General features: G+C 49.9%; 5 protein-coding genes across 10 annotated transcripts in view; 3 read left to right on the top strand and 2 right to left on the bottom strand.

Moving 5' to 3' along the window:
• Positions 1 to 27948, top strand: part of PTPN4 (protein tyrosine phosphatase non-receptor type 4) — a 74760-nt gene extending 46812 nt beyond the window's left edge. Inside the window, exons 14-27 of the mRNA XM_069732655.1 lie at positions 5761 to 5895; positions 6174 to 6332; positions 12137 to 12287; positions 13591 to 13674; positions 15638 to 15694; positions 15768 to 15924; positions 16055 to 16221; positions 19165 to 19255; positions 22123 to 22184; positions 24597 to 24743; positions 25086 to 25214; positions 25310 to 25458; positions 26327 to 26462; positions 27174 to 27948. Coding sequence (XP_069588756.1) covers positions 5761 to 5895; positions 6174 to 6332; positions 12137 to 12287; positions 13591 to 13674; positions 15638 to 15694; positions 15768 to 15924; positions 16055 to 16221; positions 19165 to 19255; positions 22123 to 22184; positions 24597 to 24743; positions 25086 to 25214; positions 25310 to 25458; positions 26327 to 26462; positions 27174 to 27257 — 1708 coding nt within the window. The 3' untranslated portion in view covers positions 27258 to 27948. The remainder of the gene's footprint in view (positions 1 to 5760; positions 5896 to 6173; positions 6333 to 12136; positions 12288 to 13590; positions 13675 to 15637; positions 15695 to 15767; positions 15925 to 16054; positions 16222 to 19164; positions 19256 to 22122; positions 22185 to 24596; positions 24744 to 25085; positions 25215 to 25309; positions 25459 to 26326; positions 26463 to 27173) is intronic.
• A 22444-nt stretch (positions 27949 to 50392) lies between these two features.
• EPB41L5 (erythrocyte membrane protein band 4.1 like 5) lies at positions 50393 to 89669 on the top strand. Of its 2 annotated transcripts, none has more exons than XM_069732647.1 (26): positions 50393 to 50476; positions 59418 to 59604; positions 65614 to 65718; positions 66288 to 66330; positions 67527 to 67605; positions 67714 to 67758; positions 69151 to 69203; positions 69548 to 69668; positions 69933 to 70020; positions 70259 to 70347; positions 75153 to 75222; positions 76687 to 76856; positions 77187 to 77293; positions 77389 to 77416; positions 78197 to 78242; positions 78515 to 78624; positions 82603 to 82769; positions 82983 to 83074; positions 83289 to 83417; positions 83508 to 83563; positions 83642 to 83731; positions 84904 to 84997; positions 85256 to 85339; positions 85416 to 85457; positions 85675 to 85805; positions 86009 to 89669. In XM_069732647.1, the coding sequence occupies exons 2-26, from the start codon at positions 59425 to 59427 to the stop codon at positions 86064 to 86066; spliced, it is 2277 nt and encodes a 758-aa protein (XP_069588748.1). In that variant the 5' UTR covers positions 50393 to 50476; positions 59418 to 59424; the 3' UTR covers positions 86067 to 89669. The 2 variants fall into 2 exon arrangements, with proteins under 2 accessions (XP_069588748.1, XP_069588749.1); XM_069732648.1 differs by lacking the exon at positions 50393 to 50476 and adding an exon at positions 57134 to 57267 and having other exon boundaries at positions 86009 to 86213.
• Positions 89670 to 90151: 482 nt separating this feature from the next.
• On the bottom strand, positions 90152 to 109882 carry LOC138644360 (leucine-zipper-like transcriptional regulator 1 homolog). Of its 5 annotated transcripts, none has more exons than XM_069732652.1 (8): positions 109710 to 109882; positions 104889 to 105114; positions 104589 to 104668; positions 104350 to 104428; positions 95761 to 95801; positions 95566 to 95686; positions 95275 to 95461; positions 90152 to 91648 (listed from the first exon to the last, which is right to left on the bottom strand). In XM_069732652.1, the coding sequence occupies exons 2-8, from the start codon at positions 105049 to 105051 to the stop codon at positions 91054 to 91056; spliced, it is 1266 nt and encodes a 421-aa protein (XP_069588753.1). In that variant the 5' UTR covers positions 105052 to 105114; positions 109710 to 109882; the 3' UTR covers positions 90152 to 91053. The 5 variants fall into 5 exon arrangements, with proteins under 5 accessions (XP_069588753.1, XP_069588752.1, XP_069588750.1 ...); XM_069732651.1 differs by having other exon boundaries at positions 104889 to 105087; XM_069732649.1 differs by having other exon boundaries at positions 95566 to 95704; positions 104889 to 105087; positions 109710 to 109838.
• Positions 106515 to 116471, top strand: LOC138645771 (axoneme-associated protein mst101(2)-like). Its single transcript, XM_069735291.1, has 3 exons — positions 106515 to 106615; positions 109734 to 109846; positions 112996 to 116471. Exons 1-3 carry the CDS (start codon positions 106515 to 106517, stop codon positions 116469 to 116471), a joined length of 3690 nt encoding a protein of 1229 aa, XP_069591392.1.
• Positions 116472 to 117598: 1127 nt separating this feature from the next.
• On the bottom strand, positions 117599 to 118078 carry LOC138645770 (octapeptide-repeat protein T2-like). The gene has a single exon (XM_069735289.1). The coding sequence runs from the start codon at positions 118076 to 118078 to the stop codon at positions 117599 to 117601; it is 480 nt and encodes a 159-aa protein (XP_069591390.1).
• Between the last annotated feature and the right edge of the window lie 25433 nt (positions 118079 to 143511).

The following is a 143511-nucleotide window of genomic DNA, read 5'->3' as shown; positions in this document are numbered from 1 at the left end:
GAAGTCAGGGAAATCTCTCTCTCTCATGACGTACCCCGAACGACGGAAGTGTGAAAGAGGCCTTATGTACAGAGTTACACAAGCAGGAGATGTGTCCATCATGTAGATGTGGCTGCGGCTTTCCCAGAATCCAATAATCACGCTGAGGAATTTTTACTAAGCTGAATACACCAATATTATATATCCTGCCAATATAACTACTATAATACTGCTCCTATGTACAAGAATATAACTACTATAATACTGCTCCTATGTACAAGAATATAACTACTATAATACTGCCCCTATGTACAAGAATATAACTACTATAATACTGCTCCTATGTACAAGAATATAACTACTATAATACTGCTCCTATGTACAAGAATATAACTACTATAATACTGCTCCTATGTACAAGAATATAACTACTATAATACTGCCCCTATGTACAAGAATATAACTACTATAATACTGCTCCTATGTACAAGAATATAACTACTATAATACTGCTCCTATGTACAAGAATATAACTACTATAATACTGCTCCTATGTACAAGAATATAACTACTATAATACTGCTCCTATGTACAAGAATATAACTACTATAATACTGACCATATGTACAAGAATATAACTACTATAATACTGCTCCTATGTACAAGAATATAACTACTATAATACTGCTCCTATGTACAAGAATATAACTACTATAATACTGCCCCTATGTACAAGAATATAACTACTATAATACTGCCCCCTATGTACAAGAATATAACTACTATAGTACTGCTCCTATGTACAAGAATATAACTACTATAATACTGCTCCTATGTACAAGAATATAACTACTATTATACTGCCCCTATGTACAAGAATATAACTACTATAATACTGCCCCTATGTACAAGAATATAACTACTATAATACTGCTCCTATGTACAAGAATATAACTACTATAATACTGCTCCTATGTACAAGAATATAACTACTATAATACTGACCATATGTACAAGAATATAACTACTATAATACTGCTCCTATGTACAAGAATATAACTACTATAATACTGCTCCTATGTACAGGAATATAACCACTATAATACTGCTCCTATGTACAAGAATATAACTACTATAATACTGACCATATGTACAAGAATATAACTACTATAATACTGCTCCTATGTACAAGAATATAACTACTATAATACTGCTCCTATGTACAGGAATATAACCACTATAATACTGCTCCTATGTACAAGAATATAACTACTATAATACTGACCATATGTACAAGAATATAACTACTATAATACTGCTCCTATGTACAAGAATATAACTACTATAATACTGCCCCTATGTACAAGAATATAACTACTATAATACTGCCCCCTATGTACAAGAATATAACTACTATAGTACTGCTCCTATGTACAAGAATATAACTACTATAATACTGCCCCTATGTACAAGAATATAACTACTATAATACTGCTCCTATGTACAAGAATATAACTACTATAATACTGCTCCTATGTACAAGAATATAACTACTATAATACTGCTCCTATGTACAAGAATATAACTACTATAATACTGCTCCTATGTACAAGAATATAACTACTATAATACTGCCCCCTATGTACAAGAATATAACTACTATAATACTGCTCCTATGTACAAGAATATAACTACTATAATACTGCTCCTATGTACAAGAATATAACTACTATAATACTGCTCCTATGTACAAGAATATAACTACTATAATACTGCTCCTATGTACAAGAATATAACTACTATAATACTGCTCCTATGTACAAGAATATAACTACTATAATACTGGTCCTATGTACAAGAATATAACTACTATAATACTGCTCCTATGTACAAGAATATAACTACTATAATACTGCCCCTATGTACAAGAATATAACTACTATAATACTGTCCCTATGTACAAGAATATAACTACTATAATACTGCTCCTATGTACAAGAATATAACTACTATAATACTGCCTCCTATGTACAAGAAAATAACTACTATAATACTGCCCCTATGTACAAGAATATAACTACTATAATACTGCCCCTATGTACAAGAATATAACTATAATACTGCTCCTATGTACAAGAATATAACTACTATAATACTGCTCCTATATACAAGAATATAACTACTATAATACTGCTCCTACGTACAAGAATATAACTACTATAATACTGCTCCTACGTACAAGAATATAACTACTATAATACTGCTCCTATGTACAAGAATATAACTACTATAATACTGCTCCTATATACAAGAATATAACTACTATAATACTGCTCCTACGTACAAGAATATAACTACTATAATACTGCTCCTACGTACAAGAATATAACTACTATAATACTGCTCCTACGTACAAGAATATAACTACTATAATACTGCTCCTATGTACAAGAATATAACTACTATAATACGGCTCCTATGTACAAGAATATAACTACTATAATACTGCTCCTACGTACAAGAATATAACTACTATAATACTGCTCCTATGTACAAGAATATAACTACTATAATACTGCCCCCATGTATAAGTATATAGCCCCTATAATACTTCTATGTACACGTATGTACCGGTTATATTTTTATTACGAGCCGTTACATTATATCTCTTGCTCTTGTGGTTTCTTCGCCGATTCTGATGATTCCTCCGTACTGTCAGGTTGTGGCTCAGGATCTTGCAGTTGGTCTCGTCGATCACAGGGTTAATCTGCAGAGAAATACGTGGTTCATTCTTGTGGTATCCGTGTTGCCGGGCTTAACAGGAAACGCAGAAAAATAGAACAAGTGGGAGGGTCCCGGGGCTGAAAACTGTTTATTAGAGCTTCAAATACCCACTATTATGCGGAGCTCCCGATTCCCGGCCCAACACGGAGATTGTGTAGACCCCAGAGTCTCCCGCCTCATCCGGTCAGGTGAGACCCCGCAGAGTCATCTGCCCCAATGTGTCCAATGCCAGGCGGCTACGATGGCCAGTTATGTCCAGGGGGTGGCTCGTTAGGTGCGTGTTTATTGCTAATGTTTGCTGCCCGTGGTGCGGGTCACACAACTTTCCAGAGCATCGCATATCCCCTCAACCCTTCTGGGTCTGAAGATGAGGAAAGTGTTATTAAAAGATGCTCGTCTCCGTCTTTGGCCATAAAGTGTTATCTCGGGAGACTTGTGCTACAGTTTAGCCTATGTCTGGCCCCTCATATTGCCACCATCCACCTATAAACGGGGTAAAAATTCTTATATTTTTGTGCAATGTGCGACTTTTCTTCCCCCAGTGGCCACAGCCTTTGATAAATTCTCCCCTTCGTAGTTTGCTCCTCGCCGCTTGCTGCCATTGAATGGAAGTGTTGTGCTGATGGTGCTGTCACAATGTATCGGGGCAGGTAGGAGAGGGCTTAGTGTTAGTGGGGGTCCGGGTCCCGAGACCCTCTCAGATCAGTGGAAGCTTCGAGGGGTGTATGGACTCAATCCTGGGGGTCTAAGGACACGTATCCCCCCCCGATCACCAACACTGCACATCTTCTACAATGTATAGAACGTTTTATACAATATTTATCCTTTTGAGCCTTAAGTCGCGATTGGAGAGAGATTGCAGTTGTATTTACTCTCGTCTAGACTGATACATTGTAACAAGACCCTCAGCAGTGTGAGCAGAACTCGATCAGGGTCAATGCACCCAGTCAATGGCAGCAAGCAGAGGTCTTGAAAGTCTTTATAGAAGACTTGAGATTCCAATTCACCAAAGTTTCAGAACTTCTATCTATTTTATGACCGATCTGCATAAAACATGAGTGTTCCTGTGAAGTGATGGATGTGATAGCAGGTGGGGGTCTCGCAGGCAGGGGGTCTCGCAGTTGTCTGCTCTCTGAGAATATGAAATACACTGCTCAAAAAAATAAAGGGAACACTTAAACAACAGAATATAACTCCAAGTAAATCAAACTTCTGTGATCCCAAACTGTCCACTTAGGAAGCAACAATGTTTGACAATCACTTTCACATGCTGTTGTGCAATTGGAATAGACAACAGATGGAAATTATTGGCAATTATCAAGACTCCCCCCAATAAAGGAGTGGTTCTGCAGGTGGGGAACACAGACCATATCTCAGGAACAATGCTTTCTGGCTGATGTTTTGGTCACTTTTGAATGTTGGTTGTGCTTTCACACTCGTGGTAGCATGAGACGGACTCTACAACCCACACAAGTGGCTCAGGTAGTTCAGCTCATCCAGGATGGCACATCAACGCGAGCTGTGGGAAGAAGGTTTGCTGTGTCTGTCAGCGTAGTGTCCAGAGGCTGGTGGTGCTACCAGGAGACAGGCCAGTACACCAGGAGACGTGGAGGGGGCCGTAGGAGGGCAACAACCCAGTAGCAAATGTGCATGTGTCTGCACAAACGTTTAGAAACCGACTCCATGAGGATGGTGTGAGTGCCCGACGTCCACAGATGGGGGTTGTGCTCACAGTCCAACACCGTGCAGGACGCTTGGCATTTGCCACAGAACACCAGGATTGGCAAATTCTCCACTGGCGCCCTGTGCTCTTCACAGATGAAAGCAGGTTCACACTGAGCACATGTGACAGACGTGACAGAGTCTGGAGACGCCGTGGAGAGCGATCTGCTGCCTGCAACATCCTTCAGCATGACCGGTTTGGCAGTGGGTCAGTAATGGTGTGGGGTGGCATTTCTTTGGAGGGCCCCACAGCCCTCTATGTGCTCGCCAGAGGTAGCCTGACTGACATTAGGTACCGAGATGAGATCCTCAGACCCCTTGTGAGACCATATGCTGGTGCGGTTGGCCTTGGGTTCCTCCTAATCCAGGACAATGCCAGACCTCATGTGGCTGAAGTGTGTCAGCAGTTCCTGCAAGATGAAGGCATTGAAGCTATGGACTGGCCGCCCGTTCTCCAGACCTGAATCCGATTGAACACATCTGGGACATCATGTCTCGCACCATCCACCAATGTTACGCTGCGCCACAGACTGTCCAGGAGTAGGCGGATGCTTTAGTCCAGGTCTGGGAGGAGATCCCTCAGGAGACTATCTGCCACATCATCAGGAGCATGCCCAGGTGTTGTAGGGAGGTTATACAGGCACGTGGAGGCCACACACACTACTGAGCATCATTTCCTTGTCATGAGGCATTTCCACTGAAGTTGGATCAGCCTGTAACTTCATTTTCCACTTTGATTTTGAGCATCATTCCAACTCCAGATTTCCGTGGGATATTAGTTGTGATTTACGTTGATCATTTTTAGGTTTTATTGTTCTCAACATATTCCACTATGTAATGAATACAAATTTACAACTGGAATATTTCATTCAGTGATATCTAGGATGTGGGATTTTAGTTATCCCTTTATTTTTTTGAGCAGTCTATTTACACCATGAGTAGTCGGGGGGCTCTCGTCTTTTGTGGATGCGGGGAGATGTCACCGGGAGGACGGGCAGCTGAGAAAAGGTGAATGACAGCAGGTTACGAGGCCACCGGTGCTGAAAATATGAAAATAAACCAGGGGTTTGTTACTACGGGACAGTCACCCCCAGAAATCTGTTTGGATCCTGCAGTGTGTATCACGGTGTGCAGCCCATCTCCGTACACATATACAAGTGTCAGTCGTCACTGCCGTCCTGGCATTGTGTTCATAGAGGGAGTTATGGCTGCCCTGTGCTGCGTCTCTTCTGTAGAATGGCAGAACTGATCTGATGCTGATCATTGTCTCCTCAGGTCTCCCAGTAAACCATTGTCACGTAAACTGGTCAGCGATATGGACTGGGAGGTGGTGAGCAGGAACTCCCTGTCCAACGAGAGGCTGGAGACCCAGAGCCTGCCGTCCCGCTCGCCGCCTGGAAGCCCCAATCAGTACGTAGCCTGCATGATCCGTGCCAGCGCATATTCGTGGAGGCCGTGGCATTGCCACCTCGGGGCTGCCACTCTGCTCTCCCAGACTCCTGAATGGGCAGGAGATGAACTTGTATCCATGTTCAGGATTGATCAGCTCTGGGATTGGTGATGGTTGTTGCTTCAGTCGTCACCCATCTTTTCCGGCAGCAGATAGCACAGCGGGATGACGTGGCCTCTTACTGGCGGGGGATCTGCTTCTTTGTGTCTTCGGTGACAGTTCTTTTTTACCATTGCAGCCGGAGCGCCACGTTCACTCAGGAGGGCACGCGGCTTCGTCCTCTGTCAGTCGGGCACCTGGTAGATCACGTGGTCCACGCGTCCCCTGGCAAAGTCTTCACAAACCACAGATCGCCGTCCTCTACACAGGCCAACAGCATTATCCTGGACTCTCCGCGGTAAGTGTTGGGGGCCACGCCAGCCGCGTATCTGTGGAGGAGGCTGCAGACCCCACACTACAGGGCTGAGTGTAGGCTCCAGGACGGCGGCTGCTGTAGACACCAGGACGACGGTGGCTGCTGTGTAGGCTCCAGGGCAGCAGCTGCTGTAGACACCAGGATGACGGTGGCTGCTGTGTAGTCCCCAGGACGGCGGCTGCTGTAGGCCGTGGTCAGACTCTGCATTGTGGTGGGACCGCTGGTTTTCAGGACTTACTCCTTGGTACTGAGAGCAGCAGTGCAAGCCCCCCGAGGTCCGCTCCCGGTAATCTGGGCGATGGCAGACTGCACCCTAATAACTGGATGTAAAGTTACTGTCTGCGTCCGAGGGGTCTAGTGCAGTGTTAAATACTGACATCCCTGGGGGTCTGCAAAAGTCTTTGTGTCTTCATGGCAAGGACGGAAGTGAGGACTGAAGATCGAGGATAAAGAGAGAGTAAAAGATGGCGGACGCGGGAGAGAGGACGGAAGATGGAGGACATGGGAGAAAGAGGATAAAAGATGGAGGACGAGGGAGGGAGAGAGGACGGAAGATGGAGGACGAGGGAGAGAGGACGGAAGATGGAGGATGTGGGAGAGAGAGGATAAAAGATGGAGGATGTGGGACAGAGGATGAAAGATGGAGGACACGGGAGAGAGGATAAAAGATGGAGGACATGGGAGAGAGGATAAAAGATGGAGGACGAGGGAGAGAGGATAAAAGATGGAGGACATGGGAGAGAGAGGATAAAAGATGGAGGACACGGGAGAGAGGATAAAAGATGGAGGACGAGGGAGAGAGGATAAAAGATGGAGGACGAGGGAGAGAGGATAAAAGATGGAGGACGAGGGAGAGAGAGGATAAAAGATGGAGGACGAGGGAGAGAGGATAAAAGATGGAGGACATGGGAGAGAGGATAAAAGATGGAGGACGAGGGAGAGAGAGGATAAAAGATGGAGGATGTGGGAGAGAGGATGAAAGATGGAGGACACGGGAGAGAGGATAAAAGATGGAGGACATGGGAGAGAGAGGATAAAAGATGGAGGACACGGGAGAGAGGATAAAAGATGGAGGACGAGGGAGAGAGGATAAAAGATGGAGGACAAGGGAGAGAGGATAAAAGATGGAGGACAAGGGAGAGAGGATAAAAGATGGAGGACATGGGAGAGAGGCTAAAAGATGGAGGACGAGGGAGAGAGAGGATAAAAGATGGAGGACGAGGGAGAGAGAGGATAAAAGATGGAGGACGAGGGAGAGAGAGGATAAAAGATGGAGGACGAGGGAGAGAGGATAAAAGATGGAGGACAAGGGAGAGAGGATAAAAGATGGAGGACATGGGAGAGAGGCTAAAAGATGGAGGACGAGGGAGAGAGAGGATAAAAGATGGAGGACGAGGGAGAGAGGATAAAAGATGGAGGACGAGGGAGAGAGAGGATAAAAGATGGAGGACGAGGGAGAGAGGATAAAAGATGGAGGATGTGGGAGAGAGGATGAAAGATGGAGGACACGGGAGAGAGGATAAAAGATGGAGGACACGGGAGAGAGGATAAAAGATGGAGGACGAGGGAGAGAGGATAAAAGATGGAGGACGAGGGAGAGAGAGGATAAAAGATGGAGGACGAGGGAGAGAGAGGATAAAAGATGGAGGACGAGGGAGAGAGGATAAAAGATGGAGGACGAGGGAGAGAGAATAAAAGCTGGAGGACATGGGAGAGAGGATAAAAGATGGAGGACGAGGGAGAGAGAGGATAAAAGATGGAGGACGAGGGAGAGAGAGGATAAAAGATGGAGGACGAGGGAGAGAGAGGATAAAAGATGGAGGACGAGGGAGAGAGGATAAAAGATGGAGGACGAGGGAGAGAGGATAAAAGATGGAGGACATGGGAGAGAGAGGATAAAAGATGGAGGACGAGGGAGAGAGAGGATAAAAGATGGAGGACGAGGGAGAGAGGATAAAAGATAGAGGACGAGGGAGAGAGGATAAAAGATGGAGGACGAGGGAGAGAGGATAAAAGATGGAGGACATGGGAGAGAGAGGATAAAAGATGGAGGACGAGGGAGAGAGAGGATAAAAGATGGAGGACGAGGGAGAGAGGATAAAAGATGGAGGACATGGGAGAGAGAGGATAAAAGATGGAGGACGAGGGAGAGAGAGGATAAAAGATGGAGGATGTGGGAGAGAGGATGAAAGATGGAGGACACGGGAGAGAGGATAAAAGATGGAGGACATGGGAGAGAGAGGATAAAAGATGGAGGACACGGGAGAGAGGATAAAAGATGGAGGACGAGGGAGAGAGGATAAAAGATGGAGGACGAGGGAGAGAGGATAAAAGATGGAGGACGAGGGAGAGAGGATAAAAGATGGAGGACGAGGGAGAGAGAGGATAAAAGATGGAGGACGAGGGAGAGAGGATAAAAGATGGAGGACGAGGGAGAGAGGATAAAAGATGGAGGACGAGGGAGAGAGAGGATAAAAGATGGAGGACGAGGGAGAGAGGATAAAAGATGGAGGACGAGGGAGAGAGGATAAAAGATGGAGGACGAGGGAGAGAGGATAAAAGATGGAGGACGAGGGAGAGAGAGGATAAAAGATGGAGGACGAGGGAGAGAGAGGATAAAAGATGGAGGACGAGGGAGAGAGAGGATAAAAGATGGAGGACGAGGGAGAGAGGATAAAAGATGGAGGACGAGGGAGAGAGAGGTTAAAAGATGGAGGATGTGGGAGAGAGGATAAAAGACGGGGGAGAGAGGATGAAAGATGGGGGACGAGAGAGAGAGGACGGACGATGGAGGATGTGGGAGAGAGAGGATAAAAGATGGAGGATGTGGGAGAGAGAGGATAAAAGATGGGGGACGGAAGATGGAGGACACGGGAGAGAGTGTAAAAGATGGGGGACGCGGGAGAGAGGATGAAAGATGGAGGACGTGGGAGAGAGGATGAGAGATGAGTGACGGGGGAGAGACAGGGTAAAAGATGGAGGATGTGGGAGAGAGGACAGCAAAGAAGAGGACGACATCGTATGAAGATAGGAGGCGCTGGACCCGGACCGCCCCTGGGTGAGTATAATAGAACTTGTTTTTCCTATATTGCAGGATACATCGGGGGCTTATCTGCAGCATTACAGAATGTATTACAGAATGCTGGAGATAAGCCCCTGATGCCGGTGGCCGCAGCTTATATGTGAAAAATGAGGTAACAGATTTCATTTAGCCCCGCCATCTATATATGATCTTCTCTGCTCGCCTCTGATTTGTGCAGAGTCTTCGTTTCCTGCCATCTATATATGATCTTCTCTGCTCGCCTCTGATTTGTGCAGTCTTTGTTTCCCGCCATCTATACATGATCTTCTCTGATCGCCTCTGATTTGTGCAGAGTCTTCGTTTCCCGCCATCTATACATGATCTTCTCTGCTCACCTCTGATTTGTGCAGAGTCTTTGTTTCCCGCCATCTATACATGATCTTCTCTGATCACCTCTGATTTGTGCAGAGCCTTCGTTTCCCGCCATCTATACATGATCTTCTCTGATCGCCTCTGATTTGTGCAGGGTCTTTGTTTCCCGCCATCTATACATGATCTTCTCTGATCACCTCTGATTTGTGCAGAGTCTTCGTTTCCTGCCATCTATACATGATCTTCACTGACCACCTCAGATTTGTGCAGTTTTTTTCGTTTCCCGCCATCTATACATGATCTTCTCTGACCGCCTCTGATTTGTGCAGAGTCTTCGTTTCCCGCCATCTATACATGATCTTCTCTGATCGCCTCTGATTTGTGCAGGGTCTTCGTTTCCCGCCATCTATACATGATCTTCTCTGACCACCTCTGATTTGTGCAGAGTCTTCGTTTCCTGCCATCTATACATGATCTTCTCTGACCGCCTCTGATTTGTGCAGAGTCTTCGTTTCCCGCCATCTATACATGATCTTCTCTGATTGCCTCTGATTTGTGCAGGGTCTTCGTTTCCCGCCATCTATACATGATCTTCTCTGACCGCCTCTGATTTGTGCAGAGTCTTCGTTTCCTGCCATATATACATGATCTCTCTGATCACCTCTGATTTGTGCAGAGTCTTCGTTTCCTGCCATATATACATGATCTTCTCTGATCACCTCTGATTTGTGTAGAGTCTTCGTTTCCTGCCATCTATACATGATCTTCTCTGCTCACCTCTGATTTGTGCAGAGTCTTCGTTTCCTGCCATCTATACATGATCTTCTCTGATCGCCTCTGATTTGTGCAGAGTCTTCGTTTCCCGCCATCTATACATGATGTTCTCTGCTCGCCTCAGATTTGTGCAGAGTCTTCGTTTCCCGCCGTCTATACTTGATCTTCTCTGATTTGTGCAGTTTTTTAGTTTCCCGCCATCTATACATGATCTTCTCTGCTCGCCTCTGATTTGTGCAGTTTTTTCGTTTCCCGCCATCTATACATGATCTTCTCTGCTCGCCTCTGATTTGTGCAGAGTCTTCGTTTCCCGCCATCTATACATGATGTTCTCTGCTCGCCTCAGATTTGTGCAGAGTCTTCGTTTCCCGCCGTCTATACTTGATCTTCTCTGATTTGTGCAGAGTCTTCGTTTACCGCCATCTATACATGATCTCCTCTGCTCGCCTCTGATTTGTGCAGAGTCTTCGTTTCCCGCCGTCTATACTTGATCTTCTCTGATTTGTGCAGTTTTTTCGTTTCCCGCCATCTATACATGATCTTCTCTGCTCGCCTCTGATTTGTGCAGAGTCTTCGTTTCCTGCCATCTATACATGATCTTCTCTGCTCGCCTCTGATTTGTGCAGGGTCTTCGTTTCCCGCCATCTATACATGATCTTCTCTGCTCGCCTCTGATTTGTGCAGTTTTTTCGTTTCCCGCCATCTATACATGATCTTCTCTGCTCGCCTCTGATTTGTGCAGAGTCTTCGTTTCCTGCCATCTATACATGATCTTCTCTGCTCGCCTCTGATTTGTGCAGGGTCTTCGTTTCCCGCCATCATGCTCCCGGGGGTGACTGCCTGTCTAGCGGCCTCCAGTGCTGATGACAGACGGCTGGGAGCTGGGCCTGCAGTGACTGACAGCAGCGCTCCAGCAGCAGATTCCAGGGGCAGACAGTTCTTCTGATTTACATCCTTGCTGCACTTTGTGCCCAAGGACAACATAGAGCCGAGAAACCGCGGACTGATTAACCCTTCATAGACTGAACTTGTTCAGTTTTCTGCCACTGATACAGTGTAGCAGACAGGATGCATAATTCTGCTCCTGATGTGTCCAGTCAGATGCTCAGATTCTCATTCTATGCAAATGACAGCAGGATTTTCTTTCTTCCTGTTCAATTATTAAAAGAAAAAAACAGCAGATTCTGGTTATTTTTTTCCCCCCTTCAGTCATAAATATGCAAATCGGAGCTAATCGGGAACAGGAGAAGAACTTTCTATCTTTTAATAAAGATGTTGAAATAATGATAGAATTCAAGCCGCTGACTTCTAGTGTACAGAATCTTGATACTCACTGGTGCTATTACCTGCAGCCACCACCAGGGGGAGCTCACTTCTGATAGGTCAAACACTGATCTCTATTGTACAACTGTATGCAGTGAGCTCCCCCTGGTGGTGACTGCGGGGAGACAGAATATTATCCTGTTCTTCTGTCTATGTAGGAGTTTATAGCAGTTGTTTGCTTGTCTTACAGCCCAGAGCTGCATTCACAATTTTACAGCCTCCAGAGCTGAGATCTCGCAGCATCCCATCCTCACATACTGTACTCATTTTATATTACGTGGTGCTTTATTCACAGGTCACATGACAATTCAGTAGAAGCCCACCCACCAGCACTGCCCCCAAAACAGTCAAAGAAGAACAGTTCTAATCAAATCTCCCACTCCGAGGAGCTGGACAACCACGTCAGCGAGGGCTTCGACCCGCTCTGGTCTCCGGAGAGATCCACCGTGAGTCTGAGCTTTCACTTCCCTGCACGTCCTTCTATCCTGCTTTCTATGGAAGCCGTTGTGTAACGTGAGATCATTTCTCCATTCCTCTTCTCTATATTTACTGCAGAGAGAAAGAACGCCCCACCCCAAAATGGGAATCCCGCCAATAAGGCCCCACCCCAAAATGGGAGTCCCACCAATAAGGCCCCACCCCAAAATGGGAGTCCCACCAATAAGGCCCCACCCCAAAATGGGAATCCCTCCAATAATGCCCCACCCCAAAATGGGAATCCCGCCAATAATGCCCCACCCCAAAATGGGAATCCCGCCAATAAGGCTGCACCCCAAAATGGGAGTCCCGCCAATAAGGCCCCACCCCAAAATGGGAATCCCGCCAATAATGCCCCACCCCAAAATGGGAATCCCGCCAATAATGCCCCACCCCAAAATGGGAATCCCGCCAATAAGGCCCCACCCCAAAATGGGAATCCCGCCAATAATGCCCCACCCCAAAATGGGAATCCCGCCAATAAGGCTGCACCCCAAAATGGGAATCCGCCAATAAGGCCCCATCCCAAAATGGGAGTCCCGCCAATGAGGCCCCACCCCAAAATGAGAATCCCGCCAATAAGGCTGCACCCCAAAATGAGAATCCCACCAATAATGCCCCACCCCAAAATGGGAATCCTGCCAATAAGGCCCCACCCCAAAATGGGAATCCTGCCAATAAGGCCCCACCCCAAAATGAGAATCCCGCCAATAAGGCTGCACCCCAAAATGAGAATCCCACCAATAATGCCCCACCCCAAAATGGGAATCCTGCCAATAAGGCCCCACCCCAAAATGGGAATCCCGCCAATAAGGCCCCACCCCAAAATGGGAATCCCGCCAATAAGGCCCCACCCCAAAATGCAAATCCCGCCAATAACGCCCCACCCAAAAATAAGAATCCCGCAGTCCTGTCCGCTAACAAAATTACATTACTCAGATTCTCACTTCTAGCTGCTCCTGGAAAAGCTGTGTGTTAGTATGGCCACTGCGGAACTAGTTGTTGGCTAGTATGGGCCCTGGGAGACTGGGTGTTGAATTGTATGGCCCCTGGGGGTCTGGGTGTCCGCTAGAATGGCTGATGGTGGGCTGGATGTTGAATTGTATGGCTGTCGGGGGGGCTGGTTGGCTTGTATGGGGGGGCTGGCTGGCTTGTAAGTCCCCTGGAGGGGGCTGGTTGGCTTGAACAGTTTCTGGGGGGCTGGGTGTCATGCATTGGGGGAATGCTATTTAAGCCATTGCATCTTACAGTTTACATTTTCTTTTATTGTAGCCCAATGGCTTCGTGCCCCACGACAATCTGGTTCTGATTAGAATGAGGCCGGATGAGAACGGACGGTTCGGATTCAATGTGAAGGTGACTTTTTTTAAATCCTCAAATCACTATTTTTGGAGTAATTTCTCCAGCCCCAGTATGTTCGCTCCGCATCCTGTAAGATCTACAGAACGAACAGGCAGGCAGCTGTATGGTACAGGACGTGCAGGCAGTACACTATGGTACAGGACGTGCAGGCAGTACACTGTATGGTACAGGACATGCAGGCAGTACACTGTATGGTACAGGACATGCAGGCAGTACACTATGGTACAGGACGTGCAGGCAGTACACTGTATGGTACAGGACATGCAGGCAGTACACTGTATGGTACAGGATGTGCAGGCAGTACACTGTAAGGTACAGGGCGTGCAGGCAGTACACTGTAAGGTACAGGACATGCAGGCAGTACACTGTATGGTACAGGACGTGCAGGCAGTACACTAAGGTACAGGACGTGCAGGCAGTACACTGTAAGGTACAGGACGTGCAGGCAGTACACTGTAAGGTACAGGACGTGCAGGCAGTACACTGTATGGTACAGGACGTGCAGGCAGTACACTGTATGGTACAGGACGTGCAGGCAGTACACTGTATGGTACAGGACGTGCAGGCAGTACACTGTATGGTACAGGACGTGCAGGCAGTACACTGTATGGTACAGGACTTGCAGGCAGTACACTGTGGTACAGGATGTGCAGGCAGTACACTGGTACAGGATGTGCAGGCAGTACACTGTATGGTACAGGACGTGCAGGCAGTACACTGTATGGTACAGGACGTGCAGGCAGTACACTGTGGTACAGGATGTGCAGGCAGTACACTGGTACAGGATGTGCAGGCAGTACACTGTATGGTACAGGACGTGCAGGCAGTACACTGTATGGTACAGGACGTGCAGGCAGTACACTGTATGGTACAGGACGTGCAGGCAGTACACTGTATGGTACAGGACTTGCAGGCAGTACACTATGGTACAGGACGTGCAGGCAGTACACTGTACGGTACAGGACTTGCAGGCAGTACACTATGGTACAGGACGTGCAGGCAGTACACTGTACAGTACAGGACGTGCAGGCAGTACACTGTATGGTACAGGACGTGCAGGTAGTACACTGTATGGTACAGGACGTGCAGGCAGTACACTGTACGGTACAGGACGTGCAGGCAGTACACTGTATGGTACAGGACGTGCAGGTAGTACACTGTATGGTACAGGACGTGCAGGCTACACTGTATGGTACAGGACGTGCAGGCAGTACACTGTACGGTATGGGACGTGCAGGCTACACTGTATGGTACAGGACGTGCAGGCAGTACACTGTACGGTACGGGACGTGCAGGCAGTACACTCTACGATACGGGACGTGCAGGCAGTACACTGTACGGTATGGGACGTGCAGGCAGTACACTACGGTACGGGACGTGCAGGCAGTACACTGTAAGGTACAGACGTGCAGGCAGTACACTGTAAGGTACGGGACGTGCAGGCAGTACACAGTACGGTACGGGACGTGCAGGCAGTACACTGTACGGTATGGGACGTGCAGGCAGTACACTGTACGGTATGGGACGTGCAGGCAGTACACTGCACACGGTATGGGACGTGCAGGCAGTACACTGTACGGTACGGGACGTGCAGGCAGTACACTGTACGGTACGGGACGTGCAGGCAGTACACTGTACGGTACGGGACGTGCAGGCAGTACACTGTACGGTACGGGACGTGCAGGCAGTACACTGTACGGTACGGGACGTGCAGGCAGTACACTGTACGGTACGGGACGTGCAGGCAGTACACTGTACGGTACGGGACGTGCAGGCAGTACACTGTACGGTACGGGACGTGCAGGCAGTAGACTGTACGGTACGTGCAGGCAGTACACGGTACGGTACGGGACGTGCAGGCAGTACACTGTATGGTACAGGACGTGCAGGCAGTACACTGTACGGTACGGGACGTGCAGACAGGACTCCTTCACTGAGCCATCTTGTTTTCCTACAGGGCGGCTATGATCAGAAAATGCCGGTGATCGTGTCTCGCGTGGCGCCAGGAACCTCTGTACGTAGACCCCTGTATATGAATGTGAAATGCGCGGAGTGCGGAGCGTGTCTGACCCTGTTTTCCTGCACAGGCCGATCTCTGTGTCCCCCGTCTTAATGAAGGGGATCAGGTTGTACTGATCAATGGACGGGACATATCGGAGCACACTCACGACCAGGTCGTCATGTTTATAAAGGCGAGCTGCGAGCGGCATTCTGGGGAGCTGGTGCTCCTGGTGCGGCCGAACGGTGAGTCCCCCGCCTGTGTCCTCGCGTATCGGATCCGGTCCGCCAGAGCTGCAGCCAATCCTCCCGCAGCCGCCATGGCTTGGTAGTTCCGCCCTGCGATCGCTCTGACTTGTGCTGTTCCTGTCCTCAGCCGTCTACGACATCGTAGAAGAAAGGATGGAGAGTGAGCCGGATTTTCAGTACATCCCCGAGAAAACCGCCATAGACGGCGGCCACGCGGAGGACGACGTTCTGAGAGAATCCATGATCCAGCTGGCGGAGGGGCTGCTGAACGGGAGCGTCCTGGCGCAGTTCGATGTAAGACAGTGCTCTGGTGGTCTCATATCGAAATATTGGATATTGATGGACGGAGGGTGCAAATACTGATACTGGGGGCAAAAGCCTCGGCGCCAGCTTCTGGGCTGTGGCAGGGCCGACTGCGTGTATGGGGCGTCCCAGCCATCTGATTCTCCTTCCACTCAAGGGTCCTGACGGGCCCACACAAGGGTCCCGACGGACCCACACAAGGGTCCCAACAGATCCACACAAGGGTCCCAACAGATCCACGCAAGGGTGCCGACAGATCCACGCAAGGGTGCCGACAGATCCACGCAAGGGTGCCGACAGATCCACGCAAGGGTGCCGACAGATCCACGCAAGGGTCCCAACAGATCCGCACAAGGGTGCCGACAGATCCACACAAGGGTCCCGACAGATCCACGCAAGGGTCCTGACGGGCCCACACAAGGGTCCCAACAGATCCACGCAAGGGTCCCGACAGATCCACACAAGGGTCCCGACAGATCCACACAAGGGTCCCGACAGATCCACACAAGGGTCCCGAAGGACCCACACAAGGGTCCCGACGGACCCACACAAGCGTCCCGACAGTTCTACGCAAGGGTCCCGACAGATCCACGCAAGGGTCCCGACGGATCCACGCAAGGGTCCCGATGGACCCACACAAGGGTCCCGACGGACCCACACAAGCGTCCCGACGGACCCACACAAGGGTCCCGACAGTTCTACACAAGGGTCCCGACAGTTCTACACAAAGGTCCCGACAGATCCACACAAGGGTCCCGACAGATCCACACAAGGGTCCCGACAGATCCACACAAGGGTCCCAACTAATCCACACAAGGGTCCCAACTAATCCACACAAGGGTCCCGACAGATCCACACAAGGGTCCCGACAGATCCACACAAGGGTCCCAACTAATCCACACAAGGGTCCCGACAGATCCACACAAGGGTCCCGACAGATCCACACAAGGGTCCCAACTAATCCACACAAGGGTCCCGACGGATCCACACAAGGGTCTGGGGCCTCCAAGTGGATCTAGACGGCTGTAATAAAAGCCTAGAGGACTATGGGAAAGTCTTTGCTCTTTGGGGTCCCTGCGCAATGCAAAATTCTGGTCGGGGCCTCCTGGCATAAGGCCTCTGTTTCTTATGTTTGCAAGGCTGCCACGGGACCCCTATCCACACCTCTGTTCTTTTACAACACCCACTTCTGCCGATGCGGGCTTGGGTCTTGTGGTGCTGCCGGCCTCTGTCTCCTCTTCGGTCTGCAGAGGCACTTGTTGCTTTTTCCCGCCCCTTGGCACAGTTGTGGAGCGTCCCACCGTCCTGTCCCACCGTCCTGTCCCGCCGTCCACATTGGGGTAGTCGGCTCCTGCCCTTGTCTTGGGGGTTCCTGCCCGGGGATCACTTCTCGTTGCCCTTGTGTTTTTCTTCCCTGAGTTCAGGTCATGTTGGTTTGTGGTCGTTTGTTCTTCTGGATATTTGCTGTTTTTCGGGCCCCTCTCCTGCTGCTTTTGCCACTAGACTGAGCTGCATCGTGCCTTCGGAGAGGGTGCTGTCCCTTTCTTATTTTCACCTACTGTTGCGCCCCCTAGTGGCCGTGTGCACCCCAATCCTGTGCCCCCCAGTGTATTCAACAAAAAGGGGTTTTACATCAAGTACAAACATCCAGTTTTTAGGAGCTACTAAAATTTTGCAGCTATTTTTGTTTTATTTATGTATTTTTACTGTCTTTTTAGTGAAGATTTTGTTGTTTTTTTTTCTGCTTTTGTTAGTGGTAAAGAGAACAAGCCTTCTATTTCCTGTTATTATTTTTTACAGTTTTTTTTCTAAAACCAGTAGTCATTGAACGAGCCACATGTTTGTGATCATTGGCCCATGTGAACAAACCTCCGATCTGAGCCGTCATGGCGGCCAATAAATTGCTGGTGTGCAGTATGAGGGCAGAAGCATCGTCTTATCCATCCTGCCCCCTTACTGTGCCTTGTCCTACATGGAAAGGTCTTTAAACGAGCGACAAACAACTTGTATGTAGTTGGTTTTTGCCCGTTATTGGGCAGTGGTCGCTGGCAGAGCTGCTCTGTCCCCGGACGCTGTTATGCTGGGTGGCAGCCGGCATTCTGCACTAGCGCTGCTCTTATCTCTGGGTCTCTCCCACAACCCGACTTTGGCCTGCTCTAAACCAGCTCCCATGGGTCAGGACTAGTCCTGCTTTGTGCATGATTGACAGCCTGCATGATGGTCCTATCATTCCGGGGTTTGTGTACCGGCTGTCAGTCAGCAGACGGAGGAGCTGACCCGCAAGGCTAGTTCAGGGAGGAGTTGACCCACAGGGCTAGTCCAGAGAGGAGCTGACCCGCAGGGCTAGTCTAGAGAGCCGCCAACCTGCCGGCTTAATCCAGGGAGGAGCAGACCCGCAGGGCTAGTCCAGGGAGGAGCTGACCCGCAGGGCTAGTCCAGGGAGGAGTTGACCCGCAGGGCTAGTCCAGGGAGGAGCTGACCCGCAGGGCTAGTCCAGAGAGCTGCCAACCTGCCGGCCTAATCCAGGGAGGAGCAGATCTGCAGGGCTAGTCCAGGGAGGAGCTGACCCACAGGGCTAGTCCAAAGAGCCGCCAACCTGGTGGCCTAATCCAGGGAGGAGCAGACCCGCAGGGCTAGTCCAGAGAGCCGCCAACCTGCCGGCCTAATCCAGGGAGGAGCAGACCCGCAGGGCTAGTCCAGGGAGCAACCAACCCGCCAGACTAGTCCGCAGCACAGTAAGTATGTACCGTTGATGATCAGAAATCCCCTCCATGCCCCCATATAGTGACGGGCGGTCATTCTATGGAAGCTTTAGGCTGCCATTCCTCACCCCTTCCTACCGCTGCTTGCTGTCAGAATTGGCCTCTACATTTGACTTTTGTGCATTTTTTTCTACTGTTCTTCATTGTCTGTTTTTCTTTCTCTCCCTTTCAGCAACTGTATAGGAAGAAGCCGGGGATGACCATGTCTTGTGCCAAATTACCTCAGAATATTTCCAAAAATCGATACAGAGACATTTCGCCTTGTAAGTGCCTCCAGTCCTCACCACAGAGACGGATTGTACCCAGCTTTCCCAGAGTCCTTATCCAGCTCCATAACGCCGGCCCTGTCTTTCACGTGCCAGACCAGGCTCCATACAGCTGTGGACTAGCCCATCCTGAGCGCAGCTTTGGGTGTGACTAGAGCAGACAACATTTAGCTGTGGTTGTTATGTGTGGATGTTTTTGGATGGCACCAAATGTGATCGGTCCCTGGTGATGGAGCCGAGAGGGTGAACTTTGGGCCTTGTGGTTTTATCAAGTTGAAGCTTCATCGTTCCATAATTTAATGCATCAGTTCTTCACCACCGCTTCCTGTTAGTGAATGGAATTATTGCTGTCAATACACTGACTGAAAGCCTATCCAGACCCTGACACATTGTAACGAGATGCACCCCTGTGTCAGGCAGATGGGCTCTCAGACTTGTGATGCCTCCATTCACTGACAGCAAGTGAAAATCTTGTTACTGGGTGGAATCTATATATATAATTGTCTAAGGGTTTTTCCGTCTGTCTGTCTGTCTCTGTCCTGGAAATCCCGCGTCTCTGATTGGTCGAGGCCGCCAGCGACGGGCACAGCATGGCGACGATGATGTCATAAAGGTTGCCTCGACCAATCAGCGACGGGCACAGTCTGCCGCGAATTCGCCTCGACCAATCAGCGACAGGCACAGTATCGACGTAGATGTCATAATGGTTGCCATGGCGACGATGATGTCATAAAGGTTGCCTCGACCAATCAGCGACGGGCACAGTCTGCCGCGAATTCTGGAATCATCATTGTCCATATACTACGGGGACATGCATATTCTAGAATACCCGATGCGTTAGAATCGGGCCACAATCTAGTATAGTATATAAGAAGGAGCTCGTCCCCTCCGTGTAACGTATAAGAAGGAGCTCGTCCCCTCCGTGTAACATATAAGAAGGAGCTCGACCCCTCCGTGTAACATATAAGGAGCTCGTCCCCTCCGTGTAATGTATAAGAAGGCGCTCGTCCCCTCCGTGTAACGTATAAGAAGGAGCTCATCCCCTCCGTGTGACGTATAAGAAGGCGCTCGTCCCCTCCGTGTAACGTATAAGAAGGAGCTCATCCCCTCCGTGTGACGTATAAGAAGGAGCTCGTCCCCTCCGTGTAACATATAAGAACGAGCTCATCCCCTCCGTGTAACGTATAAGAAGGAGCTCGTCCCCTCCGTGTAACGTATAAGAAGGAGCTCGTCCCCTCCGTGTGACATATAAGAAGGAGCTCGTCCCCTCCGTGTAACGTATAAGAAGGAGCTCGTCCCCTCCGTGTAACGTATAAGAAGGAGCTCGTCCCCTCCGTGTAACGTATAAGAAGGAGCTCGTCCCCTCCGTGTGACATATAAGAAGGAGCTCGTCCCCTCCGTGTAACGTATAAGGAGCTCGTCCCCTCCGTGTAACATATAAGAAGGCACTCGTCCCCTCCGTGTGACATAGAAGGAGCTCGTCCCCTCCGTGTGACATATAAGAAGGAGCTCGTCCCCTCCGTGTAACATATAAGAAGGAGCATGTCCCCTCCATGTAACATATAAGAACGAGCTCGTCCCCTCCGTGTAACGTATAAGAAGGAGCATGTCCCCTCCATGTAACATATAAGAACGAGCTCGTCCCCTCCGTGTAACGTATAAGAAGGAGCTCGTCCCCTCCGTGTAACGTATAAGAAGGAGCTCGTCCCCTCCGTGTAACGTATAAGAAGGAGCTCGTCCCCTCCGTGTAACGTATAAGAAGGAGCTCGTCCCCTCCGTGTAACGTATAAGAAGGAGCTCGTCCCCTCCGTGTAACGTATAAGAAGGAGCTCGTCCCCTCCGTGTAACGTATAAGAAGGAGCTCGTCCCCTCCGTGTAACGTATAAGAAGGAGCTCGTCCCCTCCGTGTAACGTATAAGAAGGAGCTCGTCCCCTCCGTGTAACGTATAAGAAGGAGCTCGTCCCCTCCGTGTAACGTATAAGAAGGAGCTCGTCCCCTCCGTGTAACGTATAAGAAGGAGCTCGACCCCTCCGTGTAACGTATAAGAAGGAGCTCGTCCCCTCCGTGTAACGTATAAGAAGGAGCTCGTCCCCTCCGTGTAACGTATAAGAAGGAGCTCGTCCCCTCCGTGTAACGTATAAGAAGGAGCCGTCCCCTCCGTGTAACGTATAAGAAGGAGCTCGACCCCTCCGTGTAACGTATAAGAAGGAGCTCGTCCCCTCCGTGTAACGTATAAGAAGGAGCTCGTCCCCTCCGTGTAACGTATAAGAAGGAGCTCGTCCCCTCCGTGTAACGTATAAGAAGGAGCCGTCCCCTCCGTGTAACGTATAAGAAGGAGCTCGACCCCTCCGTGTAACGTATAAGAAGGAGCTCGTCCCCTCCGTGTAACGTATAAGAAGGAGCTCGTCCCCTCCGTGTAACGTATAAGAAGGAGCTCGTCCCCTCCGTGTAACGTAAAAGAAGGAGCCGTCCCCTCCGTGTAACGTATAAGAAGGAGCTCGTCCCCTCCGTGTAACGTATAAGAAGGAGCTCGTCCCCTCCGTGTAACGTATAAGAAGGAGCTCGTCCCCTCCGTGTAATGTATAAGAAGGAGCTCGACCCCTCCGTGTAACGTATAAGAAGGAGCTCGTCCCCTCCGTGTAACGTAAAAGAAGGAGCCGTCCCCTCCGTGTAACGTATAAGAAGGAGCTCGTCCCCTCCGTGTAATGTATAAGAAGGAGCTCGTCCCCTCCGTGTAACGTATAAGAAGGAGCTCGTCCCCTCCGTGTAACGTATAAGAAGGAGCTCGTCCCCTCCGTGTAACGTAAAAGAAGGAGCCGTCCCCTCCGTGTAACGGCCTCGTCTTCTGTTCTTGTCTTTGCAGATGATGCTACTCGGGTCATTCTACACGGCGGAGAAGATTACATCAATGCAAATTATATAAATGTGAGTGATGGCTCTAATCTGACAACACCAGAAGGTGCCAGATCATTAGATATTCTGGATTATTAGACGGTGCGTAAAGTGGAGCAGAGCCTCCCTGCAATCAGTGGAGCCCCAACCCGCTACTCTCTGCTCAGCCTGGATCTTCTGATCCTTCACGTACCGGAGTGTCAGAAAGGTCACAGTAAAGGAGTAATCCTCTAAAATACATGTCTTATACATTAAAGTGTTAGCTCTTTGGCCAAAGTACAGACCTGTTACCTCTTCTATGACCCATCCTCTTTATTTGGTTTCAGTGCCTAGAAAATGGGAAACATAGAAATAATATATGCCTAGTACTGTGTGAAAGTCTTAGGCAGGTGTGGGAAAATGGCGCACAATAAAATCACTTCCAGGAATTGAAGAGTTAGTAATTTTTTTTTTTAGTAATTAACAAAATGGAAAGTGAATGAGAAAAAGAAAAATGTAGATTCCCTCAGTATCTGGTGACCGCCCGTCTCCTCCATCATCATTATCTGGTGACCGCCCGTCTCCTCCATCATCAGTATCTGGTGACCGCCCGTCTCCTCCATCATCAGTATCAGGTGACCGCCCGTCGCCTCCATCATCAGTATCTGGTGACCGCCCGTCTCCTCCATCATCAGTATCTGGTGATCGCCCGTCTCCTCCGTCATCAGTATCTGGTGACGTCCCATCTCCTCCATCATCAGTATCTGGTGACCGCCCGTCTCCTCCATCATCAGTATCAGGTGACCGCCCGTCGCCTCCATCATCAGTATCTGGTGACCGCCCATCACATCCATCGTCAGTACCTGGTGACCGCCCGTCTCCTCCATCATCAGTATCTGGTGATCGCCCGTCTCCTCCGTCATCAGTATCTGGTGACCGCCCGTCTCCTCCATCATCAGTATCTGGTGACCGCCCGTCACCTCCATCATCAGTTTCTGGTGACCTCCCGTCTCCTCCATCATCAGTATCTGGTGACGTCCCGTCTCCTCCATCATCAGTATCTGGTGACCGCCCGTCTCCTCCATCATCAGTATCTGGTGACCGCCCGTCGCCTCCATCATCAGTATCTGGTGACCGTCCGTCTCCTCCATCATCAGTATCTGGTGACCGCCCGTCTCCTCCATCATCAGTATCTGGTGACCGCCCGTCTCCTCCATCATCAGTATCTGGTGACCGCCCGTCTCCTCCATCATCAGTATCTGGTGACCGCCCGTCGCCTCCGTCATCAGTATCTGGTGACGTCCCATCTCCTCCATCATCAGTATCTGGTGACCGCCCGTCTCCTCCATCATCAGTATCTGGTGACCGTCCGTCTCCTCCATCATCAGTATCCGTACCGGTCATTTTTCCACACCTGCCTATAACTTTTGCTCAGCACTGTGTGCTCGTCCAGGGGTTTCGCTCCAGTTTGGAGACGTCTGACCTGGGATTTTGCAGCCGCCATCGATCTGTGCATTATTGCGTGATGCAACCAGGTGTCGCTCTTGGAGTTTGCAGGGATGCACATTCCGGTCACCTGATTATTGGGCTTTCGGTAATGTTGGGGAGTACTCCGGGTTCTGGTGATGGTCAGCGTGACTGCATCGCACCGTGACATGTAAACCGCCTGCAACGCGACAGCCGCTAAAAAGCCAAATGTGCAGCAAGTGAAGAGCGGCTTCTTGTGTCCAGGACGGGGGCAGCGCGCGGTGCGGCTGAGGAGCGGCTTCTGCTCCCTGTAATAGATGGAGCCTAATCCACGGCTGCACATGGCACAGATTTCTGTGTGATGTTAGTTTGAGCTTCGCTGACCCCGCCGGACCCCCGCCAACGTCGTCCTCCTCTCGTTTGCAGGTGATGATCACATGTTGTCAGGGTGCAGAGTAATGTATGTTGCAGTGGGGCAGAGTCCCGCTCTCCCCGTCCATATAAAGGGATTTCTGTAATGCGCTTGCGGCTTCTATTACACTTTCTGGCTCAATTCATCACTTTTTCGGATAGCTGCTTGCTGTCAGTGAATAGAAACTTTCCTCCTAAGATCCGGACCCCCGGGGGCCTCCATGTCCAGCTGACACATTTCAGGACCTCTGAGTCAGTGAACCTGGATGGTTTCCAACCTCTGATGTTTTCATTCACTGATGGCAAGGAGGGATGGTAGAAATACGGCGACACAGAGGAGCAGTCCAACAATCGGTAGTCCGCGCGCTTCTTGGGTGACGTCTCCCACGTCGCAGGCTACATTGATGCATTTTTCCTGCCTTTTCTCACACAGTTTTCGACGTTCAGTGAGCCGGACGATTTGAGTGCGAGGTTGGAAGTCTGGGTCGCCGCTGTCACATAACCCAGCTTTCCTAGAGGCGTCTGCGGTGGATGGGAGGGTGCGCGCCGTCACGCCGAGCAGTAATTCACTTTCCTTCTTTCCCGCAGATGGAGATCCCGTCCTCCAGCATCATCAACCGGTACATCGCCTGCCAGGGGCCGCTGCCCAACACCTGCCCGGACTTCTGGCAGATGACCTGGGAGCAGGGCTCGTCCATGGTGGTCATGCTCACTACGCAGGTGGAGCGGGGGAGGGTACGTCATAACACCGAAAGCTGCCGGAGCCCCCTGATCGTGACATCTCAGGCAGCAAAGAGTTAATGGCTGCAGCACCTGGAGGATGAAAGCGGAGTGGATCCCCCAGATTAAGATTTCTGGACGCGACGTCTGCATGCTTCCCCTCTCGGCCTGGGATGTTTGAGACCCCCTTTATTTAAAATATTCTCCCCGCTTTTTTAAGATCATTAAGTTTTAATTTCAGCCCCCGACCCAGTAGTAAAGGGTCTCTGTACCAGAGCCTGAGCTGGGAGGTTGGGATGGAAAGCAGAATGTTTGCATTCACTGACAGCAAGCAGAGTGACTGTTCTGTCTGTGCAGGTGAAGTGCCACCAGTACTGGCCGGAGCCCACCAGCAGCGCGGAGTATGGACGCTTCAAGATCAGCTGCCACTCGGAGCAGGGGAACCCCGCATACGTTTTCCGAGAGATGACCCTGACTAACCTGGAGGTAAGACCATGCGAGGCCACAGCTGCCTCAGAACCTCATGGTTGCAGCCCCCAGTGATTTCCAGTTTTTTAATCGTCGGGCATTTACCTTTCCAGAAGGATGAAAGTCGCCCGCTCACCCAGATCCAGTACACAGCGTGGCCCGACCACGGGGTCCCGGATGACTCCAGCGACTTCCTGGACTTTGTGTGTCTCGTGAGGGAGAAGAGGATTAACCGAGAGGAGCCGGTGGTCGTTCACTGCAGGTAACGCAGCGTAGGGTACAGGGTGTGGCGCCATGAGACTTCTCGCAGGCGGCACCCAGCCGTCTCTTACCATGCTGGCGGTTATCACTGACCGTGCTGGCGGTTATCGCTGACCGTGCTGGCGGCCCTCTCTGACCGTGATGGCAGCCGTCTCTTACCGTGATGGCGGTTATCACTGACCGTGCTGGCGGCCGTCTCTGACCGTGCTGGCGGCCGTCTCTGACCGTGCTGGCGGCCGTCTCTGACCGCACTGGCAGCCGTCTCTGATCACCCTGGCGGCCTTCGCTGACCGCGCTGGCGACCGTCTCTGACCGCGCTGGCGGCCGTCTCTGACTGCGCTGGCGGCCGTCGCTGGCGGTCACGTGGTTCCCTAGTGTCAGTGACGCACCCCTGTTTCAGTGCTCCTATGTTAGGACACTCGGAGAGCTGGAGACCCCCGTGGCAGCCGCACGTCACACACATCACCCCACCTTCTCACAGGCCGGACTCCCACGTGACACGGCCTCGTGTATTGTGCAGACGTCTGTTGTGTGAGGGGAAAAAAGCGTAAGTAAATCGTCAGACGCTGGGGAGACGGATGTCTGCGTTCCTCTCGGATGGTGACGCTCTCAAGTGTGAATACGACCCATCCACATTACACCCCATGTGGCCAGAAAGTGATATTACTGCACCCTGGTGGCCAAAGAGAGGATTACAACTGTGCATTCACATGTCGGACTGGGCGACTTACTGGGTAAACTGGTCAGACCCCGGCTGGTGTATGGACCATGTGACCTGACGTAACGAGATAGAAATTCTCTGTAATCTGTTATTTCATAGAATTTTTGTTAATTTCGTGTAAAACAAATTTTCCTTATTTTTCCACCAGCGCTGGGATCGGTCGGACGGGCGTCCTAATCACCATGGAGACGGCGATGTGTCTGATGGAGTGTAGCCAGGCTGTGTACCCGCTGGACATAGTGAGGACGATGAGAGATCAGCGCGCCATGATGATCCAGACTCCGGTAACTCAGTAACCAGTGCGGGGCGCTTCCTCGGTAACCGGTGCGGGGCGCTTCCTCGGTAACCGGTGCGGGGCGCTTCCTCGGTAACCGGTGCGGGGCGCTTCCTCGGTAACCGGTGCGGGGCGCTTCCTCGGTAACCGGTGCGGGGCGCTTCCTCGGTAACCGATGCGGGGCCCTTCCTCGGTAAGCGGTGCGGGGCGCTTCCTCCATGTTGTCTGTCCAGTGTAATAAGTGGGTTGTTCGCACAATATGGGGGACGTGCGCCATGTAAGAATTCCCCAGGGGGCCGCGAGTGCTCAGGGTGGGGGTCTCTCTCCCCTCCAGGCGTGTGTCAGGTGTAAGGCTATGTGCACACATTCAGGATTTTTTGCAGAAATTTCCTGAGCAAAATCGGACATTTTCTGCAAAATCCGCATAATTCATGAACATGCTGCGTTTTTTCGCGGAAAAAAACGCATCATGTGCACAAAACATGCAGAATGTATTCTAAATAATGGGATGCATAATGTCTGCGTTTTTATAGCGAAAAAAACCGCAACGTGTGCACACAGCCTCCGAGTTGAGTGCAGGGAGGAGAGGACGGGTCAGCTTCTGATCGGGCAGAGCGTTGTCGGTATGTGCGGTCTCATCATTAGGGACAGTTTATGGTCTGCAGTACCTGGCACAGGCAGAGGTGGCGCCGTCTCTCACCCTCCGTCTCGTCTTTTGCAGAGTCAGTACAGATTTGTGTGTGAAGCAATCCTGAAGGTCTATGAAGAAGGGCTGGTGAAGCCTCCGCAGACATCGCTCCAATAATGGAGGGACGGGGCCGCCCGCGGCAGGGAGCGCCGCCCCGCGGCAGGGAGTGCCGCTCATCGGACGTCTGCTCGCCCCGCAACACCCAAGGACAATGAGGAGAAAAATAAAACAAATCAGCACTGCTGCACTTTATGTTCCAGACAGGATCATGGACTTTTCTCTGCGCCGGGAGACGATGGTTTTAGTTATTTTTTTAGATTTGCTTTTGCTTGGAGACGAATAGATGAGATTTTTATTTCTGTGACGTTGCTTTGTGCACTACAGCGCCCCCCCGCATACAGTCACTGCCAGAGACCGCACACATTTCACCCGCGCCGCAGCAAGGCCTGGAAATCCGCCATCTGTCACCCCCCGGACGGACGGATCTACGGCAGGAGCAATCACTGGAGAACACTGCAGCCATGGACCTGAGCCCCCGGCACCTCCATGAACTTGCACCAGCCGCTGCCGCTGATCAGCTGGTGCAGGCGCCGCTCATCATTGTAAGCAGAGAATTGTCAGATGTTAGTGTGTCCACACCCATTAGAGGTATGACCTCCAGCGGCGGTCTCCACGCTCTGGCTCCCAGGACATGCTGGGACTTGTAGTGTTCTAGACCGCTGTTTTGCAGATTGAGTTTTGTTTCTTTGACCACTAATAGAATAATATATTTTTATTTCTTCTTCCATTAAATGTAATTGTCATGATAGTGGAGGCGGCTGTTCTTCCGAGGGATGAATATTTGCCGGGTCGGGGCCCCGTAGAGCGGCTCTGGAGGGCCCGGGACTACACAGAATACTTGTGCCGCCCTCTGGTGGACGAAGCTGGAATTACAGGTGTAGTTATAAAATGGACGCAGTCATAGAGAAACGCCGCTCTGAGGCCGAGTACCAATATCGGATCATCCAGAACCTGGCAGATCCATGTAATGCCGGACTACAGGAATTTTAGAATCACCAACGCCTGGATTGTGGCTGCTCGTTCTCTCATCCCTCCCTTTTCCGGGACACTGTTTTGTAGCTTTGATCCTGCATATTGGATTAACCCAAAAGAAGGTGTCCCAACCCGTGTGTACGGGGGATACAGATCTCAGCTCCATGTGACGATATCATGTCTTGTACTCTAGTTACATCCTAAGCTGCATACACGGAGTCTAGTGGTTGACTTCACTTGTTTTCTGCCTCCCGGTTACTTCTCATGTAAAAACTACATCTCCCACAATGCAATATGGCCGAGCATGTTCTGCATAGATGTGGTGGGGGGCAGAAAGCTCGCAGATTGCAGCTCTGGCTGTGACTAGAGGATAATTCCTCAGCTGTTTGATCTTATAATCTGCTCCGTTATAACAGCCGCCTCCAGTGGGCGCCGTCACCAGAGCAGTGTTATTACCAGGGCTCTTGCCCCTCCTGCCCTCACCCCCCAGTACTTGACCACCCTCCTCTCACCTACCTTGCCTCGCCGCCCTCCACTACCCTCACCCTCCACAATTCTGTCCTAGACCCACACCCCTGGTCCTCGCCCTCCATATTTCTGTCCTCGCACCCCAATCTTTGCCCTCCACACTTCATCCTCTGCTCCGATCATCTCACTCCTTATGGCACCCTGATCCTCGTCCTCCGCATTTTTTGCCCTCTCACCATGGCCCTCGCCCTCCGCACTGCCCTCCTCACTGAACCCCCCGAGCCCTCGCCCTCCTTATTGCCTCCCCCCTGGTCCTCACCCTCCTCCCTGCCCTCCTCACTGAACCACCCCGGCCCTCGCCCACCTCACTGCCTATCCCGGTTCTCACCCTCATCACTGCTCCTCGCTGTCCCTCGGTCATCGCCCCACTCACTGCCCACGCCGGTCGTCGCCCTCCTCACTGCCCCTCGCTTTCCTCGCTGTTCCCCATTCCTCGCCCTCCGCACTGCCCACCCTGGTCCTCGCCCTCCGCACTGCCCACCCCGGATTCTCGCCCTCATCACTACCCCTCGCCCTTCTCGCTGTCCTCCGGCCCTTGCCCTCCGCACTGCCCACCCCCCTGGTTCTCGCCCCCATCACTGCCCCTCGCCCTCTCCCCCCCCCCCCCCCCCGATCCTCAGCCTCCTCTCACTGAAATCCCTCCCTCCACAGTCCTTGCTGTCTCACCCCGCGGTCCTCATTGTCCACCGATCCTCGACCTTCCCCCACTGTTCTCTCCCTCCTCACTGTCCCCGGGTCCTTGCCCTCCTCGCTGTTCCCCGGCCCTCGCCTTCCGCACTGCCCACCCCGGTTCTCGCCCTCATCACTCTACCTCAGCCCTTGCCCTCCTCACTTACCCCCGATCCTCGGCCTCCTCGCTGCCCTCCCTGATCCTCGCTGTCCCACCCCCCCCCCGGTCGTCGCCCTCCTCACTGTCCCCCAGTCCTCGCTGTCCCTCGGCCCTCGCCCTCCTCACTTACCCCCCGATCCTTGGCCTCCTCACTGCCCTCCCTCTCCCCGATCCTTGCTGTCCCACCCCCCGGTCCTCGCCCTCCTCATTGTCCACCGGTCCTAGCCCCTTCGTCCTCCGGTCACTACTCTAATAGACAAGATGTGAATTTTCTTCTGTCTCCGGATATCTTGTGTTCGTTGGGAATGTTTGCTCCGCTCCCACGTCGTCGTCCTTTTAACCCTTTGTGATAATTGTTCTGATCTGTGTTGACTTTTATTTATTTCCAGAGGTGATTTCCTGTCGATTGTTTCCTGTGGTGCCATTAATTATTAATATCATTGCCATGGCCAGTTCTGCAAATAAAATTCTATTTTCTGTGTTACACGGGACACGACAGAACGTCTTCTCTCCTGGCACAAGCCCTGCGCTATGGCCTGAAGATGGCATTATAGTCTAGTGTTCCCTGTTATCAGCCATTCCTGGGCAGGTGCAGTGAATCGTCCCCGGATCCTACCTGTGCTGCAGTGTCAGTCGCGGAGCCTGAGAGCTAACAGGAAGGCAGCAATGCGTGCATCATCAGCTCTCCTGCCATGCACACTCCACCCGGCTGTGCACGCAGAGCTTTGTGTAGTCGCAGATGTGCAACCGCCGGAGAGGTGACAGAAGTCCAGCAGAATAGACATTATGGGATTGTATGTAACTGGGGATCATTGCGGAGGGTTTATGGTGGAGCCGGACTGGCCGGCGGCTGCTGTGACTGGATCTCCATGACCATTATCGCCTATACGTGCTCCTCTGGATTCAAGTGACAGGAGCGTCACCCGCGCTGCAGCCTCGGCGCCATCGTACCGCCGTGTCCTCGTACTATGTTCACAAGGAGATTTTTGCAGTTTTTGTAAGATTTCAATCAAAGACACCGTCCAATCAAAAGGCTGAAAAAAGGACCTGGGGAAGAAACTATAAAAATGCTTCAGAGATCAAAGAAACTCCTCCAAACCCCCCCCCCCACCCCACCCCCAGGAAAGTTCCCAGAAGCGTATATACTGGAAGCATCACAGGTTTTGATCGCCTTAAAAAGTGAGCCCCTACAAAGGGGGGCCTTGAGTCACTGATTGCCATGAGCATAACCCCTAACGCCGCTGAGCAGAGGAATACAGTGCGACAACCACACGGCGACCACAACACCCAAGTAATGTTCCCGTCTCTGCTCGAGGACTGGGGGCTGTAGAGTCACTGATTGCCGTGAGCATAACCCCTAATGCCGCTGAGCGGAGGAATACAGTGCGACAACCACATGGCGACCACAAACCCAAGTAACGTTCCCGTCTCTGCTCGAGGACGGGGGGCCGTAGAGTCACTGATTGCCGTGCGCATAACCCCTAACGCTGCTGAGCGGAGGAATACAGTGCGACAACCACACGGCGACCGCAAACCCAAGTAACATTCCCGTCTGCTCGAGGACGGAGGGCCGTAGAGTCACTGATTGCCGTGCGCATAACCCCTAACGCTGCTGAGCGGAGGAATACAGTGCAACGACCACAAACCCAAGTAACATTCCCGTCTCTGCTCGAGGACAGGGGGCCGTAGGGTCACTGATTGCTGTGAGCATAACCCCTAACGCCGCTGAGCGGAGGAATACAGTGCGACAACCACATGGCGACCACAAACCCAAGTAACGTTCCCGTCTCTGCTCGAGGACGGGGGGCCGGAGAGTCACTGATTGCCGTGCGCATAACCCCTAACGCTGCTGAGCGGAGGAATACAGTGCAACGACCACAAACCCAAGTAACATTCCCGTCTGCTCGAGGACGGAGGGCCGTAGAGTCACTGATTGCCGTGCGCATAACCCCTAACGCTGCTGAGCGGAGGAATACAGTGCAACGACCACAAACCCAAGTAACATTCCCGTCTCTGCTCGAGGACAGGGGGCCGTAGAGTCACTGATTGCTGTGAGCATAACCCCTAACGCCCCTGAGCGGAGGAATACAGTGCGACAACCACATGGCGACCACAAACCCAAGTAACGTTCCCGTCTCTGCTCGAGGACGGGGGGCCGGAGAGTCACTGATTGCCGTGCGCATAACCCCTAACGCTGCTGAGCGGAGAAATACAGTGCAACGACCACAAACCCAAGTAACATTCCCGTCTCTGTTCGAGGACAGGGGGCAGTAGAGTCACTGATTGCCGTGAGCTTAACCCCTAACGCCGCTGAGCGGAGGAATACAGTGCAACAACCACACGGCGACCACAACACCCAAGTAACATTCCCATCTCTGCTCGAGGACGGGGGGCCGTAGAGTCACTGATTGCCATGAGCATAACCCCTAACGCCGCTGAGCGGAGGAATACAGTGCGACAACCACACGGCGACCACAAACCCAAGTAACATTCCCGTCTCTGCTCGAGGACGGGGGGCCGTAGAGTCACTGATTGCCGTGAGCATAACCCCTAACGCTGCTGAGCGGAGGAATACAGTGCGACAACCACACAGCGACCACAACACCCAAGTAACGTTCCCATCTCTGCTCGAGGCCGGGGGCCGTAGAGTCACTGATTGCCGTGAGCATAACCCCTAATGCCGCTGAGTGGAGGAATATGGTGCAACAACCACACGGCGATCACAACACCCAAGTAACCTTCCTGTCTCTGCTCGAGGACAGGGGGCTCTTTTGGTCTTGAAGGCGAATTGTAGGGTCGGCCATACTTTCATTAGCTGCTGCTGCACAGCGATTCCTGATCTTTTTTTTATGCTGTTTTGATTCCTCACGAAAAAATGTCTCAATGTAAAATGCACCATAAAGAGGACAATCCGGGAAAGCAAGCAGAGATCTGGAAAGTTGGCAGAACTTTATTATACATCGCGTTTCAAGTGATTCCACAAATGTTTTTTTCCTCTGATTTTCCTGAATGCAGACGAGTCTTACAACTCCCAATCAACGACTGTTGGAGCATAAATCACATTTATGGGATAAATCTAACAATGAGATCACAATTTTATTTCACAACTAAAAAGACCTCAGAAAGCAGCAGATCGAGAGTCCGGATTTCTTGGCGGTTGTGAAGATCTGCAGCGTTAGACGTCACATTACCGACACCAGGAAACTCCTCAGGCTGAGTCCACATGTCACTGGACCCTTCTGTGATTTCACCTCCACAATTATTTTAGCATACGCTCTCTTAATCCAATGAATTTGGCAGAACCTTCCTCATTATTCCTTTATCTGCAGGAACCTTCCTCATTATTCCTTTATCTGCGCAATCCCATCTGTGCTCTATCCGCAACAAATCTCTTCACAGTACAATGATCAATCTTCAGTTATCGTGAAAGATCTAATTGTTTTCACACCTTGTCCGAGGCATTGCGCTATGTGACGCTTCTCGGCAGCAGAGATCCTTTTTCTTTCCCATATTTTTCAGCAGCTGCTTAATAATGTGGTACACTCGTCTTAAGGATTTTCTTTTAATTTGGCACCTGGCAACTAATCACAGGGGTCTGTGATTGTCCGTTGTCCAAAGACCCCAAGACACAAACTGTCCCTGATATTATTAGAAAAACAAAAAATGACTTATTTGATGGCACTGACATCCAATCTGCAGAATCATTTTGGAACGCGGCGTACAGTAGTGAAGTTTCATTCACACAAGACAAGACTGGCCCTTTAAGGTTTCCTGGAGTTGTGTGTCAATCATGACTCCTTGTGAGACATTTCAGAATCTGTCACAACCTGAACAGTGGACGATGCGCAGCTGCTCATATGTGGGCGCCATTCGTCAGAACTAGTTGTAGCCATGATAAGACCCACATCATCTTTTTGTTTATTATTTTGAAATAAAAGTGAATCAATTGCAAACCAAGAACGTGGGTCTCCTGGAACCGCATAAATGTGGGTCCTTCTGATGCTATTTAAACGGACTGTTCACTTTTAAACAGCTGATTTTTCCACAATGAACATCCAGCTCAAGATTTCGGCTGGAACCAGACCATGGACTTTGGCCGACACACAAATTGTTCAGCCAGAGATCGTTCTGCACAGAATAATGCAGGAGAATCGGGTCTCATTGGTGTCCCTAAGGTGCCGCATAAAAGTTGAAATAAGTTGGAACTCATTGGATTTTTGGGCCTGGCATGCCGCAGTCCCATAAGAGCCTTAATGTGACGCCATTCTCCTGTATTGTGCTGTAATGTAGTAGCTGCATAGAGTGATTTTTGGCCTGTTCCTGTCTAGTCCCAGCCTTTGCTCCAGACTTAACATTGCGTGTCTATATATATATATATATATACTGATCAAAAAAATAAAGTGAACCTGGAAATTATAGGCCAGTAAGTCTAACCTCTATTGTTGGTAAAATATTTGAAGGGTTTCTGAGGGATGTTATTCTGGATTATCTCAATGAGAAGAACTGTTTAACTCCATATCAGCATGGGTTTATGAGAAATCGCTCCTGTCAAACCAATCTAATCAGTTTTTATGAAGAGGTAAGCTATAGGCTGGACCACGGTGAGTCATTGGACGTGGTATATCTCGATTTTTCCAAAGCGTTTGATACCGTGCCGCACAAGAGGTTGGTACACAAAATGAGAATGCTTGGTCTGGGGGAAAATGTGTGTAAATGGGTTAGTAACTGGCTTAGTGATAGAAAGCAGAGGGTGGTTATAAATGGTATAGTCTCTAACTGGGTCGCTGTGACCAGTGGGGTACCGCAGGGGTCAGTATTGGGACCTGTTCTCTTCAACATATTCATTAATGATCTGGTAGAAGGTTTACACAGTAAAATATCGATATTTGCAGATGATACAAAACTATGTGAAGCAGTTAATACAAGAGAAGATAGTATTCTGCTACAGATGGATCTGGATAAGTTGGAAACTTGGGCTGAGAGGTGGCAGATGAGGTTTAACAATGATAAATGTAAGGTTATACACATGGGAAGAAGGAATCAATATCACCATTACACACTGAACAGGAAACCACTGGGTAAATCTGACAGGGAGAAGGACTTGGGGATCCTAGTTAATGATAAACTTACCTGGAGCAGCCAGTGCCAGGCAGCAGCTGCCAAGGCAAACAGGATCATGGGGTGCATTAAAAGAGGTCTGGATACACATGATGAGAGCATTATACTGCCTCTGTACAAATCCCTAGTTAGACCGCACATGGAGTACTGTGTCCAGTTTTGGGCACCGGTGCTCAGGAAGGATATAATGGAACTAGAGAGAGTACAAAGGAGGGCAACAAAATTAATAAAGGGGATGGGAGAACTACAATACCCAGATAGATTAGCGAAATTAGGATTATTTAGTCTAGAAAAAAGACGACTGAGGGGCGATCTAATAACCATGTATAAGTATATAAGGGGACAATACAAATATCTCGCTGAGGCTCTGTTTATACCAAGGAAGGTGACGGGCACAAGGGGGCATTCTTTGCGTCTGGAGGAGAGAAGGTTTTTCCACCAACATAGAAGAGGATTCTTTACTGTTAGGGCAGTGAGATTCTGGAATTCCTTGCCTGAGGAGGTGGTGATGGCGAACTCAGTCGAGGGGTTCAAGAGAGGCCTGGATGTCTTCCTGGAGCAGAACAATATTGTATCTTACAATTATTAGGTTCTGTAGAACAGAGGTCCCCAACTCCAGTCCTCAAGGCCCACCAACAGGTCATGTTTTCAGGATTTCCTTTGCATTGCACAGGTGATGTAATTATTACCTGGGCAAGACTAAGGAAATCCTGAAAACATGACCTGTTGGTGGGCCTTGAGGACTGGAGTTGGGGATCTCTGCTGTAGAAGGACGCAGATCTGGGGATTTATTATGATGGAATAGAGGCTGAACTGGATGGACAAATGTCTTTTTTCGGCCTTACTATGTTACTAATAAAATCCTAGATATCACCAAATGAAAAATTCCAGTTGCAAATCTTTATTCATTACATAGCGAAATGCGTTGAGAATAAAAAAACATAAACATGATCAACTTAAATCACAACTAATATCCTACGGAGGTCTGGATTTGAAATGATACTCAAAATCAAAGTGGAAAATCAAATGACAAGCTGATCCAACTTCAGTGGAAAAGCCTCAAGACAAGAAATGATGTTCCTTAGCGTGTGTGGTCACCACGTGCCTGTGACCTCCCTATAACACCTGGGCATGCTCATGATGAGGCGGGGGGGGGGGGTGGGGGGGCGGGATGTTTTCCTGTGGAATTTCCCAGACCTAGATTAAAGCATCAGACAACTTCTGGACAGTCTGTGCATCGTGGCTGTGAGGACACAGCATTTTATCTTAATTAACCAGACGTCTTTTTTCAGCAAGTCAGGAGGAATAGGCAGTTATCTATATGTTGACTTTTGAATTTGTGTTTCTTTCTGGTTGGTCAAGAAAACAGACTTTTGTTCATGTAAGGCTACTTTCACATTAGCGTCGGTACGAGGCCGTCACGCTGCGTCGGCCCGACGTACCGACGCATACTGTGCAAGCGCCGCACAACGGGGCCAGCGGATGCATTTTTCCAGCACATCCGCTGCCCCATTGTGAGTTGCGGGGAGGTGGGGGCGGAGTTCCGGCCACGCATGCGCGGTCGGAAATGGCGGAGACAACGCAGCAAAAAACGTTACATGTAACGTTTTTTGCTGCCGGCGGTCCACCACAACACGGCGCAACCGTCGCATGACGGTTGCGACGTGTGGCAAAGCGTCGCAATGCGACGCTAATATTAGTCAATGGAGAAAAAACGCATCCAGCAAACAATTTTGCAGTATGCGTTTTTTCTCCAAAACGACGCATTGCGACGTGCAGTGCACGACGCAAGTGAGAAAGTAGCCTAAGCCTGTAATATTGACTTGTAAGTTGACAATTTGTTGTAACATACCGTGCTCTTATCCTGGATGATTAGTGATACAGGGTCATGGAAAAATTATGTTTGCTGATATGTTGATTACACATTGTCCAGGTCAGTTATTGTTGACTTGCAAAATAGAGCAGGAAAAACTATGCAAAAAAATTACATAAACAATGCTAGTTGGTCTGATCACTATTCTTCCCCTTTGCATGTGAGTGCTGGGTGAAGGACAGTTGCTAACTATAAAAAGATCCAATGAACCATAGACTCTACAGGACAGCAGCCAAGACATCATGGCTCCATCACGAGTGACACAGATTTGTCATTCTGCAATCTACAGGATGCCCACTTAGGGGACCACGGCCCTGGCTGGAATAATACAGATCTGCTCCATTGACTATCACTAATCCATGGATACATTTGGGGTAGTCAGGATTTGGACCCACCGGTTGCCTGAGCCCCATGAATACATTTGTGGGGGCCAGGAATAGGACCCGCCTCTCACCTGGCTTCTTGGAGCTGTATGGAGAAGCCAGGTTTTGACCCTCTGGTCAACTGGCATTTTACCTCAATGGACTGTCATTTTCCTAACCTTGTCGTTACCTCCTCTCTGTGCGTGCCACAGGTGGGGTTGTTGGACATGGAAGCTCTGAAGTAACAACTGTTCTTATCCTGGCGAGTCAGCGGAAAGGTGAGGCTCTGTAATGTGCACCATCTTGGGGTATTTTGCTGGGACTGTTCTATGTGTTATTTGCCAGTTTTGTGGTTTAATAAAGCATTGCCACACTGCTTTACCCTCACCCTGTGTTGTCTGAGTAGCCTTATGCCCACGATGAAAGGAGAGCGGGCGTTCAGTGGGATGATCCCCGGTCCATACAGCTTCGGCTAGCGGACCAGGGCGCCCATTGACCCCTGTGTCTCCACAGTGGCATTGATGGATGGAACATCATAATCATTCATCATAGTCATCATAATGTCCCAGATGTGCTTGATTGGATTCAGATCTGGGGAACGGGTGGGCCGGTCCATAGCATCAATGTTTTCATCATGCAGGAACTCCTGACATGCTTCAGCCACATGAGGTCTAGCATTGTCCTGCATCAGAAGGAACCCAGGACCCACCGCACCAGCATATGGTCTCACAATGGGTCTGAGGATCTCATCCTGGTAACTAATGGCAGTCAGGCTACCTCTGGCGAGCACATGGGGGGCTGTGCATCCCTCCAAAGAAATGCCCCCACACCATTACTGACCCACTGCCAAACCGGTCATGGTGAAGGATGTTGCAGGCAGCAGATCGCTCTCTATGGCGTCTCCAGACTCTGTCACACGGGCTCAGGGTGAACCTGCTCTCATCTGTGAAGAGCACAAGGCGCCAATGTCAAATCTGCCAAACTTCGTGTTCTCTGCAAATCCCAATCTCCCTGCACAATGTTGGGCTGCAAGCTTGTGGATATTGGGCCCTCATACTACCTTCATGGAGTCTGTTTCTGACCGTTTGAGCAGACACATGGATGTTAGTGGCCGCTGGAGGGCTCTGGCAGTGCTACTGTTTCTCCTTGCACAAAAAAAGGAGGTAACGGTCCTGCTGCTGGGTTATTGCCCTCCTACGCCCCCCTCCACGTCTCCTGGTGTACTGGCCTGTGTCCTGGTATCTGCTCCATGCTCTGGACACTGTACTGAAAGACACCGCTATAGGTTTTTGCACAGCTTGCATTGATGTGCCATTCTGGATGAGCTGCTCTACCTGAGCAACTTCTGTGAGTTGTAGACACCGTCTCATGGTACTGTACCTCTGGGGGTGAGAGCAATAATAAAATGCCAAAGTGACCAAAACAGCCAAAAAGGATGAGAACAGAGAAATGGTCTGTGGTCAGCCCCTGCAGAGCTGCTCCTTTATAGGAGCTAATTGCCGATCATTTCAACCTGTTGTCTCATCCATTTACATAGGAGCAGGAGAAACTGATTCACAATCGGTGATGCTTCATAACTGGACAGGTTGATTTCACAGACAGTGTGATTGACTTGGAGTTACATTGTGCTGTTTAAGTGTTCTCTGTATTTTGTCAGCAGTGTGTATACCTGGTGGCTCCTATGATGGCCATGGACTGCTCGGGCTGGAGCATTGTGGTACCATATATGATCTTCATCCTTCATTACTCGTACATTAGTCTGCACCCCATATAGAAAAGCATTTATCCCACACCAGGGCATCTTTTAGTTATTTGAGAGCTTTGTGGATGTGAGGCGGTGTTGCCCCTTTAAATTGTGAATTTCCTGCTTAAAGGCGCAGACAGGTAGGAGTTTCAGGAGTCGCTCTGCATGGAGTGCACCATGATCCAGACACTGATCTCTTCCACCCTACTGCAAAATAATGTCAGGTGCCAATCCCGAGGAGGAAAAACGCTGCAGATTTGCAAAAAAAGAAGTGACATGCTACTTCTTTTAATCCGCAGCGGATTTTCCGGAAAGAGTGCACAGCTTTTTTTTTTTCTCATTGATTTACATTGTACTGTAAATCAATTGCGGATCTGCAACGTTTCTGCACCGCAAAAAACGCTGCGGATCCGCAGAGAATCCGCAACGTGTGCACATAGCCTGACCGTCACCGGGATTGGGGGCGTCCGTTTTCCCCTGCCGATGGCCCGGGTTTTTATAGATTGGGGTGCCGGGAGTAGGGTGAAGGAAGTGGGGGTGTCCGAAACCTACCCGCAAACGTTTTGTTGGGAACTGATTTGGGGAGGATGTTTGCTTATTATATCTCTGACACCCCTCCCCGATCTGATACTGATGGTAATGTTAATGCTACTGATGTGAATGTCAATGCTGTACCTGATAATGATGTATCTGGAGGTACAGGAGGACTCAGCCATGGCACCCTGCGGGGTGATATTGCTGAGGACCACCTAACAGGAGCAAGCGTCAGTGCTAAAAGGGATGGGGAGAGGCACGGAAATCATGGAGCAGGTGATGCAGTGCAACTGACCAGTGTCACAAAGGAAGGTGACCTGGCTGATGGTAGCCGCCCCATAATTAACACTGCTCCTGACATTGGAGGGGAGGTTGTACCCATAGTCGGGCACGCAGATGGGACTGTTATTCCCTGGGAAGACGGCCTATATAGCCGCTGTCACCTGCAGTCAGAGTGCCCAGAATGCAAGTAATGCCCTGCCTTCTGGACCTTCCTCAGCCAGAGGAATTACAACCAGTTACGGACCCAAAGCAGGTCCCAGAGGGTCCCCATGAGGATGGGACCTTAACGTAACTTCTGGCTGCCTCCAACCAAGAGTTCCAGGCAGCTCTGCACTCCGATGCTAGCCTGGAGCCATTGAGGAACCTCACTGAGAAGCTCACCTCCAAGACTGATAAGGAGAGGGTATTCTGGGAACAAGGGAGGTTGTACCGGGAGGTGGTTTCCTGTAAACCCGAACAGGAGTGGTTGAGGGAGAGACAGCTGGTCTTAACCTATCAATTTAGGGATAAGTTGTTGCGGATTGCCCATGAGATACCCCTCGCTGGACACTTGAGGATCAGCAAAACTAAGGCCCGGCTGTCTCACCACTTCTATTGGCATGAAATGGGGACAGATGTGGCAACTACTGCCCCTCCTGTATCACATGTCAAAGAGCGGGAAATTCAGGGCCTGCTTCTAAAGCTCCCCTGATCTCTTTGCCAGTGATAGAGGAGCCCTTCCAGAGGATCGCGGTGGACATTGTGGGCCATCTGGCCATCCCCAGCAGCTCTGGAAGCGTTTCATCCTCACTGTAGTAGACTACGCTACCCGGTACCTAGAAGCAGTACCTCTGTCCTCAATTAGGCATTTACGGCTACCAGAAACGTGGGAAATTAATTTCTGTTCACCAGCAAATCACAGATATACCGTGTGTGGACTCTAAAAAAAACGGTAAAATCACAAGGGAAAAAATAATGCCAATGTCATTGGCCTGCGAGCTTCCAGGCCGAAGATATGAAGGAAAGGAGTTATTGATAACTTTCCAAAATAGGTGTACTTCCCAGAAAACAGCCCATATGTGAGGTCAGCAAAGTGGCCGAAGCATAAAACAGGATCGTCCATCTTTGGTGCAATCATTCAGAGCAAGGAGAGAAAGCTGGACACCATGCTGTGGTACTGGATCATTTCAATGGGATCTCTCCTCCCCTTTATCGACAACTCATACCTGTGACTGAGATTTAGTAAGTTTTGTATTTTTATCCCTTTTATTTCATAACTGTTAACCCCTTTCTGACATTGGACATACTATTCCGTCCATGTGGGGTGGACCCTAATTCCCAAGGACGGAATAGTACGTCATAGCGATCGGCCGTGCTCACGGGGGGAGCGCGGCCGATCGCGGCCGGGTGTCAGCTGCCTATCGCAGCTAACATCCGGCACTATGTGCCAGGAGCGGTCTCGGACCGCCCCCGGCACATTAACCCCCGGCACACTGCGATCAAACATGATCGCGGTGTGCCGGCGGTATAGGGAAGCATCGCACAGGGAGGGGGCTCCCTGCAGGCTTCCCTGAGACCCCCGCAGCAACGCGATGTGATCACGTTGCTGCGAGGGTCTCTTACCTCCTCCTTGCAGGCCCGGATCCAAGATGGCCACCGCATCCGGGTCCTGCAGGGAGGTGGCTTCACTGCGCCTGCTCAGAGCAGGCGCCGGGAAGCATAGGAAAAGTGCACGTCAGATCGCTGATCTGACACAGTGCTCAACAAAGTGTCAGATCAGCGATCTTACACTATAACATGATACCCCCCCCCCCCCAGGGGCAATGTTATAGTGTAAAACTATATCACTAGTTAACCCCTTCAGTGAACACCGTAAAAAAAAAAAAGAGGCAAAAAACAACGCTTTATTCTCATACCGCCAAACAAAAAGTGGAATAACACGCGATTAAAATGACACATATAAATAACCATGGTACTGCTGAAAACGTCATCTTGTCCCGCAAAAAAAAAGCTGCCATACAGCATCATCAGCGAAAAAATAAAAAAGTTATAGTCCTCAGAATAAAGCGATGCAAAAATAATTATTTTTTCTATAAAAGTTTTTATCGTATAAAAGCGCCAAAACATAAAAAAATGATATAAATGAGGTGTTGCTGTAATCGTACTGACCCGAAGAATAAAACTGCTTTATCAATTTTACCAAACGCGGAACGGTATAAACGCCTCCCCCCAAAAAAATTCATGAATAGCTGGTTTTTGGTCATCCTGCCTCACAAAAATCGGAATAAAAAGCGATCAAAAAATGTCACGTGCCCAGAAATGTTACCAATAAAAACGCCAACTCGTCCCGCAAAAAACAAGACCTCACATGACTCTGTGGACTCAAATATGGAAAAATTATAGCTCTCAAAATGTGGTAACGCAAAAAATATTTTTTGCAATAAAGTCTTTCAGTGCGTGACGGCTGCCAATCATAAAAATCCGCTAAAAAACCCGCTATAAAAGTAAATCAAACCCCCCTTCATCACCCCCTTAGTTAGGGAAAAATTAAAAAAATGTATTTATTTCCATTTTCCCATTAGGGTTAGGGCTAGGGTTAGGGCTAGGGTTAAGGCTACAGTTAGGGTTAGGGCTAGGGTTAGGGTTGGGGCTATGGTTAGAGCTAAGGTTAGGGCTAGGGTTGGGGCTAGGGTTAGGGCTAGGGTTAGGGTTGGGGCTAGGGTTAAGGCTACAGTTAGGGTTGGGGCTAAAGTTAGGGCTAGGGTTAGGATTACATTTACGGTTGGGAATAGGGTTGGGATTAGGGTTAGGGGTGTGTCAGGGTTAGGGGTGTGTTTAGGGTTACCATTGAGATTAGGGTTAGGGGTGTGTTTGGATTAGGGTTTCAGTTATAATTGGGGGGTTTCCACTGTTTCGGCACATCAGGGGCTTTCCAAACGCGACATGGCGTCCGATCTCAATTCCAGCCAATTCTGTGTTGAAAACGTAAAACAGCGCTCCTTCACTTCCGAGCTCTCCCATGCGCCCAAACAGGGGTTTACCCCAACATATGGGGTATCAGCGTACTCAGGACAAATTGGAGAACAACTTTTGGGGTCCAATTTCTCCTGTTACCCTCGGAAAAATACAAAACTGGGGGCTAAAAAATAATTTTTGTGGGAAAAAAAAGATTTTTTTATTTTCACGGATCTGCGTTATAAACTGTAGTGAACACTTGGGGGTTCAAAGCTCTCACAACACATCTAGATAAGTTCCTTGGGGGGTCTAGTTTCCAAAATGGTGTCACTTGTGGGGGGTTTCTACTGTTTAGGTACATTAGGGGCTCTGCAAACGCAATGTGACACCTGCAGACCATTCCATCTAAGTCTGCATTCCAAATGGCGCTCCTTCCCTTCCGATCCCTCCCATGCGCCCAAACGGTGGTTCCCCCCCACATATGGGGTATCAGCGTACTCAGGACAAATTGGAGAACAAGTTTGGGGGTCCAATTTCTCCTGTTACCCTCGGGAAAATACAAAACTGGGGGCTAAAAAATAATTTTTGTGGGAAAAAATTTTTGTTTTATTTTTACGGCTCTGCATTATAGTTACAGGTAGATATTAAGGTTGAAGGAAGACTATAAGTCCATCTAGTTCAAACATTATAAACTTCTGTGAAGCTCTTGATGCGTCAAAGTGCTCACCACACCTCTAGATAAGTTCCTTAGGGGGTCTACTTTCCAAAATGGTGTCACTTGTGGGGGGTTTCAATGTTTAAGCACATCAGGGGCTCTCCAAACGCAACATGGTGTCCCATCTTAATTCCTGTCAATTTTGCATTGAAAAGTCAAACGGCGCTCCTTCCCTTCCGAGCTCTGCCATGCGCCAAACAGTGGTTTACCCCCACATATGGGGTATCAGCGTACTCAGGAAAAATTGTACAACAACTTTTCGGGTCCAATTTTTTCTCTTACCCTTGGGAAAATGAAAAATTGGGGGCGAAAATATAATTTTTGTGAAAAAAATGTGATTTTTTATTTTTACATTTCTGCATTATAAACTTCTGTGAAGCAGTTGGTGGGTCAAAGTGCTCACCACACCTCTAGATAAGTTCCTTAGGGGGTCTACTTTCCAAAATGGTGTCACTTGTGGGGGGTTTCAATGTTTAGGCACATCAGTGGCTCTCCAAACGCAACATGGCGTCCCATCTCAATTCCAGTCAATTTTGCATTGAAAAGTCAAATGGCGCTCCTTCCCTTCCGAGCTTTCCCATTCGCCCAAACAGTCGTTTACCCCCACATATGGGGTATCGGTGTACTCAGGACAAATTGTACAACAACTTTTGGGGTCCATTTTCTCCTGTTACCCTTGGTAAAATAAAACAAATTGGAGCTGAAGTACATTTTTTGTGAAAAAAAGTTAAATGTTCATTTTTATTTAAACATTCCAAAAATTCCAGTGAAACTCCTGAAGGGTTAATAAACTTCTTGAATGTGGTTTTGAGCACCTTGAGCGGTGCAGTTTTTAGAATGGTGTCACACTTGGGTATTTTCTATCATATAGACCCCTCAAAATGACTTCAAGTGTGAGATGGTCCCTAAAAAAAAATGGTGTTGTAAAAATGAGAAATTGCTGGTCAACTTTTAACCCTTATAACTCCCTAACAAAAAAAAATTTGGTTCCAAAATTGTGCTGATGTAAAGTAGACATGTGGGAAATGTTACAGTGGTCAGAATTGTAAAAATTGGCCCGGTCATTGACGTGCAAACCACCCTTGGGGTGAAGGGGTTAATACATATTTGTATTTTGTAAATTTTGTAATCTCATTGTATCTTTTATAAACACTGCCGATTCTTCCAGAGTAAAATAAAAAATTTGCTAGCTTCTTTCTTCTTGTTCTATGAGCGATCCACCATGTACTCCGCACAAATTCACGTTAGCAAACGTGTGTCCAATCTACCTATAAGGGGCCGGTGGTGGCAGCATAGTTTCCGTATTTATGTGGTGTTTTGGACTTGATGGTAGTTAGAAACACGTGTGCACAACCGTATGAGGTGCACGGCTAGGTTCCCAAACCGTAATCGGCAAATAATACAAAACCCGGCACTCAACTTTGTGGTGTGAAGAAACGAAAGATTATCCCAAAACAGAAAATGTTTCGGTCCCACAGTTGGACCTTCATCAGTAACGTTTACTGGGACAATGTATAGATTCAAGTGGCTATATGGCCTGCCCGGAGGTTGCTACCAATATAGTATTGGATATCCAGAGAGAAAAGTTACAGCCTATATAGGTGCTGTCATTGCGGCGTCCACCGCTGAATAGCAGGTGACCTGCATCACAATAGCACCTAAGGGTGTGAACTCTTCATTAAACCTACATTCAAATGAACCAATCATGGATTTCTAATTATTTTGCCCCACCTTCCCCTGCTGACACGTAGCTTGCCTGAAGAATGTCTTGTTTTTGGCCTCCTCTTACTGACTGCTCCAATTCCTCCATTTGCAGCTGCTGAATGTCCACCATAGGCCATTTTTATACCTCCCTAAATGGGCTGACTCCCCCCACAGGGCCGTGGTCACCACCTGGCGCAAGCACCTGTGCGAGTGCCGTGTGCCTGGACAGGTGGGTGCGCCCACTCTTGGGCGACGGCACTGGCACAGGGTCCCTCATAGTACAATGAAGTGTCTCTGACGGTGGTGGAGCACAACCAATGTCAGACACACCGTCGTAATATGAGGGGCCCTGTGCCAGTACCACCGCCCACGAAAGAGTGTCCCCCCCAGCTCGAACAGTGCTCTACCACTTGTAATACTTACCTCTCCCAGCTCCATCACTGTGTAGTCTGTGCTGGTAAATCCTTCAGTGGCACTGCCATTTGTTGAAATGATAGATGATAGATGATAGTCAAAATATACAGGGGCCCTGGCCTCCATTTAGACCAGTTAATACTTTGCGCCAACTACCACTGCCTGCTACTCCGCAGACGAGCCCACCCCTGTACCTCGCTATGCCGCCCGGTTAGTCCTGTTAGGCTAGGGTCACATTGCGTTAGGGCAGTCCGTTTAGCGCATAGCGCTACGGACTGCGCTAACGCAATATCCCAGCTGCAAGCAGCGTTCGCGGTCCGTCACTCAAATGACGGCACATCGCTAGCGCACGCCCAATGTGGGCGTGCGCTAGCGATGCGTTCGCCATTACAATCAATGGTGGCGTTAACGGACTGCGTTACACCGCGTTATGCCGCGGTGTAACGTAGTCCGTTAAACATACCGCCATAACGCAGTGTGACCCTAGCCTTACCAATTTTGAACTGCTTTTAGCCTACTTTTGTATTTGGGCCTACTAACTGTGTCTGCCACTCATTACAGTTGTCGTCCACTGTACATTCTCTGTCCGTCCTCCATACGTCATCTCTGTCCGTCCTCTGTACGTTATCTCTGTCCGTCCTCTGTACGTCATCTCTGTCCGTCCTCTGTACGTTATCTCTGTCCGTCCTCTGTACGTTATCTCTGTCCGTCTTCCATACGTCATCTCTGTCCGTCCTCCGTACGTTATCTCTGTCCGTCCTCTGTACGTTATCTCTGTCCGTCCTCTGTACATTCTCTGTCCGTCCTCTGTACATTCTCTGTCCGTCCTCTGTACATTCTCTGTCCGTCCTCTGTACATTCTCTGTCCGTCCTCTGTACATTCTGTCCGTCCTCTGTACATTCTCTGTCCGTCCTCCATACGTCATCTCTGTCCGTCCTCTGTACGTTATCTCTGTCCGTCCTCTGTACGTTATCTCTGTCCGTCCTCTGTACGTTATCTCTGTCCGTCCTCTGTACGTTATCTCTGTCCGTCCTCTGTACGTTATCTCTGTCTTTCCTCTGTCCATTATCTCTGTCCGTCCTCTGTACCTTATCTCTGTCCGTCCTCTGTACATTATCTCTGTCCGTCCTCTGTACATTATTATCTCTGTCCATCCTATGTACGTTATCTCTGTCCGTCCTCTGTACGTTATCTCTGTCTGTCCTCTGTACGTTATCTCTGTCCTTCCTCTGTCCATTATCTCTGTCCGTCCTCTGTACGTTATCTCTGTCCGTCCTCTGTACGTTATCTCTGTCCTTCCTCTGTCCATTATCTCTGTCCGTCCTCTGTACATTCTCTGTCCGTCCTCTGTACGTTATCTCTGTCTGTCCTCTGTACGTTATCTCTGTCCGTCCTCTGTCCATTATCTCTGTCCGTCCTCTGTACATTCTGTGTCCTTCCTCTGTACATTATCTCTGTCCGTCCTCTGTACATTATCTCTGTCCGTCCTTTGTCCATTATCTCTGTCCGTCCTCTGTACATTCTCTGTCCGTCCTCTGTACGTTATCTCTGTCCGTCCTCTGTACGTTATCTCTGTCCTTCCTCTGTCCATTATCTCTGTCCGTCCTCTGTACATTCTCTGTCCGTCCTCTGTACGTTATCTCTGTCTGTCCTCTGTACGTTATCTCTGTCCGTCCTCTGTCCATTATCTCTGTCCGTCCTCTGTACATTCTGTGTCCTTCCTCTGTACATTATCTCTGTCCGTCCTCTGTACATTATCTCTGTCCGTCCTTTGTCCATTATCTCTGTCCGTCCTCTGTACATTCTCTGTCCGTCCTCTGTACATTATCTCTGTCCGTCCTCTGTACATTATCTCTGTCCGTCCTCTGTACATTATTATCTCTGTCCATCCTCTGTACGTTATCTCTGTCCGTTCTCTGTACATTATCTCTGTCCGTCCTCTGTACGTTATCTCTGTCCTTCCTCTGTACATTATCTCTGTCCGTCCTCTGTACGTTATCTCTGTCCTTCCTCTGTCCACTATCTCTGTCCGTCCTCTGTACGTTTTCTCTGTCCGTCCTCTGTACGTTATCTCTGTCCGTCCTCTGTACATTATCTCTGTCCGTCCTCTGTACGTTATTATCTCTGTCCATCCTCTGTACATTCTCTGTCCGTCCTCTGTACATTCTCTGTCCGTCCTCTGTACATTCTGTCCGTCCTCTGTACATTCTCTGTCCGTCCTCTGTACATTCTCTGTCCGTCCTCTGTACATTCTCTGTCCGTCCTCTGTACATTCTGTCCGTCCTCTGTACATTCTCTGTCCGTCCTCAGTACGTTATCTCTGTCTGTCCTCTGTACGTTATCTCTGTCCGTCCTCTGTACGTTATTATCTCTGTCCATCCTCTGTACATTCTCTGTCCGTCCTCTGTACATTCTCTGTCCGTCCTCTGTACATTCTGTCCGTCCTCTGTACAATCTCTGTCCGTCCTCTGTACATTCTGTCCGTCCTCTGTACATTCTCTGTCCGTCCTCTGTACATTCTCTGTCCGTCCTCTGTACATTCTGTCCGTCCTCTGTACATTCTCTGTCCGTCCTCCATACGTCATCTCTGTCCGTCCTCTGTACGTTATCTCTGTCCGTCCTCTGTACGTTATCTCTGTCCGTGCTCTGTACATTCTCTGTCCTTCCTCTGTACATTATCTCTGTCCATCCTCTGTACATTCTCTGTCCGTCCTCTGTACATTCTGTCCGTCCTCTGTACATTCTCTGTCCGTCCTCTGTACATTCTCTGTCCGTCCTCTGTACATTCTGTCCGTCCTCTGTACATTCTCTGTCCGTCCTCCATACGTCATCTCTGTCCGTCCTCAGTACGTTATCTCTGTCCGTCCTCTGTACGTTATCTCTGTCCGTCTTCTGTACGTTATCTCTGTCCGTCCTCTGTACGTTATCTCTGTCCGTCCTCTGTACGTTATCTCTGTCCGTCCTCTGTACGTTATCTCTGTCCGTCCTCTGTACGTTATCTCTGTCCGTCCTCTGTACATTCTCTGTCCGTCCTCTGTACATTCTGTCCGTCTTCTGTACATTCTCTGTCCGTCCTCCGTACGTCATCTCTGTCCGTCCTCTGTACGTTATCTCTGTCCGTCCTCTGTACGTTATCTCTGTCCGTCCTCTGTACGTTATCTCTGTCCGTCCTCTGTACGTTATCTCTGTCCGTCCTCTGTACATTCTCTGTCCTTCCTCTGTACATTATCTCAGTCCGTCCTCTGTACATTATCTCTGTCCGTCCTCTGTACATTATCTCTGTCCGTCCTCTGTACATTCTCTGTCCGTCCTCTGTACATTCTGTCCGTCTTCTGTACATTCTCTGTCCGTCCTCCGTACGTCATCTCTGTCCGTCCTCTGTACGTTATCTCTGTCCGTCCTCTGTACGTTATTTCTGTCCGTCCTCTGTACGTTATCTCTGTCCGTCCTCTGTCCATTATCTCTGTCCGTCCTCTGTACATTCTCTGTCGGTCCTCTGTACATTATCTCTGTCCGTCCTCTGTACATTATCTCTGTCCGTCCTCTGTACATTATTATCTCTGTCCATCCTATGTACGTTATCTCTGTCCGTCCTCTGTACGTTATCTCTGTCCGTCCTCTGTATGTTATCTCTGTCCGTCCTCTGTACGTTATCTCTGTCCTTCCTCTGTCCATTATCTCTGTCCGTCCTCTGTACATTCTCTGTCCGTCCTCTGTACGTTATCTCTGTCCGTCCTCTGTACATTCTCTGTCCGTCCTCTGTACATTATCTCTGTCCGTCCTCTGTACATTCTCTGTCCGTCCTCTGTACATTCTCTGTCCGTCCTCTGTCCATTATCTCTGTCCGTCCTCTGTACATTCTCTGTCCATCCTCTGTACATTATCTCTGTCCGTCCTCTGTCCATTATCTCTGTCCGTCCTCTGTACGTTCTCTGTCCGTCCTCTGTACGTTATCTCTGTCCGTCCTCTGTACGTTATCTCTGTCCGTCCTCTGTACGTTATCTCTGTCCTTCCTCTGTCCATTATCTCTGTCCGTCCTCTGTACATTCTCTGTCCGTCCTCTGTACGTTATCTCTGTCCGTCCTCTGTACATTCTCTGTCCGTCCTCTGTACGTTATCTCTGTCCGTCCTCTGTACATTCTCTGTCCGTCCTCTGTACGTTATCTCTGTCCGTCCTCTGTACGTTATCTCTGTCCGTCCTCTGTACGTTATCTCTGTCCTTCCTCTGTCTGTTATCTCTGTCCGTCCTCTGTCCATTATCTCTGTCCGTTCTCTGTACATGATCTCTGTCCGTTCTCTGTACGTTATCTCTGTCCGTCCTTTGTACATTCTCTGTCCGTCCTCTGTACATTCTCTGTCCGTCCTCTGTACATTATCTCTGTCCGTCCTCTGTACGTTATCTCTGTCCGTCCTCTGTACATTATCTCTGTCCGTCCTCTGTACATTCTCTGTCCGTCCTCTGTCCGTTATCTCTGTCCGTCCTCTGTACATTCTCTGTCCGTCCTCTGTACATTATCTCTGTCCGTCCTCTGTACATTATCTCTGTCCGTCCTCTGTACGTTATCTCTGTCCGTCCTCTGTACATTATCTCTGTCCTTCCTCTGTACATTCTCTGTCCATTATCTCTGTCCTTCCTCTGTCCATTATCTCTGTCCTTCCTCTGTACATTATCTCTGTCCGTCCTCTGTATATTCTGTCCTTCCTCTGTCCATTATCTCTGTCTGTCCTCTGTACATTCTCTGTCCGTCCTCTGTACATTATCTCTGTCCTTCCTCTGTACATTCTCTGTCCGTCCTCTGTACATTATCTCTGTCCGTCCTCTGTCCATTATCTCTGTCCTTCCTCTGTATATTCTGTCCGTCCTCTACATTATCTCTGTCCGTCCTCTGTGCATTATCTCTGTCCGTCCTCTGTCCATTATCTCTGTCCTTCCTCTGTCCATTATCTCTGTCCGTCCTCTGTATATTCTGTCCGTCCTCTACATTATCTCTGTCCGTCCTCTGTACGTTACATTTAGATTATAGTCCTGATTCTTGTCAATATTGGAAATTAATATAAATGATAAATAAGATCCGAGTTCCTCTCCCAGGATCAGCGCAGCCGCGTCCTCCCGCCGCCCCCTCTCTCCCTCACTGCGGACCCCACCGCTGTTGGGCGTCGCCCCTTTAAGAGTTCCGCTCCTGCCCGCAGCTCCAGACGCCATTTCCTGGGAGATGTGAGGAGTGAGAGCCGAGGAGCAGCGTCCGGACCCGGGACCGACACCGAGGTGAGCGCCGCCCGGGGGACGAGCAGAGTGTCGCGATGTGTCCGTGCGACCCCGGAGACGACACATTGTAGCGAGTCTGCAGCTGTTCGGCGCTGGAGCTACAGATGCCGGAGCGTCCGGGTGTTGTTACAACCGACAGATGAGCTCGGTCTGGAGATCGGCCATAAAAGTGCAGCACGGCCAGTAGTCTGATAACGATGTGCTGGACGATGTGATCGGCCGATTGTCTGATGGTTGGAGGGTGTGATAATGTGGCGTCTTCTGACTCTCTGGTCGTTTATAGTCTGCTGATCGATTATTCACACGTCGCTGCAGGACTTTGCATTTGGGGTTTTTATTGGGAGATTAAAATAACGCAGGAAAGAAATTCAGCAGCAGCAAAAGGGGGAAACGCAGCAGATATCTGAGCAGGTCGCGGCTCTGGTGGATGTCTGTGATATAACACGCGGTATATCTTCACCTGGGATCAATACCTGAGCCCAGAGGAAACGCAGCAGATATTGGAGCAGGTCGCAGCTCTGGTGGATGTTTGTGATATAACACGCGCTATATCTTCACCTGGGATCAATACCTGAGCCCAGAGGAAACGCAGCAGATATCGGAGCAGGTCGCAGCTCTGGTGGATGTCTGTGATATAACACGCGGTATATCTTCACCTGGGATCAATACCTGAGCCCAGAGGACACGCAGCAGATATTGGAGCAGGTCGCAGCTCTGGTGGATGTTTGTGATATAACACGCGCTATATCTTCACCTGGGATCAATACCTGAGCCCAGAGGAAACGCAGCAGATATCGGAGCAGGTCGCAGCTCTGGTGGATGTCTGTGATCTAACACGCGGTATATCTTCACCTGGGATCAATACCTGAGCCCAGAGGACACGCAGCAGATATTGGAGCAGGTCGCAGCTCTGGTGGATGTTTGTGATATAACACGCGCTATATCTTCACCTGGGATCAATACCTGAGCCCAGAGGAAACGCAGCAGATATCGGAGCAGGTCGCAGCTCTGGTGGATGTCTGTGATATAACACGCGGTATATCTTCACCTGGGATCAATACCTGAGCCCAGAGGACACGCAGCAGATATTGGAGCAGGTCGCAGCTCTGGTGGATGTTTGTGATATAACACGCGCTATATCTTCACCTGGGAACACGACCTGAGCCCAGAGGAAACGCAGCAGATATCGGAGCAGGTCGCAGCTCTGGTGGATGTCTGTGATGTAACACGCACTATATCTTCACCTGGGATCAATACCTGAGCCCAGAGGACACACAGCAGATATTGGAGCAGGTCGCAGCTCTGGTGGATGTCTGTGATATAACACGCGCTATATCTTCACCTGGGAACACGACCTGAGCCCAGAGGAAACGCAGCAGATATCTGAGCAGGTCGCAGCTCTGGTGGATGTCTGTGATATAACACGCGCTATATCTTCACCTGGGATCACGACCTGAGCCCAGAGGACACACAGCAGATATCGGAGCAGGTCGCAGCTCTGGTGGATGTCTGTGATATAACACGCGCTATATCTTCACCTGGGATCAATACCTGAGCCCAGAGGAAACGCAGCAGATATCGGAGCAGGTCGCAGCTCTGGTGGATGTCTGTGATATAACACGCGCTATATCTTCACCTGGGATCAATACCTGAGCCCAGAGGAAACGCAGCAGATATCGGAGCAGGTCGCAGCTCTGGTGGATGTCTGTGATATAACACGCGCTATATCTTCACCTGGGATCACAACCTGTGCCCAGAGGACACGTAGCAGATATCGGAGCAGGTCGCAGCTCTGGTGGATGTTTGTGATATAACACGCGCTATATCTTCACCTGGGAACACGACCTGAGCCCAGAGGAAACGCAGCAGATATCGGAGCAGGTCGCAGCTCTGGTGGATGTCTGTGATATAACACGCGCTATATCTTCACCTGGGAACACGACCTGAGCCCAGAGGAAACGCAGCAGATATCTGAGCAGGTCGCAGCTCTGGTGGATGTCTGTGATATAACACGCGCTATATCTTCACCTGGGATCACGACCTGAGCCCAGAGGACACACAGCAGATATCGGAGCAGGTCGCAGCTCTGGTGGATGTCTGTGATATAACACGCGCTATATCTTCACCTGGGATCAATACCTGAGCCCAGAGGAAACGCAGCAGATATCGGAGCAGGTCGCAGCTCTGGTGGATGTCTGTGATATAACACGCGCTATATCTTCACCTGGGATCAATACCTGAGCCCAGAGGAAACGCAGCAGATATCGGAGCAGGTCGCAGCTCTGGTGGATGTCTGTGATATAACACGCGCTATATCTTCACCTGGGATCAATACCTGAGCCCAGAGGAAACGCAGCAGATATCGGAGCAGGTCGCAGCTCTGGTGGATGTCTGTGATATAACACGCGCTATATCTTCACCTGGGATCAATACCTGAGCCCAGAGGAAACGCAGCAGATATCGGAGCAGGTCGCAGCTCTGGTGGATGTCTGTGATATAACACGCGCTATATCTTCACCTGGGATCACGACCTGAGCCCAGAGGAAACGCAGCAGATATCGGAGCAGGTCGCGGCTCTGGTGGATGTCTGTGATATAACACGCGGTATATCTTCACCTGGGATCAATACCTGAGCCCAGAGGACACACAGCAGATATTGGAGCAGGTCGCAGCTCTGGTGGATGTTTGTGATATAACACGCGCTATATCTTCACCTGGGAACACGACCTGAGCCCAGAGGAAACGCAGCAGATATCTGAGCAGATCGCAGCTCTGGTGGATGTTTGTGATATCACGCGCTGTATCTTCACCTGGGATCACGACCTGAGCCCAGAGGACACACAGCAGATATCGGAGCAGGTCGCAGCTCTGGTGGATGTCTGTGATATAACACGCGGTATATCTTCACCTGGGATCACGACCTGAGCCCAGAGGAAACGCAGCAGATATCGGAGCAGGTCGCAGCTCTGGTGGATGTCTGTGATGTAACACGCACTATATCTTCACCTGGGATCAATACCTGAGCCCAGAGGACACACAGCAGATATTGGAGCAGGTCGCAGCTCTGGTGGATGTCTGTGATATAACATGCGCTATATCTTCACCTGGGATCACAACCTGTGCCCAGAGGACACGTAGCAGATATCGGAGCAGGTCGCAGCTCTGGTGGATGTCTGTGATATAACACGCGCTATATCTTCACCTGGGATCAATACCTGAGCCCAGAGGACACACAGCAGATATTGGAGCAGGTCGCAGCTCTGGTGGATGTTTGTGATATAACACGCACTATATCTTCACCTGGGATCAATACCTGAGCCCAGAGGAAACGCAGCAGATATTGGAGCAGGTCGCAGCTCTGGTGGATGTCTGTGATATAACACGCGGTATATCTTCACCTGGGATCAATACCTGAGCCCAGAGGACACACAGCAGATATTGGAGCAGGTCGCAGCTCTGGTGGATGTTTGTGATATCACGCGCTGTATCTTCACCTGGGATCACGACCTGAGCCCAGAGGAAACGCAGCAGATATCGGAGCAGGTCGCAGCTCTGGTGGGTGTCTGTGATATAACACGCGCTATATCTTCACCTGGGATCACAACCTGTGCCCAGAGGACACGCAGCAGATATCGGAGCAGGTCGCAGCTCTGGTGGATGTCTGTGATATAACATGCGCTATATCTTCACCTAGGATCACAACCTGTGCCCAGAGGACACGCAGCAGATATCGGAGCAGGTCGTCGCTCTGGTGGGTGTCTGTGATATAGCACACGCTATATCTTCACCTGGGATCACGACCTGAGCCCAGAGGACACACAGCAGATATCGGAGCAGGTCGCAGCTCTGGTGGATGTTTGTGATATCACGCGCTATATCTTCACCTGGGATCAATACCTGAGCCCAGACGACACGCAGCAGATATCGGAGCAGGTCGTCGCTCTGGTGGATGTCTGTGATATAACACGCGCTATATCTTCACCTGGGATCACAACCTGTGCCCAGAGGACACGCAGCAGATATCGGAGCAGGTCGCAGCTCTGGTGGATGTCTGTGATATAACATGCGCTATATCTTCACCTAGGATCACAACCTGTGCCCAGAGGACACGCAGCAGATATCGGAGCAGGTCGTCGCTCTGGTGGGTGTCTGTGATATAGCACACGCTATATCTTCACCTGGGATCACGACCTGAGCCCAGAGGACACACAGCAGATATCGGAGCAGGTCGCAGCTCTGGTGGATGTTTGTGATATCACGCGCTATATCTTCACCTGGGATCAATACCTGAGCCCAGACGACACGCAGCAGATATCGGAGCAGGTCGTCGCTCTGGTGGATGTCTGTGATATAACACGCGCTATATCTTCACCTGGGATCACGACCTGAGCCCAGGGGAAACGCAGCAGATATCGGAGCAGGTCGCCGCTCTGGTGGATGTCTTTGATATAATACGCATCTGGGATCACGACCTGAGCCCAGAGGACACGCTGCAGATATCGCAGCAGGTCGCCTCTCTGGTGGATGTCTGTGATATAACACGCGCTATATATTCACCTGGGATCACAACCTGACTCCAGAGGAAACGCAGCAGATATCGGAGCAGGTCGCAGCTCTGGTGGATGTCTATGATATAATACGCACCTGGGATCGCGACCCGAGCCCAGAACAGTCTGTGAGATGGTATAGTGAGTGGTGGTTTTCTCCGGATGCACCACACTAGAATTGTAATATTGTTTGGGGTGTGTAAACTTCTGGAACCGATGTGTTGTCTTTCTACAGCTCCTGTGCAGACCTGTGTGTCTCCATGGTTACAGACTACAGAGCAGCCCTGTGTAGTCGGATCGCTCTGCACTAATAGGCTGTGACTGGTGTCGGCGCTGCACTTTGTTTTCTTCTGGGATTATTCGGATGTTTCTTTGTTGCACTTTATACTGTTTCATTCTGGATGTTGGGGGATTGTGTGGTAATGGGGGCTGTGAATTGTCACCTGTGTGCTACATTGTACCACGTGCTGCCTGCATGTATTTTGGGTGCTGCATGATCACATGGAGGTGACTCACAAACCACCCAAATATCAGGAGGGCAGAACGGAGATCATTGTATGATGTCACATTGTTTCTTACAGGCTGATACCTAAATCCTTACACGTTTAGGGCAGTGGGTTCTCCCTGTATATATAATATACATTATATATAATACATGTAATTCATACATATAATATATATTCCTACTATCGTGGACTGAGCAGGTTCCGGACCTCGGACAATACATTGTGTGGCCCCTCCATAGTCTTCATACACTGGAGTTTCTGCTGCCTGAGTGCCTAGAACAGGTTAGGTCTGCAGACTGCTGAGAGTTGTAGTTCTGCTGCAGGCTTCCTCAGGGGTCAGCCCTGGATTGTAGCTGCAGAGAATGTCTCCTTGCAGACCCAGAATTATTATTTCCACCAATGTCAGGTGTGGTAGTAGATCTTTATCTGCTGGGAGTGATGGCGGGGGCAGGGTGTTTGCGCAGGTGGCTCTGCTGCAGGTGAAGGTCTCCTCTGGGGTCTTGTGCATCTCATAAGTAAAGATTTACCCAGAGCTGCGTCCTGTAACGACACCTGCACCTGTGTCCATGACATGGCGACATTAACAATGAGCGTCTGCAAGAAGAGAAGCAGGAACTAGGTGAAACCTAAATATTCCTCTGAATCCTGCTCACAATAAGTCTGCCTCATGCCTGCCCAAAATGGCTGATAACAGGGAGTAATGGCACTCATCAGTGCTAAAGGTAGCCCTTCTCTGGCCTGACGTATCTGATAACAGAGAGCAATAGGTGGCTCTCACTTGATCATGGGGGTTTGTAAAAATGTATTGTAAGGCTCCTCATGGAGGGAGGTTTTGGGGGGCAGAGGACGCCCTAGTATGCTAGCCGAAACCACATGTACCGGGGATAGTCCCACCGAACGCCCGCTTTCCTTTCCCCGTGGGTATAACTCTACCCAGACAGCACAGTGTGAGGGTGACGGGGCGGCAATGTTTTATTGAACCACAAAACAAGCAGATAACTCAGAACAGTCCCAGCAAAATACCCCGTGATATTGCACATTAGTCTCACCCTTCCGCTAACCCCCCAGGATAATGGCAGCTGTGACTCCAGAGCTCCCAGGGTCGCTTACCCCACCAGTGGCACGCACACAGGCAGGAGGTAACGACAAGCGTAGCAAGATGACAGTCCATTGATGTGCAAGATCCAGTAGACCAGAGGGTCACAACCTGGCTTCTCCAAACATCCCCATGGAGCCAGGCAACCAGCGGATCCCATTCCTGGCCCCCACAAGCATATCCATGGTACTCAGGTGACCGGTGGTTCCAAATCCTGACTACCCCAAACATATCCATGGATTTGCAATTGTCAATGGAGCAGATCTGTATTCTTCCAGCTGGGGCCGTGGTCCCCTAATCTGGCATCCTGTAGATGTGTCCCTCGTGATGGAGCCATGATGTCTTGGCTGCGGTCCTGTAGAGTCTCTGGTTCTTTGGATCTCTTGGCTGAATATCTGTATCATGTCACAGAGGCATATAACCTGTTTTATAGTTAACAACTGTCCTTCAATCAACAATTCACAGGTAATGGGGAAGAATGGCGAGAAGACCAACTCGTACTGCGTGATTGCGTGATCTATTTGCATAGTTTTTCCTCCTCTGTTTTGCAAGTCAACAAACTGGCTGGCCTGGACAACGCGTAATCAGCAAACATCATTGTTCCATGACCCTGTATCACTAGTCATCTAGGATAAGAGCACGGTATGTTACAACAAATTGTCAATATTCCAGGCTTACAAGAACAAAAGTCTGTTTTCTTGACCAACCAGAAAGAAACGCATCAATTCAAAAGTCAACATATAGATGACTGTCTCTTCCATCTGGCTAATTAAGATATAATGCGTTGTTCTCGCAGGCAACACCTACCATATGCCCTTAGGTAGCAGCGGGGACGTTGTGGCCGTTACATCTGCTCGTCCAATAGAAATCGTCAGCCTCTGGTCTCCAGTTTACACAGAACTTTAGCTCTCAGCATGCCTTGACATGCTGGGAGTTGTAGTTTCTCAGCATCTGGAACACCCCTACCCTGCAGCAATGCCTTGGTCTTCCAGCCAGACCCTCTGGAACATTTTGTCTAAACCTCTCACTGGACGCACTTCTTCAGTTTATCATTCAGCTGTAGGAGCAGTTATGTGCCTGCTGGGGATAGTAGTTCCCTGGTCCACACTTTCTCTGTCGATGATTAGTTCCCCGTATTATGGAGGCAGACTATTATTAATGTTTGATTTTTCTCTGCTCCTTCCTAATTTGGGGTCTCCAGGTCAGTGGCGTTATCCGGATTTTGTTCTGTAGACCAAAAGGCTATGTGCACACGTTGCGGAAAGTCCGGCGGGTTTTTCCGGACTGATTTTTGGTAAATCCGCAGGAAAACCGCACTGCGGCTAATCTGCGGAATTACCGCGGATTTACCGCTTTTTTTTTGCAGGTTTCACCTGTGGTTTTACACCTGCAGATTCCTATTATGGAGCAGGTGTAAACCGCTGCGGAATCCGCACAAAGAATTGAGATGCTGCAGAATTATTATTATTATTTATTTATATAGCACCATTAATTCCATGGTGCTGTACATGAGAATGGGTTACAGACATCACTTACAGTAAGTAAACTAACAATGACGGACTGGTACAGAGGGGCGAGGACCCTGTCCTTGCGGTGTTAAGGTACCTTCACACATAACGATTTCGTTAACGATATCGTTGCTTTTTGTGACGTAGCAACGATATCGTTAACGAAATCGTTATGCATGACAGCGACCAACGATCAGGCCCCTGCTGGGAGATCGTTGGTCGCTGGGAATGATCAGGACCTTTTTTTTTGGTTGCTGATCACCCGCTGTCATCGCTGGATCGGCGTGTGTGACGGCGATCCAGCGATGTGTTCACTGGTAACCAGGGTAAATATCAGGTTACTAAGCGCAGGGCCGCGCTTAGTAACCCAAGGTTTACCCTGGTTACCATTGTAAAAGTTAAAAAAACCCAAACAGTACATACTCACATTCCGGTGTCTGTCACGTCCCCCGGCGTCAGCTTCCCGCACTGACTGTGTCAGCGTCGGCCGGCCGTAAAGCAGAGCACAGCGGTGACGTCACCGCTCTGCTTTACGACTGGCGCTTAGACAGTGCAGGAAAGCAGAACGCCGGGGGACGCGACGGATGCTTCATCTGCTGGCCTCCTGTCTTTCTTTTTTTTTTTCCTTTCTTTTTTTTTCCTTTCTTTTTTTTTCCTTTCTTTTTTTTTCCTTTTTTTTTTTTCTTTCTTTCTATGGTCATTGTGTCCTCGCAGTAGTGGAAGTCCTGTTTCCTTGTGCTCCACAAGCAGAGCTGCAGTGTAAAGCATAGCGGTGGGCCGCAGCCTTCCTGTAACACAGTGAGGCCAGAGTCACCGATTATAGCTGCCCTGAACGTCTGGATGGGGTCGGAGGGTAATTTTGTCACGTTCCATTGTTTCCACTCCATTGTTGCTGCAGGCGGCAGTTTGATGTTGAGCTTTGTACTTGCTGTCGGGGCAGCAGATATTCCGTATATTCCTCCCTTGGGTCAGTGATCGCCCCATATGTCGCCCCCTGCAGGTCTGCGCCCTTCTCTCGCAGTTTTGGGGGTGACGCCAGGTTCTTGCTGACACATGTCTGTCACCAGTGTAGATTCATTAGATGAACCGGTTTGTATCTGTGGCTGAGTCACTGGTTTCTGCAGATCTCTCGCCTGTAGACGGGAGCGGGCGACGTCCGGGGCTCATCGCCATTACATCCGCCTCCGTCCGCCTCGCTGCCGTCTCTGGAGACTTTTATTATTCTTTTTGTAACTTTCCCACCTATAAATTGACACTTTTTTTTTTTCATTGTGTTTTTTGCAGCCAGAAGATGTTGAGTTTCTTCCGGCGGACGCTTGGGCGCCGGTCCATGCGCCGGCATGCAGAGAAGGAACGATTTCGGGAAGCGCAGAGAGCGGTGACCCACATCCCGGCCGCGGGGGACGCGCGCTCCATCATCACGTGCAGAGTCTCCCTCCTGGACGGGAGCGACGTCAGCGTGGATCTGCCGGTGAGTGCGGCATTCAGGCTCCGTCACCGGGCAGCAGCGGACGCCGTGCTCCTGTTATTCCCGCTGCTCCCTGCGGTTTGCTGCTCTGCATTATTCCTTCTGAGCCGCATCCTCTCAGTAAAGACCATGAAAACTAGCAGTGAATAGAAAGACCCCGATCACTGGGACCATGTGGCGGATATAAAAAAGAGGGGGCAAAAGTCCTAATCTGGGGGCACAGCGTGAATAAGGTACGGGCACAATCCGAGGCTTTACCCTGTGACGGCTCCTGTACATCCGCGGCCCCGGGGCTTCTACATCCCCCATAAATCTGAGGCATGCTTCACTGTCTGCAGTTCTATGATCTAAGCAAAGTCTTGTGGTGATAAACTGCAATCTTAAAGGGGAAGTAACTCTAAAGAGGCGTTTATACAGAATAGAGACCATTTTCTTTAAGTTTCTACCACAACAAATTTAAACTGGGAATTTTCCTGTCCCAACTGTCACTACGCACCAGTGATCAGCACTTTATATATGGCCCTTATCCTTATAACGCTCCAGTACTGATATAACCTCCAGACATTACACCATATGTGACTGATATCAGCCCCTCTTATAACGTTCCAGTACTGATATAACCCCCAGACATTACACCATATGTGACTGATATCAGCCCCTCTTATAACGTTCCAGTACTGATATAACCTCCAGACATTACCCCATATGTGACTGATATCAACCCCTCTTATAACGTTCCAGTACTGATATAACCTCCAGACATTACACCATATGTGACTGATATCAGCCCCTCTTATAATGCTCCAGTGCTGATATAATCTCAGGATTTATGGTGCGGTGGCCCTTTAATAATCACTATGATGAGGTTGGTGCTTGCTGTGATGCCGCTCTTGGTTTCCTCTGGTTTCTCTCTGACTTGCTGGTTCTGTGGTCTGACCGGTTCTGTCTGTTTTTTTTTTTTTTTTTTTTAATCAGAGTCGTCTCTTATAATAACGGGGGGAGACGGTGCTCTGAGGGAAAGCTCTGCCGGGAATGTAATATCAGGATACAATGTCCCCAGAAACGTCCTGGTCGTCAGATCCGTCATTCAGTGTTAGAGCCGATGGATACAATGTGTGTATTTATATACAGTGTTGACATATTGATACATAAACATATATATGTAATTTTATTGCTTGGACATATATAAAATGTGACGGTGGTCTGCAGCACTGTGATTGATAAGTCGCTTGTCCTCGGCACGGCTTACAGTCTCAATGTTCCATCTCTGTGAAAAAACTATAGCGGAGTTGAGGTCAATGTTTATAAATATCGATACTTTGTAGCTTACAGATATTGCATCGATGGTCCGGAGCTTCTCAGCACATTATCACATCATAGACATCTGAGCTTTATTGTTAATTTAATTGAACCTAAACTAATTACGACTCGAATAGACGACTGATCAGAAGATTGATGATCAGAGGTCGAGCGTTGCAGCGTTTTAGCCTTTTATTTATTAGGGGGTTTCTGGGCTTGATGTACATTTCTGCAGTTACTCTGATGGCGGGAGGTCAAAGCTTGGATGAGAATCTAGTCCACACGTGGCCGACCACAAAGATGGAGATCTATACTGGCAGTCGCAGGTCGGACGCTCGATCTGAGGATCCGGAGAAATATTCTACAGAATTCTCATTGCCAGGATTTGCCAATTTGCATTAACTGCCGAAATTTACCTCCAGCCCAGAAACCCCTCACGAGATGTGCAGACTCCTGAGTCTTCCGCGTTGCTTTCCCCATTTAAACAATGGCTGTAACATATTCATCCTTCACAGATTTTTCATGGGTGCTTGCGAGCGCTCCGTTACTCCTCTGGTCACAAATTGGGTTTTGAAGGATTTGGTGCCAGAAAGTTTGCTCATTGTGCACCTTTCTGATATACTACTTGGTAATGTCATCTTACTATTTTCAAGATCTCTGCTTGCTGCAAGTAAATGAAAACCTATTTGTTTAGCTGAGCACTCAGGCCTCATTCAGACTTGTGTGTTGTGCCTCTCTTGTGATGGTTTGTTACAATGTATCAGTGCGCTCAATACTCTGACTACACCAACTGCACATTGCTCTTATGACCTCATAGTTTGTTACAATGTATCGGTGCAGGTAAATGCTTCAGTGTGGACTGGAGACCAGAGGCTTGTATAGATTGGATATAAAGGGGCCTGGCTGTGAGAGGGGTTTGCTCTGGAAAGCAAGCAGAGATCTTAAAAATTGTGAGGAATTGAAATGCAAAGTATATGAGAAAGTTGCGGAAGTTTTCATTTCCTGATTGAATTCTGGTGTCTGAGGGGGAATTGTCCATCCGCCGGTGACCAGATCAGACCCCTGGATGCTTTGGAGGAAGGGCCCAGTAGATGTCTCCTGTCCGGAGCGGCCCTTTGTCTGCTGTAACCTTCAGTCGGGGTCGTCTCGTGTTTCCATAAAGTGCAGATTTCCATTGTGTGATGGGAAGTGTCTGATCGATGAGGGTCACACTTCTCTGGGATGTTGGAGCCTCCGCAGCTTCTCACATCAGTGAAAGTTCAGGAAAACTAAATAAACTCTGAAATAGCAGAAAGGTTAAATATTCACCAGCTGGAGGCCGATGTGACCGCAAGTGAAGGGGCAAAATGTGGGAACAATATAAAGCTGATAACACCCAGAAAAGTAAAACCTCCCCAAACTGTAGAGCGTCAACCCCCCAATTCTTTACACGTCCGCCCCCTGCAGTATCGCAGCCTCCCACAGGACATAAGGGGGCGCCGTGCCCGGTGTGGATGGAAGGAGTCAGTGATTGTGTCCTCGCTGTTATCTGCCATCGTCAGCCCAAGACTAAAACAAATGATTCCTTGTCAGCCATTGATCGTCTGATGATCTGAGCAGCGAGTATCGCACAAAATAGGATTAGATATGTCATAATCATCTGCCAATCTAATGTATCTAAGCCTACCATGTGTGATACTGTCTGCTGAGCCATGTATCTAATCCTCTCCTGTGTGATACTGTGTGCTGAGCCGTGTATCTAATCCTCTCCTCTGTGATATTGTTTGCTGAGCTGTGTATCTAATCCTCTCCTGTGTGATACTGACTGCTGAGCCGTGTATCTAATCCTCTCCTGTGTGATACTGACTGCTGAGCCGTGTATCTAATCCTCTCCTGTGTGATACTGACTGCTGAGCCGTGTATCTAATCCTCTCCTGTGTGATACTGTCTGCTGAGCCGTGTATCTAATCTTCTCCTGTGTGATACTGACTGCTGAGCCGTGTATCTAATCCTATCCTGTGTGATACTGTCTGCTGAGCCGTGTATCTAATCCTATCCTGTGTGATACTGTCTGCTGAGCCGTGTATCTAATCTTCTCCTGTGTGATACTGTCTGCTGAGCCGTGTATCTAATCCTATCCTGTGTGATACTGTCTGCTGAGCTGTGTATCTAATCCTCTCCTGTGTGATACTGTCTGCTGAGCCGTGTATCTAATCTTCTCCTGTGTGATACTGACTGCTGAGCCGTGTATCTAATCCTGTCCTGTGTGATACTGTCTGCTGAGCTGTGTATCTAAGCCTACCACATGTGATACTGTCTGCTGAGCCCCTCATAATCCAAGTCCTGAGAGTGAGGACATCATATGAGGGGCTCGGCAGAAAGTATCCCATGTGGTAGGCTTAGATACACAGCTCAGCTCTGGTCAGTCCTGGTTCTGTGGGGTCAGGAGACATTTTGGGTCCCCGGCGTTTGTGCCTCTTACACTGTTGAGCCGCGGTGTCGGTATTCCTGTTGGTCACTTGTTGCGCAGCAGGAGCGGGATGAGATGCAGCCCCCCCGTGTCCAGAACAATGGCCGCAGCTCGGCTCATTAAGAGACACAAAGAGGCTTTTCAGCCATTGCCCAGACGGTGCCCGTCCTGCGCTGAGGAGCGTCCTGGCCCAGCACCCTCCGGCCCCCTCCCTGGTCATGGCCGCCACATTCCTGCTCATCCACAGCCCTGACCAGTGATAAACCAGTTCTCCAGCATTTATCTGGGCCCTTCAGAGATCATCGCTTTCTTAAGTGTTTGTGAAGAAGGCAAAAAATTCCTTGATAAAAATCTGGAGCAGCCGGATCTGGAGCCGTCGCCGTGCGCAGACGTGGGGCCCTGGGCGGTCGCCGTGCGCAGACGTGGGGCCCTGGGCGGTCGCCGTGCGCAGACGTGGGGCCCTGGGCGGTCGCCGTGCGCAGACGTGGGGCCCTGGGCGGTCGCCGTGCGCAGACGTGGGGCCCTGGGCGGTCGCCGACTCTACCAGACCCCAGAATGGTAAACTTGTCGCTGAAGAACATGTCCTGTAAACCCACCATTCAGGACTCCGGCAGAGCTGGGTGCCAACCTGTGAGCTGGCATGGCCACATGTTCATGGTCACTCTGCTCTTCCAGTTACTGATTGTGGGGTCATGGGGTCACCCTTTATTACCCGGCCCTATTGTTGTCCTCACTGGTGCGGTGTCCAGAACCCCCTGCGGCCCCTCAGGGTCCACCAGGGCATTAGCGGCGATGTAATGGTGCTGAGCCACGAAGCCACGGCATAGAGAGAACAACAAGCAGCTTTATTAAAGCGGTCCTGGACCGTGCACTGTGATGGCTCAGTGGGCACGAGAACCCGCAGAGGCGCGGGCAATGCGCAAACTAAGTGACTGGTGCAGCCCTGCAAATGTCATAACCGCAGGCAGGCTGGGAAAGAGGCGCTCGGGGTGGGAGGTGACATGACGTGTGGACCCCCTGCAAGAGGTAAGGTCCAATGACGTGTGGACCCCCAGCAGCAAGAGGTGAGGTCCAATGACATGTGGACCCCCAGCAGCAAGAGGTGAGGTCCAATGACGCGTGGACCCCCAAAAAGAGGTGAGGTCCAATGACGTGTGGACCCCCAGCAGCAAGAGGTGAGGTCCAATGACATGTGGACCCCAGCAGCAAGAGGTGAGGTCCAATGACGCGTGGACCCCCAAAAAGAGGTGAGGTCCAATGACGTGTGGACCCCCAGCAGCAAGAGGTGAGGTCCAATGATGCGTGGACCCCCAAAAAGAGGTGAGGTCCAATGACTCGTGGGGCCCCCCTGCAAGAGGTGAGGTCCTAGACTCCAGTTATAGTGTCGGGGTCGTCACGACAATACCCTTCATCCACCAGTCATTCCAAATCAGATTTAAAGCAGTGGTACCGAAGTGAAGAATGAGTCAGACACAATGCTGGTTCAAACTCAGAGTCTGCTTATGCTTCCACACGTAGTGGTAACCTCACAGCAACTGAACTGTTTATTTCATATACATAACATTATATAGTCCATTGGGGGAAGGTGTGCAGAGGGCGGGGTTAGGCGGGGTTTAAGCAATGTATCTAGTATTCAGTCCCTCTGATTGGCTATGACATCATCTGATGAATCTTCCTTTGTCCACATCTTGTTAAGTTTCCATTTCTCCAGAAACGATACTTCAGCTTCAGAAACGAAAGTAGATTCTTGGCAAGTACAAAAACTAAGGCAAAAGTGAATACTGGCAGCCATCTTAAATACAGTTAAATTTGCATTTAGCAAGCAAAGGGGAAAAACTTATTGTTTCACAGCATAAGAATATATAAAAGTACAAAAGAGTATAAAAACGTATATTTTTACCTTGACAATAGGTGCAGGGTCTCACCTTGCAGGTCGTCTGCATCTTGGGGGGTCTTCAAGTACTTAATCTTACATGATGTAAGGTAGAAAGCCCCCCATTCATGATGATGAAAACAGAGTGGCTGATAACGGAGGACAACAGCTTTATAGATTTTGTAATTTTGCATCTGAGACCCTTTTTGACTTCTCCTCCTGCGGCGTTGATGCTGTGAATGTGGGCTTGCTGGGTCTTGTAGTGTGGATGTTTACAATAAATCTTGGTTCTAGGAGGGTTAATTCCTGTTTTTATGTTCTTCCTATTATTATTATTATTATTATTATTATTATTATTATTATTATTATATTTTTTTTTTTTTTTTTTTAGAAAAAAGCCAAAGGTCAGGAGCTGTTTGAGCAGATGATGTATCACCTGGACCTGATCGAGCAGGATTACTTTGGGCTCCAGTTCATGGATTCCGCACAAGTGCCGGTAAATTGGGGGCAGGTGATGGGGACAGTGATTTCGGCTGGGTTGTATGACGGATCCTGTGGCCCCCGGTCAGGGAGGCTTGTGGCCCCTACAATCGCAGGCCCTCCCTGGTGCCCGGCTGGAGGCGTGGGCCGGGAGTGAGGAGCCCCGGCTGGTTTTCTTCTCCTAGAAGCCTGTTTTCTTTCATCTCCTCCACATTCCTGGGCTGGAATTGAGCAGCTCAGAGACAGGCACCGAGGGGAGCGGGGGTCCGCCTGTAGGGGAGCCTCCCAGGGGTCTCAATGCCACTAATGGGGGAGGGGACGGCTTCTAGTACAGCAGAGTTTAGTCACAAATATACAATGTATCAAGTTATAAGCACAAGATATATAGAGTAATGGTGGTAAACTGGGAGGAGATGGCACCTGCAGTCCCATGTAACACCACACTACTCAGAATGATCACTGTTACATAGACTGTAGGTGACATCTACAATTTGTCCGCAGTTATATTACTTTGTTACATAGGACTGCAGGTATTATTTAATATTGTACCTGTGGTGTTAACCCTTCTCTTCCCTCTCTCCTCAGCACTGGCTGGACAACACAAAGAGCATTAAAAAGCAGGTGAAGAGTAAGTAGTGCGCCCCCCGCTGTCACATGTTGGGGGCAGATTGTCTGACCTGTTGTAGGAGGCTGGCAATCATCGGCCCCCCTTCTGTTACGTGACCCCACGGTGCAGGTGCTCAGCTCTACGGGTGTCCTGTCCCCTTTAAGAGCACAGCTGGGACAGTGACGCTGCCCATCACCGGACTGACACAAGGGTGAATTGTCTTCTCTGCCACCTTGGTGCGGGGGAGGAGGGATGCCATGCTCCATGACCACAGTCACATCCCAATAAAATGACTTAATTGGGTGCAGGTCGTTTACATTCCGCAATCTCTGATGCCTGAAATTGGGGAGCGGCTGAGGTCACGATTAAGTGGCGGCCCAAACTGAGCGCATGACCCCACCTGCTACCAGTAGACGCCACCATGGCCACCGGCCGCTTCATGCAGCCACTGTTACCGGCTCCTCCAGTCACATCCAGAGCTGCAGCCATCGTTTTCTTGGTGCAGATGGGGGCAGGCTGGTGGTCCATAGCTGCCCTGTGTGCGCTGCATTGCGTTGTGGGATGTGTAGTGTTAGTTGTTTATGTAAATACAAACTGATACAAAGAATGAACATATTGGGATGACACAAGCGAGGCACCAGGCCGGGTATTCTGGATGCAGCTCTGGGTGGGATTGGATTTTATTATTAATCGATGGATCGCAGAACAATCCTGGGAAAGTTCCCACAAACCAGACAAGTGACCCTAAAGGTCTTGTGCACATGGCGGACGCTCCCCGAAAAGCCCCGCTAGCGTCTTCTGCGTCAGACTCTGCAGGTGTACGGCCTCTATAAGCCTCCATGTGCTCGTGGACTTAGTGGGAAGGTCTGGGGGTGGAATTGGTTCCTTTAAGAGCCCGGTAGAGCGGGGCGTAACTGGTGGGTGCAGTCGCCCCCAGACCCTGGAGCCAGGTGGGGCCAGAAAGGTCCATTTGGCCCATTTGTTATTGGTCTTCACAAACACCCGATAGTTGCAGCGGCTGGCGGGCGTTTCTTGCTCGGGGTAGACTTCCCCTTTAAGCACCCCCTCCCTCCCAGGCAGTAACTTCCTGGCGCTGGATTATTCTGCCTCCGTCTGATTTGATTATATAATTGTGGCGCTGAGAAGCCGCGGACGCGGGGGGAGTCCGGGTCAGCGCTCCCATCCGGATACATTAGATAAACCTGTTTCTCCTGCAGTCGGACCCCCGTACTGTCTGCACGTGAGGGTCAAGTTCTACTCGTCCGAGCCCAACAACCTGCGGGAGGAGCTCACCAGGTGAGTATCGCACGTGATGGGATTAGATACAGCGGTATCGCCAATGACGGGCTTAGCTACGGTAAAGCAGCACACGTACCGCACTGATTATTTCATTTCTGTTTTCAGATATTTGTTTGTTCTGCAGCTTAAGCAAGATATTCTCAGTGGAAAGTAAGTACACCCCCCCCTCCCATCATACACTGCGCTATGTACGTCTCCTGAGTATATTGGGGGGAAATATCAGCCTGACTCAGTTTTAAAGGGCCGGTGTCCACTAGATCATAGCAGAATGGAGCGTTCTTGAACTTTCTATGATACTTTGTTTGCTGTAGTTGTATCCAGTAACAAATGCCCCGTGTGATACAATGTATCGTTCTGTGCTGTTTCCAGCTCAGAGGGTTGTCTGGATCAGAGTGTTAAAGGGGTCTGTCACCCCCAAAATACTAAATCACTTATACAGCTCTGTAGGGGACGTGGCCCCTATAAGACTCACACCTGTAGAATTAACCTGTTAGTGGTTTAATTACCAGGAAATAAACCAACTTCAGCCGCGCTCGCAGCTTTTCATTCCTGCTCCGGTCTGCGGCCATCGACCAATGAAGCGACGTGAGCGGCCGCAGTCCGTGCAGAACCACTGATGGGGACCCTGCTCATGGTGCACACCGAGGGGCCACGCTCCGGGCACCAAAGCCCCTGATTGGTATATGGCAGGTTGTTGGGGCATGCTGGGAGCTGTAGTGCTGGGGGTTGTTGGGGCATGCTGGGAGCTGTAGTGCTGGGGGTTGTTGGGGCATGCTGGGAGCTGTAGTGCTGGGGGTTGTTGGGGGCATGCTGGGAGCTGTAGTGCTGGGGGTTGTTGGGGGCATGCTGGGAGCTGTAGTGCTGGGGGTTGTTGGGGCATGCTGGGAGCTGTAGTGCTGGGAGTTGTTGGGGGCATGCTGGGAGCTGTAGTGCTGGGGGTTGTTGGGGCATGCTGGGAGCTGTAGTGCTGCGGGTTGTTGGGGCATGCTGGGAGCTGTAGTGCTGGGGGTTGTTGGGGCATGCTGTAGTGCTGCGGGTTGTTGGGGCATGCTGGGAGCTGTAGTGCTGCGGGTTGCTGGGGCATGCTGGGAGCTGTAGTGCTGCGGGTTGTTGGGGCATGCTGGGAGCTGTAGTGCTGCGGGTTGTTGGGGCATGCTGGGAGCTGTAGTTGCCCCATGGCGGTAGTGCTGCTGACCCCAGTTGCAGGCTATACAGGGGGCTCTAGTCAGTGAGGGGGATGGTATTAATCTCCAGGCGGAGTTGCGAGGCTGGTCCTCGGTGGTACGGAGCAGCCGTATGGATGCCTGGCATCGTGTCTTCCTTTCGGTCGGGCACCTATCACTCCCAGTACAGTGATGGGCCGCCGGCCCGATTGTGGTGGGACCGGTGCGGTGTCGCTGACGCTCTGCGTCCAGTCGTCACACACATCCTATCCCGTGCTCGGTGTATTAACCCTTCAGGGGCTCTTGTGTGTAATGTTTTCTCGGTGCCGGTTAGTTCCTGGCTGTGCCCGTCCTCACTGTTGATGCCTTTGTCTTTCAGGCTGGAGTGCCCGTTTGACACTGCTGTGCAGTTGGCGGCATACACGCTCCAAGGTAAGCGTCGGGGGGTCGCGATGACGCGTCGTGGATGTCCTGTGCCCCTCTGTGGGTGGCGTGCTGGCCACGGTGTGGGCACTAAGCCCCTGTCTGGCTGCTGCGCTCATAAGGAGATTGTGCGGAGATGAGACTGGATGGTAATCCGGGTTTAGCAGCGCTGGCTGCCGGGAGACATTTCCAGAGGAATCCTGTGTTAACCTTTCCTCTCGGTGCCGGGTGATTAACCCCGTGTAACCCGTCCACCCTGGGACGCTGGCGCCCTGATATTGGGGGAGGATCCTGGGGGCCGATGTCTTGTTGTATCCGTGTTCTCAATGGTTTTGGGTTTATTTTCCCTCCAGGGGAACTGGGCGACTTTGACCCTCTGGAGCACACGCCGGACCTGGTGTCAGAATTTCGCTTTGTACCGACGCAGACGGAGGAGATGGAGCTCGCCGTGTTTCAGAAGTGGAAGGAGTTCAGGTAGTCGGGGGCCGGAGACTTTATCTCGGGGCCGAGGTTGGGGGTTTATTCCAGTCACATCCCAAGCTGCATCTACTGCCTTGGAATCCATCAATATTGGCCGTGTGCTCGGGCGGTCCTCCGGACTGTGTGCTCCGGCGGTCCTCCTGGCCGTGTGCTCCAGTGGTCCTCCGGGCCATGTGCTCCGGCGGTCCTCCGGGCCGTACGTCGCTGCGCTGCATGCTGGGCGATGAGTGTGATGGCCACTCTCCTTCTCTCCCCCAGGGGTCAGATGCCTGCCGAGGCGGAAACCAACTATCTGAACAAAGCGAAGTGGCTGGAGATGTACGGCGTGGACATGCACATCGTGAAGGTGAGCGCTGCCGTCTACCAGGAGCCTCGGTTGCTCTGTGTTGTGTCCACCAGTCGTCTGCTGTGTAACTACAACCCCCAGCATGGCTGATCAAAGCTAATGGCCGCCGTTAGAGGGGTGCAGCAAAATATGCAGTTGTGGCGTAAAGTTGCCATCTGTGCCCCCCCGGGATTTGCGCTGAGGGTCTTCTGAGTGTCCGGTTCTGACCGTTTCCCTCCCCCTCTTATGTCGTCTTCAGGCTCGAGATGGAAATGACTATCAGCTCGGACTGACCCCGACGGGCGTCCTGGTATTCGAAGGGAACACAAAGATCGGATTGTTCTTCTGGTGAGTGCCGAGATAAGCGGTGACCTGGGATGTTCCCAGGAGAGCAGCGGGCTCTGGCGTGGGCCGTTCCCGGGGAGCAGCGGGCTCTGGCGTGGGCCGTTCCCGGGGAGCAGCGGGCTCTGGCGTGGGCCGTTCCCGGGGAGCAGCGGGCTCTGGCGTGGGCCGTTCCCGGGGAGCAGGGGGCTCTGGCGTGGGCCGTTCCCGGGGAGCAGGGGGCTCTGGCGTGGGCCGTTCCCGGGGAGCAGGGGGCTCTGGCGTGGGCCGTTCCCGGGGAGCAGCGGGCTCTGGCGTGGGCCGTTCCCGGGGAGCAGCGGGCTCTGGCGTGGGCCGTTCCCGGGGAGCAGCGGGCTCTGGCGTGGGCCGTTCCCGGGGAGCAGCGGGCTCTGGCGTGGGCCGTTCCTGGGGAGCAGCGGGCTCTGGCGTGGGCCGTTCCCGGGGAGGAGCGGGCTCTGGCGTGGGCCGTTCCCGGGGAGGAGCGGGCTCTGGCGTGGGCCATTCCCGGGGAGCAGCGGGCTCTGGCGCGGGCCGTTCCCGGGGAGCAGGGGGCTCTGGCGCGGGCCGTTCCCGGGGAGCAGCGGGCTCTGGCGTGGGCCGTTCCCGGGGAGGAGCGGGCTCTGGCGTGGGCCGTTCCCGGGGAGGAGCGGGCTCTGGCGTCGGCTGCTCAGTTCTGATGTTTTTGTGGCCACATTTTTGGAATCAATGACTACACAAATGTGAGAAAAATATGTAGAATTGAGAGTCCTCAGTGGTTGATTCCTTTTAATGGCGAACTGAAAAGATGGTAACAAATCGCAGCTTTCGAGACTACACAGGTTTCTTCATCAGCCATTAAAAGGTATCAACCACTGATGAGTCTCAATTCTACATATTTTTCTATCTACTGGCGAACACGGTACCAAGATATATTTCTTTCCTGTACACAAATGTGGTAATTTTTTCAGCCGCTGCTGTCCATATTGGGAGTTGTAGTCTGTGCTGTTGGGGTCACATTTCCCATCTCACCAGTGCATGATGGGAGGTCGTATCATCGGCGTGGTCTGGTCTCTATCGGGGGCATAGCGGCTTAAACTGGCTCCAGACCTGAGATCAGCGGCGCCGTCATCTGTGTGTACTGTATGTGTTATGACGCCGCGTCCCAGGATGTGCTGGTGGTTGTAGTCCGTCACCCCATTGCTGCTCCTGTAATGCCCGTCTCCACCACAAGGGGGCGATGTTCTCCAGGATTGGCAGGGAGTGCAGCATCTGAAAAATGTCGGTATTTTCTAGCGCAGATTGTGGTGTAACCGGAGCCTCCTGTCCGGGGCGGATTAATGCTGGGGGCTGCCAGGTACAGGTAGGGCATTACTCACTCCTCAGCCGGCGGCACCGAGTCCTTCCTGCTCTTACAGATTAGATCTGAACCCACAAAGCGTTACACAATTCCTGGACTCCGGCCCCGGATGATCGGACATTCCAGATTATTGGACATTTACTACTAAAGACGCGTCCAGGGTTCATTGACTGATCGTGATGGAAAATTCTCCTTTTTTCCTTCCAGCTTTCAGGATCTCTGCTGCTGTCAGTGACTAGAAAGCTGCTTACATCATGTGCCTGACTACGTGCACAGACCTCGTACTGTTCACAGCAGAAGGTTTGCTACATTGTGTGCAGTCCAGACTCCGCACATCTCTCCCTCTGGTTACATGTTATTGGTGGGGGATGGTCGCCTGGATACAATTGTAGCAAATCCTCAGCTATGAAGCTATTAGGTGACGCGGCTCCTCGGCCTTTCTTTATATTACTAGCTGAAGAGCCCGGCGTGGCCTGGGCATAGTAAATATCTGTGGGTAGTTATAGCACCTCACTTCTCTTATTTTCCCACTAACACTTGTCATTACAACCTCACATCTGTCATTTTCCGATCACTCCACTATTTTCCCCTCAGTATATACATGTTTGTCATCTCCTTTATATGTAGTATACACCTGTATGTCATTTCCCTATATATAGTATATACCTGTGTGTCATCTCATGTGTATATAGTATATACCTGTGTCATCTCCTCCTGTATATAGTATATACCTGTGTCATCTCTTCCTGTATGTCATCTCCTCCTGTATATAATATATATCTGTATGTTAACTCTCCTGTATATAGTATATACCTGTGTATCAACTCCTTCTGTATATAGTATATACATGTCATCGCTCCTGTATATAGTATATATCTGTGTCAACTCTCCTGTATGTAGTATATATCTGTGTCATCTCCCCTGTATATAGTATATATCTGTGTGTCATCTCCTCCTCTATATAGTATATACCTGTGTCATCTTCTATATTTAACATATACCTGTATGTCAACTCTCCTGTATATAGTATATACCTGTGTATCAACTCCTTCTGTATATAGTATATACATGTAATCTCCCCTGTATATAGTATATATCTGTGTGTCATCTCCTCCTCTATATAGTATATACCTGTCATCTTCTATATTTAACATATACCTGTATGTCATCTCCTCCTGTATATAGTATATACGTGTGTCATCTCCCCTGTATATAGTATATATCTGTGTCATCTCCCCTGTATATAGTATATACGTGTGTCATTTCCTCCTGTATATAGTATATATCTGTGTCATCTCCCCTGTATATAGTATATATCTGTGTGTCATTTCCTCCTGTATATAGTATATATCTGTGTGTCATCTCCTCCTGTATTAGACCTCGTTCACACGTTATTTGCTCAGTATTTTTACCTCAGTATTTGTAAGCTAAATTGGCAGCCTGATAAATCCCCAGCCAACAGGAAGCCCTCCCCCCTGGCAGTATATATTAGCTCACACATACATATAATAGACAGGTCATGTGTTATGACCTGATAGTTACTGATAATAAAGCACGAGCTCTGGGACGTGGGAACTCTGCTGACCGCAATCCCTAATCCTATCACACACACTAGAAATAGCCGTGGATTGCTCCTAACGCTCCCTATGCAACTCGGCACAGCCTAAGGAACTAGCTAGCCCTGAAGATAGAAAAATAAAGCCTACCTTGCCTCAGAGAAATTCCCCAAAGGAAAAGGCAGCCCCCCACATATAATGACTGTGAGTAAAGATGAAAATACAAACACAGAGATTAAATAGATTTAGCAAAGTGAGGCCCGACTTACTGAACAGACTGAGGATAGGAAAGGTAACTTTGCGGTCAGCACAAAAACCTACAAAAAGACCACGCAGAGGGCGCAAAAAGACCCTCCGCACCGACTCACGGTGCGGAGGCACTCCCTCTGCGTCCCAGAGCTTCCAGCAAGCAAGACCACAATAAAAATAGCAAGCTGGACAGAAAAATAGCAAACCAAAGAAAAACAAGCAGGAACTTAGCTTCTGCTTGGAAGACAGGTCACAAGAACGATCCAGGAGTGAACTAGACCAATACTGGAACATTGACAGGTGGCATGGAGCAAAGATCTAAGTGGAGTTAAATAGAGCAGCCAGCTAACAAATTAAAGGGACACTGTCACCTGAATTTGGAGGGAACAATCTTCAGCCATGGAGGCGGGGTTTTTGGGTGTTTGATTCACCCTTTCCTTACCCGCTGGCTGCATGCTGGCTGCAATATTGGATTGAAGTTCATTCTCTGTCCTCCATAGTACACGCCAGCGCAAGGCAAGATTGCACCTAGTGCAGGCATGTACTACGGAGGACAGAGAATAAACTTCAATCCAATATTGCAGCCAGCATGCAGCCAGCGGGTAAGGAAAGGGTGAATCAAACACCCAAAAACCCCGCCTCCGTGGCTGAAGATTGTTCCCTCCAAATTCAGGTGACAGTGTCCCTTTAACCTTGTCACCTGTGGAAGGAAACTCAGAAACACCCACCAGAGGAAGTCCATGGACAGAACCATCCGAAGTACCATTCATGACCACAGGAGGGAGCCCGACAACAGAATTCACAACAGTCATGTGACTGACAGCTGCCGTATTTCCTATATGGTACATTTGTTGCTCTTGTAGTTTGTCTGCTTATTAATCAGATTTTTATTTTTGAAGGATAATACCAGACTTGTGTGTGTTTTAGGGCGAGTTTCATGTGTCAAGTTGTGTTGAGTTGCGTGTGGTGACATGCGTGTAGCGACTTTTTGTGTGTCGAGTTGCATGTGACAGGTTAGTGTGGTGAGTTTTGCGCATGGCGAGTTTTATGTGTTGTGCATTTTGAGTAGGTGCAAGTTTTGTGTGAGGCAACTTTTGCACACGCGGAAAAATTGCCACATGCACAAGTTTTGCGTGAGGCGAGTTTTCCATGAGGTGAGTTTTGCACGTGGCGAGTTTTGCGCAGTGACTTTTGTGTTTTAGACTTTTGTGGCGAGGTTGGTGTATGGGTGGTATGTGTTCAAGCTCTCATTCTTTAACTCCCCCTTGTTCACATCTGGCAGCTGTCAATTTGCCTCCAACACTTTTCTTTCCCTTCTTCCCCGTTATGTAGATAGGGGCAAAATTGTTTGGTGAATTGGAAAGCGCAGGGTTAAAATTTCGCCTCACAACAGCATAGCCTATGAGGCTTTCGGGGTCCAGACGTGTAACTGTTTTGTGGTACTCGCTCGCTCACTCAGCTTTATACATTAGATGGGTCCATTCACTGACAGCAAGCAGTGGCTGAAGAGCTGCACCTCGTTATTGATTGTGCTGGTCCCAGACAGCTCCTGGTAATGGCGGTTCATGGTGACCCGCGCTCCTCACCTGCGGCCGTCGTCCTGGAGTGACGCTTGTAACCTTCCGATAATCCAGAATTGTAATAACTCTCTGTCATTCATTTTCTTGCAGGCCCAAAATAACTCGCTTGGACTTCAAGAGGGCGAAGCTGACATTGGTGGTGGTTGAGGATGATGAGCAGGTGAGGAGTGTGTGGGGTCCGTCCTGTGGGGGGTGCTGTATATCAGGAGGTGGATGAGGATGATGTGTGGGGTCCGTCCTGTGGGGGGTGCTGTATATCAGGAGGTGGATGAGGATGATGTGCGAGGTCCGTCCTGCGGGGGGCGCTGAATATCAGGAGGTGGATGAGGATGATGTGCGGGGTCCGTCCTGTGGGGGGTGCTGTATATCAGGAGGTGGATGAGGATGATGTGTGGGGTCCGTCCTGTGGGGGGTGCTGTATATCAGGAGGTGGTTGAGGATGATGTGCGGGGTCCGTCCTGCGGGGGCTGTATATAAGGAGGTGGATGAGGATGATGTGCGGGGTCCGTCCTGTGTGGGCTGTATATAAGGAGGTGGATGAGGATGATGTGCGGGGTCCGTCCTGCGGGGGCTGTATATAAGGAGGTGGATGAGGATGATGTGTGGGGTCCGTCCTGCGGGGTGGGGGAGGGGGGCTGTATATCAGGAGGTGGTTGAGGATGATGTGCGGGGTCCGTCCTGCGGGGGGCGCTGTATATCAGGAGGTGGTTGAGGATGATGTGCGGGGTCCGTCCTGCGGGGGGCGCTGAATATCAGGAGGTGGTTGAGGATGATGTGCGGGGTCCGTCCTGCGGGGGGCTGAATATCAGGAGGTGGTTGAGGATGATGTGTGGGGTCCGTCCTGTGGGGGGCTGTATATCAGGAGGTGGTTGAGGATGATGTGCGGGGTCCGTCCTGCGGGGGCTGTATATAAGGAGGTGGTTGAGGATGATGTGTGGGGTCCATCCTGCGAGGGCTGTATATCAGGAGGTGGTTGAGGATGATGTGCGGGGTCCGTCCTGCGGGGGCTGTATATAAGGAGGTGGTTGAGGATGATGTGCGGGGTCCGTCCTGCGGGGGCTGTATATAAGGAGGTGGTTGAGGATGATGTGTGGGGTCCGTCCTGCGGGGGGCTGTATATCAGGAGGTGGTTGAGGATGATGTGTGGGGTCCGTCCTGCGGGGGCTGTATATAAGGAGGTGGTTGAGGATGATGTGCGGGGTCCGTCCTGTGTGGGCTGTATATCAGGAGGTGGTTGAGGATGATGTGCGGGGTCCGTCCTGCGGGGGCTGTATATCAGGAGGTGGTTGAGGATGATGTGCGGGGTCCGTCCTGCGGGGGCTGTATATAAGGAGGTGGTTGAGGATGATGTGCGGGGTCCGTCCTGCGGGGGGCGCTGTATATCAGGAGGTGGTTGAGGATGATGTGCGGGGTCCGTCCTGTGTGGGCTGTATATAAGGAGATGGTTGAGGATGATGTGCGGGGTCCATCCTGCGGGGGGCTCTATATAAGGAGGTGGTTGAGGATGATGTGCGGGGTCCGTCCTGCGGGGGGCGCTGTATATCAGGGGTGGGATAGCCGCTGCTCTGTCTCCCTCAGTCTGGACTCTGCAGGTCCCTGAATCTAACACACTTCTGATTTAAAGGGGAAGGAGCAGGAGCACACGTTTGTCTTTAAGATGGAGCATCCGAAGGCCTGCAAGCACCTGTGGAAGTGTGCGGTGGAGCATCACGCCTTCTTCCGGCTCCGGGGGCCCACGCAGAAAAGCTCCAGCCGCTCTGGATTTATCCGGCTCGGCTCCCGCTTCAGATACAGGTGAGGAGGTGACTGTTCTGCTCCAGTCACATCCAGAGCTGCAGTCTGTAGTGCTGGAGCCATGCGATGCAAGGGTGGAAGTAATCTGGGTGCAGCTTTGGATGTGACTGGAGCAGAACCTGCAACTCACAAGCGACTCGGCGCTACGTGTGGATGTAACCAATGTAGCAGAGCTGAACTTGACTGACTGATTTGCAGCCCCATGATAACTGTGCAGTCCTATGTAACCTCATTCTGGCTGCTCGGGTCTGTGAACATTCTTTTATTTGTGAGGCGCATTTCCCTTTTAATCCCTCAATCGTCAGTTTCTAACTTTCTGTTTCTTTTCAGCGGGAAAACGGAATATCAGACGACAAAATCCAGCAAACCGCGGCGTTCGGCGTCCTTCGAGCGCAGACCCAGCAAACGCTACTCGCGGAGAACCCTGCTGAATCGAGGTAGGCCGCGACCCGAGAGCGATGAGGCCGCCGTCAGGGGCGCTTTACGGCACGTTGTGACTACAGTCTCCTGATTGTGATGTTTCCATTCACAGCACAAGCTCCGCGATCCGAGCAGATCAGGTGAGTGCGGACGGTGCCGCTGTGGACGTGTTCAGACTGTGCGGATGGTGCCGCTGTGGACGTGTTCAGACTGTGCGGACGGTGCCGCTGTGGACGTGTTCAGACTGTGCGGACGGTGCCGCTGTGGACGTGTTCAGACTGTGCGGACGGTGCCTCTGTGGACGTGTTCAGACTGTGCGGACGGCGCCGCTGTGGACGTGTTCAGACTGTGCGGACGGCGCCTCTGTGGACGTGTTCAGACTGTGCGGACGGCGCCTCTGTGGACGTGTTCAGACTGTGCGGACGGCGCCGCTGTGGATGTGTTCAGACTGTGCGGACGGCGCCGCTGTGGACGTGTTCAGACTGTGCGGACGGCGCCGCTGTGGAAGTGTTCAGACTGTGCGGACGGCGCCGCTGTGGACGTGTTCAGACTGTGCGGACGGCGCCGCTGTGGACGTGTTCAGACTGTGCGGACGGCGCCGCTGTGGACGTGTTCAGACTGTGCGGACGGCGCCGCTGTGGACGTGTTCAGACTGTGCGGACGGCGCCGCTGTGGACGTGTTCAGACTGTGCGGACGGCGCCGCTGTGGACGTGTTCAGACTGTGCGGACGGCGCCGCTGTGGACGTGTTCAGACTGTGCGGACGGCGCCGCTGTGGACGTGTTCAGACTGTGCGGACGGCGCCGCTGTGGACGTGTTCAGACTGTGCGGACGGCGCCGCTGTGGACGTGTTCAGACTGTGCGGACGGCGCCGCAGAGGAGCATCCTCACCCTTCATCTCTTTTCTCTTACTGCCTGCAGCTCCGACCGGACGGATCCTGCACCACAAACCAACGGAGCTCAGCAAGTAAGAGGATTAGATACACAGCAGACAGTATCACACAGGATAGGATTAGATGCACGGCTCAGCAGACAGTATCACACAGGAGAGGATTAGATGCACGGCTCAGCAGACAGTATCACACAGGAGAGGATTAGATACACGGCTCAGCAGACAGTATCACACAGGAGAGGATTAGATACACAGCAGACAGTATCACACAGGAGAGGATTAGATACAGTAGCTCAGCAGGCGGCATTGCTTACTCCTGCAGTCCTGACTGGTTGCCTGTGTTGCAGGTTTGGCCCGTGAAGCCGCCGGTTCACCCCCCGGTTCCCGCTCTGCCGTCGCGCTTTGACAGTGAGACCCTCCACCAGAGTCCGGGCTCCGACTCCCCGGAGAAGAGACGGTGCGTTTCTCCCATTGGTGGTCGGGTTCCTTTCCGGGGTCTCCGTCCAGTGTGCGGCAGCCGCCATTGATTATGTAGAAGCTGCCTATATCTCTACATCTATTAGTCGCTTTTAAGGTACCTTCACACATAACGATTTCATTAACGATATCGTTGCAACGTCACGCTTTTTGTGACGTAGCAACGATATCGTTAACGATCTCGTTATGTGTGACAGCGACCAATGATCAGGCCCCTGCTGGGAGATCGTTGGTCGCTGGGAATGATCAGGACCTTTTTTTGGTCGCTGATCACCCGCTGTCATCGCTGAATCGGCGTGTGTGACGCCGATCCAGCGATGTGTTCACTGGTAACCAGGGTAAACATCGGGTTACTAAGCGCAGGGCCGCGCTTAGTAACCCGATGTTTACCCTGGTTACCATTGTAAATAAACAAAAAACAAACACTACATACTCACATTCTGATGTCTGTCACGTCCCCCGGCGTCAGCTTCCCCGCACTGACTGTCAGCGCCGGCCGTAAAGCAGAGCACAGCGGTGATGTCACAGTGCAGGGAAGCTGACGCCGGGGGACGTGACAGACATCAGAATGTGAGTATGTAGTGTTTGTTTTTTGTTTTTGTTTTTTTACTTTTACAATGGTAACCAGGGTAAACATCGGATTACTAAGCGCGGCCCTGCGCTTAGTAACCCGATGTTTACCCTGGTTTCCCGTGAACTTCGGCATCGTTGGTCTCTGGAGAGCTGTCTGTGTGACCACACAACGACTTACCAACAATCACGGTCAGGTTGTACCGCTGGTCATGAACGTTGGTAAGTCGTTTAGTGTAACGGTACCTTTAAAGGGGTTGTGCAGAATACCAGTGGCCATGTTACCCGGCTGGAACCTTAAGATCAGTCCAGTGAGGTGTATGGGGGTCGTGTGGCCCCTGTGGATACACCCTAGAACAGGATCTAAGCTTCTCAGCCGTACGGGGCCATAGATTAGATACTGGAGGACAGTCCTAGTGATATTGATCTCTGCTTGCAATCAGTGAATAGAAACGTTCTTTGTCTTCGGAGGCTGAACGCCAGTCCTCGCCTGCGTCACATTGTATCACTTTGTATCCAGTGTCTGAGCCGCAGCCTGGACTCCAGATTGCTGCAGTCTTCCTGCGCTGACACATTGTAACGGGCCGGTGTCTGGATGCTCTGCTGAGGGATTGTCTGAACTGGATCAGATGGTAATGAACTCTCCAGGTACAAAGCTCCATTCACTGACAGCAAGCAGAGCTCCAACAGAAGGTGATGGAAGGATGTGAGCGAACTGCAGAGATGTTTTTACCCGAGACTAGAGAGTGAAGGCTCTGCATGGTGAGGATGATGGGGGTGGTTATTCTTAGTTGTGGCCCCCTTCCTGCGCTCGGGGTGGGGGAGGGGAGCTGGATTTGCAGCAGTGTCTAGGTTTTGTGCTGTCTGTGCTGCGCTCGCTGTCTGCTGCTGCGCTGCTTTTCTTGTATCACACATCAGTCATTGCTGATCAGCTTGTGGTGTGCGGTGCCTGGTGGTGGGGGGCTCTGCTGGAGGCTGGGGGTCCTGCGATATGGATAGCGGCTGTGATCGCTGGTATCTGTATCCCGTGACGTTGTGTCCTCTGCTTCGCTCTGCCTGATTTTTGGGGACGTGATTCTTAGACTCTTTGGCTGCCAATATCAGACCTGATCTCTGCGGAGTCCGATCATCTCCGTAATGAGGGTTTCTGTGATAACCAATAATCAGAAGTTATGATCTGATCCGTAGTAATCCTCAGTGATCCTCCCGTGACCGCAGCAATCTTCAGTGATCAATAACTCAGAAAATGATCCAAACACATTCATCGTTAACGATCGGATCTGGAGACAAGCGATCAATAATCCATAATCCAATCAGACTAATCCGCTCCTGACAAAAGCAAATGTCACTGATTGGTCCCGATAAACACTTTAGGATCCAATGTCCATATAATCAATGACCCATCTGCACGGTCAGCTGCCATTGGTTGGATCTAAGTGATCAACAGTCAGTGATCGAGTGTAAATAGTGATCAGTCTGAAGGAAGATGCTGATCTTGATCGAGGATAATCGATGTAAACCACTGATGATAAATGTTTATTCTAATAATCTGTTATAAATGGATGATCTGGTCTCGGTCATGAGCTGGTGATCCGGTCTGCATAACCAATGATTGACTCCAAATCAGTCCTGACTGTAGTTGGTCCTAATCTGATGAGTGATCCAGTGTAAATATTGATTAGATCCCAGGAGTGAGAATTGATTACCTGTGATTCGGTAATCCATGACCTGATCCCCACGATCCATGATTGAAGACCATTATCCATCACAAAGATAAAGTAACTAAGGATCCCGGTTACAGATTGGGGTTGTCGGTGATCTGATTCTAATGATCCAATAATCTGTTAGTTCATCGTCTGATATAAATCTGTGATCTTGTGCCGCTAATCTAATAATCCAATAATTAATCGATGATCTGATGCCTTTTGATCAGTGATCGCATTGATGGATCTTCCAATCAATGATCCGCTCTTGATCTGATGACGCTGATTCCTCTGGACGCGGCAGCGCTCGCTGACTTTCCCTCCTCTTCCTCGCTTTTCTATCGGTTGCAGGCTTCTCTCTCGCCAATTTCATGGTCGTTTTATCACCATATTAATCTTTAGCCTTTAAATAAACCCATCGTAGGCCCGTGGGAGCGCCGGGCGCCGCGCAGGACGCTGGGAGTCACCGGAAGCCGCAGTCGTCGTCCTCACTGATGGCGGACAGGAGCTACACCCACTTCGTGTATCAGCACAATGCGAAAAACGCTGGGAAAGCGATCGAGCTCCGCGGCCTGAATCCCCGGGCGGCCATGACGGAGTTATAATGCGGATCACGCAGTCGTCACCTGTAGACACCGGACTGTGATTAATGAGGGGCCACGGACCCCCGGACCGCTCCCCATCACCGACCCATTTCCTGCGGTCAATAGAGCAGACACTATGCTGCCACTATGCCAGCAGGTTTGGGGGGAGGCTCCAGTATTATGGGCACGACCTCTTGGCCCCTCTCCCCCCATGGGCCCCATTTCCCCCTCGGACCCCTTCCCCGCTGTTAGAGCAAAACACTTTGTTACAATGTGAAACCTGCCAGAAAAAGCGGATTTGTGATCCAGACATTTATGGATGTGGAAAAGCTCATTTCTTGTCGGTGTCCCCATGATAACACTTCCTGCACCTGTGCCAGGTAGGATCCATTCATACGGCAGCCAATCAGAATCGCACACTGAGAAGGAACATGAGTTCCAGGACAGGAAGTGTTACCAGGGGGGCATGGGCACGAATAAGGCATTAAACCCCTTCAGCACCAATGTCGTCCTCGGCTCTGGAGCAGACGCCATCACTTCTATGTAAGAGTGAAAACCCAAATAAAACCGTTCTGTCCAAACCTGAATGTTTCCTGTACGGCCATAAATCGTGAATGCTGGCTCCGCCGTCTCCTGCTTGTGTGGCCACCAGGGGGCTCCTGTGTGCAGCTGATCCTGAGCTTCAGGTAATAAATGGTTAACCCTCCATTATTCTATGGTTCAGTGGTGACATCCCTGATACTCGCTGTCGCCCCGTATTCATCTCCGTGTGATGAGGGCGAGACCTGAGCGCAGTTTTCTCCCCGGAAATTGGCCGCTGTGTCGGTCTTCACTGCCATCCTTGCAATCTGGGCTCTGGCGGAGCAGATGTCTGCCAATTTATTTGGCTTTCCTCCATTACCGCGGTGTCCTCCACCACCACGGTCTCCATTACCGCGGTGTCCTCTACCACCGCAGTGTCCTCCACCACCGCGGTGTCCACCACCACCACTGCGCACCCAGGATGAGCTGTTGTGGATCTGTCAGTGGCAGCACAGCACTGGGCAGCTCGGAGCGCTGCTCCGGGGGCCGGGTCTCAGGTTTCTCCTGCTGCCTCCACAGCTTTGTTAGTGTCACTGAGAATCCGGAATTGCTGGAAAACAAACTGGACGAGATCCTGTCGCTGCCGGTCACCATGAGCCCCGGAGCCAGTCTGGATGCCGGACTCCTGGCCTTCACCAACCCCAGCCTAGAGGAACTACCCGGAGCCCAGCCAGATGCCGCCCTAGGTAAGGGAACGCTCCGGGTCGCCCTGGAAAGCTGGCTGACAACCAGAGGCCACCATTCCAGCTCGTACTGCGGTTGTCACCCGGCTTTTCTAGAGTCTGAAGTCTCTGGTATGGGAGTGGGGGAGGGAGAAGGCAAGATTGGGGGCTCTTTCTTTATCACGCGACCGTCCTGCCCCCTGTGATCTTCTGTTTTTTGGGTTTTTTTCTTTTCAGCTTTTGAAGATGCGACCGTGAAGCTGAATAACGTGGACGCCGGTAACATCGCTGTCCCTCCAGTGCGATTAAATATCAACGTGAACAAGCAGGTACCGGCGAGCACTCAGTCCTCCATTCCCTCCGCCTGTCGGCGCCTGCTGCTCCTTGTACCCCCCACTCGTCCTCGTCTCTTCTCCTCACCTGACTTTTCGTCCTAGGTGATATCGGGCCCCTGTGTTCCCTGCTTGGGGCCGCTGGCTTTGATTCTTGCTCCCCGGTCAGCAGCTATTTTCTTCTGTTATAACCCCCATCATTGTCTCTCAGGAGGATCCGGTGAAGCTTCTAGAGAAATGTCTGAATAACAAGGTAGATGCTCCAGCGCCGGCTGCACTATGGCCGCCCACCGACATCAAGAGCAACATCCTGAAGGCGCAGGTGGAGGCCGGACAGAAGGTGACGTCTTCTGGGGCTTTGTCTGCACCATACTGTCAGGGTAGCGGAGGTGCGTTCTGTCGTGTGACCCGGAGCTTTGTGTCTTCACAGATTATAGGAGATGATTTGGGGATCAGTCACCCGACCACCGAGGAGGCGTCTCCCCGGTAAGTGTCTCCATCGCCCCAGATCTCATTTGTAGACAACCCGTCTTCCCAGGATAATGGCCGTTGTTTCCTCTTTAGAAGCGTCAATGTGAAGATCCATAACCGCTCGGTGGTGCAGGAAAGTCCGGATGGAGAGCCGCAAACTCCACTGCAGACCGCGTTCATAACGTGAGTGGTGTCCTGCACCTTGCCCTTGTCCCCCGACACACACTGTGCTGACCCTGCCCTTGTCCCCCGACACACACTGTGCCGACCCTGCCCTTGTCCCCCGACACACACCACACACTGTGCTGACCCTGCCCTTGTCCCCCGACACACACTGTGCCCACCCTGCCCTTGTCCCCCGACACACACACTGCCCACCGTGCCCTTGTCCCCCGACACACACTGTGCCCACCCTGCCCTTGTCCCCCGACAAGTATTTTTGCATTCCTTGCATATTTCCTGCGCTGTCTCTGCCCTTATACACCCAACTCATGGCTCTGGCGCTGTCCTTGCCGTTTACTCCTTGCACACTCCCTGCTCTTTCTTTGTTGTTATCCCCCCAACATGCGGCTCCTGCACAGGCGTTGTCCCTGCACTCTGCCCCTTGCACACTCCCTGCCGTCTACTCCTTGCACACTCCCTGCCATCTACTCCTTGCACACTCCCTGCGCCGTCCCTGCCGTCTACTCCTTGCTCTTTCCCTGCTCTGAATTTGTCCTTACCCCCCTCCCCCACCCCCCCAACATGCGGCTCCTACATCGATGCAGTCCCTGCACTCTACCCCTCGCACACTCCCTGCACTGTCCCTGCCATCTACTCCTTGCACATTCCCTGCGCTGTCCCTGCTGTCTACTCCTTGCACACTCCTTGCACATTCCCTGCTCTGAATTTGTCCTTACCCCCCCTCCCCCCAACATGTGGCTCCTACATCGGTGCAGTCCCTGCACTCTACCCCTTGCACACTCCCTGCACTGTCCCTGCCGTCTACTCCTTGCACATTCCCTGCTCTTTCTTTGTTGTTAACATGCGGCTCCTGCACAGGCGTTGTCCCTGCCATCTACTCCTTGCACACTCCCTGCGCCGTCCGTGCCGTCTACTCCTTGCGCCGTCCCTGCAGTCTACCCCTTGCACTTTCCTTGCGCCGTACCTGCCGTCCCTGCCGTCTACTCCTTGCACTCCCTGCGCCGTCCCTGCCGTCTACTCCTTGCACTCCCTGCGCCGTCCCTGCCGTCTACTCCTTGCACTCCCTGCGCCGTCCCTGCCGTCTACTCCTTGCACACTCCCCGCGCCGTCACTGCCCTTGCATCTCCGTATAAACCTTTTATCATCAATGATCTTTTATGATTTGTCTGTAGAAATTTCGGATCCCAGGAGCTAAAAGATTCAAAACTTGAGACCTCGCTGATATCGCCCATCCTGCCACCCCCAGAAGAGGCCGCACACCTCAAGGTAACGTGCCCTCCCCCCACCAGGCTCTGCATCAGGATGGGATTGTAGGTGGAAACGGAAGCTGTAATTTGGGGAAGTTATGAGGTCCAGTGTTTGGGGGATGGGACATGGGGGTCTGATCATGGGCTGCCGATGATATCCCCCTAACCAGAGTCTCAGGCTGTCATCAGGAATAAGGAGCCACTACTGGCCCCTGCAGTCGGGGATGGGGTGTTGGAAGGGGCACCCATTATACCAGGTCTCTCTTTTCCCCCGCAGACGGCGACCGATGACCTGGACCTGCTCCTGGCGTCGCTAACAGAGAACCTCATTGACCTCACAGAGACGCTTGCTGCGCCGCCGGTAACATCACCTGTAGTAAAGCTGCCGTTGTTCGGCCCCTCAGTGCGCCAGGTGCTGACATGTCTGTTCTCTGCAGGTCTCGTCATACTCCTCTATCGCCCCCCGGTGGTTGATACCGGTAAGTGCAAGGACTGGTGTCGACTCATGTGGCCCCACTTTTCCAGTTGCCTTTTTTTTTTTTTAGAGAAGCTCTGCGGAGTCTAATGGGGACACTACTACTCCCACAATGCACCACAACAGACACTGACCTTGCAGCTGCAGCTCTGGATGTGACTGGAGTAGAAGGTGCCAAACCGCAGGACTGATATTTTCTCACTGATTCTTGCTGTTCTCAGAGTGGAGTCGTATCTAATGGTCACTTCGGAGCGGAGACCTCATTGCCAGCAAAAGTCCTGAATAATGTGATCGTCTCGCCGACCGCTGCGGCAGAGACCCCGAGTGTGACTCCTGCCAGCACCACCGCCAGGTGAAGTCCTACCCTTTGGACGTTATATTTGAGAGTCCCAGAAATGGCCGCCCCTGTCTGTGGTTGTGTCTGGTATTACAGCTCTGCTGTCGGTGTGGATGAGCTGTAGTTCCCTACATGACCTGTGGCAGGAGTGGCGCTGTTACCTACTACCATTCACAGCGCTGTGATCGGTGACTTCTCACATTTCCGCTTTATTTCAGCATCATCGTTCCCGAGGAAGTGACCAGACCGCGATGTCTGCTGACCACAGAGCTCTAAGGCGCCATCGGGAGAGACTGGACATTAAAGGGACGGTGTTATCAGTACAAGAAGCTGCAGATGAGCCGGAGCAGATGCCCTGACAGCCGATAAGACGATCCGTCACTTTAAGCTATCGATACACTGGAATCTCCCCTCCCCCGCTGCTGTCAGGTGGTGATTTGGACGACTCCCTGCGACACGTTACGGTCCGCTTCGCCTTACGCTCGGATCTCTCTGCACTTTTAAGGATCAACACTAAAGGTTAACTGTATCCCGCGATGACGGCTGCGTCATAACCTGTCCCTCTTGGACGAGGATTCTCCGGGGAATGTACGTAAAGATTCGCACCTGAGACCTCGCCCTCGTGACGCTCGTTACACGGTCATATAGGGATTTCTTTTTTATTGATGGATTTTTCATTAACTTTTATTCTTTTATTGTATTAGAAAAATGCTGAACTGTTAAATTTCCACAGTGTCACTGCTGTAATCCTGCTGTAAAGCGAGAGGCTGTAAAACTAACCCTGGACGGAGGGGGCTTCTGTGCCCCGCTGCTGTTTGGCGCAGGTGCCCGTTCTCCTTGGAAAGTTTATTTTAACACTGTTACTTTTACTCTTTATTTAGGTGCAGGATCATTTCTACCATAGAATACAGGAAAGATATATATATCTTGGTACCGTGTTCGCCAGTAGATAAATATTTAGACGTGACAGTACTCAGTGGTTGATACCTTTTAATGGCTAATTAAAAAGATGGTAACAAATTGCAGATTTCGAGACTACACAGGTCCCTTCATCAGGCAAAGACTAAAAGAAATACTGAAGAATCACATATTTATACACAACACAGAGAAAGAAGGCAATAGATAAGACAAGTGACGTGAAGCAGAATTGTCATTATTTGAGAGGGATAGACCTAAATATTGGAACAGTTCATAGATAAGAAGTCTGAATGTTTGATTGTCCTCTGAATGGGTCTGGTTCTATGTTGTGATGACCCCAGAAGGTCTGAAGAGCAAATTCCTTAACTGATGTAAAAAGCTATAAATCCATGCGAAACATTCATTCCTGCACTGAGTGTGTCAAATGTCATCATCCGCTTATACTCACAGACTCTTCTGTCTCTCTGAGATTTGAAATTACCTTTTAAAACAAGTAATTTCATGTCGATGATGCTATGACCTGGCATGAAAAATGTTTTGCTACCGGTAGGTCCATTCTTTTATTTCTCTTATTGTGTATCGATGAGAATTCATCCTTGTTCCAAGTTTTTGCCCTGTCTCCCCCACACACAGACCCCCAGTTGGACATTTAGTACAGTGTGGTGTATTTAATTATTTGTTCTAAATGTCCAACTGGGGGTCTGTGTGTGGGGAAGACAGGGCAAAAACTTGGAACAAGGATGAATTCTCATTGCCACACAATAAGAGAAAAAAGAATAGACCTACCGGTAGCAAAACATTTTTCATGCCAGGTCATAGCATCATCGACATGAAATTACTTGTTTTAAAAGGTCATTTCAAATCTCAGAGACAGAAGAGTCTGTGAGTATAAACTCATGAGGACTTTTGACACACTCCGTGCAGGAATAAATGTTTCGCATGGCTATATGTCTTTTTACATCATCAATTAAGGAATTTGCTCTTCAGACCTTCTGGGGTCATCACAACATAGAACCAGACCCATTCAGAGGACCATAAAACATTAAGACTTCATTATCTATGAACTGTTCCAATATCTATGTCTATCCCTGTCACAAAATGATAAAGACAAGTGCCGTGAAGCAGAATTATCTATTGCCTTCTTTCTCGCTGTGCTGTGTATAAATATGTGATTTTTCTGCATTTGCATTAGTCTTTGCCTGATGAAGAGACCTGCGTAGTCTCGAAAGCTGCAATTTGTTACCATCTTTTCCGTTAGCCATTAAAAGGTATCAACCACTGAAGACTCTCAATTCTAAATATTTTTCTACCATAGAATAGAGAAAAACTTCATATAGATCCTTCATGTCTCCTACTCCAGAGCTGCATTCTCTGCCAGCAGGATCTTGTCTGTACAGAGGTGCATTCTGGCTGATGTAATAGTGCAGAGCTTGCAGTGTATTGCAGCTCTGGATGTGACTAGAGTGTTGGCAAAAAGGTGAACCTTAACTTTTAAAGAAACCCTCCATTCCGCCTCGGCCTTGGTGCAGCTAGTATTCGATGTTGTCCGTACGGTGCAGAGCTGCTGCTGCGGTTCAGTGTCTGATACATTGATATTGAAATCATTGGTATTTATTCATTCCTTCCCTGAAAGTTTTAATACTTGTGGCCACAGACAATGAAAAAGCTGCACTGAAAAGGAAACCATCAGCATGTTGTAGTTTCTGTTAAATCTCTAATCTCCCCCCCCAGGGACTGAATGCAGCAGTAGGTGTTGGACTATAGATTGTGACTCTTGTGTGGAGACAATATCAGGCCAAGTGTTACAATGTATCACTGTGACACATTACCGGGGCACGCACCATAATCTCTCACGCCCCAGCACAGGCCGTGCTCCGGCGTGTGTAATCTATCACACATTAACTACCTGTACAAGGGCAGGAGGGTTCGGGAAGTTTTGGGTTGATGATTTTGTCTGTGGCACCAAAATCTGCTATTACTAAAGTCATCCGGTATCATGACTGGATATTCTCTCTTCCTCCAGTCACATCCAGTGCTGCACTCGCCACCAGGCTGCAGAGAAGCGCTGTGATCTCTGCAGTTAGTATTGTGCCCTCTGGATGGTATGAGTGACTGCAGCTCCGGCTGTGACTGGAGTACAAGATGTGATACAGGGGCTATGGATGCATGGGTTTGTGAATGTGTCTTGGCACGAGGGTAGGGAGGAGCGTCAACCTGATGCCTGCCGCTCGCTCGCAGGGGGGTTGTCACCGTGGCAGACTCGGCCCTCTGTTACTCCTCCAGTCCATGAAATGTTCTGTTACAAGAGGTATTTTTATTCTCCTATGAATCCTATAACCACTGGGCACTACAACTCCCAGCACGTTTGTCCTGTAGGCTGCAGCACTAGAGGTTGGGCACTTTATCTCCCTCCGCACGTTATCACTAACCTTTTTTATATCGGTCTATAATCATTTACAATGAAGGTGATAAGGTTTATGGTTCTATTGCCACCTTGGCCTCTTATACTCTAGTCACAGCCAAAGCTGTATTTCCATTATGTCTTCTGCTGTAATCGCGGCCAGAGCTGCAGTTACCGTTCCTCCAGCCCCTACCGCTGCTATTATCTAGACTTCTCTGTTGCATCAGAAAGGAAAGAACAACGTTTTGAATGCAGCTCTGGCTGTAACTGGAGTAGAAGCAATAGGAAACATTACTTGTAGCCTTCACGTGTGGGTGGGGTTAGGCTAAGCTCCGCCCTCTTCCTCGTAGTCACAATTGTATTTTCTGTCATAATGGCATTTTTACTCTTTTTGATATTGAAGCTTTTGCTGTAGATCAGAATGTAACTTATTTTATTTTTATTTTTTATGGCGATTCTTTGTAGACACCAGATCGTATCTCCAGTTTGTACTGAACCAATTTCCGGGGAAATGATTCTACTTGACATCAAATTAAAAACAAACAGATTTGTCTTTCTGATTTTCACTCTTCGGTTCTGACTTTATTCCTTGGAAGGAGACGAGCGTCCACTAAGTATCGACATTGCGCCATAGTTCATAAGCTGAATGAGGCAGAGTTCTGTAGAAACAACCACACGCACGAGCGGATAAAAAGTAAAAATCCCTGATTTGTGCAGGAGCAGTCAGCACCCAGCTTTCCACAGATCCTGAACTCCTCTACTGCTGGGAAGCATGTGACTGTCCAGTCCTTTGTCACAGTTGCAGAATGACCCTGGTTTCCATAGCGATGCTTCTATGTATCCATGTAGATACAGTGTATCCAGCCCTGGAGGATTCTAAGGTTACAGATGCCACACATCCCTCACACCCTCCATTCTTTGCAGGCAGCACCCACAGGGGAAGCAATAGATAATACAGAATGACCAAGTGACTCGGGAACACACGAGGCTCCAACTCCTGACATATAGTAGGGTGTCTGCAGTCGCTACAGAAAAGTCAAACTTTTTCTAAACTTTGTTTTATTCGCTCATTGTAATAAACGATCTGCAGATTTTTATTGTAAACAGAAGTTTATGGCACAAATCAAACTTCCCCTTTAAAAGGTCTCAATCGCGCTCGAGCTCACAGTCGGTGGCCGGCACCATTAGATTTGGCACATATGTATGAGAGAATGATCCGCCATAATGACAGGATCCGTAGTGCCCACCCCACGTGGGCTGCGTTATGGGGGTTTCTCGCGCTTCTCCCAGGAGTGAACGGCTGGTTTTAAGGTATTTTTAATATACAGCTCGGATCTGATCCTCAAGCCGTCACTTTAAGTGCACTTGTGGTTACCCCATACATTCCTTAAAGGGCCAGTTACACAACACCTCTATATGATGTCCACACCCCTTTAACAGTCAGCTCTTGCTGGTTCTGCCGGTATCCAGCTTATTATAGCACAGGTCATAGGTCATCAGAGCGGTAATTAATACCCTGCGCCATACGCATTTAGTCCCAGTAGACGACCCCTCCAAGGATCGGGAGCAGCCCCCGCTGAAGCGTCCTGGATACACGGCCCAATATAGAACATGACACTTAGGTGACGGCAGCCACCACATTCATATTTAAAGGGACGGTAACGCAAGGCTTAAAGTGAGTGCAGCAGATAATTTCCCTCATTCGACGCACAAATAAAACAGTAGACTGTCCGCCTGAAATGGCTGATAACAGAGAACAACACACTGTACTTTGTCCATTTAAAAGCTCCATAGCACCTGTGAGTGCAGCCAATATTCAAGGATCGATTCCTGCCCGAGGTCGCAGTCCATTCACCCTACGACAGGGAGCGTCACAGGTCGCTGATCTGACCCGGCAGCCGCCCAATGTAACAAATAATCCTGCAGATTACTCAGCAACTTCTGCTACTCTGCCATAATCCGGCCGACGGAGATCTCACAATGTCTGGAGAGCGGCCGCCCCCCGATCACCAGGAAGACCTCCTCGGCCAGATCCCCGCAGGAACGTGCAGGCGGCGGACATTCCTCCTCCAGGAGCGTGAAAGACTCGTTCTCGTATCCGCTCATCAGACGCTGCTCATCGGCACCGGAGGAGAAGGAGCAGGAACAGAGGACGGGGGGCGCCGGCCGCTCCGGAAATGTCTTCATCTCGATGAGGTTGGACCTGGAGATTGTGGACACTTTACTGGAGCCCAAAGTAAGAAAAGAATAAATCTTCTCCACGGGAGAATCAGGGCCGGGCGCCTCCACGTATTCACCGCACAACAAAGAGGCCCTGCGGCCAGAGGTGGCCGCACCGTCCACCGCAGCCACGGAGTGATACATCCGCGCACAATCCACTCTCTGTTTCACCCGGGAGATTTTCTTCCAAGAGCGAGAAGCAAAATCATATTTCCACAAGTTATGTGCAGGAGTGCGAGATGGTAAACCTCCCCCGACGATCCACAGACAGCCGCGATGGAGCACACAAGCATGGCCAACTGACTTCGGAGGCCCAGAGCTTCACATGTCCAGAAAAGAGAGGAAAAAGATGGAAGACATATAACTACTATAATACTGCCCCAATGTACAAGAATATAACTACTATAATATATAATACTGCTCCTATGTACAAGAATATAACTACTATAATACTGCTCCATGTACAAGAATATAACTACTATAATACTGCCCCCTATATACAAGAATATAACTACTATAATACTGCTCCTATGTACAAGAATATAACTACTATAATACTGCTCCTATGTACAAGAATATAACTACTATAATACTGCTCCTATGTACAAGAATATAACTACTATAATACTGCTCCATGTACAAGAATATAACTACTATAATACTGCCCCCTATATACAAGAATATAACTACTATAATACTGCTCCTATGTACAAGAATATAACTACTATAATACTGCTCCTATGTACAAGAATATAACTACTATAATACTGCTCCTATGTACAAGAATATAACTACTATAATACTGCTCCATGTACAAGAATATAACTACTATAATACTGCTCCATGTACAAGAATATAACTACTATAATACTGCTCCATGTACAAGAATATAACTACTATAATACTGCTCCATGTACAAGAATAAAACTACTATAATACTGCTCCTATGTACAAGAATATAACTACTATAATACTGCTCCTATGTACAAGAATATAACTACTATAATACTGCTCCTATGTACAATAATATAACTACTATAATACTGCTCCATGTACAAGAATATAACTACTATAATACTGCCCCCTATATACAAGAATATAACTACTATAATACTGCTCCATGTACAAGAATATAACTACTATAATACTGCTCCATGTACAAGAATATAACTACTATAATACTGCTCCATGTACAAGAATATAACTACTATAATACTGCTCCATGTACAAGAATATAACTACTATAATACTGCTCCTATGTACAAGAATATAACTACTATAATACTGCTCCATGTACAAGAATATAACTACTATAATACTGCCCCCTATATACAAGAATATAACTACTATAATACTGCTCCTATGTACAAGAATATAACTACTATAATACTGCTCCATGTACAAGAATATAACTACTATAATACTGCTCCATGTACAAGAATATAACTACTATAATACTGCTCCTATGTACAAGAATATAACTACTATAATACTGCCCCTATGTACAAGAATATAACTACTATAATACTGCTCCTATGTACAAGAATATAACTACTATAATACTGCTCCTATGTACAATAATATAACTACTATAATACTGCTCCTATGTACAAGAATATAACTACTATAATACTGCTCCATGTACAAGAATATAACTACTATAATACTGCCCCCTATATACAAGAATATAACTACTATAATACTGCTCCTATGTACAAGAATATAACTACTATAATACTGCTCCTATGTACAAGAATATAACTACTATAATACTGCTCCTATGTACAAGAATATAACTACTATAATACTGCTCCATGTACAAGAATATAACTACTATAATACTGCCCCCTATATACAAGAATATAACTACTATAATACTGCTCCTATGTACAAGAATATAACTACTATAATACTGCTCCATGTACAAGAATATAACTACTATAATACTGCTCCATGTACAAAAATATAACTACTATAATACTGCTCCATGTACAAGAATATAACTACTATAATACTGCTCCTATGTACAAGAATATAACTACTATAATACTGCTCCTATGTACAAGAATATAACTACTATAATACTGCTCCTATGTACAATAATATAACTACTATAATACTGCTCCATGTACAAGAATATAACTACTATAATACTGCCCCCTATATACAAGAATATAACTACTATAATACTGCTCCATGTACAAGAATATAACTACTATAATACTGCTCCATGTACAAGAATATAACTACTATAATACTGCTCCATGTACAAGAATATAACTACTATAATACTGCTCCATGTACAAGAATATAACTACTATAATACTGCTCCTATGTACAAGAATATAACTACTATAATACTGCTCCTATGTACAAGAATATAACTACTATAATACTGCTCCATGTACAAGAATATAACTACTATAATACTGCCCCCTATATACAAGAATATAACTACTATAATACTGCTCCTATGTACAAGAATATAACTACTATAATACTGCTCCATGTACAAGAATATAACTACTATAATACTGCTCCATGTACAAGAATATAACTACTATAATACTGCTCCTATGTACAAGAATATAACTACTATAATACTGCCCCTATGTACAAGAATATAACTACTATAATACTGCTCCTATGTACAAGAATATAACTACTATAATACTGCTCCTATGTACAATAATATAACTACTATAATACTGCCCCTATGTACAAGAATATAACTACTATAATACTGCCACTATGTACAAGAATATAACTACTATAATACTGCCCCTTATGTACAAGAATATAACTACTATAATACTGCTCCTATGTACAATAATATAACTACTATAATACTGCTACTATGTACAAGAATATAACTACTATAATACTGCCCCCTATGTACAAGAATATAACTACTATAATACTGCCCCCTATGTACAAGAATATAACTACTATAATACTGCCCCTATGTACAAGAATATAACTACTATAATACTGCTCCATGTACAAGAATATAACTACTATAATACTGCTCCTATGTACAAGAATATAACTACTATAATACTGCTCCTATGTACAAGAATATAACTACTATAATACTGCTCCTATGTACAAGAATATAACTACTATAATACTGCTCCTATGTACAAGAATATAACTACTATAATACTGCTCCATGTACAAGAATATAACTACTATAATACTGCCCCTATGTACAAGAATATAACTACTATAATACTGCCCCTATGTACAGGAATATAACTACTGTAATACTGCCCCCTATGTACAAGAATATAACTACTATAATACTGCTACTATGTACAAGAATATAACTACTATAATACTGCTACTATGTACAAGAATATAACTACTATAATACTGCTACTATGTACAAGAATATAACTACTATAATATTGCCCCCTATGTACAAGAATATAACTACTATAATACTGCTCCATGTACAAGAATATAACTACTATAATACTGCTCCTATGTACAAGAATATAACTACTATAATACTGCCCCTATGTACAAGAATATAACTACTATAATACTGCTCCTATGTACAAGAATATAACTACTATAATACTGCTCCTATGTCCAAGAATATAACTACTATAATACTGCTCCTATGTACAAGAATATAACTATTATAATACTGCTCCTATGTACAAGAATATAACTACTGTAATACTGCCCCTATGTACAAGAATATAACTACTGTAATACTGCCCCTATGTACAAGAATATAACTACTATAATACTGCTCCTATGTACAAGAATATAACTACTATAATACTGCTCCTATGTACAAGAATATAACTATTATAATACTGCTCCATGTACAAGAATATAACTACTATAATACTGCCTCCTATGTACAAGAATATAACTACTATAATACTGCCCCTATGTACAAGAATATAACTGCTATACTACTGGTCTCACCTGGTTTTGATGACTGACCAGATATGTCTCCGGAAATCAAATCTCCAGAAATCGTTTTGTTCGGACATATTCTTTAGTCCACCAAACAAGAACATAGCAGCATTATGCGTCACACAGGAGTGTCCATGCCGGGGCCCTGGGCCCAGACCACGTGTGTGAGGGCTCAGCTGTGACCACTTCTGTGAATCTGCCAAAGAAGAGACCGTGACCATTAATGTGATCTGTTATATCGGGGGCAGACATTCACAACTGTTGCAGTTTCTTTTTATAGATGCAGACTGTGGAGATTACCAAAATCAATCATCCAGAATTCCTCCACTGCCCCCTCAATATCGAAGTAGCCTCCGTAAACAAACATGGCCGACTGGTACACGACCGCACTGTGCCCCTTCCTATTCGTGGGTCTATTCTCCTGTAATACACAGAAAAGCTTTACTTCTATGTAGCTCCGCCCCCGAGGAGCAGCGACATAACTATAACATTTACCTGTCCTTCACTGGCCTTCACTTCAGACCATCGTCGTGTTTCTGATGGGAGAAATTATAATCACATAACACAGGACTCTTCGCCGCTCCTCGTCTCTTTTATTATCTTGTTACCATTAGATTATCTGTGATTATCCAGTTCTCAATGTAAATTAGTTAACGCCCTCGCTGAGAGGATCAGAGGAATAAACAAAGGAGAAGGGTGATGCTCCGAGCAGAATATGGCAGATTAATGCACCCTTCTCCTTTTAAAAATTTGTATTCACATATTGTACTATTAAAGGGATGCACCAGAGAATAAAAAAATAAAATAGTTCACATTGACATAACTCACATCCAAGGCCGGCTTTAGGGGCAGACAGACCAGGCAGCTGCCTAAGGCCTCCACTCCTCCAGGGGCTCCCAGCCAGTGGCCTGCTGCTAATACCACACAGCCGCTATGGGGCCTGTGAGTAAGAGGGGCCCGGTGTGTGTGTCTCTGCACTATACTGTCTGTGTTTCTCTGTACTATGCTGTGTCTGCACTATACTGCGTGTTTCTCTGCACTATATTGTGTCTGCACTACACTGTCTGCATGTGTCTCTGTACTATACTGTGTGTCTCTGTACTATACTGTGTGTCTCTGTACTATACTGTGTGTCTCTGCACTATACTGTCTGTGTTTCTCTGTACTATGCTGTGTCTGTACTATATTGCGTGTGTTTCTCTGCACTATATTGTGTGACTCTGCACTATACTGTCTGTATGTGTCTCTGCACTATACTGCGTGTTTCTCTGCACTATACTGCGTGTTTCTCTGTACTATACTGTGTGTTTCTCTGCACTATACTGCGTGTTTCTCTGTACTATGCTGTGTGTGTCTGCACTATACTGTGTGTGTCTCTGCACTATACTGCGTGTCTGTCTGCACTATACTGTCTGCGTGTGTCTCTGTACTATACTGCGTGTTTCTCTGTACTATGCTGTGTGTGTCTCTGCACTATACTGAGTGTGTGTGTCTCTGCACTATACTGAGTGTGTCTCTGCACTATACTGTGTGTGTCTCTGCACTATACTGTGTGTGTCTCTGCACTATACTGTGTGTGTCTCTGCACTATACTGTGTGTGTCTCTGCACTATACTGAGTGTGTCTGTCTCTGCACTATACTGTGTGTGTCTCTGCACTATACTGTGTGTGTCTCTGCACTATACTGTGTGTGTCTCTGCACTATACTGTGTGTGTCTCTGCACTATACTGAGTGTGTCTGTGTCTGCACTATACTGTCTGCGTGTGTCTCTGTACTATACTGCGTGTTTCTCTGTACTATGCTGTGTGTCTCTGCACTATACTGAGTGTGTCTGTGTCTGCACTATACTGTGTGTGTCTCTGCTCTATACTGTGTGTGTCTCTGCACTATACTGTGTGTGTCTCTGCACTATACTGTGTGTGTCTCTGCACTATACTGTGTGTGTCTCTGCACTATACTGAGTGTGTCTCTGCACTATACTGAGTGTGTCTGTGTCTGCACTATACTGTCTGCGTGTGTCTCTGTACTATACTGCGTGTTTCTCTGTACTATGCTGTGTGTCTCTGCACTATACTGAGTGTGTCTGTGTCTGCACTATACTGTGTGTGTCTCTGCTCTATACTGTGTGTGTCTCTGCACTATACTGCGTGTTTCTCTGTACTATGCTGTGTGTGTCTGCACTATACTGTGTGTGTCTCTGCACTATACTGCGTGTCTGTCTGCACTATACTGTCTGCGTGTGTCTCTGTACTATACTGCGTGTTTCTCTGTACTATGCTGTGTGTGTCTCTGCACTATACTGAGTGTGTCTGTCTCTGCACTATACTGTGTGTGTCTCTGCACTATACTGTGTGTGTCTCTGCACTATACTGTGTGTGTCTCTGCACTATACTGTGTGTGTCTCTGCACTATACTGTGTGTGTCTCTGCACTATACTGAGTGTGTCTGTGTCTGCACTATACTGTCTGCGTGTGTCTCTGTACTATACTGCGTGTTTCTCTGTACTATGCTGTGTGTCTCTGCACTATACTGAGTGTGTCTGTGTCTGCACTATACTGTGTGTCTCTGCTCTATACTGTGTGTGTCTCTGCACTATACTGTGTGTGTCTCTGCACTATACTGTGTGTGTCTCTGCACTATACTGAGTGTGTCTCTGCACTATACTGTCTGCGTGTGTCTCTGTACTATACTGCGTGTTTCTCTGTACTATGCTGTGTGTCTCTGCACTATACTGAGTGTGTCTGTGTCTGCACTATACTGTGTGTGTCTCTGCTCTATACTGTGTGTGTCTCTGCACTATACTGCGTGTTTCTCTGTACTATGCTGTGTGTGTCTGCACTATACTGTGTGTGTCTCTGCACTATACTGCGTGTCTGTCTGCACTATACTGTCTGCGTGTGTCTCTGTACTATACTGCGTGTTTCTCTGCACTATACTGAGTGTGTCTGTCTCTGCACTATACTGTGTGTGTCTCTGCACTATACTGTGTGTGTCTCTGCACTATACTGTGTGTGTCTCTGCACTATACTGTGTGTGTCTCTGCACTATACTGTGTGTGTCTCTGCACTATACTGAGTGTGTCTGTACTATACTGTCTGCGTGTGTCTCTGTACTATACTGCGTGTTTCTCTGTACTATGCTGTGTGTCTCTGCACTATACTGAGTGTGTCTGTGTCTGCACTATACTGTGTGTGTCTCTGCTCTATACTGTGTGTGTCTCTGCACTATACTGTGTGTGTCTCTGCACTATACTGTGTGTGTCTCTGCACTATACTGTGTGTGTCTCTGCACTATACTGTGTGTGTCTCTGCACTATACTGTGTGTGTCTCTGCACTATACTGAGTGTGTCTCTGCACTATACTGAGTGTGTCTGTGTCTGCACTATACTGTCTGCGTGTGTCTCTGTACTATACTGCGTGTTTCTCTGTACTATACTGAGTGTTTCTCTGTACTATGCTGTGTGTGTCTCTGCACTATACTGAGTGTGTCTGTGTCTGCACTATACTGTCTGCGTGTGTCTCTGTACTATACTGCGTGTTTCTCTGTACTATACTGAGTGTTTCTCTGTACTATGCTGTGTGTGTCTCTGCACTATACTGTGTGTGTCTCTGCACTATACTGTGTGTGTCTCTGCAAAATACTGTGTGTGTCTCTGCAAAATACTGTGTGTGTCTCTGCACTATACTGAGTGTGTCTGCACTATACTGAGTGTCTCTGCACTATACTGTGTGTGTCTCTGCACTATACTGTGTGTGTCTCTGCACTATACTGAGTGTGTCTGTGTCTGCACTATACTGAGTGTGTCTGTGTCTGCACTATACTGTCTGCGTGTGTCTCTGTACTATACTGCGTGTTTCTCTGTACTATACTGAGTGTTTCTCTGTACTATGCTGTGTGTGTCTCTGCACTATACTGAGTGTGTCTCTGCACTATACTGAGTGTGTCTCTGCACTATACTGTGTGTGTCTGTCTGCACTATACTGTGTGTGTCTGTCTGCACTATACTGTGTGTGCTCACAAAAAAGACCTACTATTAAGTGGTCAAGAAGAAGCGAACCATATTATTAAAATCATCAATATTTATTAAAGACTTGTAAAAAAGATAACTGACAAAAAACATAATCATGAAGACATTCAACAGGAGGGGCTCCAGACAGTATGGCGACATACTTAATCAGAGAGGGTGAGTATGCAGCTCCACCATGGTAGAACATAAATACCCCACAACATCATGTTCTTCCGGGGGCGTAAGAAGCCAGGGCGAAACGTACGTTGGGGTGAGGAGGGTCTCCGCGGCAGTTCTCGGCATCCACGCAGGCATCGTCACTCTTGTGCAGCATCCCGACAGGTAATCTAATGGTGGGTTTGTGCTATCGAGCAGAGTCTGTGTGTCCTTATCACAGTGGTCTACGGTGTTTCCAGGCCCACGGATTTGATTACATAGTTGGATACACAGTGTGATTTACCTTTACCCATATTGTTTATAGCGGCATGCTGGTCTTCAGTGATATATGTCAGCGTGGTTTCCTTTTTTAAGCTCTGGGCTATTTTTGCATAGGTGGAATTGTTTCCTTCTATATATTACCCCCTGAAAATGGATTAAGATATACATGATGTTGTGGGGTATTTATGTTCTACCATGGTGGAGCTGCATACTCACCCTCTCTGATTAAGTATGTCGCCATACTGTCTGGAGCCCCTCCTGTTGAATGTCTTCATGATTATGTTTTTTGTCAGTTATCTTTTTAAAAGTCTTTAATAAATATTGATGATTTTAATAATATGGTTCGCTTCTTCTTGACCACTTAATAGTAGGTCTTTTTTGTGAGCACACACAGTATAGTGCAGAGACACACACACACAGCATAGTGCAGAGACAGACACACAGCATAGTAGAGACACATGCAGTATAGTGCAGAGACACACAGCATAGTAGAGACACACACAGTATAGTGCAGAGATAGACACACACAGTATAGTGCAGAGATAGACACACACAGTATAGTACAGACACACACAGTATAGTACAGAGACAGACACAGTATAGTGCAGCGTCACACACAGCATAGTAGAGACACCCACACAGTATAGTGCAGAGTCACACACAGTATAGTGCAGAGACACACACAGTATAGTGCAGAGTCACACACAGCATAGTAGAGACACACACACAGTATAGTGCAGAGTCACACAGCATAGTAGAGACACCCACACAGTATAGTGCAGAGTCACACACAGTATAGTGCAGACAAACACACAGTATAGTGCAGAGTCACACACAGCATAGTAGATACACACACAGTATAGTGCAGAGACAGACACAGCATAGTAGAGACACACACACAGTATAGTGCAGACACACACACACAGTCTAGTGCAGAGTCACACACAGCAAAGTAGAGACACACAGTATAGTGCAGAGACAGACACAGCATAGTAGAGACACACACACAGTATAGTGCAGACACACACACACACAGTCTAGTGCAGAGTCACACACAGCATAGGAGAGACACACACAGTATAGTGCAGAGACAGACACACACAGTATAGTAGAGACACACACAGTATAGTGCAGAGTCACACACAGTATAGTAGAGACACACACACACAGTATAGTGCAGAGACACACACAGTATAGTAGAGACACACACACAGTATAGTGCAGAGTCACACACAGCATAGTAGAGACACACACAGTATAGTGCAGAGACAGACACACACAGTATAGTAGAGACACACACAGTATAGTGCAGAGACAGACACACACAGCATAGTAGAGACACACACAGTATAGTGCAGAGACAGACACACACAGTATAGTAGAGACACACACAGTATAGTGCAGAGTCACACACAGTATAGTAGAGACACACACACACAGTATAGTGCAGAGACACACACAGCATAGTAGAGACACACACAGTATAGTGCAGAGACAGACACACACAGTATAGTAGAGACACACACAGTATAGTGCAGAGACACACACACACAGCATAGTAGAGACACACACAGTATAGTGCAGAGACAGACACACACAGTATAGTAGAGACACACACAGTATAGTGCAGAGTCACACACAGTATAGTAGAGACACACACACACAGTATAGTGCAGAGACACACACAGTATAGTAGAGACACACACACAGTATAGTGCAGAGTCACACACAGCATAGTAGAGACACACACAGTATAGTGCAGAGACAGACACACACAGTATAGTAGAGACACACACAGTATAGTGCAGAGACACACACACACAGCATAGTAGAGACACACACAGTATAGTGCAGAGACAGACACACACAGTATAGTAGAGACACACACAGTATAGTGCAGAGTCACACACAGTATAGTAGAGACACACACACACAGTATAGTGCAGAGACACACACAGTATAGTAGAGACACACACACAGTATAGTGCAGAGTCACACACAGTATAGTAGAGACACACACACAGTATAGTGCAGAGACAGACACAGTATAGTATAACCAAAAGAGTCCCGGTATGTTACCGCAATGGCACTTCAACAATACATGCTAACAAAAAAGACCTACTATTAAGTGGTCAAGAAGAAGCGAACCATATTATTAAAATCATCAATATTTATTAAAGACTTTTAAAAAAGATAACTGACAAAAAACATAATCATGAAGACATTCAACAGGAGGGGCTCCAGACAGTATGGCGACATACTTAATCAGAGATGGTGAGTATGCAGCTCCACCATGGTAGAACATAAATACCCCACAACATCATGTATATCTTAATCCATTTTCAGGGGGTAATATATAGAAGGAAACAATTCCACCTATGCAAAAATAGCCCAGAGCTTAAAAAAGGAAACCACGCTGACATATATCACTGAAGACCAGCATGCCGCTATAAACAATATGGGTAAAGGTAAATCACACTGTGTATCCAACTATGTAATCAAATCCGTGGGCCTGGAAACACCGTAGACCACTGTGATAAGGACACACAGACTCTGCTCGATAGCACAAACCCACCATTAGATTACCTGTCGGGATGCTGCACAAGAGTGACAATGCCTGCGTGGATGCCGAGAACTGCCGCGGAGACCCTCCTCACCCCAACGTACAGTTCGCCCTGGCTTCTTACGCCCCCGGAAGAACATGATGTTGTGGGGTATTTATGTTCTACCATGGTGGAGCTGCATACTCCCCCTCTCTGATTAAGTATGTCGCCATACTGTCTGGAGCCCCTCCTGTTGAATGTCTTCATGATTATGTTTTTTGTCAGTTATCTTTTTTAAAAGTCTTTAATAAATATTGATGATTTTAATAATATGGTTCGCTTCTTCTTGACCACTTAATAGTAGGTCTTTTTTGTTAGCATGTATTGTTGAAGTGCCATTGCGGTAACATACCGGGACTCTTTTGGTTATACTATACTGTGTGTGACTCTGCACTATACTGTGTGTGTGTCTCTACTATACTGTGTGTGTCTCTGCACTATACTGTGTGTGTGTGTCTCTACTATACTGTGTGTGTCTCTACTATACTGTGTGTGTCTCTGCACTATACTGTGTGTGTCTCTACTATACTGTGTGTGTCTCTGCACTATACTGTGTGTGTCTCTACTATGCTGTGTGTGACTCTGCACTAGACTGTGTGTGTGTGTGTCTGCACTATACTGTGTGTGTGTCTCTACTATGCTGTGTCTGTCTCTGCACTATACTATGTGTGTATCTACTATGCTGTGTGTGACTCTGCACTATACTGTGTGTGTGTCTGCACTATACTGTGTGTGTGTCTCTACTATGCTGTGTCTGTCTCTGCACTATACTGTGTGTGTATCTACTATGCTGTGTGTGACTCTGCACTATACTGTGTGTGTGTCTGCACTATACTGTGTGTGTGTCTCTACTATGCTGTGTGTGACTCTGCACTATACTGTGTGTGTGTCTCTGCACTATACTGTGTCTGTGTCTCTACTATGCTGTGTGTGACTCTGCACTATACTGTGTGTGTGTCTCTACTATGCTGTGTGTGACGCTGCACTATACTGTGTCTGTCTCTGCACTATACTGTGTGTGTCTGTACTATACTGTGTGTGTCTGTACTATAATGTGTGTGTCTGTACTATACTGTGTGTGTCTATCTCTGCACTATACTGTGTGTGTCTGCACTATACTGCATGTGTCTGTACTATGCTGTGTGTCTGTCTCTGCACTATGCTGTGTGTGTGTGACTCTGCACTATACTGTGTGTGTCTACTATGCTGTGTGTGACTCTGCACTATACTGTGTGTGTCTCTACTATGCTGTGTGTGTGTCTGTGCACTATACTGTGTGTGGGGGTCCATTATACTGTGTGGGCGTGTGCTGCATTATACTCTGAGGGGGCTACATTATACTGTGTGTGTTGGGGGCTGCAGTATACACTATCAAGGACCATGGCAAGTGCATTCTACTATAAGTAATATATGGGACCTGCATTATACTATGTCGAATGACTTCAATATTGTTGATCGCTCGTTTTAATGGCCTGAACTCAGCGCATGTTATTACAACTGAAATGTTTGTATGATGGTGCAATATGTGAGCATTTGGGGCCCCACTTTATCTAAAACCGTTCCTGCTCACATCGATAGTAGTAGTGTTTTCCAAAGTCATCACATGTATAATTCTAAACTACTCAGCGAGAAAACCCCCCCCCCTTCCTTTTGGGGCGCCATGTTGCAGATCGGGGGGAGTGGCTTGGTTCTAACTCCCAATGCAAGCCCCCCGTATACCGTCTCAGATAAGAGCCTGCCATGCTTTTTATTACGCCTGCCAGCCCCCTCCATGCTGTATGTCTCTGCTCCGCCTGCTCTATGGGATCTATGGCCGCTGCTTCTCCACAGCTTGTGTGTGTCAGTCACAGCTTCATCTTGACATGTCACAGACAAGCCGCATGCTGCTAGCGCTGAACAAGCCTACTGTGCCGCGCTGCGCGGGGAGTCAGGGCTGTGCAGGCACAGGGTCACGATAGGACAGGTGCTGTCCCTTTAAGAACCAGTGGGCCACATCGGACACGCTCCTGTTAACCCCACACGTGCCATTTCTCACCTGTGCCGTACATCCAGAGCGGGGTCATCTCTCGATTTGCCCCAAAGTCTACCATTCCCCCGAATACATAGAGTCGGCCCTGCGGAGACAGAAGTGGAATTCATCACTGCGTTCCCCTCAATGTGGCTACAAAGTCTCTATTCTTCTTCCATTTAAATTAAAGGGGTCCCGGCCACAGAGGAACGTGACACAACATAAAGGGGAGGGGGCAATGATTGGCGGGAGAGCGGCGCAGTCACCTCGTGGGCCACCATGGAGTGTCCTTCCAGTTTATCGGGGGCTTGTCGAGAGCTCGGAAGCTGCTCCCATCGTCCAAGAGCTGAAAACGAGAGGCTGAGAGTGATGACGAGTACGAGGAAGTGTCACATTGTGTTTACCAAACAGCAGACGCCAAAGGAATGTGCCCAGGAGCTCTGCCAGGAAGCTTAAAGGGGCGGTGCACTAATGATGGCAGCTCCTGCGGGCACCCGTCCTTGGCTGCGGCTCATCACACAACAATGCCGGCATTGTAACAAATGGACCAGTAAAATGTCGCTCACCTATACTGTAGCGCCAGAAATCCCCCAGGACGGTATCCTGCCTGCCGCCATGGACGTACACGAAGCCGTTATACGCCACCGCGGCGTGCTTGAAGCGGTCACATGGCACCTTCTCCCTGCGGGACAGTGGCTCCCAGGCACAGTCAGCGCTCTCCGTGATCATTCTCGCCGGATCCTCCGCATGGTCTCACACTGCCCCCTGCAGCCGGGAAGACAAAAATGGAGACTACAATTTAAGATGACCTGGATGGGCTCAGGGGCGACCGACTCCTGTGCGCCAAAGTCATGAAGAACGGCCAAGATGGCACCGAAGCTGCACAGGAAGCTACAGCCGCCCCTGCCGCCAAAACCACAGGAACATGACGCCAAACCACTGGGGAGAAGGGCCGGAGCGCTGCTCTGAGGGTCAGCAGCTGGAAAATGCAGTAAAGGGGTCATTCACCTCCGGGGACACGTTCGTGGAATCGAATCCAGCGCCGACCAGACAGCCGCTAATATCCTATATCCGTATAATAATATATATATACACACGTGCAGTCCTGTGCAAATGTATCGTACTAATTTATAAACTGAGATAATGAAGAAAAGAGAAATGAAAATTCAAACAATATCTGGTGACTGCCCATCACCTCCATCATCAGTATCTGGTGACCACCCGTCTCCGCCATCATCAGTATCTGGTGACCGCCCGTCTCCTCCATCATCAGTATCTGGTGACCGCCCATCACCTCCATCATCAGTATCTGGTGACCGCCCGTCTCCTCCATCATCAGTATCTGGTGACCGCCCATCGCCTCCATCATCAGTATCTGGTGACCGCCCATCGCCTCCATCATCAGTATCTGGTGACCGCCCGTCTCCTCCATCATCAGTATCTGGTGACCGCCCATCGCCTCCATCATCAGTATCTGGTGACCGCCCATCGCCTCCATCATCAGTATCTGGTGACCACCCGTCACCTCCATCATCAGTATCTGGTGACCGCCCCTCACCTCCATCATCAATATCTGGTGACCGCCCGTCTCCTCCATCATCAGTATCTGGTGACCGCCCATCTCCTCCATCATCAGTATCTGGTGACCGCCCGTCTCCTCCATCATCAGTATCTGGTGACCGCCCGTCTCCTCCATCATCAGTATCTGGTGACCGCCCGTCTCCTCCATCATCAGTATCTGGTGACCGCCCGTCTCCTCCATCATCAGTATCTGGTGACCGCCCATCGCCTCCATCATCAGTATCTGGTGACCGCCCGTCTCCTCCATCATCAGTATCTGGTGACCGCCCATCGCCTCCATCATCAGTATCTGGTGACCGCCCCTCACCTCCATCATCAATATCTGGTGACCGCCCGTCTCCTCCATCATCAGTATCTGGTGACCGCCCGTCTCCTCCATCATCAGTATCTGGTGACCGCCCGTCTCCTCCATCATCAGTATCTGGTGACTGCCCGTCTCCTCCATCATCAGTATCTGGTGACCGCCCGTCTCCTCCATCATCAGTATCCGGTGACCGCCCGTCTCCTCCATCATCAGTATCTGGTGACTGCCCGTCTCCTCCATCATCAGTATCTGGTGACCGCCCGTCTCCTCCATCATCAGTATCTGGTGACTGGCAGTCCTGGAGGTGATGATCAGCCCGGATTCCCGATCTCCCATGATCCAGGCTGTCAGGGATCACATGAAGAGACATAAGGATCCGCTGAGCCCAGGCTCGGACTGGCCGCCAGGGTAACAGGGCAATCCCCCGGCGGGCCCCAGCGTAGATCAGGGCAGTACTTGGCATAATTCACTTAATTCTCTGCATACAGAAAAAGCCGCCTCTGCTGAACCAGACCCCCAGTTACTATATATAGAGTTACATTTGTGAACGAGGTGAACAGTGGCCCCAAAGTCAATGTTACTGGGGGCCCGACACTGGCGGAGCCTCATACACAGGAGATCCGGCTCCGCACATGATGAGAATTTCTCGCTCTGCACGATGCTACTTCATTATCGCCACATCCCCTCCGGCTTCTCTACTGTTCTGTATACGGGGGGGACAAACTGGAGCCACACAGGGGTCCAAGACATCTGGGGGCCACATTCTCATGCAGGGGGGCCCCGGCTCTCGCCCTCACACAGGGGGGCCCCGGCTCTCGCCCTCACACAGGGGGGCCCCGGCTCTCGCCCTCACACAGGGGGGCCCCGGCTCTCGCCCTCACACAGGGGGGCCCCGGCTCTCGCCCTCACACAGGGGGGCCCTGGCACTCTCGCCCTCACACAGGGGGGCCCCGGCACTCTCGCTCTTACACAGGGGGGCCCCGGCTCTCGCTCTCACACAGGGGGGCCCCGGCTCTCGCTCTCACACAGGGGGGCCCCGGCTCTCGCTCTCACACAGGGGGGCCCCGGCTCTCGCCCTCACACAGGGGGGCCCCGCCTCTCGCCCTCACACAGGGGGGCCCCGCCTCTCGCCCTCACACAGGGGGGCCCCGTCTCTCGCCCTCACACAGGGGGGCCCCGCCTCTCGCCCTCACACAGGGGGGCCCCGGCTCTCGCCCTCACACAGGGGGGCCCCGTTTCGCCCTCACACAGGGGGGCCCCGGCACTCTCGCCCTCACACAGGGGGGCCCCGTCTCTCGCCCTCACACAGGGGGGCCCCGGCTCTCGCCCTCACACAGGGGGCCCCGTCTCTCTCCCTCACACAGGGGGCCCCCGTCTCTCTCCCTCACACAGGGGGGCCCCGTCTCTTGCCCTCACACAGGGGGCCCCGTCTCTCTCCCTCACACAGGGGGGCCCCGTTTCGCCCTCACACAGGGGGGGCCCCGGCTCTCGCCCTCACACAGGGGGGCCCCCGGCTCTCGCCCTCACACAGGGGGGCCCCCGTCTCTCTCCCTCACACAGGGGGGCCCCGTCTCTCTCCCTCACACAGGGGGGCCCCCGGCTCTCGCCCTCACACAGGGGGGCCCCGTCTCTCGCCCTCACACAGGGGGCCCCGTCTCTCTCCCTCACACAGGGGGCCCCCGTCTCTCGCCCTCACACAGGGGGGCCCCGTCTCTCTCCCTCACACAGGGGGGCCCCGTCTCTCGCCCTCACACAGGGGGCCCCCGTCTCTCGCCCTCACACAGGGGGCCCCCGTCTCTCGCCCTCACACAGGGGGGCCCCGGCTCTCGCCCTCACACAGGGGGGCCCCGTCTCTCGCCCTCACACAGGGGGGCCCCGTCTCTCGCCCTCACACAGGGGGGCCCCGGCTCTCGCCCTCACACAGGGGGGCCCCGTCTCTCTCCCTCACACAGGGGGCCCCCGTCTCTCGCCCTCACACAGGGGGGCCCCGTCTCTCTCCCTCACACAGGGGGGCCCCGTTTCGCCCTCACACAGGGGGGCCCCGTTTCGCCCTCACACAGGGGGCCCCGGCTCTCGCCCTCACACAGGGGGGCCCGTCTCTCTCCCTCACACAGGGGGCCCCGTCTCTCTCCCTCACACAGGGGGGCCCCGTTTCGCCCTCACACAGGGGGCCCCGTCTCTCGCCCTCACACAGGGGGGCCCCTGGCTCTCGCCCTCACACAGGGGGGCCCCGTCTCTCGCCCTCACACAGGGGGCCCCGTCTCTCTCCCTCACACAGGGGGGCCCCGTTTCGCCCTCACACAGGGGGCCCCGTCTCTCGCCCTCACACAGGGGGGCCCCGTCTCTCGCCCTCACACAGGGGGCCCCGTCTCTCTCCCTCACACAGGGGGGCCCCGTTTCGCCCTCACACAGGGGGGCCCCGTCTCTCGCCCTCACACAGGGGGCCCCGTCTCTCTCCCTCACACAGGGGGCCCCGTTTCGCCCTCACACAGGGGGCCCCGTCTCTCTCCCTCACACAGGGGGGCCCCGTCTCTCTCCCTCACACAGGGGGGCCCCGTCTCTCGCCCTCACACAGGGGGGCCCCCGTCTCTCGCCCTCACACAGGGGGGCCCCCGTCTCTCGCCCTCACACAGGGGGCCCCGTCTCTCTCCCTCACACAGGGGGGCCCCGTCTCTCGCCCTCACACAGGGGGCCCCCGCCTCTCGCCCTCACACAGGGGGCCCCGTCTCTCGCCCTCACACAGGGGGGCCCGTCTCTCTCCCTCACACAGGGGGGCTCCGTCTCTCGCCCTCACACAGGGGGGCCCCGCCTCTCGCCCTCACACAGGGGGCCCCGTCTCTCGCCCTCACACAGGGGGGCCCGTCTCTCTCCCTCACACAGGGGGGCCCCGGCTCTCGCCCTCACACAGGGGGGCCCCCGGCTCTCGCCTTCACACAGGGGGGCCCCGTCTCTCTCCCTCACACAGGGGGGCCCCGGCTCTCGCCCTCACACAGGGGGGCCCCGTCTCTCTCCCTCACACAGGGGGGCCCCGTCTCTCTCCCTCACACAGGGGGGCCCCGTCTCTCGCCCTCACACAGGGGGGCCCCCGTCTCTCGCCCTCACACAGGGGGGCCCCGTCTTGCGCTGCTGTTAATATGGTTGGTGTTTCCCGTTTCCTCGTGGGCGGGGCTGCCGAATGAGGGCGGAGTTAACTGTGAATTATCTGATTGGCCCCAGGAGCCGCCGCTCACACAGACGTCCCCAGTCCTGACCCCCACACAGGCTTTGCTGATATCACACGGGGTCTCCGCAGCCCCTGGATCTACAAGTCACCGCTGGATAACAGCTCCGCCAATACTACGTGGTCACATCGGGAGGCGCCGCGATCTGCACGATACTGTCATGTCGTGATACCCAGTCAGTTTCAGCTCTCCTCCAGCTGTGAGTGTAACGGTCTCCACACTGCCTTGTATCATGACACAACTGATTACTGACAGAAGCTCATCACCGCGATATCACTCACCTGACAGCGGACATATCCCGACAGCAACAACACTCCGGCCCAGAGAGCGGAGAAAACCGACCGGGATGACGTCACCGCATGTCCCAACCAGAGGGGAGGGGCGAGGACGGATGAGGGCGGAGTGAAACGTCTCAGCAGTGAGGACCCGAACCCTGTGCGCAGCAGCGACACCTGGTGGTGAAAGGAGAAACAGCCCAAATCTCATTTATTAAAACAATAAACAGCTTAAACCCATCAATAACCGAGCAGAAGAGAATGCTGGGAAATCTGCCACTGACACTGCAGGACTCAGGATCAGTAATGTAATGTATGTACCCAGTGACTGCACCAGCAGAATAGTGAGTGCAGCTCTGGAGTATAATACAGGATGTAACTCAGGATCAGTAATGTAATGTATGTACCCAGTGACTGCACCAGCAGAATAGTGAGTGCAGCTCTGGAGTATAATACAGGATGTAACTCAGGATCAGTAATGTAATATATGTACCCAGTGACTGCACCAGCAGAATAGTGAGTGCAGCTCTGGAGTATAATACAGGATGTAACTCAGGATCAGTAATGTAATGTATGTACACAGTGACTGCACCAGCAGAATAGTGAGTGCAGCTCTGGAGTATAATACAGGATGTAACTCAGGATCAGTAATGTAATGTATGTACACAGTGACTGCACCAGCAGAATAGTGAGTGCAGCTCTGGAGTATAATACAGGATGTAACTCAGGATCAGTAATGTAATGTATGTACCCAGTGACTGCACCAGCAGAATAGTGAGTGCAGCTCTGGAGTATAATACAGGATGTAACTCAGGATCAGTAATGTAATGTATGTACACAGTGACTGCACCAGCAGAATAGTGAGTGCAGCTCTGGAGTATAATACAGGATGTAACTCAGGATCAGTAATGTAATATATGTACCCAGTGACTGCACCAGCAGAATAGTGAGTGCAGCTCTGGAGTATAATACAGGATGTAACTCAGGATCAGTACTGTAATGTATGTACCCAGTGACTGCACCAGCAGAATAGTGAGTGCAGCTCTGGAGTATAATACAGGATGTAACTCAGGATCAGTAATGTAATGTATGTACACAGTGACTGCACCAGCAGAATAGTGAGTGCAGCTCTGGAGTATAATACAGGATGTAACTCAGGATCAGTAATGTAATGTATGTACACAGTGACTGCACCAGCAGAATAGTGAGTGCAGCTCTGGGGTATAATACAGGATGTAACTCAGGATCAGTAATGTATGTACACAGTGACTGCACCAGCAGAATAGTGAGTGCTGCTCTGGGGTATAATACAGGATGTAACTCAGGATCAGTAATGTATGTACACAGTGACTGCACCAGCAGAATAGTGAGCACAGCTCTGGAGTATAATACAGGATGTAACTCAGGATCAGTAATGTAATGTATGTACACAGTGACTGCACCAGCAGAATAGTGAGTGCAGCTCTGGAGTATAATACAGGAGGTAACTCAGGATCAGCAATGTAATGTATGTCCACAGTGACTGCACCAGCAGAATAGTGAGTGCAGCTCTGGAGTATAATACAGGATGTAACTCAGGATCAGTAATGTAATGTATGTACACAGTGACTGCACCAGCAGAATAGTGAGTGCAGCTCTGGAGTATAATACAGGATGTAACTCAGGATCAGTAATGTAATGTATGTACACAGTGACTGCACCAGCAGAATAGTGAGTGCAGCTATGGAGTATAATACAGGATGTAACTCAGGATCAGTAATGTAATGTATGTACACAGTGACTGCACCAGCAGAATAGTGAGTGCAGCTATGGAGTATAATACAGGATGTAACTCAGGTTCAGTAATGTAATGTATGTACACAGTGACTGCACCAGCAGAATAGTGAGTGCAGCTATGGAGTATAATACTGGAGGTAAATCAGGTTCAGTAATGTAATGTATGTACACAGTGACTGCACCAGCAGAATAGTGAGTGCAGCTCTCGAGTATAATACAGGATGTAACTCAGGATCAGCAATGTAATGTATGTACACAGTGACTGCACCAGCAGAATAGTGAGTGCAGCTCTGGAGTATAATACTGGAGGTAAATCAGGTTCAGTAATGTAATGTATGTACACAGTGACTGCACCAGCAGAATAGTGAGTGCAGCTCTGGGGTATAATACAGGATGTAACTCAGGATCAGTAATGTAATGTATGTACACAGTGACTGCACCAGCAGAATAGTGAGTGCAGCTCTCGAGTATAATACAGGATGTAACTCAGGATCAGTAATGTAATGTATGTACACAGTGACTGCACCAGCAGAATAGTGAGTGCAGCTCTGGAGTATAATACAGGATGTAACTCAGGATCAGTAATGTAATGTATGTACACAGTGACTGCACCAGCAGAATAGTGAGTGCAGCTCTCGAGTATAATACAGGATGTAACTCAGGATCAGTAATGTAATGTATGTACACAGTGACTGCACCAGCAGAATAGTGAGCGCAGCTCCGGAGTATCTTCTCATTATTACTGTACATATTTTTTCCCTTAGTTATAGTGTCCGTTAGATGGTCACCCTTATGGAACTGTTCACACCTGTTCTCGCCTTGTCTACTACATTGTTAACAGAATCGGAGATCTCAAGACCCCCATACTGTTAAGAGTTGTGACGAAGCACAAAGTCACTGACTCCGTCACTTCCCCCAGCAGCCGCGGGGATCATTAGAATATTGGTCTTGTAGTAAATCTTCCTTTCTTCCATCCAGGGTAATATTAGTGATATATCCCATCTGGTGATCGGGTCTGTGTGATGTCAAATGCCAGGACTGAATTTCTGCCCCATCTGGTAGTTAACTACTACTCTCATCATGTCCAGTGCTGCGGCTGTGACTTCCGCCAGCAGTGAGAACAGGTCGGCAGCCCCCCGTAGTACAATGTGATGCTGCCCGGACCCCCGGCTCCGCCGAGCTCTGTCTGCACCATCGGCTTAGCGCCCAGTGCTCGGCTGCCCTAAGGTGGCGCCCGGCTTCCCCAGCGGTGACCTGCGCCCACCTGACCCGGCAAAGCCCGGGAGACACCGGCGGTGTCTGACCACAGTCTCCTGTGTCCGGGAGCTGCTGTATTTCTGGTGTTCTGCCCCCCAGAGATGAGAAGTTTATTATTTTACATATACTTGTTTATATCATTAGTGATTGTTTCTACAAGACTGTAACGCGCCAGCCGGCGAGAAACTACAAGTCCCAGCATACCCTGACAGGTAGGAGAGAATTCTTCACCTGAGTGTAAAAGAATGAGTGTGAACAGGCTGCAGAGAAGAAAGAGAGTGCAGAGAAGAGACTGCAGAGAAGAAAGAGAGTGCAGAGGAGAAAGAGACTGCAGAGAAGAAAGAGACTGCAGAGGAGAAAGAGACTGCAGAGGAGAAAGAGACTGCAGAGAAGAAAGTGCAGAGAAGAAAGAGAGTGCAGAGGAGAAAGAGAGTGCAGAGAAGAGACTGCAGAGAAGAAAGAGTGCAGAGAAGAAAGAGAGTGCAGAGGAGAAAGAGACTGCAGAGAAGAAAGTGCAGAGAAGAAAGAGAGTGCAGAGGAGAAAGAGACTGCAGAGAAGAAAGAGACTGCAGAGGAGAAAGAGACTGCAGAGAAGAAAGTGCAGAGAAGAAAGAGAGTGCAGAGGAGAAAGAGACTGCAGAGAAGAGACTGCAGATGAGACAGAGAGTGCAGAGGAGAAAGAGACTGCAGAGAAGAAAGAGACTGCAGAGGAGACAGAGAGTGCAGAGGAGAAAGAGACTGCAGAGGAGACAGAGAGTGCAGAGGAGAAAGAGACTGCAGAGAAGAGACTGCAGAGAAGAAAGAGACTGCAGAGAAGAAAGAGTGCAGAGAAGAAAGAGAGTGCAGAGGAGAAAGAGACTGCAGAGAAGAAAGTGCAGAGAAGAAAGAGAGTGCAGAGGAGAAAGAGACTGCAGAGAAGAGACTGCAGATGAGACAGAGAGTGCAGAGGAGAAAGAGACTGCAGAGAAGAAAGAGACTGCAGAGGAGACAGAGAGTGCAGAGGAGAAAGAGACTGCAGAGAAGAAAGAGAGTGCAGAGGAGAAAGAGACTGCAGAGAAGAAAGTGACTGCAGAGAAGAAAGAGAGTGCAGAGGAGAAAGAGACTGCAGAGAAGAAAGTGCAGAGAAGAAAGAGTGCAGAGGAGAAAGAGACTGCAGAGAAGAGACTGCAGATGAGACAGAGAGTGCAGAGGAGAAAGAGACTGCAGAGAAGAAAGAGACTGCAGAGGAGACAGAGAGTGCAGAGGAGAAAGAGACTGCAGAGAAGAAAGAGACTGCAGAGGAGACAGAGAGTGCAGAGGAGAAAGAGACTGCAGAGAAGAAAGAGACTGCAGAGGAGACAGAGAGTGCAGAGGAGAAAGAGAGTGCAGAGAAGAAAGAGAGTGCAGAGAAGAAAGAGAGTGCAGAGGAGAAAGAGACTGCAGAGAAGAAAGAGTGCAGATGAGACAGAGAGTGCAGAGGAGAAAGAGACTGCAGAGAAGAAAGAGACTGCAGAGGAGACAGAGAGTGCAGAGGAGAAAGAGACTGCAGAGAAGAAAGAGACTGCAGAGGAGACAGAGAGTGCAGAGGAGAAAGAGAGTGCAGAGAAGAAAGAGAGTGCAGAGAAGAAAGAGACTGCAGAGGAGAAAGAGTGCAGAGAAGAAAGAGAGTGCAGAGGAGAAAGAGACTGCAGAGAAGAAAGAGAGTGCAGAGAAGAAAGAGAGTGCAGAGGAGAAAGAGAGTGCAGAGGAGAAAGAGAGTGCAGAGGAGAAAGAGACTGCAGAGGAGACAGAGAGTGCAGAGAAGAAAGAGAGTGCAGAGAAGAAAGAGAGTGCAGAGGGGAAAGAGAGTGCAGAGGAGAAAGAGACTGCAGAGGAGACAGAGAGTGCAGAGGAGAAAGAGAGTGCAGAGGAGAAAGAGAGTGCAGAGGAGAAAGAGAGTGCAGAGGAGAAAGAGAGTGCAGAGGAGAAAGAGACTGCAGAGAAGAAAGAGACTGCAGAGGAGACAGAGAGTGCAGAGGAGAAAGAGACTGCAGAGAAGAAAGAGAGTGCAGAGGAGAAAGAGACTGCAGAGAAGAAAGTGACTGCAGAGAAGAAAGAGAGTGCAGAGGAGAAAGAGACTGCAGAGAAGAAAGTGCAGAGAAGAAAGAGAGTGCAGAGGAGAAAGAGACTGCAGAGAAGAGACTGCAGATGAGACAGAGAGTGCAGAGGAGAAAGAGACTGCAGAGAAGAAAGAGACTGCAGAGGAGACAGAGAGTGCAGAGGAGAAAGAGACTGCAGAGAAGAAAGAGACTGCAGAGGAGACAGAGAGTGCAGAGGAGAAAGAGACTGCAGAGAAGAAAGAGACTGCAGAGGAGACAGAGAGTGCAGAGGAGAAAGAGAGTGCAGAGAAGAAAGAGAGTGCAGAGAAGAAAGAGAGTGCAGAGGAGAAAGAGACTGCAGAGAAGAAAGAGTGCAGATGAGACAGAGAGTGCAGAGGAGAAAGAGACTGCAGAGAAGAAAGAGACTGCAGAGGAGACAGAGAGTGCAGAGGAGAAAGAGACTGCAGAGAAGAAAGAGACTGCAGAGGAGACAGAGAGTGCAGAGGAGAAAGAGAGTGCAGAGAAGAAAGAGAGTGCAGAGAAGAAAGAGACTGCAGAGGAGAAAGAGAGTGCAGAGAAGAAAGAGAGTGCAGAGGAGAAAGAGACTGCAGAGAAGAAAGAGAGTGCAGAGAAGAAAGAGAGTGCAGAGGAGAAAGAGAGTGCAGAGGAGAAAGAGAGTGCAGAGGAGAAAGAGACTGCAGAGGAGACAGAGAGTGCAGAGAAGAAAGAGAGTGCAGAGAAGAAAGAGAGTGCAGAGGGGAAAGAGAGTGCAGAGGAGAAAGAGACTGCAGAGGAGACAGAGAGTGCAGAGGAGAAAGAGAGTGCAGAGGAGAAAGAGACTGCAGAGAAGAAAGAGTGCAGAGAAGAGACTGCAGAGGAGAAAGAGACTGCAGAGAAGAAAGAGAGTGCAGAGAAGAAAGAGAGTGCAGAGGAGAAAGAGACTGCAGAAAAGAAAGAGACTACAGAGAAGAAAGAGAGTGCAGAGAAGAAAGAGAGTGCAGAGGAGAAAGAGAGTGCAGAGGAGAAAGAGAGTGCAGAGGGGAAAGAGAGTGCAGAGGAGAAAGAGACTGCAGAGGAGACAGAGAGTGCAGAGGAGAAAGAGAGTGCAGAGGAGAAAGAGACTGCAGAGAAGAAAGAGAGTGCAGAGAAGAGACTGCAGAGGAGAAAGAGACTGCAGAGAAGAAAGAGACTGCAGAGAAGAAAGAGAGTGCAGAGGAGAAAGAGAGTGCAGAGGAGAAAGAGAGTGCAGAGAAGAGACTGCAGAGGAGAAAGAGACTGCAGAGAAGAAAGAGACTACAGAGAAGAGAGTGCAGAGAAGAAAGAGAGTGCAGAGGAGAAAGAGAGTGCAGAGGGGAAAGAGAGTGCAGAGAAGAAAGAGACTGCAGAGGAGAAAGAGAGTGCAGAGGAGAAAGAGACTGCAGAGAAGAGAGTGCAGAGAAGAGACTGCAGAGGAGAAAGACTGCAGAGAAGAAAGAGACTGCAGAGGAGAAAGAGAGTGCAGATAAGAAAGAGACTGCAGAGGAGAAAGAGACTGCAGAGGAGAAAGAGACTGCAGAGAAGAGACTACAGAGAAGAAAGAGACTGCAGAGGAGAAAGAGAGTGCAGAGAAGAAAGAGACTGCAGAGGAGAAAGAGAGTGCAGAGAAGAAAGAGACTGCAGAGAAGAGACAGCAAAGTAGAAAGAGACCATAGAGAAGACAGAGAGACTGCATTGTGCAGAGTAGCAGTTTCTGCAGATCTAAGGCAGGAAGATTTCTTCTTTAATAACCAGACTTCCCCTTTTAGGGTCTGTGTCCACGTTCAGGATGGCATCAGGATTTGGTCAGGATTTTATGCAGGTAAAATCTGCACCAAATCTGCACCTGAGGTCACTGGCAGGTCACCTGCGCCGTCCTTGCGTTTTTTCTGCAATGTAAGGACATGATGCGTTCTTAAAAGCCGCGCCACATGTCCGTCTTCGCGGGTCTGCCGCATGCGTCTTTTAACGCATAGTGGAGACGGGATTTCATGAAATAATCCCCTCCACTATGCTGTAACATCTGGACCCTGCGTTTTTGAGGCTGCGGCTCAATGCCTGAACGTGGAAACCCTAAGGCTGCGGTTGCAGCTCATTGCTTCTTCTCCTTCCTCCTCCATTATGTATCTTTTATCGCTGTTATTTCCTTTTCTTGTTACCACATTGTAATAATACAACCACATCTGCGTCCGTCACAATCTCATCCCGTTATGTGCAGTCCTATGTAAAGAAAGCTGGATATATAATGTGTACAGGACCTGGAGGGACTGTGGCTGCCCCGGGCCCCCTCACATGGAGGGGCCACTAGCAGATCGGGTGGTGGCTCTTCTGAGCTCCTCTCCTCTGCCTCCTCTCGCCCGGCTCCCCTAGTCCTCCTCCTCTCTTCTGCCTCCTCTTGCCTGGCTCCCCTCATACACCTCTTCTCCTCTGTCTCCTCTTGCCCGGCTCCCCTCGTCCACCTCCTCTCCTCTGCCTCCTCTCGCCCGGCTCCCCTCGTCCACCTCCTCCCTTCGCCCGGCTCCCCTTGTCCACCTCCTCTCCTCTGTCTCCTCTCGCCCGGCTCCCCTCGTCCACCTCCTCTCCTCTGTCTCCTCTTGCCCGGCTCCCCTCGACCGCCTCCTCTTCACTGACTCCTCTCACCCGGCCCCCTCGTCAACCTCTTCTCCTCTGCCTCCTCTTGCTCAGCTCCCCTCGTCCGCCTCCTCTCCTCTGCCTCCTCTCGCCCGGCTCCCCTCGTCCACCCCTTCTCCTCTGTCTCCTCTTGCCCGGCTCCCCTCGACCGCCTCCTCTTCACTGACTCCTCTCACCCGGCCCCCTCGTCAACCTCTTCTCCTCTGCCTCCTCTCGCTCGGCTCCCCTCGTCCACCTCCTCTCCTCTGCCTCCTCTCGCCCGCTCCCCTCGTCCAACTCCTCTCCTCTGCCTCCTCTTGCCTGGCTCCCCTCATACACCTCTTCTCCTCTGTCTCCTCTGGCCCAGCTCCCCTCGTCCACCTCCTCTCCTCTGCCTCCTCTCGCCCGGCTCCCCTTGTCCACCTCCTCCTCTCGCCTGGCTCCCCTTGTCCACCTCCTCTCCTCTGCCTCCTCTCGCCCGGCTCCCCTCGTCCACCTCCTCTCCTCTGCCTCCTCTCGCCCGGCTCCCCTCGTCCACCTCCTCTCCTCTGCCTCTACTCGCCCGGTTCCCCTCATCCACCTCTTCTCCTCTGCCTCCTCTCGCTCGGCTCCCCTCGTCCACCTCCTCTCCTCTGCCTCTACTCGCCCGGTTCCCCTCATCCACCTCCTCTCCTCTGCCTCCTCTCGCCCGGCTCCCCTCGTCCACCCCTTCTCCTCTGTCTCCTCTTGCCCGGCTCCCCTCGACCGCCTCCTCTTCACTGCCTCCTCTCACCCGGCCCCCTCGTCCACCTCTTCTCCTCTGCCTCCTCTCGCCCGGCTCCCCTCGTCTCCGCCTCCTCCCCTCTGCCTCCTCTCGCCCGCCTTCCCTCGTCCACCTCCTCTATCCCGGCTCCCCTTGTCCACCTCTTCTCCTCTGTCTCCTCTCACCCGACTCCCCTCGTCCACCTCCTCTCGCCCGGCTCCCCTCGTCCACCGGCTTCTCCTCTGCCTTCTCTCACCCGGCTCCCCTCGTCCACCTCCTCTCGCCCGGCTCCCCTCGTCCACCTCCTCTCCTCTGCCTCCTCTTGCCCTGCTCCCCTCATCCACCTCTTCTCCTCTGCCTCCTCTCGCCCGGCTCCCCTCGTCCACCGCCTCTCCTCTTCTTGCCCTGCTCTCCTCGTCCACCTCTTCTCCTCTCGCCTGGCTCCCCTCGTCCACCTCCTCTCGCCCGGCTCCCCTCGTCCATCTCCTCTCCTCTGCCTCCTCTTGCCCTGCTCCCCTCGTCCACCTCTTCTCCTCTGTCTCCTCTCGCCCTGCTCCCCTCGTCCACCTCCTTTCCTGTGCCTCCTCTCGCCCGGCTTCCCTCGTCCACCTCCTCTCCTCTGCCTCCTCTCTTCCAGCTCCCCTCGTCCACCTCTTCTCCTCTGTCTCCTCTATCCCGGCTCCCCTCGTCCACCTCCTATCCTCTGCCTCCTCTCGCCTTGCTCCCCTTGTCCACCTCCTCTCCTCTGCCTCCTCTCGCCCAGCTTCCCTCGTCCGCCTCCTCTCCTCTACCTCCTCTCGCCTGGCTCCCTTCGTCCACCTCCGCTCCTCTTCCTCCTTTCGCCCGGCTCCCCTCGTCCACCTCCTCTTTGTCATCACTTCTCTTTGCTTTTTTTCTCTTCTGGAAAAAGTGGCGCATGAGAGGTGCTGTCAAACATTGTCCACGGTCACCGCCGCCCCCAAGGAGACATCGAGGACCAAAAGATCTCTGTAATAATAACCAACACTGATAAAATCTGGATAATAAACCGTAAAACAAGTGTGAACATGGAGGAAAGGTGAAATCATAATATCTCTCTCGATAAACACCGCCATGCCCTAAATATACGATAAAGGGGAAATGTAAACCTTCCCTTCAGTCCAGGGGTGGGGAGACCCTCGGTGGAGACCCTCGGCGGAGACCCTCGGTGGAGACCCTTGGTGGAGACCCTCGGCGGAGACCACCTCTGGAGACCCTCGGCGGAGACCCTTGGTGGAGACCCTGGGCAGAGACCCTCCGTTGAGACCCTCAGTGGAGACCTTTGGTGGAGACCATCGGCGGAGACCCTCGGTGGAGACCCTTTGTGTAGACCCACGGAGGAGACCCTCGGTGGAGATCCTCGGCGGAGACCCTCGGTGGAGACCCTCGGCGGAGACCCTCTGTGTAGACCCACGGTGGAGATCCTCGGTGGAGACCCTCTGTGTAGACCCTCAGTGGAGACCGCGGAGTCTTAGCGCCAATCACTTGTAACAATGCATCTGTGTCTTATGTTCTAAGAACATATTAAGATGCAATTTCAGTCTTCCAATTTGAGCCGTGGGGTCGGGGGCTGCGATGGATCACGCACTCGCTTCAGGTCCTGGACATTTTATTCCCGTATCTAAGCTATAAAATCGGACTCACCTTTCTCGCCCCGACAATCTAAAAATACCTTTACTAACATTTTTAGAATGCTAAAGTTGAAATGGCGGCATCTGTAAGGGGTTGATTATTTTTTGCTAAGGCCGGAGTCACACTTGCGTGTGCAATGCGAGAAACTTGCGCGAGTCTCTCGCCACAATACCCGGCACTCGTGAGTGGAGCGTGCGGCTGCATGTAATTCTATGGAGTTTCTCGCATCACAAGTATGACACCGGCCTAACGGAGATTATCTGCAGATATAATTATTATCTGATTATCTGCAGACTGTGAGCCCTCGCGGGCAGGGTCCTCCCTCCTTATGTACTCGTGTGCCTTGTTATCTGCTCATGTTTAATGTATTTGTCTATATTTGCCCCGTATTCACATGTAAAGCGCCATGGAATAAATGGCGCTATAAAAATGTATAATAATAATAATAATATAATGAATTCTACACATTTATAACAAGCAGCCGACCTCATGAGGGAAGGTCACCGGCCATATGGAGATCTGCTGTAATGAGCGCTGTCAGCACTAGGTGGCGCTGCAGTCACACTGAAGCCCCCTGATCAGTGATCGCCCACAGGATGGTGCGGAGTGATGGCCGCTGTACTGGGCGCATCCTGCCATCCGCTCTCTTATTATTCACTGCTCTTTTAGGGCTCTTTCACACTTCCGTCTTTATAAAGACGTCACAATGCGTCGTTCTGTGCAAAAAACGCATTCTGCAAAGTTGCCCGCATGATGCGTTTTTTGCACATAGACTTGTATTACTGATGCATCGCGACGTATGGACACACGTTCCATACGTCGTGCACTGGATGCGTCGGTAATTGGCAGACTGTCGTCACAAAAAAAGTTCAATGTAAAGTTTTTTTGTGTGACGCCTCCGCCATTTTCGACCGCGCATGTGCAGCCGAAGCTCTGCCCCTCCTCCCCGGAACTCATAATTGGCAGCGGATGCGTCTGAAAACTGCATCTGCTGCCCACGTTGTGCACTATTTGCACAACGTCCGTTGGTACGACGGGCCGACAGTTTGCGACTGCCCCGTACCGACGGAAATGTGAAAGAAGCCTTAAAGGGAACCTGTCACCCCGTTTTTTGAGATTGAGCTATAAATACTGTTAAATAGGGCCTGCGCTGTGTGTTCCTATAGTGTATGTAGTGTACCCCGATTCCCTATGTATGCTGAGAAATAACTTACCAAAGTCGCCGTTTTCGCCTGTCAATCAGGCTGGTCAGGTCGGGAGGGCGTGGTGACATCGCTGGTTCTTCCTCAGCTTTACGTTGGTGGCGTAGTGGCGTAGTGGTGAAGACACAGCGCGCGATCTGCGCTGTAATCCCTTGCATCGGTGGGGGCGGCCATCTTCCTGGGGCCGCGCGTGCGCAGATCGAGTGCTCTGCTGCACGGGGCTTCAGGAAAATGGCCGCGGGATGCCGCGCGTGCGCATTAGAGATCGCGGCGGCCATTTTCCCAAAGCCGAGTTTGCATCTCGGCTTTGGGAAAATGGTCGCCGCGATCTCTAATGCGCACGCGCGGCATCCCGCGGCCATTTTCCTGAAGCCCCGTGCAGCAGAGCACTCGATCTGCGCACGCGCGGCCCCAGGAAGATGGCCGCCCCCACCGATGCAAGGGATTACAGCGCAGATCGCGCGCTGCTTGTTCACCACTACGCCACCAACGTAAAGCTGAGGAAGAACCACCGATGTCACCACGCCCTCCCGACCTGACCAGCCTGATTGACAGGCGAAAACGGCGACTTTGGTAAGTTATTTCTCAGCATACATGGGGAATCGGGGTACACTACATACACTATAGGAACACACAGCGCAGGCCCTATTTAACAGTATTTATAGCTCAATCTCAAAAAACGGGGTGACAGGTTCCCTTTAAATGCAAAACTCGTCCAGAGAGGAAGGAAACAGACAGGAATCCGCTCGCTGCCTACAAGGGATCAGGACAAGAATCTGACCCTGTTGTGTTTCGCCCCCTTCAGGCTGATCTTTGCCCCTGGTTCAGGGGGCAGTGATGCCGCTCATATCACTGATCGCTGGTAGCGGTGACGTCTCCAATCTGCCCTATACATTGTAACTACTCACCCCAATGAAATATAATATAACCCCCATCAGATATAAGTCATCAGTTTATCTGGATATTAAAGTGGTATTCACATTTATCTCATTACTATCCGCACCGGGGAAAGCTGGATCTACTGGAATCAAGGTGACAAAGTAACTAGCATGGCGGCCGCCGCGGTTGTCACTTTACCCTTCTGTACAGCTCCGGTAACTTTATAATGGGAAGTTAGATTTGTTACTGAACGTCTGACTTGCAGGGATAGATTATAAAATAATCATCACCGTCCCCCTCACAAGGGTCTCTGCCGTCTTCTGGGTCAGCAGGATTATAGGATGGACATTATGGACCTGACCTGAAAGGAACAACAATCCCCATCATTGTATGCAGCTGACAGCGCAGCACCTCCCCTCACCTGCAGGTGTCACTGCAGCACGTCACTTTCACTCTTTCCTGTAGATGAAGATGGTAGCTTCAGCTTTGTGGGAACAGTTTGGGGAAGACTCTTATCTGCCCCCCATGACTGTGCCCGGTGTATGAGGTCCATACAGACATGGACCTGGATCTAGTGATGGTTTCAGCAGGGGGCGCTGCTCTATTTACAGTGATTGCTGATCGCAGGATATTAGAGGTTAGACACAAAGTAAAGTCAATAAACATCTGGAGACAGCTGTGGCTGGGGATCGGATGGTGACTGGGACTGGGTTAACGCCTGGTGACTGGAGGGGGCGGCAGGTGACCAGGACTGGGGTGACGCCTGGTGACTGGGGGGCGGCTGGTGACCAGGAGCTAGCTGGTGACCGGGGGCGGCTTGTTTTGACCAAGGGGTTGCTGGTGACCAGGGGCGAATGGTGACCGGGACAAGAGGTGCGCCTGGTGACCGGGTGGCAGCTGGTGACCGAAGGGGTAGCAGGTGACTGGGGGGGCGGCTGTTGACTGAAGGGGTGTCAGGTGACCGGGGGCAGCTGGTGACCAAGGGGCGGCTGGTGGCCGGGGGGGGATAGTGACCAGGACTGGGGGGCGGCTGATGACTGAGGCAGATGGTGACCGCGACTGGGGTGATGCCTAGTGACTGGGGGGGCGGCAGGTGACTGAGAGGGTGGCAGGTGACCGGGGCAGATGGTGACTGGGACTGGGCAGGCGCCTGGTGACCAGGGGGAAGGCTGGTGACCGAGGGGGAAGCAGGTGACCCCGGGGGGCGGCTGATGACCGGTGACCCAGGCGGGCGACTGGTAACCAGAGGGTATCAGGTGACTGGGGGGTCGCCTGGTGACTGGGGGGGCAGCTGGTGACCGGGGGGATGTCTGGTGGCTGGTGACAGGGCGGCGAGGATTCTGTTAGAGCTAATTGACTTACTTATTGCTTTGTCTGTTTTCATCCTGTCGATCAATAATGATCCCGATATAGAAACACGAGCTCCAGAATTAGAACAGGACCGGAGGATTTAGCGGCCCCCCGCCTGTCTGCCCCTTCTCATGTCACCGTGCGAGTACATACAAGCTGTTGTTCTAAGGATAAGAGGGGGTCCGGGCCTCGAGTCTCCTCCTTGGAGTGCGACCCCTCTGACTCCGTAGCCCTGATCCAGGTGCCATTGGAAGGTCCAGCCGCCCCCCCTCTGGTGGATCTCTCTAACTGGTTCCGGGCCCTCCAGGACTCCCCTCCAGAAGGGGGCGATGGGGACCCGGGGCCGGAGGTTGCGGACAAGGTTGTTGGGGCCCAGGGGGTCGCTGGGTCTTCTTCTCAGGGGGCAAATACAAAGCCTTCTGGGGGGAGACTACCTCAGGACCACCAGACAAGGGCCAGAGTGTATGTAAGAAGAGAATGAATGAGTCTGTTTGTCTTAAGCGCTCTAAAAACTCATCATTGTCAGAGGAAGAGGGTGAAACTGTTGGGGGTGGGAAGAAAAAGGCTATCTAATTCAATCAATCATGATGGCGGCACCCACCCCGTTGATGCTGGCAACCATTAATATTGCCAGCATAAAGTCAGAAGCGGCAAGGTATACGGCCTTTGATTTTCTCGGCCAACTTGACGCCGACATTTTGTTTTTGCAGGAGACCAGGTTGACCGACTTATCAACCATGCATAAAGCAAGGTGGGAGTGGAGGCACGGGCCCTCCTACTGGTCTCTTGCGGCCGAGCCGTATAGCGGGTGGCAGTCCTTTTTAAGAATGCAGCGGTTGAATGCAGACGATTGATCGAGTTAGAAATGGGGAGATGCTTGATCCTAGATGTCTCCATGGGGGGACAGGAGCTTCGGCTCATTAACATCTACGGTCCCCAGTCCAAGTGGGACCGCAAGTGTCTCTTCATGAAGATCAAACCTTTCTTATTTTCGAGCCGGCAGGTGGTCTTTGGAGGGGATTTCAACAACGTCACGAGACCCTGTGATAGAGGAGGTTCTGGAGACCGGCTGGCTTACGATTGCGTCGCGCTAAATAGGATAGTAAGTGAGGCACGCCTGGTGGATGTCCACATCCGGCACAACACAGGCCACGCGGGGTTCACCTTTTTTAGAGGTAGTCAGTGCAGGTCTAGGATAGACAGGTTTTATTTGAAGGAGGAGGCCGTCTCCTCGCCGTTGTCGGTTGTGGAGGTGGAATTCTCCGATCACTGTTTGATTAAGTTTTCTCTGAGCGTTACAGAGACTCCTCGGATGGGAAGAGGTTATTGGAAGCTGAATTCGTCACTCCTTGAGGAAGAAGCTGTAAGACGGTCCTTTGAGGAATTTCTTCAGAGCCAGGTACCGCTGCTGGGCCTAAGTAACACTAAGTCTGAGTGGTGGGAGATGTTCAAACATCGGGTGGCGAGATTCTTCCGCCAATTCTCGAACCTCAGAAGCCTGAACAGGGATCGCCTGTATCAGAGTCTGAGGAGGAAACTCGAGCATCTTGTCTCGACTGGGGGTAGCCGCGAGGCGATCTCCAGTGTGAAATCCTTGCTAAAGAGGTGTCAGTACGATAGGCACGCATCTTTGGTTTTTGAGAGGGACTACGGGAAGTACTACTCACCCAACCCTTACAGAAGCTGCAAGATGTCAGTGAATAGTAAGATGGTGACAGGGCTGATGGACAGTACGGGATCCCTGAGAAGGTCCAGATCAGGGATCTTGGAGGTCGTCAGTTCATACTACTCGCACCTCTTGGGAAGGAAGGAACTGGATTGTGATAGGATGTCGGCTTTCCTGGCTGAAGCTGTTCCTGAGCCAGGGGCTGACCTCTCGCTGGGCGTTTTGACAGAAGCGATGAAAGAAGAGGAAGTGAGACTGGCGATTGATGGGCTCCGGCCCAAAAAAATCGCCAGGTCCGGATGGCTTAACATCCGAGTTCTTTAAGACCTTTAGGGACTCCTTGGTCCCCCTCTTGACTCAGGTGTTTAATGAGTGTCTCTCCTCGGGCACTCTGCCGAGATCATTAAGGAGGTCGGCTTTGATCATTTTGTCAAAGGGTAAGGATCCGTCACGCATTGAGAATTGGCGTCCCATATCACATCTCAATGTGGACAGGAAGGTTTTGGCTAAAATACTCTTCAAGAGGCTGGTGAAGTTTGCACCACGGCTCCTTTCGGAGGCCCAGCACTGTTGCGTTCCTGGCCGTAGCACTTTGTGCTGTTCTGGGTGTCCGAGAGGCCGTGGAGCGGGGCACGGTGGGCCTTTGGAAGGGGTTCTTGCTGACCCTGGATCAGGCAAAAGCCTTTGATCGGGTCAACCACGAGTATCTCTGGTCCACTCCTTTGAGGTATGGTCTGCCTGGACGGTTTGTTGACTGACTTAAGACCTTGTACGCAGGGGCTGAGACATTCCCTCTGGTAAACGGGTGGATTGGACAACCTTTTGGGGTAGGATCTGGTGTCCGCCAGGGCTGCCCTCTTAGCCCTTTTCTTTACGCATTTGCGATCAATCCCTTCCTTAGAAGGGTCGATTGTAGACCGTTGGCGGGGGTGAGGATGGGCGGGGTGGCGCCGGAGGCTATCCTGAGGGTAGTGGCCTACGCGGACGACGTCACCTTCTTTGTTTCTTCGCAAGGGGAGGCAATGGTGGAGATGTCAGAAGTGGAGAGCTACTCGGAGGCATCCGGGTCCAAGGTCAACCAGGACAAGTGTGAGAGTCTCTGGCTGGGAGGCGGGGATCCCGCGTTTGATCTTCTGGACACCCTCCCCGAACCCCAAGAACATGCCAAAGTCCTAGGCATTGAATTTGGCCAGGGTGATTACCCCACGAAAAACTGGGAAGGCAGAATCAAAGATGTCGCCCAAAGAGAGGACCAATGGAAGGGTTGGTCTTTGACCCTGAGGGAAAGGGTTGACCTGTGCAAAGCTTTCCTGCTCCCCTTGCTAATCTACCTGGGCAGCGTCTGTGTCTTGCCGGAGCCTTTCTGGACACGGGTCTACAGTCTGTTCTTCCAGATGTTATGGGTGAATAGACTAAACCTAGTCAAACGGGAGGTCACTTATCACACGAGACTAGGGGGGTTGAATATGGTGAACCCCATGGTGTTCCTAGTGAACACCTTTTTGAAAGTTATTGTGGCAAACCTCTGGAAGGAGAGGGCTCCTCCGTGGGTATTCTCCTGCAAGGGATGGTTTCAGCCTTTCTTCCAGGAATGGGAGACAGGGGGAAGATTGAAGGATCTTCGCACACCCCACGGGCATCTCCCGGCTTATGTTACCCCAGTTCTGAAAATGATGCGTCGGTGGGGTCTGGGAATGTGGGAAGTGAGGTCCCTCCCGAGGAAACTCCTCAACATGCGGGTCTTGCTTTCGCATTTTCAAAAACCATTGGTCCTCAGGGACTGCCCGAGTCGGGATCTAGAGGTTGGGTTGAGTTTGTTAAATTCTAGCAGGATCCCCAAGAAGTATTGGGACTTGACTTGGCGCTGCTTCCAAGGTAAGTTGTATGTGAGGGACAATTTGTAGTACAGGAGCTCCGTGGACAGGAATTGTCCCGGTGAGGCTTGCGCTACCATGCTGGAAAGCATGGAGCACTTCCTGCTTCATTGTCCCTTTAATACAGAGGTGTACAACGGGGTGGGCGCTTCCATTGGTTGGCCGCGGCTGGCCACTCTGTCCTATGCCGAGTGGGCCTATGGAGCGTTCAGAGACCTCGGGAGAAGGGACCGAGCCACTTTATTCTTAGCGCAGTGGTCAGGTATTTCACGTGGAACGCACGAGTTTTAGTTTCGACGCAGAGTAAAATCCTCCATGTAGAAGAAGTTTGTAGCAGCATCCTAGGTGCCCAGGTGAAGGTGCGTTCTCTGGAGTGCGGAGGACTGGGTGCCCGGAGGGCGACCCATCTCTGGAGGGGTTTCTCCTTCAGGGTGCCTTAGTCCGTTAGCGCTTCTATATCCTGGTGGTGGGCTGATATCTTTACACCCTAGATTTTTGTTTTGTATTTCTGTTCCCTGAATAGAAGGTTTGCAGGCATCGAACTTGAGCCTCGGGTGGTGAGAATGTAGGTTGTGTTCTGTGATGTTGGTTTATGTATATATTGTATATAGTGTATTGTATATAGTGTGTATAATAGAGGGTCTTAGTTAGGTTGGGTGGGGGGTTGGGGGGTTCAACGGCGGTGATAAGAGACTGATCTGGCCTGGCCCAGGCCCCGCCTGGGGAAAAACTTTGGGGCCTGATCCTAGCTCGGATGATTCCTGAACTTTGTGGCCAGAGCTGGATCAGGGGTGGCGGGATAGTTAGAGTAGGTGTGTGTATATATATTAAAAAAAAATTAAAAAAAATTTGAAAATGGAAAAAAATATATAATAAAGGAAAACAAAAAACATGTTAATTTTGTACACTGTGTTGTGTTTAGGTTTGTTGTAGGGTGAATGTGGTGGTGTAAGGGGGGCTGTAAGGTGAGGCAGTGGGACCAGCAGGGTTTTGTTGTGTTTGCGGTGTTGTATAATATTTGGTTTAGTATAATGTGTTTATAGTGTATATATTGTATATAATATTGTATATAGGACGGTGTGAATGTAGTTGGGGTTGTATATAGTAGTATGAATGAAGCTGGGCCGGGAATCTTACATGATTTTATACTATTTATTATTTATAATTTTTTACGGTATTCACGTAAGTTATGAGTATTTTGTTTGTTGTCTTTTAGTTTTGCTGTCTTTATTTTATTGGAATTTTTCTTTCTTGTCCCTGTTTTGTAGGTCATGAACTTTCTCCATTTTGGTTCCATTTCTGGTTTATTTCTTTGTGATTTTTGTCGTTTGTTGTCGTCTGATTGGAGCTTTGTTCTTATGTTTTGTTCTGTTGTGTTTTATTTGTAATGTATCATAGTTAGTGTCACGTGAAGTATTTTTATTTAATAAAAGACCTACAGTCTGTTGCCCACATTTTTCACTTGAATTTCAGGCCAGAAAGAAAATGAATATAAGAAATGCGAATATTATCGATTACTTTCTGTTATCAGCCATTACAGGTCAGGCAGAAGAGGAGTCTAGGACCGGGGAATCTTGTCTGTCACTCCTTGTTATCACTCATCTGGCACAATTACATAATATCATGTTATTTTGGGACTTGTCTCTGGAGACCCCCTATGACTCTCTTGGCTGCCCCCCTCCATGGTCGGATTGTCGGGGGGTTCTGGTTACAGTTGCAGCACATTGTGTTGCATCTCCTTGTGCTACATTGCGACGATCCCATGTTGTGACGAGCCGCGGGGATCCAGTCCTCACCTCTCCCTATAAACGTCCCAGGAGATTCAGGTTCAGTCCCCCATACTGCTGTCTGTCTGAGAAGCCCCCCACACTGCTGTCTGTCAGAGAAAAGCCCCTCAAACTGCTGTATGTCTGAAAAGCCCCTCGCACTGCTGTCTGTCAGAGAAGACCCTCAAACTGCTGTATGTCTGAGAAGCCCCTCGCACTGCTGTCTGTCTGAGAAGACCCTCACACTGCTGTCTGTCAGAGAAGACCCTCAAACTGCTGTATGTCTGAGAAGCCCCTCGCACTGCTGTCTGTCTGAGAAGACCCTCACACTGCTGTCTGTCATTTCTCAGGAGATCGTACCTGTTTCCCGCTCGTCGGTTTGTCCCCGGAGGAAGTCACATCTATTTCATGGGTCCCCAAAATCCTTTTGTAGAACCTGTTAGCGGTCAATGTAACTGAACCTGACATTGTCTACACACCGGGGGGCTGAGGCCAAAGTGGGTGATGACATCACTGAGCGGGGTCCGCTCCTGGAGGTCTGCGGGGTGCCAAGGATCGTGCTGTTAGTGCGGGTCTGCACCCGGCTGGAGTATTCCCTCTGGAGGGCAGAATGGAAGCCAATATTGAGATTGTCACGCTGCGGGATCTGAGACTACCCTGTGCCCGGTGAAGGCGCTCATTCACACTAGGACTATAGCAGGACATGATGTTCCCACGTCTGCTTACGTCATTGGAGGATGAGCCGCCGTGTGGAGTCTGGATGTAGCTTCCATCATTGTACTTTGTGCCGCTGTCAGGAAGAAGTCCTCTGCTTCACCTCCATAGTCTAAGATTTCCCTTTGCCCCCAAATGGGATCCGATTGTTTTCTGAATCTGTCATATCTCATTCCGGAGATCGCTTCAGTTTATTTTCCATGAAGAATCTGCACAAAAGTTCAGCAACAAAACGGTCAGATGAGATCCTGAGAATAATCAGCGTTACACAATGTCGCTCCCCACAGGGGCGGCCGGATGAGACGCCATACTTCTCTCCACGCTTCCTACCAGCTATCACGGCTGATCCCGTCTTTCTCATTGCTCTGTGGCCAGTGGAGCTGGTCATTTGGGTGTTTGGAGCAGAAGGCTCCATGGAGGTCATCTCTACTCTAGCTCCATGAACATCTCGCTCCCTCCTTACTATGTCATGTTATTGTACTGCCCAGACACGCGGCACATTTGGAGACCCACTGCCTTGGGCACCAACAAGGGCATAACTATGATCGGTGCAAAGATTGCAATCGCACCCGGCCCTGGAGCCTCGGGGGCCCATAAGGTTCTTTGGCCCATATGAAATGACCATTACTAAAGACTTGCAATAATTAGGGCTCCATTGGTGCTTTTGCATTGAGGCTCATGAGCTTCAAGTTACGCCACTTGGCGCCAAGAAGACTCCTTCTGCTCCTGGTGCCCCATATTCTAGAAATGGACTCAAGTGATTGGAAACGTCCATATTTCATTACATTCAAAGGGTTTTATCCAGGAGCCTAAGATTTTATCTGCTCTCACAGCTGCCGCCTGGCATTGAGCTCACAGATCCCTTGTGATTGTGGGTTCCCACCTTGCTGATAACTGATACTGTTATTCTGGACCTTTCGATGAATTTCCTTGTCCTCCGTGTCTTCCAGTTGATCTCTGGCCCATAAATTGCAGTAACTGTTTCTACCTTGTATGTAGGGTGACTTCTTTGTTCTCCGGGATGTCTTGTCCCCGTTGGGGGGAGAAGGGTCCGCTTTAACTTTGCTCAGTGACCATTTCACAGTTTTCGGCATCACTGCCCTCGCTCAGGGTGGCTGCGGGGATCAGCATACAGAATGTGGAAGCAGAATCCCACAATGTCAAATTAAGCAGTAACTCCATTCTCTTTGGAGAAGTGACTGGGGGCGATAGCATTCTCCCATTATCAGGATTTCCACGTTTTCTCTTGCAAGCCAAGTTCTCCGTTGTTTTGCTTACAGAAGCCATTGTTCTCGCCAAAGCGTCCATTGTAGACACCATTCATCGCAGCGACGTGTGTGTCCGTGGCTAAGCCTCGGCGAAACGTGACGCCAATTCAAGCCCCTTTTTTGGGTTCATCACACAGTTGGAAGCTGTTGGAGATTTCTGTCACTCTTAAGTCCTAACAAATGGTCGCGCTCTCTCCTTTTTTTGTTTTGGTATAAACCGATTTATGTGGACCACTCCAGACCCTCAAATGGGAACAATCAGGGAACATTAGTTTCAAGAGGGCTGAGACGCGAAACCATACATACAGCCAACGTCTTATAGATAAAGACAGATCTCCGAGATTATGTCCACATTCTGTTCACGAGGAAGACTAATCTGACCCCATTGGGAACACTGAGATCGTCAGGGCGAAAGTCACAGTCATCACTGTAGATCAAAAAGAGAGTTGTCTATTGATACCAATATAGTGCCAACAACAGCAATGTCGTCTGAACAAACAGTAAAGTAACTGTAAACTACTTATATTGTACTAAACCCCAGAGCTGCACTCACTATTCTGCTGGTGCAGTCACTGTGTACATACATTACATTACTGATCCTGAGTTACATCCTGTATTATACTCCAGAGCTGCACTCACTATTCTGCTGGTGCAGTCACTGTGTACATACATTACATTACTGATCCTGAGTTACATCCTGTATTATACTCCAGAGCTGCACTCACTATTCTGCTGGTGCAGTCACTGTGTACATACATTACATTACTGATCCTGAGTTACATCCTGTATTATACCCCAGAGCTGCACTCACTATTCTGCTGGTGCAGTCACTGTGTACATACATTACATTACTGATCCTGCGTTACATCCTGTATTATACCCCAAAAGCTGCACTCACTATTCTGCTGGTGCAGTCACTGTGTAAATACATTACATTACTAATCCCGAGTTACATCCTGTATTATACTCCAGAGCTGCACTCACTATTCTGCTGGTGCAGTCACTGTGTACATACATTACATTACTAATCCCGAGTTACATCCTGTATTATACTCCAGAGCTGCACTCACTATTCTGCTGGTGCAGTCACTGTGTACATACATTACATTACTGATCCTGAGTTACATCCTGTATTATACTCCAGAGCTGCACTCAGTCTTCTGTTTATTGTGATTCTGGAGAACTGATTTAATCCACAAACAATAAATGTTCAGTACGTTTTGTATCTTTTATTTCCATTGTTCATCGTCCACCAGATGCTGTTGATGTATTTAGCTGTTAGCGGATTGTAGACTTTATAAAATGACTACATAAGGTTTAGATATAAACATACTGTCCATGTTTGACCTTCTGAGCAGCAAGCAGAGATCTTGAAAACCTTGTGATATTGAAAAAAATAAGTATTTTTTTCCAATAAAGATTTATTCTGCGTTTCCCTACCTGCAGTGTCACCTCTGCTCTTGGTGCACAGCACAGGGCACAATGCGTCTCTCGTCTTCTCCATGTACACAGCTGCAGTCGCAGCAATATTTCCAGTAAAATTCTTGGAATGTTCTTCAATCGTCTTCTCCTTAAAAGGCCGCGAAGTGAGAAGAGGCAAATACCTGAGCTCAGACCCCAACCCGTATATAGCCCCCCCACCACTGCTCCTAATGTGACCCAATGTAATATCAGTAGGGGGTCCAAGGAGGGTCCCATGACAAGCCCCCCATCGCTCCAAGCATGGGGAGACAAAGACAAAAATCCTCAGCGCGTACCCTGAGTGCCAGCGTCATTATCCTGTACCCCGAGTGTCAGTGTCATTATCCTGTACCCCCAGTGTCAGTGTCATTATCCTGTACCCCCAGTGTCAGCGTCATTATCCTGTACCCCGAGTGTCAGTGTCATTATCCTGTACCCCCCGTGTCAGTGTCATTATCCTGTACCCCAAGTGTCAGCATCATTATCCTGTACCCCCAGTGTCAGCGTCATTATCCTGTACCCTGAGTGCCAGCGTCATTATCCTGTACCCCGAGTGTCAGTGTCATTATCCTGTACCCCCAGTGTCAGTGTCATTATCCTGTACCCCCAGTGTCAGCGTCATTATCCTGAACCCCGAGTGTCAGCGTCATTATCCTGTACCCCGAGTGTCAGTGTCATTATCCTGTACCCCCAGTGTCAGTGTCATTATCCTGTACCCCGAGTGTCAGTGTCATTATCCTGTACCCCCAGTGTCAGTGTCATTATCCTGTACCCCCAGTGTCAGTGTCATTATCCTGTACCCCCAGTGTCAGTGTCATTATCCTGTACCCCGAGTGTCAGTGTCATTATCCTGTACCCCAAGTGTCAGCATCATTATCCTGTACCCCCAGTGTCAGTGTCATTATCCTGTACCCCGAGTGTCAGTGTCATTATCCTGTACCCCGAGTGTAAGTGTATCATTATCCTGTACCCCAGTGTCAGTGTCATTATCCTGTACCCCCAATGTCAGTGTCATTATCCTGTACCCTGAGTGTCAGTGTCATTATCCTGTACCCCCAGTGTTAGTGCCATTATCCTGTACCCCGAGTCTCAGTGTCATTATCCTGTACCTCAAGTGTCACCATCATTATCCTGTACCCCGAGTGTCATTATCCTGTACCCCGAGTGTCAGTGTCATTATCCTGTACCCCGAATGTCAGTGTCATTATCCTGTACCCAGAGTGTAAGCGTCATTATCCTGTACCCAGAGTGTCATGATCCTGTACCCCGAGTGTCAGTGTCATTATCCTGTACCCCCAGTGTCAGTGTCATTATCCTGTACCCCGAGTGTCAGCGTCATTATCCTGTACCCCAAGTGTCAGTGTCATTATCCTGTACCCCGAGTGTCAGTGTCATTATCCTGTACCCCCAGTGTCAGCGTCATTATCCTGTACCCCCAGTGTCGGTGTCATTACCCTGTACCCCGAGTGTCAGCGTCATTATCCTGTACCCCGAGTGTCAGCGTCACTATCCTGTACCCCGAGTGTCAGTGTCATTATCCTGTACCCCCAGTGTCGGTGTCATTACCCTGTACCCCGAGTGTCAGCATCATTATCCTGTACCCCGAGTGTCAGTGTCATTATCCTGTAACCCGAGTGTCAGTGTCATTATCCTGTACCGAGTTTCATTATCCTGTACCCCTATTGTCAGTGTCATTATCCTGTACCCCCAGTGTCAGTGTCATTATCCTGTACCCCAAGTGTCAGCATCATTATCCTGTACCTCAAGTGTCAGCGTCATTATCCTGTTCCCCGACTGTCAGCATCATACTGGATTCTGGAGTGGATGGGTAACCAGTGTAATGACTGGCACAGGGTGGAGGCATCGGTGTAACGGTTGGTGAGGAATATGATCCTGGCTGCAGCATTCAGGACAGATTGGAGCGGGGAGAGTTTGGTAAGAGGGAGGCCGATTAGTAGAGAGTTACAATAGTCCAGACGAGAATGAGTAAAGAGAAACAGTAAGAGTTTTTGCAAAGTCGAAAGTAAGAAAAGGGCGAATTGTAGAAATGTTTTTGAGATGCAGATAAGAAGAACGGGCCAGTGATTGGATGTGGGGGGGTTAATGAAAGCTCGGAATCAAGTATGACCCCAAGACAGCGGGCATGCTGCTGGGCTGCTGGGGAGTAATTGTGGAACCGCACACGGAGATGGCAATGTCAGACATAGGAAGGTTAGTAGAGGGAGGAAACACAAGATTCAGTTTTTGACAGGATCAGTTTCAGATAGAAGGAGGACATGATTTTGGAGATGGTGGAAAGACAATCATGGGTCTTCTGTAACAATGCAGGCCTTATGTCAGGAGACCATGTGTATAATTTGATGTCATCAGCATATGGATGGTACTGGAACCCAAATCTACTGATTGTCCAATAGGGGCGGTGTACAAGAAGAAGAGGAGGGGGACTCCAATTCTCTCAACACTGAGATTACAGCACCAATAAAGAAAAGTTGTGGAATAATGAAAATCACGGGAATGAGATTTGCAAATATTGAAAACATGGAAACTAATTTTTCAAAACTTCTGGATTATTCAGTCTGGAGTCTGAGCCATGAGCAGAAATCCCGGCATCTCCAGCCTCGGCTGCGGTCACTGAGGTAACAACATGTAGCAGAACTTGGCTGTGACATGAAGCAGAGCTGGGCTGTGACATGAAGCAGAGCTGGGCAGTGACATGTAGCAGAGCTGGGCTGTGACATGTAGCAGAGCTGGGCTGTGACATGTAGCAGAGCTGTGCTGTGACGTGTAGCAGAGCTGGGCTGTGGCATATAGCAGAGCTGGGCTGTGATATGTAGCAGAGCTGGACTGTTATGTGTACCAGAGCTGGGCTGTGACATGCAGCAGAGCTGGGCTGTAACTTGTAGCAGAGCTGGGCTGTGACGTGTAGCAGAGCTGGGCTGTGACGTGTAGCAGAGCTGGACTGTGACGTGTAGCAGAGCTGGGCTGTGACATGTAGCAGAGCTGGGCTGCGATATGTAGCAGAGCTGGGCTGTGATATGTAGCTGAGCTGGGCTGTGATATGTAGCTGAGTAGGGCTGCGACATGTAGCAGAGCTGGGCTGCGACATGTAGCTGAGTTGGGCTGCGACATGTAGCAGAGCTGGGCTGTGACGTGTAGCAGAGCTGGGCTGTGACGTGTAGCAGAGCTGGGCTGTGACGTGTATCAGAGCTGGGCTGTGACATGTAGCAGAGCTGGGCTGTGACGTGTAGCAGAGCTGGGCTGTGACGTGTAGCAGAGCTGGGCTGTGACGTGTATCAGAGCTGGGCTGTGACATGTAGCAGAGCTGGGTTGTGACGTGTAGCAGAGCTGGGCTGTGACGTGTATCAGAGCTGGGCTGTGACGTGTATCAGAGCTGGGCTGTGACGTGTATCAGAGCTGGGCTGTGACGTGTATCAGAGCTGGGCTGTGACGTGTAGCAGAGCTGGGTTGTGACGTGTAGCAGAGCTGGGCTGTGACGTGTATCAGAGCTGGGCTGTGACGTGTATCAGAGCTGGGCTGTGACGTGTTGCAGAGCTGGCCTGTGACGGTATCAGAGCTGGGCTGTGACGCATAGCAGAGCTGGGCTGTGACGCATAGCAGAGCTGGGCTGTGACGTGTAGCAGAGCTGGGCTGTGACACGTAGCAGAGGTGGGCTGTGACATCTAGCAGAGCTGTGCTGTGACGTGTAGCAAAGCTGGGCTGTGACGTGTAGCAGAGCTGGGCTGTGATGTGTAGCAGAGCTGGGCTGTGACGTGTAGCAGAGCTGGGCTGTGACATGTAGCAGAGCTGGGCTGTGATGTGTAGCAGAGCTGGGATGTGACGTATAGCAGAGCTGGGCTGTGACGTGTAGCAGAGCTGGGCTGTGACACGTATCAGAGCTGGGCTGTGACGTGTAGCAGAGCTGGGCTGTGACGTGTAGCAGAGGTGGGCTGTGACGTGTTGCAGAGCTGGCCTGTGACGGTATCAGAGCTGGCCTGTGACGGTATCAGAGCTGGGCTGTGACGCATAGCAGAGCTGGGCTGTGACGTGTTACAGAGCTGGCCTGTGACGTGTAGCAGAGCTGGGCTGTGACATCTAGCAGAGCTGTGCTGTGACGTGTAGCAAAGCTGGGCTGTGACGTGTAGCAGAGCTGGGCTGTGACGCGTAGCAGAGATGGGCTGTGACATCTAGCAGAGCTGTGCTGTGACATGTAGCAGAGCTGGGCTGTGACGTGTAGCAGAGCTGGGCTGTGACGTGTAGCAGAGCTGGGCTGTGACGTGCAGCAGAGCTGAGCTGTGACGTGCAGCAGAGCTGGGCTGTGATGTGCAGCAGAGCTGGGCTGTGATGTGCAGCAGAGCTGGGCTGTGACGCGTAGCAGAGGTGGGCTGTGACATGTAGCAGAGCTGGGCTGTGACGTGTAGCAGAGCTGGGCTGTGACGTGTAGCAGAGGTGGGCTGTGACGTGTAGCAGAGCTGGGCTGTGACGCGTAGCAGAGGTGGGCTGTGACATCTAGCAGAGCTGTGCTGTGACGTGTAGCAGAGCTGGGCTGTGACGTGTAGCAGAGCTGGGCTGTGATGTGCAGCAGAGCTGGGCTGTGACATGTAGCAGAGCTGAACTGGATTAGATTCTAAGGTTTCATTCATGAATAACTTTTCACAGCTAATAACAAGGGATCCCACAATTTATTGGAAACACTAGCCCCAGAGGGTAATTTCTTGTGCTTAGCTTCTCAAACTGGTGACCTGACCAGTCGGGACACGTTACTGGGACCAGGACATCAGCAGACTTGTGGTTTGTCCTGCAGTTTTCCAGACGGCTAAACTCCGAAGACTGTAAGTTCTCCAGATTCAGGGAGTCCCGTCATTATATAATACAGGGTGTAAAGATATTGTCAATTATTTCTTCTCAGTCTCCAGTCATCTAAAATAAAAAAATAAAAAACAACTTTACATTCAGCCTCGATCAAGTCTCCTATCATTTTGTGTTCACAGCTCCCATGCAGACCAATGTGAACTGATGGTGCTGGACCTCATGGCTTGTACTCAGCAGAGCATCCTGCGTCCATCTTGTCTGACCCCGGACTGTTTCCTCCTCAGGTTTCCACTTTGTGTATAAGGAGCTGATATAAAGTTATTGGGGTATTAGTCCCAGTATTTGCGGCTGCTGTAATGTTCCCTCACAATTGTGCAGCCATCGGCCGCTGTGGTTGGGCGCAGTTTAGGTTCGCTTTATTTTCCTCGCTCTATGGCGCCATTATCTTCCACAGCGCTATCCTGACATCATTAGGGTATATGGAATCATACGAGGGTCCCTTACTCTATGACGGCCGACAGTTGTTACAATGTGTGAGGACAGGTAATGTATCCATTGGGATCTGTTTAGCTCACAGAGGATGGTCTACACTGGATACAATAGTCACAGACCAGGAGCGGAGGATCAGGTCTGTATAAACAGATTGTACCCATTCTTTGACAGCAAGCAGGTGTCTTGGCGTTGAATGGTGAGGAACGGTATGGAGACTAGCTTTTCATACACCATTCTAAAGGTACCGTCTCACTCAGCAGCTTTTCAAAGAGAACGACAACAATCCGTGACGTTGCAGCGATCTGGATAGCGATCTCGTTGTGTTTGACACGCAGCAGCGATCAGGATTCCGCTGTGCCATCGCTGGTCGGAGCTAGAAGTCCAGAACTTTATTTCGTCGCCAGGTCGGCGTGTATCGTCATGTTTGACATAAAAAGCAACGACGCCAGCAACGAGCATAGGGCCCCAAGATGTGTGTCGGACCGGTACACTCCGGCTGTGTGACATGGAGCTAACAACCAGCGAGTACGATAAGTGAGTCGCCGTTACGTCACTGGATCGCTCCTGCATCGTTCTGGAGCTGCTGTGTTTGACGTCTCTACAACGACCTAAACAGCGACGCTCCAGCGATCGGCTCGTTGTCTATATCGCTGCAGCGCCGCTGAGTGTGACGGTTCCTTTAGGTGCATCCTCTCCGCTTCCCGAGCATAGCACCGAGGACTCCCAGGTAGCAGCACAATGTGACATCTGGCAGCCAAAAAATCACCTTCTAGACAGGAGCAAAATCCATTTTTTAATGTCTCTGGATTATTCTCACCTCATTACTTATTGCTGCAGAATATAAGAGGCGTCATGGCACATTTATCACCAAAGCCTCTCCTGCAAACAATGGGCTCCGGTGAGGAGGGTCCTCCATGCTCCAATAGATCCACCATGCAGGAATAACAATCCCAGTAACCAGAGCCCAGGTGCTGCAGGTGACGGGTGCTAACAAGCCTCGTCCAAGAGACGGATCAGCTCCTGTCACTCCAGCGCCACCAGTGAAAGAGCTTCTCTCCCAGTAGAAAATCCCAGGAAAAGAAATCCTGTCAAAATGATCTGTTCATTGCATCATTTCTTAGTTTGTCCCTTTTTGGGAAAGTTGGATGACAACCAATACAACAGTGATTTCTTCTCTCTGCAGTGGATGTCGTCCAGCCTTCCTTACATGTCTTTAATCCTCTGATTAGGAAGATTCACCATTCGGGACCCTGGTGCACGCGGCTGAGGGTGATGTAATGAGAGAGCTGATACATTGCTGCAGATTTATCAATTCTGTGTGATTCTCAGCAGTCGGATTATCCACCAAATTAATCAAAGTGACTGATGCCGGACACATCCGTCTAATTTTAAGATGGTGAAGTCTAAGGCCCTGAATCATCCAGTTTTGCGTTTTGTCCTCTAGTTTTGATGAAGGACGTGCACCTCCACAAGATACGTAGTCAAACACTGACACTTCTGTCTTCATTTATGTCACTTCTGAGTCGGTTCCGTGCCCCTGACTACGCCCCTCCCGATCCAAGTGCACCGTGAGTTGGTGGAGCTAGTCAGTATTGTTAAAAAACAGCCAAGTCTAAAAAACTACAACATTTTTTCATAACTACAAGTTGCCAGGGCCGGACTGGGACTAAGATTCAGCCCCGGCATTTGAAGTTACACAGGCCACTTGTCACATGGTGACTGTATAATATCTTTGTACACTTGTAGGCAGGGACGGTTTTAGGCAAAGTTTAAAATGGGGCCCCAAATGCTAACATATTGCACATCACACAGAAGCATTTCGGTTGTATTTACATGCGCTGATCTCAGGCCGCTAAATGAGTTTGATCGACAATACTGAAGTTGGTCAACACTTGTTTCCCGGCCTCTTTCCACCAGCTGAGGAATAATGATGGGACAGAGCGATCACTAATAGATCACTAACAGATCACCATACAGTATCATGTTATCAGCAGAACAACTACAGTTTACACCGGCGATGTGCTGATGAACAAGGATTTTTGTTCCGGCAAAAACAATATGAATATGCAGCATTTTACTTGTTTAGTAAAATACATCCCATAGTCCTCCATATATTATAATGTGCACCACAGTCCTCCATATAGTATAATACACTCCCTATAGTCCTCCATATATTAAAATGCACTGCTCAGTCCTCCATATAGTATAATACACCCCCTATAGTCCTCCATATATTAAAATACACTGCTCAGTCCTCTATATAGTATAATACACTCCCTATAGTCCTCCATATATTAAAATACACTGCTCAGTCCTCCACATAGTATAATACACTCTGCATAGTCCTCCATATAGTATAATACACTCCTCATAGTGCTCCATATAGTATAATGCACCGCCATAGTCATCCATGTAGTACAATTCACTTCCCATAGTATAATGCACCCCATAGTTCTTCATATAGTATAATGTATTCCCCATAGTCCTCGATACAGTATAATGCAGCCCACATATAGTATAATGCAGCCACCACCCTACAGAATATAATGCGGCAACCACAGAGTATAATGCAGCCACCCCACAGTATAATGCAGCCACCCCACAGAGTATAATGCAGCCACCCCACAGAGTATAATGTAACCCCATAGAATATAATACAGCCCACCTCCCCATAATATAGTATATAACCCAACCTCCCCCATAGAATATAATATACCCCCACAACAGTATATACCACAGCCACATAGTACATAACATGGCCTCCCCATAGAAGATAATATACTCCCCATAGTATATAGCAAAGCCCACAGAGTATATAGCACAGCCCGCATAGTAGATAACACAGCCCACACAGCAGTATACAGCACAGCCCACACAGTAGTATATACAGCACAGTCCGCACAGTAGTATATCCAGCACAGCCCGCACAGTGGTATATTCAGCACAGCCCGCACAGTGGTATATCCAGCACAGCCCGCACAGTGGTATATACAGCACAGCCCGCACAGTGCTATATCCAGCACAGCCCGCACAGTGGTATATTCAGCACAGCCCGCACAGTGGTATATCCAGCACAGCCCGCACAGTGGTATATACAGCACAGCCCGCACAGTGCTATATCCAGCACAGCCCGCACAGTGGTATATACAGCACAGCCCGCACAGTGGTATATACAGCACAGCCCGCACAGTGCTATATCCAGCACAGCCCGCACAGTGGTATATACAGCACAGCCCGCACAGTGCTATATCCAGCACAGCCCGCACAGTGGTATATCCAGCACAGCCCGCACAGTGGTATATCCAGCACAGCCCGCACAGTGGTATATCCAGCACAGCCCGCACAGTGCTATATCCAGCACAGCCCGCACAGTGGTATATCCAGCACAGCATGCACAGTGGTATATACAGCACAGCATGCACAGTGGTATATCCAGCACAGGCCACACAGTGGTATATCCAGCACAGCCCGCACAGTGGTATATCCAGTACAGCCCGCACAGTGGTATATACAGCACAGCCCGCACAGTGGTATATCCAGCACAGCCCGCACAGTGGTATATACAGCACAGCCCGCACAGTGGTATATCCAGCACAGCCCGCACAGTGGTATATCCAGCACAGCCCGCACAGTGGTATATACAGCACAGCCCGCACAGTGGTATATACAGCACAGCCCGCACAGTGGTATATCCAGCACAGCCCGCACAGTGGTATATCCAGCACAGCCCGCACAGTGGTATATCCAGCACAGCCCGCACAGTGGTATATCCAGCACAGCCCGCTGTTGTGAATTCTGTTTTCGAACTCCCTCCTGTGGTGTAACAATATATAGGTACTAAGGAATCTGATAGCGTGGGATAAAACCAGTCTGAGAGCAAAGCTGCAGTAAAAGATGTATTTAAACAAAACAGAAAAGCAAACAAAGCTAACACAGATATTCCTGCCATTGAAACGAGGTGCTCAGCACAATATGGTAAACAGAAAAGCAAACAAAGCTAACACAGATATTCCTGCAATTGAAACGAGGTGCTCAGCACAATATGGTAAACAGAAAAGCAAACAGAACTAACACAGATATTCCTGCAATTGTAACGACGTGCTCAGCACAATATGGTAATCACCGCACAGTGAATAGCGGGACGCGACCGCTTATATGAACCAGTCCAGCAAGGATGTGACGAGGGAGCAAACAAGACACTTGACAAGGAAGTCCAGTAGATTATTAGTGGAAATGCACTCAGAACTTAAACGTGAGGATCCAGCAGAAGTGAAGTAGAAATGCACACAGTACTTAACGAGGACGTCCAGCAAAACTTGATCCCACGTGCGCACAGCACTAGTTTGTGGAAGTTCAATAATAAGCAGGTGGTGCATTGAGCATGAAGTCCTGGTGAAAGAGGATTAAGGGAAAAAGAGAGAGAACGCTATCTAAGCGTAGTAGATGAGTACAACACTCTTGGTGAGATAAGCAACACTGGAAACTTGCTCACCTGGTGTGGTAGTGCAAAGAGGCACAACACTGGGAAAGGCTTAGCAAACAAGGGAAATCCTTCCAAAGGTGTGCTGCCAGTCGCAGCAGTAACAGAAGTGAGACACAGCTCAAAGAGACGAGGCAGCTGAAGCAGGGAGATCCCCAGACCACAGGCAGAAGCTCAGGAGCCAGCAGCACAAAATACTGAAGCACAGAACACCACATGGCTCAGACTTAAATAATCAAGACTGACAGGAAGTTCCATGACAGGGTGAGATCCAAGACTCCATCTTGGATCAGGGCGAACAGGAACAAGGGAAGTCCGGAATCCTTACATGTGGTCATGAATGGTACTTCGGCGAGTTCTGTTCATGGACTCCCTCTGGTGGCTGTGAGTGGAGCTGCTGCTTCTGAGGTTCCTTCCACAGGTGACGTAGTTTAGTCTTTGGCTGGCTGTTCTATTTAACTCCACTCAGATCGTTACTCCATGCCAGCTGTCAATGTTCTTGTACTGGTTCAGTTCGCTCTTGGATCTTTCTGGTGACCTGTCTACTCCAGCAGAAGCTATGTCCCTGCTAGTTATTATTTGTTCATTGTTTCCTTGTCCAGTTGGCTATCATGATTTTGCCTTGCTAGCTGGAAGCTCTGGGATGCAGAGTGGCACCTCCGCACCGTGAGTCGGTGCGGAGGTCTTTTTGCACACTCTGCGTGGTCTTTGTAGTTTTTTGTGCTGACCGCAAAGATACCTTTCCTATCCTCAAACTGTTTAGTAAGTCGGGCCTCCCTTTGCTGAAACATGTTTCATTTCTGTGTTTGTGACTTTCATCTTAACTCACAGTCAATATATGTGGGGGGCTGCCTTTTCCTTTGGGGAATTTCTCTGAGGCAAGGTAGGCTTTATTTTCTATCTTTAGGGCTAGTTAGCTCTTAGGCTGTGAAGAGGCGTCTAGGTCGTGTTAGGTACGCTCCACGGCTATTTCTAGTTGTGTGATAGGATTAGGGGTTGCGGTCAGCAGAGCTCCCACTTCCCAGAGCTTGTCCTGTGTGAGTTTAACCATCAGGTCGTTCCGGGTGCTCCTAACCACCAGGTCCATAACAGCCCGCACAGTGGTATATCCAGCACAGCCCGCACAGTGGTATAGCCAGCACAGCCCGCACAGTGGTATATACAGCACAGCCCGCACAGTGGTATATCCAGCACAGCCCGCACAGTGGTATATCCAGCACAGCCCGCACAGTGGTATATACAGCACAGCCCGCACAGTGGTATATCCAGCACAGCCTGCACAGTGGTATATGCAGCACAGCCCGCACAGTGGTATATCCAGCACAGCCTGCACAGTGGTATATCCAGCACAGCCCGCACAGTGGTATATCTAGCACAGCCCACATCTTTCCTCCTCCCCCCGAGAATGTCCCCACAGTCCAGCAAAAAAAAAAAAAACAACAAAAAACTCATCACCTTTCCTCGTGCCCCGCATTGTTTCCTGCTCCGGTCTCAGCGGCTGCAGTCTGCCCGGGACACAGCAGGTGCGCGATGATATGACGTCATCGTGCACCCACAGTGTCAGAGGCAGAGCGAGGAATGATGGGAGAGGGAGCGTCTGTAGACGCTCTCTCCTCCATAATTGCATTCAACTGTACCGGCGTCACAGACGCCGGTATAGTTGAATGCGACGGCAGGGGGGGGAGTCGGCGGCGAGAGGCGGATCGAGCGGCCCACGACTGGCACCGGCCCTTCTGGCAT

This window comes from Ranitomeya imitator, chromosome 7 (genome assembly GCF_032444005.1).
Source record: "Ranitomeya imitator isolate aRanImi1 chromosome 7, aRanImi1.pri, whole genome shotgun sequence".
NCBI lineage: Eukaryota > Metazoa > Chordata > Amphibia > Anura > Dendrobatidae > Ranitomeya > Ranitomeya imitator.
The sequence above is the reverse complement of the archived record's forward strand: the minus strand, read 5'-3'. Positions and strand labels throughout refer to the sequence as shown.

Bases quoted from the DNA above. Each gene is read 5' to 3' on its own strand.
- EPB41L5 (XM_069732647.1), top strand. From the start codon at position 59,425: ATGTTGAGTTTCTTCCGGCGGACGCTTGGGCGCCGGTCCATGCGCCGG. The intron at 67,606-67,713 runs GTGAGTATCGCA...TTCTGTTTTCAG, and splicing joins CTGCGGGAGGAGCTCACCAG to ATATTTGTTTGTTCTGCAGC. The intron at 69,204-69,547 runs GTAAGCGTCGGG...TTTTCCCTCCAG, and splicing joins GGCGGCATACACGCTCCAAG to GGGAACTGGGCGACTTTGAC.
- LOC138644360 (XM_069732649.1), bottom strand. From the start codon at position 105,051: ATGATCACGGAGAGCGCTGACTGTGCCTGGGAGCCACTGTCCCGCAGG. The intron at 104,669-104,888 runs GTGAGCGACATT...TCTCGTTTTCAG, and splicing joins TTTCTGGCGCTACAGTATAG to CTCTTGGACGATGGGAGCAG. The intron at 95,802-104,349 runs GTGAGAAATGGC...TTCTCCCATCAG, and splicing joins GCTCTGGATGTACGGCACAG to AAACACGACGATGGTCTGAA.
- LOC138645771 (XM_069735291.1), top strand. From the start codon at position 106,515: ATGATCAGCCCGGATTCCCGATCTCCCATGATCCAGGCTGTCAGGGAT. The intron at 106,616-109,733 runs GTAACAGGGCAA...ATATCCCGACAG, and splicing joins GGCTCGGACTGGCCGCCAGG to CAACAACACTCCGGCCCAGA. The intron at 109,847-112,995 runs GTGAGGACCCGA...GAGTGTGAACAG, and splicing joins CGGAGTGAAACGTCTCAGCA to GCTGCAGAGAAGAAAGAGAG.
- LOC138645770 (XM_069735289.1), bottom strand. From the start codon at position 118,078: ATGAGGGGAACCGGGCGAGTAGAGGCAGAGGAGAGGAGGTGGACGAGG.